Source organism: Plecotus auritus, assembly GCF_963455305.1.
Source record: "Plecotus auritus genome assembly, chromosome: 9".
NCBI lineage: Eukaryota > Metazoa > Chordata > Mammalia > Chiroptera > Vespertilionidae > Plecotus > Plecotus auritus.
Window position 1 is genome coordinate 92596861 of NC_137783.1, and position 144179 is coordinate 92741039.

Below are 144179 nucleotides of genomic sequence, written 5' to 3' on the forward strand. Positions count from 1 at the left end.
CAACATTTCCACCTGATGATTCAGGTTAAAAGGACCTGCGAATGCTTCAGAGAGCAACAAGGCAATCGCGCGGTGTAGTGTCTGAGTGCTTGGGGGAAGTGGAAGCCCTGGGCCCTTCCAGGAGCTCTGAGTGGCAGGGAGCACAGGGGCCGCGGTGGTGAGCCCTGATGTGACTGGGTCTCAGGCCTCAACGCTGCTCAGTGGAGTTTCTCCTGCGTTCCTTGTCGGAGCCTTGGCCTGAGAGCCCGCAGAGGGGTGACCGAGGATGAGTGGATGTTGGGGTGGAGCAGCTTTGGAACCACTTACAGAAAGTGGATGCTGAGAAAATAGACAGGAGATGCTCTAATCAGCAACATGGGAGCAGACAGGACCTTTAAACATGATGCCTCCTTGGAGCGGGGCTGGACTGCCTTCTCTGCCTTGTATGTGTGAGGGGTGGAGGGGAAGGGAAGGGGTAGTGGTGGCGCCCATACACACAAGCCTCTTCTATATGTTCTCAACTCCCACATGTACTTCTCCACCCTGGCCTGCCCTCTGAGCACTCCTCCAAGGGCCTACTCAGCTCTCCACTTGGATGCTCACTGGACTTCAAACTCATAATGGCCAGAATAGCAATCCTCATCTTCCTCTCAGCCTGAACTCCAGTCTTCTGCATCTTGGGAAATGCATCACCACCCACCATCTGCCCAACACTTCCTTCTCTCCCAGCTGCCATAACCGACTTCCAAATTCTCTTGCTTCTCCCTCCTAAATATAGAAAAATTGGCAGTTCTTCTCTCCCTGCTCTTCCAACACCCCAATTCAGGCCACCAGCCTCTCTCCTAACCACATAGGAATATATCCCCTAGGCCTGCAAGCCATTCTCTCCCAGCTGCCAGAGGGAGCTTTTAAAAGCTCCAATCTGATCATGTCATCTCCCCCTTCTTAAAGTGGAAGTTGCTTTTAGAATCAAATCCAAATTTCTTAGCATGGTCACTGCCTGCCTGACCAGCTTCACTACTTCCCATACAGCTCTTCAAATTGATCAGGCTCCTTGCCTCCTCCAGGCCCTTCCTTGCAAAACATTCCCACGTAGCCTTTTTGCCTGTCCAGCTCTTTTTCACCCTCTTTATCTCAGATAGATGCCACTTGTCCAGGAAACTCTTCTCTGAGGTCGCTTTGTTATACATTCTTGCAATACGGGCACTGCTGGTTATTAGCTGTGGGCCTTGGGAAAGGTACTTGACCCTCCTGTGCCTGCTTTATCATCTACAAAGTGGTTATACCTCTTATGATTGTGATAAGGATCAAATGACTTACCCTACATAAAGTGCCGAGGACAGCTGATGAGTGCTCTATAAGTGTTATCTGTTATTGTTGCCCTCTATTTTTTCTTCTTAATATTAATCACAACTATAATTCAACAGGTATTTGTTTAACTTTTCATTAATGTTTGTCTCCCCCTTTATGTGGTAAGCTTCATGAGGGTAGGTCCATGCCCAGGTATACCACTCTTTAACACTTAGCACAAATGCCTTGTACATAGTAGGTCTTTTAATAAATATTTGTTAAGTGTCTAAAGGAATCTGAAACGTTTTCACCATGAAAATTGTTTAAAAACAAGTAAACCAACTTACACTCATTTATCCACACACTCGAGGCACATATTAGAGGCCAGAGATGGGCCGGTTCTGGGCTTGATGGGTAGGGAAGCAAAGATGAAGTGGACACATTCCATTCCCTCAAAGACCTCATGGTTTAGTAAGAGAAATAAGGCATGTGCACAATTAACTATAATACAAGTTGGAAAGGGTAAGTGCTTTTGTGAAAGATGGGGTGTGCCAAAGGGGGTTGCATAAAAGACTGAGGCCTAGGATAGATAAGTTGGTGGCAGGCAGAGCTGGGACAGGAGCTTTTCAGGAGTGAATGAAAGCGTGGATGCTGTGACCTTTCTCTCCTTGTCAAAATTGACACATCTAACTGGCTCAAATGTCCCCTCTTCTGGAAGCCTTCCTGGGCCCCCAGTTGTGATGAATCACTCCCTCCCTAGCACTTTCTCCTGGTCCAGCTTTTAGCTCAATTTCCCTTGTGTGATGGTGGTTTGCATCTCTGCTTTCTCATTACTCATCAGGTTCCTCTGAGGGTCTGAACAGAATCTGCAGTTTTGTAAATTGCCCTCAGCCCTGGCAGAGTTTTTTACATTTAGCAGAAAGTCAATTCACGTTTGTTGAATTTACACTAGAAGCAAGAAAGAGAACTTGCTAGGAAATGGGAGGTAGGGACGTCTAACACTGATAAAGGAAAGACGAAGGTGAGGGAGTCAGAGATGAAAAGGGTGGGGCCAGAGAAGGTAGTCTGGCCTTTTTTCTAGCAAGTATTAGGGAGTGTTTGGAGAGAAGTAATGTAAGTAGAGTTGTGCTTTAAAAAGGTGAATCTGCCAGCCACAGGTAGAGTGGATTGGAACACATATTGGAGGTGGAGAGGCCATGTAAGAGGCTGTCGAAATTTTGCACATGAGGGGTAGTGAGAGCCCAAACTGGTGCCCTGCCTTTGAGGACAGAGATGAATGGCACAAAAGGAAGTGATAGTTAAGGGAGCCATTTTTCCTACTATAAAAATCAGATCAAATAATCTGATGTGAGCCAAAGAAAGCAGCTTCAACTCCTAGGTTTGCCGCTTACTTGCTATGTGATCAAGGATGTGTCACTGGAAGTCTGAGCCTCAATTTCTTCACTTACCGATTAAGGTTAATACTGCCTACCTCACCAGGTTGTTCTGAGCATTACATGTGATAATATATGTAACGGTGCCTGCCACATCATGGGTGCTTAGCATTATGATAGCTGTCATTGTCAACCTCAGAAGTTTAAAGTGTCACACCAGAGTGTGTGTAACATTGCTTTTTTTAAAAAATAGACTTTAATTTTTAGAGCCATTTCATAGTTACAGAAAAATTAAGCAATTGGTACAGAGTTCCTATATACCTCCACTCCTGCACCCATTTCCCCCTATTATTAACATCTTATATTGGTGATACATTTGTTACAATTAATGAACCAATATTGATACATTAATATTAATTACAATTTCCTTAATTTTTACCTCCTATCCTTTTTCTGTTCTAGGACTCTATCTAGGATACCACATTATATTTAGCTGTGTGGACGAAAAAGGGGTCATATACTAAACCTGACAAGCTCAGGGGAGGCCTGCAAGGTGGGCCTTACAAACTAACAGACTGAAAGTAACCACATAGGATGATCTGAACATAAAAATTTGTAACTAATAGCAAGTCATGGCAGATATTCACGTCCTGGGTTGGTATCTTCCTTGACAAAGGTGAATCTTTACCTTAAGTGAGCATGTCTGTTGTCTTTTTGCATCTAAGATAACATACCTTTGGAATGTCAGAGTAATCCCTTTTTGTCCAGGCCTCTCAGGTCACAGTCTCCCTCTAGAGCAAGAGACCACAGAGACCCTCATTGTTATCTTATTGCCCAAATACCATCTCTGTGCTGTAACTGTTAATTGCTAACTACCCTATACTCACCAATGTAAAACAAGTACATGTATGTTTGTTTTACTTTTTATCCAGTCTCAGAGATTTTCCTGCTTTGCTCTCTCCCACCTTTCTAATCTACCACCAATGGATTTCATGTAACCTGGCTTATGTCTTCTTTTTTTATTCTAGTGTATAAAATAAGCTGTAAATTACATAAATGTCTAATCACTTGTTGTACACCTGAGACTAATATAATATTGTATGTCAACTGTAAGTGACATTTTTTAAGTTATTAAAAAGATTAAAATAAAAACAATTAAAATAATAAGTTGCAAAACTGCCATTCTCAGGAGCATTTTCTCAATTCATTGAGATTTTGCTTCCCAGAAATTGTCATCAGTTTGGCTCAAATAAACTGTTATAAGGCTTTTTCTTAGGCTGGACATTCTTTTGTGGACAGTTGTCATGTCTCCTTAGCAACTCTTGGCTGTGACAGTTTCTTAGACTTCCCTTGTTTTGATACTGCTTTTTTACAATCATTGTAAGGTACATTTGGGGATAAAATAGTCCTCCCTGCCCCCACCCCTTCCCCAGTGTCATTTGTTTGAAGGAGGCCCAGGCAGTAGTAGGCCTCAAAGCTACTGCCCCAGAGCTGTTTTGTTTGTTTGAGACCTTTGACTTCTGACTCTTGAATATGAGACCTTTTGCAACCAAAACAGTCACAGTCAAAATAATTGAGCTCACTACACTGTCTGTTCTGTTTATATAATCATTCATTCACTTATTCAAGTAATATTTGCTGAGCAACTATTCTGTATCTGTACTATGGTCCATGCTGGGGATGCAGCAGTGAACAAAACAGGTCAGGCATCTTGCTTTGACTGGAGCCAAATTCCAGTCAAAAAGGCAGACAATATTAAAATTAACATAGCAATTAAATGTTTATGTAGTGTGATAAGTGCTACAAAGGAAAACAATAGAGGTAGGCAATAACAAGAAGAGGGACCCACTTTAGAGAAGGCATTCTTGGAAGCTCACAGTTGAACTACAAAAGGTAGAAAAGGGTATGAGGGTGCTGGAGAGGAAGAGCATTCCTGGCATAGAAAGCAGAACATGCAAAGGCCCTGAGGTGAGAAAGAACTAGCAGGGCAGGAGAACTGATACAAGCTAGAGCAGAGTCAGAGTTGGAGAGATAGGCCTGGACCAAATCAGAATGGGCATTATAGACCAAGCTAAGGAGTCTGAATATTATTAAAAGTGAAATGAAAATGTTGGTAAGAATAAAGCCAAGGTCCAAAACAGGGTTATTAACTCTGAAGCCCACGATCTTTCTGCAGTGTTATAGTGTCTGCCCTCAAGCAAAATCCATAATTCTAAAATTAAAATGGGTTAGATGGGGCTGCCCAGAATGGGTAATAAAATTATTTTCGTTGCTACTTCATAACTGTAATTTTGCTACTGTTATGAATCGTAATGTAAATATCTGTGTTTTCTGATGGTCTTAGGCGACCCTGCTAGTGGTTCTCAACCTGTGGGTCGTGATTCATTAACAGTAGCAAAATTACAGTTATGAAGTATCAACGAAAATAATTTTATGGTTGGGGGTCACCACAACATGAGGAACTGTAATAAAGGGTCGCAGCATTAGAAAGGTTGAGAACCACTGGTCTAGATAGAAGGAAAGGAATGATCAGTGAGGGGACTATTGACTTAGTGAATAAGATAAAATAAGCGAAAAATAAGTTGACTGATGGTTGTGCATTTCTTGTTTATTTTTATATTTCTGGTGTCGGCAACTGGGGAATTTTGGGTTTTTGCAGAAAGGAAAAAGAAAGTGAAATGGAAAGACATTACAGAGTATTCGCCGGGAAGTGATGTGTCAGATGTGGAAGAACACTGCTGCAGCTGTGTGGGCTGGGTGGAAGGAGCAAGAGAGACAGGGAGAGGCTGCGGCAGTGATCCATCCTGCTTGAGCAGGATTTATGGTCTGCAGCCTAATGAGAAGCAACTTTGAATTTATTGTATAAATATGTTTTTCAGATCCATGAAGATGGATGAAATAATCTATGGAGAGGGCTATAACAAATTACCACACATTTGGTGGCACACAGTTATTCTCTTTGAGCTCTGGAAGTCTGAAATCAGTTTCACTAGAGTACAATCAAGATGTCAGCATCCATGATCCCTCCTATGGTGAAGAATTTGTTCCCTTGCCTTTTCCAGCATTTAAGGCAGCATTCCTTGGCTTGTGGCCCCTTCCTCCATCCCAAAAGCCAGCAGCGAAGAATTTTGCATCACAATGCCTTCCTCTGTAATCAAATCTCCCTCTGCCTCTTGTTTAGAAGGACACTTGCGATTACATTTATGGCCAATGTGGGTAATTCAGTATCCACTTCTCATATTAACACATTGCGGACCAGTAGTTTTATTGCTAGCTTTACCCAGTGGCCAAATAAGTTTCTATTGAACGAGTACAAAAAAGTTTTACATAAATGTTAAAAGCACACTTTAAAATTAAATGCCCATTGCATTTTGAAGTTATTTATTACATGTTCTTACAAGCTAATATTCTTTTAAAGAATTCTTGTGATTGGCCACAAGCCTTAGAACAGAAAAAATGAGAATTCTTGTGATCCGTCCGCAATGTGTTAAGATCTTTAACTTGCTCATAACTACAAAGTCCTTTTGTTTTCCATATAAAGTAACATTCACAGGTTTGGAAATTAGGACAAAAATCTTTGGGGACATTATTTAGTCTACCCCAGAGAGCATAAGAGAGAAAAGGTGCTAGTGTCAGACCCTGAGGAATGCTGACATCGAAGTCCCAGAAAGGACAGGTAACTAGCAAAAGAGACTGAGACAGAATAGCAGTTGAGGAAGATGTAAGGCTGACAGTGAGTCATGTTGCAGAACCAAAAAACTAGCGGATGTTTAGAAGGAAGGGGCTCTCAATTGTTGCCGAGAAACTGAGTAAGATAAAGATGGGCAAGAAACCAGTAGAAATGGCGTGATGGATATTGATTTTGACAACAGCAGATTGGGATGTGGGGGAAGAGAGGACCGGGCACCCTGGATTGGAAGCCATTGGAATGGGTTGAGGAATGCATGGGGTGAGGTGGTACAGCCAGCCAGCGTGGACAGTGTTTTAAGTTCTGCTATCAAGGGAACAGAGAAACTGGGCTGATGGGTTTATGGAGTTAAGGACAAGGGCTCTTGTTTTGCTTTCTTTTGTTGTTGTTAATCCTCATCCCAGGATATTTTTTCATTGATTTTTAGAGAGAGTGGAAGGGAGGGGGAGAGTCAGAGAGAGAGAGAAACATTGATGTGAGAGAGAGACATTGGATTGGTTGCCTCCCACATGTATGCCCGGGGCTGGGGATCGAGCCTGCAACTGAGTTACTTGCCCTTGACTGAAATCAAACCCGGGACCCTTCGGTTCGAGGGCCAACGCTCTATCCACTGAGCCACTGGCTAGGGAAATTTTGCTTTCTATTGTTAATGGTGGGTATTGCTGATGACTTCATGCAGGAGGAAAAACTGATAACTGAGGGAATGAAGTCCTTGAGAAAGCAAAAAGGGATGAGGTCCAGAGCCGAGTGAGAGACTAGCCCTCCCAGGAGCAGGGACATTTTATCTATTGTAACTGGAGGAAAAGATGTGTGTAATGTGGTTGATTTTCTGAAAGGAGTGAGGCCGAGGGATGAAGAAGTGTGATACGTTTGAGGAAACAATGGTTGGGGAGTGTCATATTACTTGTGGAGATAAATTGTTGTTTCATTTCCCTTAGCAAGTATAACTGGGATAGCTGCTGAGTATCTAAAATATATTCTCCTTTAACTACTCCCCATCCCAGGTTTAATGATAGGTAATTTTTAGTTAAAAGACAAACAAACATGCAAATAGCCATCTTATGTGAAACTTTATTAAAAAGAGAAATGGTATAATCAAACTACTGTGTGGTTTCATGTTCATTAAAAAAAATAAACTAAGAGAAAAGGGAAAAAACTTACAACTAAATAATTTGTTGTCTAAGTGAGTTATAAATAAGACATTTCTCATAATCATTATGATGAAATGATGCAGTCTACACATGTATGAAAACTGTAGAGCACCTATTACAAAATCACATTATCAGTGGTTAGCAGGGGAGAGTTCAAACCCCTGCTTGATAGGGCATTCAACCAAACAATGAACAGAACTACTAGCATTCACATCCTGTCTTATGTAAAACTAGCTTCTACCAAATCCCGTTTCCCCTAACCAAGATGAAGACAGAAAGTATGAAAGTTCCCTCCACCAGTATTTATTAGATCCTACTCATTCATCTGGACATCCAAGTGATACATGGCGAAGGCAGATGTACTACTGTCACCAGTCTGGCATCGGCATTGGCATCACAGGACATCTTGCCCTGAACTAAGGGCAATTTCTCAGTCTAGTAATAAACAATATTGCTTTTATTAATCTTACACCTAACCTTTATGCATACAAAGAGTATGAATTGCCTCATAGTGGATTGAGTTTAGTTGTTCAAGATGTTATTTTTGCATCTGAGCCTTGAAAACTGCAATACTTATTTTGAAAGCTGATTTAATGGTGTAAATAATTGCCACTGGGACTCTCTTTTTCTAGCCTTTCCTTTCCTTTTTCTTTTTTTTCCTCTCTCACAAGGGGCTATGTCTTTAAGAGGCATAGAATCAAGGATATTGTGAGATTCTCTTCTCCTCCCAACCAGTCAGCTGCATTACTGAGTTCTTCCTGGTGTTTCTGACATGATGAGACTGTTTTTATTTCCTAGAAGATGGAGACTTGGAAAGAACCCTGAGGTGAATAAAAAAATCAGACTCAAGCCCAGACTCGCCTCCTGCCAAGTTTCCTTCCATCTTAGAAGCTCCCTCGAAACTCTCAGGGAGCCCCTAACTCACCCACTGTTTCAGATTTCCAGCCCTCCCTCCACTTCCTGAAACACAGATTCAAGTTCTCTAGTAGATTCTTGAAAATACAAACGTTGCCATAGAAACATACGGTAAAAACTAATAACATAAAGTGAGTCATACATATTCAAGTATCTCTGTGAGTTTGCATAAAAATAGCACCAATATTTTAAAAATGTGTATAACTTTGCCTTCTGTAACAAATAGTGTGCCAGCTATTTATATTAAAGTGGAAAAGGCCGGATAGCTGGCTAACGCTTTAAAATATTCACTTGGTCAGATTCTATCAGCAGATACTGACACAGACATTTCCATGAACTCCTGAGAAAGGCCTTTCCCCTGAAACAACTAAAGGAAGCATCTTGTTTAACAAGGTTGAAAAATTAGTGCTATTCCAGTTAGATGTCTGAGGCAGTCTAACTTTCCAGAAGCTGTCCATCTGAAAACTCTGATGGTTACCTAAGGAAGCACTCACTGTCTAATCTAAGAAGTGTGAGAGCTGGAAACGAAAGACATCTTTCAAAGGGAATCCATACTTCAGCAAATGTATTCTGAGAACAGTCAATCACACCCATTCTCCTCTCTCTGTATTTTATACCCGAGGATTATTCACAGCCCATTTAAAAACAAATAACTAAAAGCAAATTGCTTTGATTGTGTTCCTGAGGATCAGCGCCCATCCAGGGTACCGTGTGGACCTTCCTTGGTGAACCATGCCTTGTCCAGTTCCCCTGCGGAGCAAGAGCAGCCACTCACAGGGCGTCGGTGGGGAGCGCACAGGACTGTACCGCCTGGTAGGCCACCTGCTTCCGTGCAGAGCGCAGTCTGAGGGAGAGGGTCATGGTGATGATCAGGAGGAGGAGTCCGATGATGAATAGGATGACCAAGGCTGCTTTAGCTCCTCTGGGACTCAGATTCTTGCCAAAGAAATAGAGTTGCTCCTTGACAGGCTCTTCTGTGAAAAAGAAAAGTGAGGTGTCAGGCCCCTGCTTCCCCTGGAGCGTGAGACTGATCATTCCCACACAGGGGTCAGGGAGGGGTCCTTACCGTGGGAGGGCACGGTGGTGGCTGGATGGGCGGCTCCTCCAGAAGGAGACTTGGTGGAGTAAGGAATCCTGTTGTCTGGACAAAGAAGGCAAGTTGATTGTTTTATAAACAATAGAAGTAGGTTCTTTTCATGACATGAGTTGTTTCAAGGGTTATTTCCTTTCACCAAACAGAACTTTGCCCCGTCAGTTATCTGTAAGCCTTTCTTGGATTCTCAGTGTTACTCTTCCTTCCACTATACATGTGGTTCCGACCCCAGTCACCTTTCAAGCTTCTACTCATCCATTCAGACCCGTCAGAAACATGATGGCCTCTGTGGAACCTTGGCTCATATCCCCAGACTGTTGACCATTGCTTCCTACTGCTGTCACTGAGCCCTGTACTCTGCACTCTATTTTGGCATGTTGCAGATTTTATTACGGTTATTATTTACATGTCTGTCTCTCTTGCTTGACTCTGAGCTCCTTGGGGGGTCTCATGCCTCCTGTTTTTAGGGTCTACAGGAAGCCTATCCCCTGGCATCACTTGCAGGCAACAGTATACCTATGTTCCGAAGGACTGTGTAGGTTGTTTCCATGCCAGCATGGATGTGATCGGATACATGACAGTGTAACAGCCATGTCCCTGGGTGATCTGCAAACAGTTCGATGGTTTGGAATGTCCCAGGAAAGAGGTCATACACATCTTCTCGGTAAGATTTATCTATCTGCAGAAAGAAGGAAATGATAAAGGTAAGAACAGAAATCAATAAAATCAAGAATAGAAATATAATAGAGATAAAGGAATCCAAAGCTGGTTCTCTGAAGAGATCAATAAAATGGATAAACTTGTGGTAGCCAGCCTCCACAATGGCCCCCAAAAATCCCCACCTCCTGGTAGTCATAACCTTTGTAGTCCCCTCCTACATTGCATGAGAGTTGGTCTAGGAAACCAACAGCCTATGGCAGAAGTGATGGCATTCTACTTCCAAGAGTACGTTATAAAAGACAGTGGCTTCTGTCTTATACCCTCTCTCTTGCTTTCTCCTCTTAGACTGCTCATTCTTGGGGAAGCCAGCTCCCATGCCATACCCACATGGTGAGGGACTGAAGCCTGCAGTCAACATCACTGTGAGTGCGCTTGGATGTGGATCCTGCAGCCCCAGTCAAGTCAGATGACTGCAGTTCCAGCTGACATCTGGTTGCAGTCTCATGAAAGGTGCTAAATCAGAACCAACTCAGTGGTCGGCAAACTGCGGCTCTGTTGACTAATGAATTTGCCGACCACTGAACTAGCTAAACTGTTCCCAGATTCCTGACCCCGAGAAATTGAGATGAGCGATTATTGTTTTAGGTCACTAAATTTGGGAGTCATTTATTATGTAGCAATAGATAACTAATACAAACTTCTAGACAAACTCACCAAGGAGGAAAAAGCAGAAGAAGGAAGACACAAATTGCAAATATCAGGAAGGAAAGAGGGGACATTACTGAGTTTTATAGACATTAAAAAGGATAACAAAGGAATATTGTGAACAACTGTTCATTAATTCTACAACTTAGATGGTATGGACAAAGTCCTTAAGGTAAAAACTGATAAATATCACTATTCAGATTACCTATTAAAAAAACTGAAATTATATTAAAACCTTCCATCAAATAAACTCCACATCCATAGGCCTTCATTGGCAAATTTTACCAAATTTTAGAGAAGAAAATTATACCAATTCTAAACATAGCTTCCAGAAAATAGAAGAGGAGGGAACACTTTAAACTTATTACCCTGATACCAAAACCAAGACAAATAGTTTACATGAAAATAAAGCTACTACCAATATTCTTCATGACCATAGATACAAAAACTCTCATCTGAAGCTTGGAGAGGTTTTTTGTTTGTCTTTGTGGACTTTTTATGCACAATAAAATATATGTACATATTAAGAAATACCTACCAGGGGTAGGCTATAACCACACTATTCTGTTCTATTCTCTAATATTGACTCTCCTCCCCCAAGCTTTATTGCCAAATAAACCTCTTACTTTATAGTGGAAATGCATTGAATTTATTGGTTCAAAATGTCTCCTCCCCCAAAGCATTTTCCTTATACTTACTTTGAAAAGAAAGCTCTCAGCATGATAATGGATGGTATGTATATCCACTTCACTTCCCATTCCTAACAAATACCAGTTTGTCATTGTATCTTCATTCATGATGAGGCCATGGAGATTCCCAAAAATCTTTCCATTAATAGCTAGGATGGTGAAGAGAAAATAGTTTTTGATTAGTGAGGAGATGCTCATTCCTTAATCTGGTTCAAGTCAATCTCTAAGCCACCAATGTTCTCACCTGCCTGATAAAATGGAACAATCTCATTTGCACTTGCCAATGTCCCCACCACTCTAGTCCCAAAATTCACATTCCTAAGAAATCCTTATACGCAGATTGCTAGGAAAGAGAATAGCAGTTTGTTTTTGAAAGCTACATCTTGGGTAGCAGTGTGTGTTGTTGGTTTGTTAATTCAGTATATTCTCTTTGTGGAGTAGATTACAGCCCCATTTGTGAGGTAGCCAGATTTATACTATTCTACAGTTGAGTGGACAAAAGCACAGAGAATCAAGTTCAGATAAGTCATAATTGAACCAATTAGAAGCTATTTCCTTAACATGTACTTCTGAGAACTACCTTGGGGCAAGTTTCTAAGCCTGGCTGACTCTCTAAACAGCTTCACACCAGCGGAGCCCATGACTTCACAGGGACCAAAGCAAGCTCAAGATGGATTGACGTGATGTGGGACTCTCCTTCACTTTCTGCTGTTTTTATTCTGTGCATCATGACACAACCAAATGAATTAATCCATTAAAAATAGAGAGCATACCAAGAAACTTTTGAGAGAAGGAAGCAAAATGGGTAGGAGAAAGAGTAGCTGAGCCAGAGATCAGGCTCATTCTGATCTCTGTTAGCAATTAACCAGCTTTGTGACCTCTTTTGGTATACCGTTGGTCAAAAGTAGATCTTGATGAGAGAGTACAAACATGTCAATGAAACACATTACTCCTGCTTAAAAATAAAACTACCCTAAATTACATAGAATTAAATAATAAAGACACATTAAAACAGAAATTTGGTGACGGTATTTTATGTCCTAGAAACAGTTCAATCAGGACCTTAAATTTGATCAATTAGAAGTTATGAGGTATTCTTAGAGAAATATACCAATAAGTGATGATTCACTTTTAAAGAATTATTTCATAGTCTTAAAATTTAGGGATCCCAGCATTCAGGGGTAGAGCTTCCTAAAACAGTTGGTCTACAGCCTGGCTGGACCTTGCTGGCAGCCATCCAATGGCTTGACTGGTTCCCTGTGAAGGAAAGCTTTAGAGGACTTGCTTCAGTCCAGGAGCACCTGGGGGTGGGGAAGGGCTCAGAGAAGGAGGCTGGAACCTCCTACAGTTACAGGAATTTCTATGAGCTTATCTCTTTTTTAATCTCTGATATACCATGCATTCTGTTGCTCTCCTCAAAATCATCAGTACGCTTAAAATCTCGTGGATCTTTATTGAGATACTTCTTAATATTGTCATCCAGATACCAAGATTCATTCTCGTTAAATACCAAAAACAAGAGAACAAATTCATAATCGACATCGCTTCTTCTTCCTTTTTCATTCAACACTCCTTCTCTGCATACAATCAGAGGGCCCATCAAACCACTATATGTATCCTGAAAGAAAATAAAACTGAGTAGAAGAGCCTTTAAATAATTTAATAATACAGATTAAGTACTTGTAACAAAGTCATTTTCTTACAAGGAAGTTATTTCTGTTAAACAGTGCTATGATTTACCTGTCATTTAGATCAGATAACTTTATTTCAGTGTTTAATTCCTCTTTCTTTCTCAGTTGATCCCGTTTCATTTACTGTCAAACCTTACATTTATTTTCCCTCACCATGCCTCTCCATTCTGCGACTTCCTTTCCAGTCCATCTGCCACCCGTCTAGTGTAGGACCTTAATACCTCACCCTGGACTGGAAATCGGCCCCTCTCTGGTCTCTGGCTCACTCATCTCCAGCCCATCCTGTGGACTGCCATCAGATTAACCTCATCATTCCCATATCTAGAAGCCCTCAATGAATCTCCACGACCTACTGAATAGAATATAAATCCTCGACAGGTCCTTGAACTCCTCAGGAGCTCCCCCAATGGATTTCTCTAGCTTAAGCTCCTCCACTGCTTTCCTTTCTTATTACCCATTTGGCCAAATGGGACTCTCAGCATTTCCCAAACACACTGACTTTCCTATTTTCAGCTTTGCTCACAATGCTCTCTCTTCCTAGACTCTCTTTCCCCGACACTCCTATAGAACGCACCAGATTCAGAATTTTGTTATAATTATGGGAGTGCATATGTATTATTTTCCCCAAAGAATGTAAGTCCTTCAAGACAAGAATGTTTGCATAGCTCATAGTACAAGTGCTCAATAAATATTTTGGGGGATGTACAAAGAAATAAATGAATAAGTGTACATTTCCCATAATTCCAAAATATAAGTTTATTTTTTGTCTTTAATGTCACCCTGTAACTCCTTGACTGTCCAGTACAACTCAAGGACAATAATGCAGCCATCTAATATTTAAGAGGAAGGTTAAGAGAATCACTTACTTTTTAAACAATGGGCACTACTGAAATTTTATATCATACTAGAGGCCCAGTGCACAAAACTCATGAACAGGTAGGGTCCCTAGGCCTGGCTGGCAATCAGGGCCAATCAGGGCCTTCTGGCTGCTGGTAGGGGCCTCCCTTCATTCCATGCCACCCCCTGGTGGTCAGCACACGTCATAGCGAGTGATTGAACTCCCGGTCTCCTGGTTGAACTTGGGAGGGGACACTTTGCATATTAGCCTTTTCTATATACAGATGTGACTTTAGTTTGGACTTTGATTTATGATACATAATTAAAGACTAGTTGTTTTACCGTATACATCTCTGACTCAATCAGTAGTGAATCTTGCCTTTCATTTCTATATAAAGTTAGCCTATTTATTATTCAAATGGTTTATAGTTTCAGTTAATATGTTTGGCATGTGTTTTCTTTTCCTGAACCCAGATAGCAGTGGTGATGCCTTTAAAAAGGGTAGATCCACATCAAAAACCATGGTATAAATTATATTTAAAATATTTTTATTTTATGGCTACATATTTACATAAACTACCTTGTAAATTCTAAATGTGATAATTAAAACATTGGGATTTGATTTGATCTTTCCCCCCATACTTTAGATTAGAGTCAAATAACTTACATTCTGCAAAGCACCAGATAATAAATATTTTTTACTTTGTTGGCCATACTGTTTCTTTCACAACTACTCAATTCAACCATAGGAAATGTAAACAAATGGCCATAGTTTGAGACCCTTGCTCTAAACCGTGACACCCTTCACATATACCCACCAGAATTGTGATAACTTAATAGTCAACTTACAGCCATATTACTATGAGTATTTTGGTTGCTCTCTCCTTCTTACCTTCACAAAGTTTACTGTTGAATAGTAAACCCATGGAATACAATTTGGGTCAGATGGCCCTGGACCTGACCTTTTAGGGACATTCCATATGTAAGTTTTTATTTCTCCTGAAACGAATGAGAAGAAATAGAAAGGATTTACTAATGTTACCTCTTATTCCAGGCGATTTAGCTGGAGAAATACTACAAAGAGATCTTTATATATTTTTGGTTAATGTTTCTTGCTGGGGAGAAGTACCCATTCATTAGAAATGTTCCCATTAAACTCACATCTTGATTTTCTGCTGTTTCAAAGTGGCAGATATTTCATTTTGGACTAGAGCTTCCCCTCTAGTTTGCTCTTTCTATTATCAATTGATGTTTATTTAGGAAATGAATACTTATTTTATACCTCACTGCTTTTTCCCCTCAAATGTCATGTCTCTCTCCCAAGAGCTATGCTCAAGCTCATTTGAATTACCATGGATCTCAGCTTTGGCTTCCTATGGAATCAGCAGGAAGCTTTGCAAACCCTCACTGCTCAGGACTCATCCCAAACCAATGAAATTAGAGTAGGAGGGGAGAGGTCTGGACTAGGGTATTGGTATTTTTTTTAAGCTTTTCGGGTGATTTTAATGTGCAAACAGGTGAGATCTTGTTAGAACCAGAGAGATCTGGTTCCAAATTTCAACTCCATGACTTCCTACTTACCCAACCTTTGACACACTACTTAACCTCCCTGACCTTCAATTTCCTTACTTATTAAGTGGGGTAGTTATCCAGTCTTCAGACTGTTGTGAGGATTAAAGGAAATAAAACACCTAGGATAGTGCCTCACATTGAAGGCAGTCAATAAATGTTAATTTCTATCTATACTATGGTAATAACAAATGTGTGCACTGCCTGTTGCTAGGCACCATACCTGTGCAACCCCCCGTGGCCAATCCAGAGCCTTGCAGAGGAGTCATAAATATACTCATGAATTAGCAAGATAATCCCATTGTAAACGTCTCCAATAAAAGCCACATTTAAATCATTATCTCCTTTTGAACTGTGTCCCACCCCACCACATCAGGGCAAATAACCTATAGCTGAATGTGAGCCACAAAACAAAACAAAAGTACTGCTTACGTGTAACTTTGCTCCATAAGTACTCATACACCAGTGGGTTAGCAATATAACTTTAGGTCTAATTTCCATTAAGTTTCATTATGGCCTCTATGCCTTGTTAATCACAAGATAAAACGCTGATATTTAGCTTCCTAAATGCAAGTGGCTACAGGTGTAGTATGATTAAAGTTGGAACAATCCAGCAGAGAGCACAGCCTTAAATAAAAAGAAGATGCTCAGTAAATGTTTTCTGAGTCACTTAATTTTGAAAGAGAAGATAGGGGCTGCTTAGTTTTCTTACGATGCTGGCCTCCTTATCTCAGGCATGCCCAAGATTACTCTTCTTCAGCTTGCCTGGACTTCCTGCCCAAAGTTAGTTTCTTGCTCCTACCCTCACCTCTGGGCTCTCCCATACCTTTCAGCCTGTCAGACCCTGTGGGGATTCTCTCTCTCTCTGATTTCCAGTAAGAAAAATGCCCCTTTGTCACTTCCTAATCATTCTTCTCCCCACTCCCATAACCTCACATCAAGGATTCTTTGAAGGCCAGCCAGCATAGAGGAGCTGTGTCCCTTGTACATCCTCACCATTAGGGCACAACAGCCTGCAAAAGGTCACCCCAACTTGTCCACAGCCCTACCAGAGTCCCATCAATGCCTGATTGGCACCTTTCTTTCTCTCCCAGCCCCGCCCCCGCCCCCCCCCCCCCCCCCGCCCAGATGCTTTCAACCATCAAAAATGAATAACTTAATGGCTTGTTGACCCATTTTAAAACATGTCCCTCTTCATCTAAGTAAGACACATTCATTATAGAAAATCTAAAAAGTACAACAAAATGTGAAGAAGTAGAAAAGAGCATCACTCTGCTACTCAAATACCATCACGAAGATATAACCTTTATTAACATTTTGGCTTATTTCCCTCGGGCCTTCCCATTATACTTGTATTTTGCTTAACATGATACCACCAGTGTTTCCCATGTCATTCAAACTCTTAAATTTCATTTAATGGCTGCATAATAGTCCATTGTAAGGATATTCCAACATTGACTTAACTGTTTTCCTACAGATAGACATTTAGGATGTTCATGAGAAGTTTTTCGAAGCAGCAAAATACAGGCTTCTGTTACTGGGGATGGGGTGGAGTGGGGTGTGGCAGAAGAATATCAGCCAATTACAATTTTCCTTCCCCCAGCTGCACGCTTGTATAGGTAGGAGGTACCTTGCTGATGTTTCTAGTGATGCATGAGATTGTTTTGTTTTCTCCTTTTTATGCGTTTTTATTTTTTTAAAGTTCATATGACTTTTATTGTAATTACTATAGTATTAAGTATTACAATATTACTACACAGAAGAGGTAAAAAGTAATATAACTCCCCTGTAATTATACCAATGGTTGCTGTCAATTTCGTCACTGAAGGTCACAGTAGCTCTTCACATTTATTACAACCACACTTCAACTGTGTAAATGTTATGGGAAGCTGCTTAAATTATGAGATTTTTCTCTCCCTCTGGGGCATTATTTATTTTTTCATCTATCTTTTTATTTCAGGGAGGAAGGGAAAAGGAGAGAGAGAAATATACATGATGAGAATAATTGATCAGCTGCTTCCGGCATGCTCCCTACTGGGGTTGAGCCAACAATGCAGGTTTGTGCTCTGACCGGGAACCGAACCATGACCTCCTGATTCATAGGTCAATGCTCAACCACTGAGCCACGCCAGCTGGGTTCGGTTTATCTTTTAAAACCCAACTGGAGTTCTACTTCCTTTATAAAGCTTTACCTAATTACTCCTTTTCCTAATTGTTTCTAAGTAATTAATCAGCCTGTATGAATTTTCCTTCTCTGGAACTTTTATAAACACACCCAGACATATCCTTAAAATTCTTCACTACTTAGAATTTCATCATGTATAACCCACACTACTACTGAAATGATTGATCTTATTTGCTTTTTTTCCTCCCATACTCATTTGAAGCATCTTGAGAGAACTATGTGGTTAAGAGGTCAGGTTATAATATCAAACAAACTGGGGTTCCCTCATTACTAATGTATGACCTGGTCAAGTTCTTTACTCCTCTGTGCTTTTGTCATTTGTTAAAAGGACATAATACCATATTTCATCAATTATAGGATAAACATTTTTCACAATTTAATATAACTGAAGTCAGGATGTGTTTTTCAATCAGTGGCATGTTAAAGTTTAATTGGCAGCATGCCTTTTTCTTTTTTAAGAAACAGATAAAATAATGATGGACATTATAATTAATGGTATCAGATTTAATGAACTATTGTTAGTGTCTACCCCACTGGGTTATTATAAGGATAAATTAGTTGTTGTGTTGTTTTTTTTAATATATAAAACATAGCACCTGGCACAAGGTTAACATTCAATACGTGTTAGGTATTATCACGTCTTACTACATTTTTAGGTCCCTAATGGACCATAGGACCTCCACAAACATTTGGTCATTGGATGAATGATAATCTCATATTGGGAGTGACTAGGTGATGGCTGGAATGCATTAACATTAAGATGAGATCAGAAATTATCAGAGAAGAGTTGAATCTGATATCCTCATCAGGATGCAGCAGATCTCTGGGGTAACTTACCTGGCTTTGTCGTGGACACTTGGAGTCGCTTCCCACTCTCTGTGTTCTCTACACCATGGGCTGAGATGGAGTAGGGCCGATCGGCTTTGTTCTTAAATATGATCAGGATAGAGTCACCCACCTCAGCATGTATCATTGGGCCTAAAGGCAAAACACAGGTCTGTGTGCATTATCGTTGCTCTTTTCAACACTGAAGTACTTTAAATGTAAGTAGTATATGGCAAAATAAAATAAATATTAGCTTCTTCATTAGTGTATTTCCTTTAGAGGGCCATATATGTAGTATTAAAGAGCATGTAGTTTTGGCAATTGTACCAATTTGGGCCCAAATCCTGCCTCCTTCACTTATTAGAGAGGCCTTATAGTCAAGGCCTGCCTGAATCTCAACTTCTTCTTCTATAAGATGGGTTTAATTATGCTTTTAACATAGGATTTAATAAGATAATGTATGAAAGTGCTTATTTCAGTGCATTGAAACACAGTAATAAATGCTTAAATTTCTACTACTGCTTAGACATAATCTCCAGGAAAAGTCATATCCACAATATGAAGACTTTCAGTTGTAATCTCCCTACGTGTAACTTTTGTTAAGTCTGAAATTGCTCACTATCTGGTAAATGGATATAATAATAATAATAATAATAATAATAATACAATGAAGTAACGTGTATAAAAAGAATCTGAAAGATAAGAAAAAAATGTAAACATTTATATATTGATTTATGATCAATACAGTGATTTCACTAATGCATGTCCAACGCTGTTTCTCAATATTTGGATAGCTGAGATGCGCTCTCTTCAGTCCTCATTTATGCACATTTCTGTTAGAAGCAACCAGCCTGTGTGCCAATGGAAAACAGGGGAAGCCTGTGCCAGCATGACTATGGGATGCCATCGCCCATGCCAGGTGCCTTTTACCTCTTAGTGGCCCAGGCAGTTTGCCCAGCCCCCAACCACACTGACAGAGCATTACACACACAGTGGTATTCTTGAGGCACCGCTTTGATGGGGATGGAAACAGACTCCCATTTTGGAAGCACTTGAGACCAGTTCCCTATTTATTCACATTCTTGGGCATTTATTGAATTCTACATTCATGGGGAGATATACTCATGAAAGGGAGGTCTGACCACACCTATCCATTCATTACTGATTCAGACCATGGTTTTAATGGAATTTCTGAGAAAGACCTAAAAAAAAAAATCTATCATTTGTTGGACTATTATTATCTTTGGAAGGAAATAGTGCGAATTAGGAAGTGTGAAAAAAATGATAAAGCTAGCAAAGAAATTTCTAGGCATATTTTTAAGCAGTAAGTTTGGTATAATTACAAGTAGGGCATGTGTATGCCTAAATTAAAATCACTATTTGTCTATTCATTACCACTTAAATTGCACAGGCTTGCTGCACTGGTAACAGTGAATGCTTTTGGATTTGTGGCCTGGTAGGTCACAGGGAGCAGTAATGAGCAGTACTGTGCCTGCCTTGTGCCTTTTGTAACTTCAGGATGCACGCCTCACCCTGAGCTGCAGGAAAGGAGTAGATGGGCCTCCTGTTCCTCTGGCTGAAGTGCTGCAGGACTTGCCTCTGATAGAGTCATCGTTTGTGTCATTTTACTGAGCAGAACCAAACTGGGGCTCTCTGAGGGGCAATCCAGCTCCCTTGGCAGGACCAGCACCTTTTCTTCAGAGCTCAGTTGACACACACAAGTCTCAAAAGAAGAAACGCTCCCACCGGGCCTGACTTCATTTAGTGTGACAAGCAAGCTTGTGTGCCAATATTAATAGGTGGTGAAGGTGTGGTGTGGCTGGGTGGGGCATTTGATCATTTATCGAGCTAGCAGTCGTGGGCCCTTATTGTAATATTAAAAAGCACTCCGTAAAGTCATGTTAGGCACATAAGTTACCTTGTGCATTTAAAAATGGGAACGGATTTCAGAAAGTCATCTAGATTAGTCCTCTGCCTTGAGATCACATCTTCATGATGGGATCAGGTTTGGGGATTCTCAGGTGGAGAAAGGAAGGGAGGGAGGGAGGGAGGGTTAACTTGATGGCAGGGTCAGGCAGGCCCAGGCATCAGACAGGCAGAGTGGATCTAAGGCCATGATCCAAATGGAAACCCGGCCTTTCACCCTGAGCACCCCTCTCACATAAGGGCTTCCCCTTTCATCAGAATTATTTTTATGTGTGTTGTTATGGTCCTGTGCACGGGTAATCGAGGACCTTGAGGAAGTTATGCAAGCGCTCTGTCCATCTGACTATGTGCTGGATGGGCTGCGCACACAGCACGCTCCCTGAAAGTGGGAGGGCAGGAAGATGTTGCACTTGGCTGAATGCAGGCAGGCTACTCTGTTCCTTTCCTCCATTCTCAGGTGTAAATCCAACGGATGTGTGTGTGTGTGTGTGTGTGTGTGTGTGTGTGTGTGTGTGTACACGCGCACCATACCCAGCAGTTCTAAGTGCTCCTCTCGAGGTGGCCGGGCTTTGATCTCCACAAATTCTCCATCGATGTATTCCCTGTAAACCACCTTCTTGTACTGAGAGCCAATCCAGTTTTCAGTGTGGTTCATAAATATATCTCCATGTCTGCAAATCAGAAGCAGCAGAAATTAAAATTGTTAGAGTAGAAAAACCTTGAGTGCTTCTGAGTGATGCGGTGTACTCTGGGGCAGTGCTTCCCAAACCTCGCTGCGATTAGCATCTCCCTGGGGAGCTGGCCTTTTGGAATCCGAATTTAAAGCACTCAGTGGGTGATGCTGCAAGAAGCCCAGCACTGGCCCATGGCTCACTCTTGGGAGCCATTGCTCTACAGCCCTGCTGGGTGCTGAGTAAGGGGCAGGCTCAGTTAGAGACTCCTAAGGGCCCCTTGCGGTTATAATTTCCTTCTGGGTAGTAACTACCTCACACACATGCCCATGCGTGCAAACACCCACGCACCCACATTCCTCCAGATTTCATATGTTATCATTCTGTTCCTTGGTATGCTTTCCCACTTTGAAAGATCTCAAGAAAGCCTGTGGTTTGTGCATATGCCAATGTACAAATATAGATACAGTTGATTCTCGTTAATCACAGTAGTTATGTCCTAGAAAGTCACGGCAAACACTGAATTAACAAATACTGAGCCACGTTCGTCGGGGAAATACAGGGCTGGGTTCCACCTCACCTTTGGCCACAATATTTCCATCAACAGATCAATACAGAACCTTGTTTTACATGTGTTTCTATTTAAACACATCTTATTTAATATATGCTTTTGATTCATTAACATTGAATTCACAGCTAACAGCCCTGTCACTCAGGCCTGAATGAAGCTTGTCTAACACAAATATTTCCTCTGTAAGGACTCTTGGGCATTCAGATACTGTTGGGGGAAATTTTAAACAGCGAAATCACCAATAAAAAGCATTAAAATAAAAAAAAAGTATTGCTAAATAAACGACAAATAGAACATTTGTTTACAACATAAGATTGCAGAGCAAGGTTTTGCTTGACATGAATATCAGGTGACACAAAATTGTTGCTGCCTTATGCATATCTGCAAATGTTCATAAAGGCACCACAAGAATTTATTGGGGGGTCACAAATAAATTTTAGTGAACAGGCGAATTCACAAATGTGGAACCCACCAATAATGAAGATTGACTGTATACTTAATCTATCACCAAGATAGACCATCACAAAAGATTTTTAAAAATCTATCAATTTTATCTCTAAACTATGGAGATACGTGAAGCTGCCCACACTTCAATCTAAGCCACCTGCATTAACTGGAATTGTTCCTAATCATCCTCCTGCCAACTACACTCCTCCCATTCCTCTATGCTCTACACTGCGGACAGTGACCCTAAACAATACATTCAACCAAGTCATCCTTGTGGAAAGCCTTTTTATGGCTTCCCACTGCCAAACTCTTTAAATTGGCTCGCATGCCACCACTTCACTATCTGCCTCTGCCAGCCTCCCAAACCTTGTTTCCCATCACTGGCCCTCACATACTCTATGCTCAGGTCATTCTAAACACTCACTCTTTTAAAAAAGAAAAGTTTTTATTGAGAGAGAGAAAGGGAGAGGGAGAGGGAGAGGGAGAGAAACATTGATGTGAGAAACATTGATTGGCTGCTTCGTGCATGCCCCCTATGGGCATCAAGCTCAAAACCTGGGCATGTGACCCAACCTGGAATCGAACTGGCTACCTCTTGGTGCATGAGACCATGCTCAACCAACTTAGCCACACCAGCCAAGGCTAAACATTTACTCTCTTGAACACCACATGCCCTCTCCACCTCCAGGCCTCCCATGTGCTGTTCCCTGTGCCAAGAGTGCAGTTCCTGCCACTTCAATTTGTTTACTCCTCATGTTCCTGGTCAAAGATTTCTTCCTCCCAGAAGCTTTCCCCAACCACTTACCCTATCCCCGTCTCTCCCCCAGAGGGGGCTGTGTGCTCCTGTTGTGAGTTCTGGCTGCACTCTGCACTTCCCTCTCATTGTGATTGCCTCACTCAATGTTCTTTTTTTTTTTTTAAATATATTTTATTGATATTTTACAGAGAGGAAGGGAGAGGGATAGAGAGCTAGAAACATCGATGAGAGAGAAACATCGATCAGCCGCCTCCTGCACACCCCCTACTGGGGATGTGCCTGCAACCAAGGTACATGCCCTTGACCGGAATCAAACCCGGGACCCTTCAGTCCGCAGGCGGACGCTCTATCCACTGAGCCAAACTGGTTTCGGCTCACTCAATGTTCTTGTCCTAATGTCTTCCCCATGGACCATCAAGTCTGTGTGAGAAGGACCTTGTCTGCCCTTCTCAGCACGGTTTCACCAGCACTTTGCACAATGCCTAGCACACAGTAGGTATTTAACAAATGCACATATACCTTCTACCCTGCATGCTTTCCAAGGAAGGAACTTTTCTTCTGCTTTTATTTTCCAGGTGTACAGTAACGCTTGTGGTAGTGACAAGCACAGACTCTGGAGCCACGCTGTGCTGTTTTCAGCTTTGCTTTCCTCCAAATGGGGTGATAATAATGTGTCTAGCTCCCAGGATTGGTGTGAGGATTATATGAGATAAGATCTGTAATGCACTAAGTCTGACACTTATTAAGCACCATGTAAGCACTTGCTCTATCATTATCTCTTTAGGATGTCCGGTGTGGTGCTGAGTCAAAGCTGATCAAGTGTGTTGTGAGGGTCATACCAGGTAGTTTGTAAAAGCCCTAGCAAAATGCCTGGATCACAGTGGGTGCTCAATAGATGGTGGTTATTATCTTGAGTCCCAGGTTAGTTACATTATCTGCATGTCAGTCAGGAATACTAGGAATGCAACTTTATTTCTCTATAGCAATTGAACTTCTGTTTTCAAATTCCCTCCCACTGCACAAACTCTGGCATTGTGCTGATAGCCCCATTTTTGCCTTTTGGGACCCAAGGCTCTCCCGGTGTATTCTTAGGAAGCCCCAGGGAAAGACTTTCTGTACCCAGTGGTGGTTTGAAAAAACAGATGTGTCCCATGTGATGGCCTTGGGTCAAAGGGCAGAGGAATAGCAACTGGGGTATAGAAGGGACCTTTGTTCCTGGGTTTCTATTGACAGGGGTACCACAGATGTGCCACTAGGGGAACTTGTTTCATTTCTGTTCTGTTATTTTATCTACAAATTGTTTGTACTTTGAACATGTGAACATGCTCTCATTTTTACTTTGCTTTTATCTATTTATTTGTTTATGGGAAATATGCAGAGTGGCAGGGGCAGAGTGCAAGCACACTCAGTTCCTGCTCTCCTTCTGTATAACTTGGGAGACGATCCCAGAGGAATGAAGCTAGAACTTCCTGCCAGCCCAGAGGGATGGGGTATGGGGGTCCGGGTCTTAATACTAAAATTACACTGAGTTTCAAGAAAATAAGGAAGGCTATGTATCTTACACACTCATGAGCTAAAATTGTACATGCAACACAATTATTTCTTTAGTTATGGCAGCCGTGTAAAGGAATAATCGTTTTTAGAAAAGGCCAAATCAGTATTCATTCCTATTCCATTGCACCGACATCAGTTCTTAGCTTGCACTGGCAGCACTGGTTTTGCAGGAGAGGGGTGTCTGGTTTAACAAATGAGTTGGTGAATAATTGAATGAATTTTAAGTCGTCTTGTCCCCAAGACAAATCTTTTTAAAATGTAGATTCATTTTGTTTCTTCAGTTATCCATAAGGTGGCACTGTTATACTCTTTTCCAGGAGTCTGAACCCTCAAAACAGAGGTCAACAAGGTAGAAGAGAAACAAACCTACTAGGTCAGAAACAGCTGTGCGTAGAGGAGTTTGTGTGTGGCATAGCCATAGAGGATAAGTATGAGGAGTGTGGAGGGGAGGGGAGAAGGAAGGATGATAATAAAGAACCAAGAGGACAGGGGCACGGAAGTCAACATGTCCTGGTATTTGTCCTTCAAAAGGTCTGTGTTCAATTCCAGCTCTGCCAATGACCAATTTTAACTCTCTGCATGGAGTCTCCGAGTCTGTATCTGGGGGGGCAGTGATAGCCAAACAGAGGGAAGTTGAGAAATGGGGGGAGATGAACTTTGGGGGAGAAAGTCTGCAGGTCTGAGCCTGACACATGCCTCTCTACCTTGTCTGACTCTGCCGCAGTGCATCCTGGGGGCTAGGAGGACCAGGGCTCACCAGCCCGCAGGGGCTTGAGCCTCGCTGATGCTTCGCTGCTTAGCATGGCTGACAGCACTTTCATGCGAAGATCAGTCTTGCGGACTTCCTGGGTACAGGGCCCCGTAGAGGAGACCTGCTCCTCCATTCTCAACTGGCATTTCTGCCTGCTGCTGGGTTGTCCCCCACCCGGGTCAGCACTTGGTCAGTGGCCCCCCTCCGGCCCCCTTCCTCGTGGTCCTCAATCTACAGCAGTCCACCCTCTCACCTGCGTCTACGCCCTCTCTGCCGCCTGCTGCACCTTTTGTCTTCTCAGTCCCACGCTCACTGGGATCTGCCTCTTCCCCTAAATCCGACGCTCACTCAAAGTCACTTTCATTCGTCACAGCCACACGTGGACCAGCCACCGCTGGCGGAGGAGTACAGAGCCCGCCCGCGAGTGTCCTCAAAATGACCTCAGGTTCCCTACTCGGGATGGAGATGGGCAGCTTCCTTCATCTTTTGTGCTCACAGTAAAAGTCTCTGCCAGAACTGTGCAGGCAAAACCAGGGCGTTCTTAGGTTTCCACATTTGAAAAATGTCTACAGCGCATGTGCAATCCCACCCAAGAGACTTGGCGGCTTCGCCCGTGGTACCTTTCCCCTCCTGCGTCCAAGTGCTGCTTTTCGAACTCCCAGTTTTTGTTAGGGGCATAATCCCATTCTACCTCTTCAGCGGCGATGTAAAAGGTTCTTATCATCCCGTATGGCTGCTCGGAGGGGTCCTTGTTGCCACAGCTGCTGACCTCATATATCTGATTCATGCCTCTCGTGAAGTGGTGCATGGTGGAACAAAACACCCTGAAAATACCTGAAAGAGAAACGGCTTGGCATTGGGTGTGGTGGTCGATTGTGGTTTTTGTTGTTGTTCTTGGTTTGGGTTTGCTAGAAAACTTACATATTTTATCCCAAAATCAATAACCGGGAAGGTAGATTTTTAAAAAATGTCAACTTTATGTAGTATTTCAAAATCAGACCCCCAGGGAGAGAAATTACTTGGAATATATTTACTTATGGGGGGGGGGAATACCACCTGAAATTCATTTGCAACGGAAAAATAAAACTTGTGAAGTTGCTGCCGAGAAGTGATTTACCTGGGTCTTCCCTGTGGTGCACACCTGTCAGAAGACAGTACTCCTGGAAAATCACAGCTGGGGATGATTATCTTAGCCCAGCCCAGTTGAAACAGAACTAATTACCTGTAAGATTAATATCCTAGACAAAGTTCAAATGAGGACACATTTCTGAAGCCATGTATTTGCCCTAAAGGATTTCATAAACTATAAAGCACAATACACATATAAGGTATTATTAAAACCAAACATACTACTTCATTAAGCCTTTGAGCCAACGAGATTCTCATTACCAATGATAGGTCTACATTATGCCAGATGAAAAGCAAAAAATAAAAAGTCAACTAGATTTCCCCACATAGGGCCAAAATTCATATATGATTGAGATTATGTAATTTTTAAAATGAATTTTCTAGATGCATGAGCATCAGGTAGATATATGTTAATTGAACTCGACATAAAATCATATAAAACAAAATTGTTGGAAGATATTTACTGTTAGTAAAATTATTAGATCAATAAATCTTCTCTTCCTCTAGTAGAGTCTATTCTTAGGGGTGAGTAATTAATGCAGCTTTCATTATCTATGATGCACAGAGAGAATTTTTATCATGCTACACATGTCTAAATACTGCCAAATTATCCCTTCAGGATGAGCAAAAATTGTTGGTTCAGTGGCTACCTTAGAACCCCCAAGCCTCTGGTGAGTACCTTCATGAGGAAAAGACTCTGTGAAACCACAAGGGAAAGCACCTGTGAGGACAGACTTGGAAAGAGCTTCTTCTGCATATGTGTGTTCATCATGTTTTTCAGTAGTCAAGGAATTATCTTCTCTCAGAACAAAGGAGTTTATGGCCTTGTTTGTGGTGAAGGTTTCAGAGATGTATACTTATCTCCAAACTAGTTCATTTGTAGATATTAAATGTGTACAGCTTTTTGCATATCAATCATACCTCAATAGAGTGATTTTAAAGAAAATGAAAATGTTTGAGTTGCAGACTATAGTCAACTTTGCCCATGTTTGGGGCACTTTTTTTGGCTGATAGACGAGGGACAGGAATTGGTGACATGACCAAGCTTTTAAGCAGTCACAGATTTGTACTTACCACCAAACATAAACCAGAAACCATTGTCATGAAGCTCTTTAGAAGCCTGTAGAGCACATGAGTAATACTCGTGGCATGTAATAAGTAGCCATGTCTCTAAAATTATCCCAGCCAGCTATAGCTTTGAACGTCTGTTTCAATGGATTAAAACTATTTGGCAATTCTCTCCCCTCCTCTTTTTGGTTTTGGAGTATATTAAAAACAAAATTCATTGTGCCCAAGGCATCCCTTGGTTTGGGTGACTCATAATTGAACAATTACATTAATATAGAAAGGTTGAATACTAGAGGTTTACAAGGCACAGATTATGGAGTTCCTACTCTCAGGCAATTATTGGGCAAAAGTTTTGAAACCCAAACCTCAAGTTCTTAACCAATGGCACCAGGAGGCACCTACACTGCAGTTTCAGTGTTAATTAAAGAAGTAAACATCCATTCATGAAGGAGGCAGAGTTGGCAAGAACTCATCTTGAGTAGCATATTGGTTTCTTTTCAAAGCTAATGAAAATGTTGGGTGTAGAAACATGTTAAAAGCCCATAGCACTTGCTATCCTTACTTTTCATGCAACAGCAAGCATATGCTGCCATGTATTGCTCTATATCTCTTATAAAAGTTCCTTGAGCATTTAATTGGCTAAGGAGTCTCTAAAAGAAGAGATGGGTGCAGGCACTTCAATGGGCCTTCCATGGACTTCAAACCCAGTGCGCTTATCCTCTGGGGAAACCAAAGGTGCCCAACAGAATGAAAATAGAGAAGCCCCCAAATAAATCATCAAAAGGGAAATTATCAATCTCTAGAGAAGGCAGACCAGGCTATGTCCATAACCTAGAAGCACCCACTGGGCTGTCCATACCTGGTAAGATGCTTCAGAGCAGCAACTAAAATGATGTTTGTGGCCCTAGCCGGGTTTGCTCAGTGGATAGAGCATCAGCCTGTGGACTGAAGGGTCCCAGGTTTTATTCCAGTTAAGAGCACATGCCTGGGTTGCAGGCTTGATCCCCAGTGTGGGGTATGCAGGAGGCAGCTAATCAATGATTCTCTCTCATCATTGATGTCTCCCCCTACCCCTTCCTCTCTGAAATCAATAAAAAATATTTTAAAAAATTAAAGAATAAATAAAATGATGTTTGTGGTTAAAGAGAAAAAATGTATTCTTTCTCGGGGCTAAATTGTTCACAGATATGAATCAAGAGCATGCTTGTAGATTTGTGCAGCAAGGTCATTTAGAGGACTCCCACTTCTGCTTTGTGGACGTTATTTTAGATGCTTCCCCTTTGTCCTTTATACTATATGTTTGGAATAAAACAGGATTCTCTGATTCTAATCAAGACTGTACCTCTTTCTACACACCCTGAAGTGCCCAAATTTGACGAATGTCTTCTGAGAAAGGACCTTAAGAGTATATGCCTGAAGATAGAAACTTGGTCACCTGAGATGGCTCTGCCAAGTTTTACCTGCGTGGTCCGGCTGCATGAATGCTGTTGTAGAGGTGTGAGGAAACAGGGCCAGGGTGTCACGGTGAGTGCCTCGTAGGTGGATGGTGTTGCCTTGAAAATAAACTCCGTGCATGTCGGTGTCAGTGCCCATTCCAATCATATGCCAGGAAACTCTATCCTTTTTGCACATGTTAAGGCCTGGCTGATTGCCATACATATATCCATTAATAGCTAAATGGAAGGAAAGAGGTAGTCAGAGTCCACTATAATTTGGTAGAAATACTGAAAACACATCATCTTAGTGAAAGCTTATCAGTATGCATGGGGGTGGGGTGTTCAAGTGTTCAAACTCTTTACAGAAGATCCTTATTATCAGAGAATAATAGTACTGGGGAAAAGTCATGGTTAATCAATTTCAAATGGAAACTGAAACTGAAATGAACAATGAATAATAAAAATATACGAAAACTGTGAAAATGTTATATGTAACAACATATACACAAAGGCATGCATGAATTATAAGAATTAGTAAGGAATAAATCAGGTTGTGTTCTGGCATCCTTTTTTCTGATAATTGTTTGATGGTTAACATGAAATCTTTCAATTTTAGTTTTGCAGATTATAAAGAGGATCGTCCTTGTAAAAATATTTATGGACTTTATCAATTTCCCCAAAGTCTTCTCTAAAACTTTAAAAAGTATATATATTTTATTGATTTTTACAGAGAGAAAGAGAGAGGGATAGAGAGTTAGAAACATTGATGAAAGAGAAACATTGACCAGCTGCCTTCTGCACAACCCCTACTGGGGATCAAGCCTGCAACCACGGTACACGCCCTTGACTGAAATCAAACCCAGGACCCTTCAGTCCACAGGCCGACGCTCTGTTCACTTAGACAAACAAGTTAGGGCTTCTCTAAAACTCTTGATATGAAAATCATTTTCTTTTGAGATTCTTATCCTGTTATCTCCCTTGTAAAATGTATCTTTCTCAGCTATTAATTCATATAATTTTGTCAGATCCTTATTTGTCAATGCTTTGCATTTGATTCTAGAAGATATCAGACATTCCTTTACTGACTTCATGGATCCTGCATCATTTGAAAGATTTGCAATTAATTGACATTATACTGGCTATTGTGTCAGTGGAGAGGAATTTTTTTGGGGGGCTGGGAGGGTGTTGAAGAGGAACACTAAGTTTATAAGAAGGTAGTCTTTGGGTAAATAAGTTTGCCTTATGGTAACTTTTCCTATCTCAGTAAAATAATTGAAAGAACTTAGAGTACTTCTTACTTAGATATGAATACCATCTGTATCTTCAGAAATGCAAACTGTTTTTATCTTTTACATCAACCCCACAGTATTGATAGTGGCTACCTGGAGCAGTGCATAGAGATTTTACAAAACACATTCTCACTCTGGGGTGGGGGGTGGCGGGTGATGAATGCCATGACTGAACAACACTGTCTGAGGGGCAACTGCACATAATTATGTCTCATGCTTGATGTCCATTAGAGAGATAAAGATTCCATCCCTGCCCCCACTCCTTACTAATGTCCATTGTAGGAAAAAACAAGTGCTATACCCTGCATGATCTTCTGTTATAATCCCATTCTCAAACAAAATTACTTTTTATTTCTGTGTCTGCAGAACCAGTGGTGGTTGGTAATTTTCCTCAGATATCTAAGATTATTAGTAGAAATTCCAAGAAGCCCTGGGACTTCTGAGAGGGAACATCTCATTTTCTAAAAAAAGAATCTTTGATCATGCTTTGCAAATAAATTATCTAAATCTTGTCCACTGAATATCAAAGAGATATCATTGTAATAACTTAGTCCTTGGCTGGCTGGTGAAGAATCTTCTCTTGCTCGGGAACTCTACTTTAATGGCTCTCTTTCTGGAACATTCATTCATTCATTTGTTCATTCATTCATCAAACATCTTTGAATATAGACTATAGAATAGGTGGAATGCAAAGCATTGTATACCATGTGAAGTACTTTCTCTTTGGTATTGTTACCACCTTTCTTCCTCCCACTCCATGCAAGCAAGACTGGAGAGATAATTTAATTCACAATTAATGTAAAATTTAAATTAAAATACATGATTTTCCTTGAACTTTGCTTTTAAAATGACACAGTCTGCATATCCAAAGTATGAAAACATATTCACATTGCCAAACCAGGATGGGGCTGGATTTGACATGGCCCATGAGGTTGTTGAATGTTTTCTATATATAGGCTTCTCTTATGATAAATTTCATTTGCAACTTACCTTCTCCACTAAGGAATTGCTATGTTTCCTCATTTTTAGTTTTAGTATCCCCCCTCCTCCCGTTTTTTTTTTTTTTTATTGGCTACTAGGCAGATTGCAAACAAACTTTGTACTGAGTTATAACAAAGGTTTTTGTAGAAGATAATAATGAAAATGCGTTACTCCATGCTTTCTATTGGCCCAAGAGGAAACTGTTGGAATGGAGCATCCAGGACCTTAGGAGTCTGTGAGTTGGTTGCTGTGAGTCACTTGGAACCTTGGACTTCCTTGTGGGGGAGGGAGATTAAGGGCTGCTTTGTTATTTTCTCATAATGTTTTAAAGGCAATAAATAGATGTTATCATGGGTCCTAAGACAAGCAGTTTAGCACCTTTATCTATCTTACAGTGTTTGTTTTAGATTCCCTCCCCTCTTCCCGCTCCCTGCTTTTTTTTTTTTTTTTTTTTTTTTTTTGGCTGCACACTCTTGCAGGCATTTGAGAGTTTGGACTCTTGCAGGGAAGGTGAATTAAATAATTCCTCCTAAATGAAGATCTGGAATAGGAATGGCTAGAATTTTACAAATTAACCCTTTAAATAGACACACATACAACTTGATAAGAATTCCTTTGCTATATAGTGATTACCTCCAGTTATCACTGGGGTTATCAGACTTAATGCTGTTATCACAAACCCAAGGGGGGGCATTTTGTCAGTGATTTTATACAATTAAGATGCACTGTGACCATTGCAAGTTCTAATTTTGTGTTGCTTCATCTAAGGCTGACAAAGTGTTTTAGAAGTGTTACTTAAGGTCACAACCTCTCTGGAAGATAGTGAGGGTTCACTATACCTTGTGAGGCTGAAGCCATGAACTAATTTACTCATCCAAGAACAATGCCCAAGACACCAAAAACTAAGATAGTTAAAGGATGCCAAACGTTTTCACTTCAAATGCAACGACGCCTTTTCTTTACAGGGGAAAAGTCATTTTTCATACCATGCATCCGATTGGACTTCACAAACTCTTTATCCTCTTTGTCAACACTGAAGGGACGCAGGGTAAACTTCTGAATGTTTTCATCAAGATACCTACTCAGATTCTCATCAAAGACTGTGAATAGTAGGTAAAATTCCTTGTCTATTCCTTTCTACAGAGAAGAAAGAAATAAATATATGAAAAGTACAGCTTGGAGAAATTCTTAGCTCGGTTTCACTTTCAAAGTTAACATGAAGTAAACAAGAATCAGCATCAGCCATAGATGTACGGGGTAATTTTGTAAATCAGGATTCTGAGGATGATTCTGATAAATTTATTATACTCCCCCCAAGATTCGTCTTTCTCATTATATCCTTCTCCTTCGCCAAGTGGGAAATAAGGCCCTGCTCGGGAGACTTTCTACCTGTGGTACTGCTGTTGTCAGCTGGTCCTCACTGTCTTACTCTCCTGACCATGGCCTCAGCCTCTCTCTCTCCCTGGTTTCATGCCCTCATACTCACCCCCTGCTTACTGCAGCCACGCTTACACCAACCTCGTGCATTCCCCCCTCAGGGCCTTTTCATGTGCTGTTCTCACTGCCTAGAAGGTTCTCCCAGGTTTTGCTTGGGTCACTCCCTAACTCCATCCAGTTCTCTGCACAAATGTCACCTCCTCAGGGTGCCCTACCCTGATATCCTGTTTAAAACAGTCACTCACCTTCCACCCTGCCTTCAAACTTGCTCACTTTACCTTACTTTGCTCTTCATAGCACATTTCTCTACCTTAAATTATATCTTGTTTGTAAACTTATCTTTTTCTCACTGCAATGTAGGCCTTATAGGAACATCCTAGGTTCCTCTCTGTATCCCAAGCTCAAAAATAAATAAATAAAAAATAAAATAAAAAGTCTGGAAAAGCAGGCACCCAATATATGTTTGTGAGTGAAATAATGAATTGAGTTAATCCATGAGACTTCGTTATATTATGTTAACTTGAGTTGACCTTGAAGGGACTACGTATTACTTCCCACTGTGTATATTCCTAATCCTTCTATTTGAGCCTATCTGACCACAAAGCATCTCGAATTGATGGAATGTGTTTTCCTTTAAATGCTGAAATAGAGATGTGACTGTATTTTCTGTCCCTCAATTTTCTGTCTCCTTTCCCTAACATGCTCTTATCTAATCCAACCTTCATCCTGCTGCCTGCTCCAGAGAGCTCCTCAGCAATGCCATCTGATCACATCTCTTTCCCTCATAAACTGGACAATACAACCTAAACTCACAGTGACCTGGTCCCTGCCTGCCTGTACTGCCTCATCTCCTGGCCCTTCCCTCCTGGTACTTTGACCAAAGAGAGGCCTAGCTTCTTGCACCAATCTGAACATGCTGTGTTCTGGAGGTCTCTGTCCTTCATGCATGTACTCCGTAACTTTCATGGTCTGCCACCCTAATGCAGCCTCAAGGGCCAGCTTAGCTGTCCCATTTCTGTGACACTTTCCTAACACCCTACAGAAGATGTGGATACTGCTTGCTTTACGCTCGTACTGTACCTGTACACTTAACTGCTTTAATCGCGTGGTGTTTTAGCAGGCAGGAATTTAAGATAATGGGCTATAGAAAGAAACAACATAGGCCTGAAATTTTTCAAAATAAAACATAAAAATTTGAGGGGAGCAAAATGGTCACAAGTATATTAAAGATTATAGGTTATGGAAGCAGGCAGGCCTAGATTCTAATGCCATTATTTTTTTCATGATTTTATGTAATTGGACTGAGCATAAAAGGTATTTGGCTTTGGTAACAACTCCCAGAGAATACTTATAAGATGCTACTAGCAAACTTCAAAGTTGCTATTGAATGGATACAACAGGGAAAAAATCAGAAGTACCTAACAAAATGTTTCTGGCCACACTATGCTTTTGGTTCAGGTATTTAGCTAATAAAAAGCAGGGTAGTGTATTGATAAAAGACCAAAGTTGGATGCTCCAAGTTCCATATTCTGTGGACTATCACTATTTACTAGGTGTGTCCTGGGATATCATTCAATGTCTCTGAGCCTCAGTTCCTTCAGCTTTAAAATAGGGATAGTCATTCTGCTTTGCCTTATATGATTGTTGGGGTTCAGTATAAATATTCAGTCTTATTGCACAAGCATTATTGAGGGCCAGGGACACATTGAATCTGAGATAGACATTTCCAGGATTGGTCCTTTGCACAGGGAAATGAGAATGTGAGGCAGACCAAGACACTTATGTCCTGTACCTAGAAGTTCCTTTAAGCCCAGAAGTGGGTCCATACAATGCAAGCATTATAAAGATACCATTTAAATAAATAGTCTTGCTATTTCTGATTGGTGAAGTAATTTCAAATGGTTAAATGACTGGACTTCCCTCTTTTCATCAGTGTATTTAATAGCATGCAGACATGGCTTGGGATGCTATGTTTTGCCACACTACCTAGTGCAACCATCCAAGCCTCTAAGATGGGACTTGCCAGAAGTTATGTACATGTTTCTTGTCCTTTCAGCCAGAGTGATTAACTTCCAGTTTGTAGTGAGGAGTTAACAGTGGTTCTCACTCAGCCCTGGCTGCTCATTGGAATCACCTGGAGATTCTGATGGATTGGTCTGGAACACATGAAAAAATATGTTTAAAAGCTCCCAGGTGATTCCAGTGGGTGGCCAGGCTTGAGTAACCTTATCCAAGAAGAAAGGATCCCAATTTGCATTCCATGTAAATCTCAGGAGATTCTAGAATCAAAGCAATGCACAGGGAGAGACCCACTAAACCCCAGCCAACAAGCAGAAATCCCGGGTTTCTGGGTGGGCATCTGTAACTCAGGAAAGTCAGATGTAAATTTACAAAAAAAATACAATTCCCATTGTGTAGAAGACAATTTCAAGAGGAAGAAGGGGGAATTGCTTTTTGTAACCGACTCTGTATTATGATCTAATCTCTAACCATATTACTGATTTTTCCTACATACAACCCTGAGAAGAACTTGGTAACATTTGTTGACTTACCTGTGTCCCATCAGCATTGAGAGCACCTTTTTTACAGACTAGCAAAGGCCCTACAAGGCCAGCACTGGTGTCCTTGATTGGCTCAACTGCTGAGAAGTAAAGGTAGGTCAGACAGGGAGGGTCACCAGCTGTTGGGCTTACGCTTTCAGGCACTGTCCATCTGTACGTGAAGGTTTCACCCGGCTTAACATGTGCCCCTGGTTTCACAAATCCTGAGGAGATAAATGAAACAATTACTCGAAGCAACAACCAGGAACATTATTAAATTTGTCAGATTGGGTTTTCCAGCCCAGGGTGTCTCTCTCTGATATGTTTTAAAGAAGGACAGTTGATTTTGCTTATGTATCTATCAAGGGAAGCTACAGCCACAGTCTTCTCTTTCATGAAGCAAAAGCTTCTATCAAAGGATTGTCTTCTTCATAGATTACATTTATTATTTTCATAGATGCTATTCTTACTCAAATACCAGGTTTAGCATATATTTAAAAAGTGATATTTGCCCACTTAGCAATTAAATGTAGGCATAAAATATTACTGACTGCTTTCTATGTGGAATATATTACATTTGGCCCAGCAAAGTATATCCCAAAAAGTTAAGCAAAAGGCCTATCTTTAAAGAGTTTAAAATCTTGAAGGTTGAACTAGGAAATAACCCAAGTAACTATAAGAAAAGTTCAAGGCTGCAAGGCTGATCTGGGATCCAAACCCAGGGCCGTTCAATTCTAAAGACTGTGCACTTAATCCTCACATTACATGGCAATGAACACATTAAATCTCTCCTGCTAGACAGAGCCACTCTTGCATCTTGTCCAGGGCTTTGCACAAAAGGTGCCCTATAAGTTTGCTGAGTTAAACAATAGAAATAGACATTTGGGTTGTCACATTTTTTTTTCTGGACACATACAAAAAGTCATTGTGAGCATTTTAGCCAAGAAAGAGAGTGGAGGTACAGGAGATACTGCAGCAGGGAATTCTCTCTCCATTCCTTCGTCCTCTATCCTCCTCATCACCACAAAGCCAGCTCTGGGTAGGCCTGGCCTCACCCTGGGACATGAAGCGGTAGCCCAGGCAGCCATGATGTCAGCTGCAGTGATGGAGAAGGCTTCCGAGGAGACCTGGAGTTTCCCAGGAGCAGTGTCATGAAGAAAAGGACACTTCCTGCAGCCGCTGGGCAGAAGCTGCCTTCCTTACATACAGAGAGCCTGTGTCACCTACTCTGTGATGGGGAGAAGCCCTCGATGATGATAAGCACATAATATGGTTTTAAATAAATATTTTGGCCCTAGCTGGTTTGACTCAAGGCATAGAGTGTCAGCCCGCTGACTGAAGCGTCCCGGGTTTGATTCCAGTCAAGGGCAGTTACATTCGTTACAGGCTCGATCCCAGACCCTGGTTGGGGCATGCATAAGGCAACCAATCGGTGTGTCTCTCTCATCTCTCTCTCTCTCTCTCTCTCTCTCTCTCTCTCTCTCTCTCTCTCTCTCTCTCTCTTCCTTTCAATCTAAAAATCAATGGAAAAATATCCTTGGGTAAGGATTAACAAAAAAGTAAAATTAAATAAATAAATAAACAAATAAATGTTTTGTTGGTAGATTTGGAGCAAAGACCATGTGTAAAATTTTGATTTAACAAAACATTTCCCCCTCATCCTTCACCCACAGAATTCCATGTAACCTGCAGCAGAAAAGTTATTCACCTTAAAGAAGTGGAGGTGACTGTGGAAGTGGCTTGCTTTGAGATTTATTACATTACTAAGGGGGGGGAAAGGAATTAACATTTCCTAAGAACCTACTGTGGGCCAGACTCCATCCTGAATTCTCTGCATTGCTTCCCAAAGCCCTGTGAGTTGAGTGCCATTATCTGCATTTGATGGGTGAGAAGAATAAGGTTTAGAAAGTAGAAATAATTGCCCAAGCTCACTGAGCTGGTAAGTGAAGGGACCAGGATTTGAACCTGTTCTGTCCAGTTCTAAGTCCTTTGCATACTCATCCTGTTTCCTCCCTAAGCTGAGGCTGAGACTTACCATCTACGTTTGGGGCTGCATCAGAGGCCTTGTCATAGACCACGCCATGGGGCAAAATACTGTAGATTTTGTCAGCTTTGTTGGCAAAGGTCACTAACAGGGTATCACCCACCTCTGCCCTGATGACTGGGCCTGAAAAATATCAACAAGAGAAGAGAGAAGAGGATGAAAATAGAGATACATGAATATAGGCAAGAGAAGAAGAGATTCCAAGTAGATGTACATGCCTGCTAAAACATCTCCCCTCCCCCATTCAAAACATGCCAGATGGTTTTACTCTACCAAGAATTCCAAGATGGGCTTCTGCCTCAGAGATTCCCTTTCTTCGCGTGAAAGTTGCATCAACATACTCTATATATTGAGCCTTCCAATATTTTCCTCCTATTCTGTTGTCCCCTTGGGTGAAGTAGAGCTCAGAGTCACTGTGGAGAGAGTAGAAACCTGACTGAGAACACATCTCTGCTATCCACCAACTGCCTTCAATATGGAGCTTGGTTTTGTGATCTTTAGCCCATTCATCCACCCATCTCCCAAGAAACAACAAAACAGGCTTCAAACAAGTTCCCAGGAATAGTCAACCAGCCTTAAAAGTCGTCAAAAGCTGGATGATGCACAAGCTCATTTCTCTCTTAGCCACTGCACTTTCTTCCCCAAAGGTCCAGCAACCGAAGAAGAAGGCACAGGTAACTCCTTACTTACCAGTACTGGAGTCCCAGAATGGTGTCCTACAAAGTAACAAAGAGCTAACTGGTTTCTTTGCAGAATAAGCAACCCTCTCTTTCTCTTGCTGATGTCAATATGAATATCTCTGCCTATCGTAAGCTCTTTGATATCTGGCATGATTAAGGAATAGAGTGTCTAGTTAATCAAACTGTTTAATTAATGGAGAGTTATTATAGAAGCTACATACAAGAAATACCACTTCAAAGTTGTGAAATATAATACTATACATTCTGACTAGTACTAACTCTATATTATCCTGTTTCTGTCAATAGTACCATCACTCTTGCGGTCACACAGGCTGTTTATTACCCCCTCCCCCCCTTATTTTGTTTATTTGTAACCTTTTAGTGCACCCTTCCTTTTTAGCACCTTGTTGTTGTTTTTTTGCATCTTTTTCTTTCCTTTCTTCCTGCTGCCATGACCCAGTTCATGCCTGCATCACCTGTGTTTGGACTATTATATGAACCTCTAACTCTCCATCCTCTATTTCACACGGGCTCGCTCAGTTTTTTCTCAGCATACACACTACTGTAACACTAATCTCCAAAATGGCAATTTGCACTGTCCAATACCAGTTTCAAAATTGTCGTTTGCTTCCAATTGCCAATGAAATGAGGGTTAAAGGACCTCTGCAATTGATATCCAGTTTATTTTGCCCCAATTCTCTCTATGTAAATGCCTACTCACCTATGCATATCCCCCTCTCCAGTCATTCTGATCTAATCACTCTCTCCTGCATAGAAGGTGCTGCATGAACCCCTACATCTAAAATTTCACTATTGTGTAACAAAGTCTATCATTCTTCGTGGCCCTGCTTAGGTCCCGCTTCCTCTGTGAAGGGTTCCTATCTCTCTTAGTGCTCTCTGAATGCCCAGATAACTGTCTGAACAACTCACTCCCATTTGTAACTGGCAGTTACCACTCTTACGTGCATACAGATTCTTTCTCCACTTTAGGGTGGGGACATTGTCTGAGATTGTCTTGCGTCCTCATGTCACTTAGTGTATGTTGTGCTTTCATATATTACATTAAATATTGATTGAATACAGCATAATCTAACTTCAGATTTTAAAAGGTGCTTCATACTCTGTAAGGCTTCTAAGACACGATTTTCAATATTCTCATTATTCTGTTTATGGAAAAATACTGGTCAGTAGAGAATGTTGATATCAGAGTTTTTCATATATGGTTCACACACATTCTTTAAACAAGGATCAAGTGCATCAGCAGTTTGGTGGAAGAATGAATGAATAAATGAATGAATGAATGAATGAATGAAAAAAACAAAGGGTATCTTATTGATCACAAAGAGAATTTTAAAAAAACATTTCCCCAAACAAAAAGGATTATAGGGTAATAGCAGTACTTTTTGGTATTACAATGTACATTTTTAAATGCGTTCACAGGCATCATTGCATGTGATTCTACAATAAGAAATAATAGGAATCCACAACCACTCAATAAACCATTAGATCCCATTCCATGTTCTATGGGAGCCAAGAGAGAAAATTATCAATTATGACTCAGGGCTCAGGGCAGGCCTCACTTAAGAGGTGACATTAGTGCTAGATTTTGAAGGAAAATGGCATTTTACTGTACAGGGAGGCTTATATCAGGCTGTCCTCAAACCAAAAAGGGTAACCTTCCTTGCCAGGTCATCTCCATTGAAAGAGTCCTGTCTTATTCCCTTTTCAAAACTGTCTGTTCCATATGTACAAAGAGGCTTTGTTCTGTTCTCTGTCAGCTTAGTATTGCTCATGGCACTTAGCACTACAATTTGCACATAGTAGGTGCTCAAGAAATGTTTGATGACTGCATGAATGAATCTGGTGTTTTGATTTAGCCAGAAAATTGGGAAGCAATAAATAGTCTGCCAGTTCTCAGCAGTATATCCAGGGCTCAGAACTCCTTAAGTGGTATCATTATGTCATCTCATAAGATGTGCTCATAAGAGCAGTGCTGGGAATATGAATGAGATCTCAGGGAAAAGGCCAACAGATGCCGCTTTTATGAGAGGCTCAGAAACACCATCAAAAAAGCTTACCTGCCAGAGGCATTTAGGGGAAGACCACTGAATTTGTTATAACCTTGAGGACCATAATCCCAAAGAATTTTTTCAGCTGCTATAAAGTAGCGCCTCTGTCGACCCTTCATCTTGGGATGAGAAATACCGTTTTTGCAGTTACCAACATTGTATTGCCCCAGCATACCAGCTGCAGAACAGAGGAAAACCATCAGCCAAGGTATAACTGCTCACAAAAGAAATCATACAGAAAAAGACTGCTTGATTTGACTTCATGAAAAAACATTTAAAACTTTTGTACAGCCCTAGCCGGCTTGGCTCAGTGGATACAGTATCAGCCTGCAGACGAAAGGGTCCCAGGTTTGATTCCAGCCAAGGGCACATGCCTGGTTGCAGGCTCGATCCCCAGAGGGGAGCATGCAGGAGACAGCCGATCAATGGTTCTCTTTCATCATTGATGTTTCTATCTCTCTCTCCTTCTCCCTTCCTCTCTGAAATCAATAAAAAGAAATATATATATAAAATCTTTTGTACAGAAAACTGGACCATAAACTAAGTTAAAAATAAAGTATAAATACAAGACTTTGTTCCTTTTTTATCGCTGTGTAATATTCCATTATAAATGAAACCATATGGTATTTTCTTGATATTTCCATGGACCTAAAGGATAGTATGCTAAATGAAATGTCAGACAGAGAAAGAAAATACCATATAGTTTCACTTACATGCGGAATCTAAAAAAACAAAATGAAACAAACAAGCAAAACAAAAACAGACTCAGAAACCGAGACCAAAGGATGGTTAACAGAGGGGAGAGGGTTGGGGGATGGATGAAAAGATTAAGGAGAATAATACAGTCAATAATATTGTGATAAATTTGCACAATGACAGATAAATACTATCACTGATTATGTCACTAGTGTGCCTAAGGATCTAGAAGGACTCACTATTGCCTTCTAGACACAGTCCCGCCTCCTTACCCTTACCTTTCAAAACTACTCCCACTGGGGCCAAACTGCCTCTCTAGGCTTCTCTCTCATCACACTTCAAGCATGGGTCCAGCTAAGTAAAGACCTATTCTATGTGGTCCCAAAGAACCAGGACCAAGTCATTCAGCAGGCATTTAAGCCAACAAATGTTTACTGCACACCTTTCATCGGATTTTGCATGTAAGGAAGAATGTTCTAACAGAGCAGCCCAGAAATGAAATGGGCTGCTACAATTACTTAAAAATAGATGCTCCAAAGGAAATTGAAGAATAGGATGGGGGATTGATCCAGATTATCTACCAATGCATTGACAATGCTAAAAATGTGCTATTCTGATTACAGTTGCTCATAGAGAACATTTTTTTCCCCAGTTCATGCTGATTCCTCTACATGGAAAGTCTTTCTTCCCTTCTTCATCTGTTCAATTCCTACCCATATTTCCATGCTCCGAGTAGGAGCCAACTCCTCGGGAAGCCTCTCTGATCGCTCTAGAGAAGTGACTATGGCACCCAAAGAGCCTTTATCATTCTGCCTCAAATGTTAGTCATTTTGCAAGTGACTATTAGACCATAGATTCTTTGAGGGCCATATTTCTTCCAATCACCTCTCATGTGGTTCATAGGGAGGGGATCAATAAATATCTGTTGACAGGCTGTCACATAAGCATTGTGCATTTTCCTATATATTTAATATTTAATTAAACATAACACATAACAGCAGGCACTGAATGAGCACCATTGACCGTGTGATTTAATTGTTCTAGTCTAAGCTTCTTACACTGGTCTTTGTCCCTTTACCTTGTAGGTGATCACTGACTTGGCAGGTTATCATCCACTTCCCAGGATTCTCAGCTATCATTTCTGTTGTCAGGAAGGTGGCTGGGAACAGGTTGACAACGTCAGTCCGATGCCCTCGGCTGATGAAGGTGTTACCATAGAAATAGATGGAATGGATGTCTATCTCATTCCCCATCCCAAATAGGTGCCAGGACACTGATTCACCAGCGCACATCTCAGGTTCGGGGAAGTTCCCAAAGAGGTATCCATTGAGGGCTGAAACACAGAAGCACACGAGAGGAATAGACTCCCCTGCAGAGGCGAGCAGAACCACGAGACCCTGGTAATTCATTCTCTAGCACAGCTGGAAAATCAGCGCAGATCACTGACCGCAATGACTTTGTGCAGAAAAGCTCCTTTTATAAAATATAGTCCCAGGAGAGAATGAAAGGTATTGGTCTCTTTGAGAGAAAAGCACTCAATAAAAATGGTAGTCGGCACATGAGAAAACAGCCTTGGAGCTGCTGTGTGGGCACAATGAGATCAGGAGTAAACAGTCCTCTAAAACTTCCAGGACCTGTCAGCCACCTCTTTCCCAATCCTTTATTTGCATATCTGCCTTCTCCACTGACTCTGTCCCTGGCGACCAGAACCCTGTCTCACTTATCTTACAGCTACCAGGACCTAGCAGAAAACCTGGCACATAGTAACTACGTAATGTAAGTGGCAAAATCAAGCAGCAAGATGGAAAGAAACGGTACTGATTAGAAAGGACTTATGGCACATAGTGAATGCTCAATAGATGTCGTTGATTTAAAGAATGTCTGGGGAAATATGAATTCACAAGCAGGTATTTAACTCTGGGTGTAGCATCATTCTTGACGTTTAGCAGCTGCTTAGAAAATAGTTCCTGGATAAAACAAGAGACTGAAAATCACAGGATTGTTATAGGATGATGATTTGTTCTTCTTTCTTCTGTCCACCCATCCTCTGGGGTCACCTCCTGATTCTTTCCTGATTATAACCTCAATCCTTCCACTTGCTGTACCATAGCTTTATCGTACGCAATTTAGCTTATATCTATTGTCTTGTTCCTTCTCAGATTGTTGCGGGTTCTGACACGTAGTGTGTTAATATGTTTTATATCACTTTCTAACCATTCTCGTCACTAAGTTACAAATCTTGGAAAACCAGGTTGGGCATTTCTGTGTTTTTGCATCCCTCATAGCACCAGACACACAGAGGCGGTCGGTATGTATTTGGTAACATGGGAGACACTACCATGCATTTTGTTACTCCTCTGGAAAACAGCATCTTCTTTGTCAACTGAATCAGGCTCAGTGCAGAAATGCCTGATATTTTCATCGAGGTACCAGCTTTGATTCTCATCCACCAGGGTAAACATTATGATGAACTCTTGGTCCACATCTGTCCTTGTCCCTGAATATTTGTTCAGGACACCTATCAAACACATTGAAAAGAGAAGAGAAAGAAGTTCAGAGTAAACTAAATCAAGATGAGTTTTGCTTCCTGCCAATGGTGTCACGTAAGTGTGAGGTCTGTCAAAGACCTATATGTACAAGAGTAACCTGCAACATATAAGCAGCGAAGGGCTTTAATGAAAATGACAGAACTGCAGAAAAGAAAAGTCATAGAACAGAAAACTTCACAACTGCAGACTTGGAAATCTGTCCATCCCAGATGGAAGCCAACTTTATTGACAGAACACAAACACACCAAACCAATAGGGAATGAAATAGCAGCGTGACTATGTGGGTGAAATAAAGAAGTAAAAGCATTCCTGGTCATTTGACTACATTTTTTTCATTTTCCTGTGCATGGTGTCAGTGGGGTACTAACGGCTATTACTAGAGAATGTCCTTATTTTTTCTTTAAAAAATAAAGCATATATGTTTCAGAAGGCTATGGTGGTCCTTAGAAGTCTGAATTATTGCCCCTGCTATGGTGTCAGACTGATCTTCTACATTAGAGGAATTTCTCCCATCTTATAGAAAGTTTGGAAGAAGAGGCACATTCCACATGAAGCAGAGGAGGCAGGCAAGACAAGACCTGAAATGTATGCACACTTTTTATCACTCCTGGGAACAGCCTACTTGGTTGTGGGGGGGCGGGGGAGGCACCCCCTTACCTTCCTTGCACACCAGCAGTGGGCCAATGAGCCCTGAGCAGATGTCCTTAGGGGCGTCGATGTGCGAATGGTACACCCAGGTCAGGCAGTTGGCATCAGCTGGAGCAGGGGCATATTCTTCTCTCACTGGCCAGACATAGGTGTAATTTTTGCCAGGTGGAACCATATCATCATTTTTGTTCTTTCCAGATGTCCCATCTGGGTACAAGGCTCCTTCCAAGAAAAGAGAAAACATAGTTAAACACAGAGACCACAGGCTATCGTGGTTAAGGCCAGAGCTTTGGAATCAAACACATATGAATTAAAAATTTATTTCCTGTGAGATTGAAGGAAATTACTTACATTCTCAGTGCCTTAATTTTCTATCAGCTAGAATGTTACTGTGTACCCCAGAGGGATGTGAGAACTAGATGACCATGTATATGACTGTCCTGCCCAAGACCCAGATGCTTCCAAGGTGTTCCTAGGACCCCTCCTGATAGGCCTGCTGTACCAATCAGGAAGCGCGCAGTCCACTCAACATCAACTCAAGAAGGAAAGGAGAAGCAGCAGAAGAAATAACAAACACCTTTTGGGCACTTAGAACAGATTCAGCACCTGTATGAGTTCTCACAAAATATAGGAAGAGAGTTAAGACATTCTTCCTGCCTCCAGGGATCTTACAGTTCCTCGGGAGAGACAAGAATGTGAACTATGAACTATGAACTATGAACACATAGGTCAACTGGAGGATAAAGCAGGGTGATGTGTTCTATGTAACTTGGAGTCTATGCAAGGTGGAGGTTCTACCACAGAGAAGGGTGGGGCACACAGGCGTGGCATTCCCTTTCTCTGTTTTATAAACTGAGATTGCACAAGGTTTTTCCATTAAGGAAGGTCCATCCCTAAAAATAGTTTGAAAATCACCTGGGTAGAAGGCAGACCAACCTGTGCAAGTTATAATTATCAGAAGCTTCATAACATAGGTGGGATTTGAGGGGCCTTGAACGACTGGGAGGACTTGAATGGTACTGAGAAGAAGGCTGGAGGGTGAGGGCTGAGAGAAAGATGGATGTGAAAACACTCCAAGTTCATTCTCATTCTCTCATTAAGTCACTCAACAAACCTGTATTGGCTATTGACCAGAGGCCAGCAAATGAGCTGGTGTTAGGAATACAAATTCGAATAAGGCAGCAAGAGCCAGTGTATCCAAGGCAAGCCGCAGAAAAGATATAACTAAAAAATCTAACATTACCTTTTAAATGAATTCTACCATGAATCACAGTTTGATTTTTGGAGAAGAATACCAGCGAAGAGCCTATTATGTGCCACGCATAGTGGGTACTTTGTGTATATTACCTCACTCCTCACAGCAACCCCATATGGTGTGTATTAATACCTCCTTTTAGATCGAGTCAAGGTTAAGACATTAGCATGTGGCTGGGCCAGATTTCAATCTAGTTGTGTCTGACTTCCCACTATACTATGATACCTCCCCCAAATTATTGGGAATATAGTGTATGAACTCTTTAACATATTTATTCACTTTATTTTTACATATTTTATTTTATTTTAAATATTTTTATTGGTTTCAGAGAGAAAGGGAGAGAGATAGAAACATCAATGGTGAAAGAGAATCACATATTGGCTGCTTCTTGCACTCCCTCCCATTGGGGATCGAGTCCGCAACCTGGGCATGTGCCCTACCCGGAATCGAACCTTGATCTCCTGGTTCATAGGTGGACATTCAATCACTGAGCCATGCCAACTGGGCTAAATACTTTCTTTCTTTCTTTTTTTAATATATTACAGAGAGGAAGGGGAGGGATAGAGAGTTAGAAACATCGATGAGAGAGAAACATCCATCAGCTGCCTCTTGCACTCCCCCTATTGGGGATGGAGCCCACAACTAAGGTACATGCCCTTGACCAGAACTGAACTCAGGACCCTTCAGTCCGCAGGCAGACACTCTATCCACTGAGCCAAACAGGTTAGGGTTACATACTTTCTTTTTATGTATTATGTTTATGTAAAACTTTCTTTTAATCTGAAAAATCTGAATTATTTTTCAACTTATACCCATATACAATATAATACTAAAAAGATAAAGTCTGAGAACAAAACCTATATAAAAGTATTGGGAGATTGATTTAATTAGTTAGATCTCTTCAGTATTAAGGGTAGCTCTGAATTTCCTGGTTATATCTAGGTTATATTAAAATATCTGTGTTATTATATATATTAGGTGATATAATTAGGTTATATTCTTTCTTTGTCTAATAAAAAGAAACTTACCAGTTCCTTAAGGGAGAGGAACTTTTTGTTGATATTAATTCTAAGATAATATTTTCAAGAAAATAATTATATACAAATTATTGAGTAATATAACAAATTTTTTTAATTATGTCTTCGATGTTTTCAAAGATACAAAAATGTTATTTTTAAAAATAATGTCTTACATTGTCTCTTAATATAACATGAGAATATAACACTGAAAAATATTTGGCAAAACCATTTTTACTTAAAGTTAAACTAATGTAGTTTACTGCTTTCTAACTTGATAATTGATCTAACCTGATAAAGGAATAGGAAAAATCCAGAGTGCTGCCCACCATGCATTAAATCCAAAGGACATTTTAAAAAATTCCTGTTACCTAACCTCTCTGTGGCATTTGATATTATTGTCATTGTCCTCCTTCGTAAAAAATTCACCTCCCTTGGCTCCTGTGACATCACACTATCCTCTTTGGCAACTCTTTTTCAGGCTAGTTTTTCCAGCACATTCTCCTCTATCTGCCATTCAATGTCAGAAATCCTCACGTTATAAAGCTGGCTCCATGCCCAGAGCTCTCTCCTTGCTTGATAGTACCCATCCCAACAGTACTCCAACAAGCTACATGCCAGCAACTCCCACTTTTATCTCCAGCCTGGACCTGGCCTCTGAACCTTACACTGATATTCTCCTGTCTACTGGGCATCTCCACTTGTAAATTTCAGAGAGCTCTCAAAAGCAACCTTCCCCAAAAACATTAGCTCTCCCAAACCTGGTCCTCAGCCACTGCCTCCTCTCTCCATGAAAGACACCACCAGTATTCAATGCCACAAGCTAAAAACAAAGAAGTATTCTATTCATCTTCCTCTTCCTCCCGTGCCATTTCCAAAGCACCACAAGGTCCTGTCTTTGCTTCTTCAAGATGCCTCCATTCGTATCCATTTCCACTGTCACAGTCCCAGTCCAAACAACATTACCTCTCACCTGGACTTCTGCAGTGACCTCCTAGCTGATTTCACAGCATCTCTTGCTTCTCTAACCATTTTCCAAGCCATGGAAAGAGTGTCTTTTTAAATCTCAAATCTGATTATATTGTTCTTTACTTAAAATCACTTTTGGGATGAAGGTCAAATGTGTTGAAATAGATTGCAAGGCCCACGTAGTCTGGTTCAAGCAATCCTGAACTCCTTGGACTAGGTCAGTTTTCTAAAATGCATCACACAGAGAGAAGGGCAGTAGAGATAGCAGTTAAGTTCACAGCTACTGAAGTTAGACTTGCTTGGAATCAAATCCTTTCTCCATCACTTGTGAGCTTGTAATTCGGGCAATTCCCTTTTCCTTTATGAGTCTTAGTTTCCTATCTGTAAGATAATAATTATAATCCTTACCTCATAGAGTAGTTGAGGTTTACATGATACAATCACTATAAAACATTTATCATAGTGCCTTTTATATAGTAAGCATTCAATAAACATTGGTTATTATTTATTAATAGCACTTATCTAAGTTTTTAATTATATGTGTATATATATAAAATGTGTGTAATTGCTTGACTAATGCCTGACTCTCATGTTAGACTGTAAGTTTCATAAAAATTAGGTTTGTTTTTGCTCAAAATTGTATATGCAAGATCTATCCCAGTGGGAGCTCAATACATATCTGTTGAATACAATAATGAATGGGTGACATGACTGTACAGCATCTTTATCCAAAGTCCTGTGAATAAAATATATGGCTTGGAAGCTTCTGAATTTATATATGAAGAGGCTTCAGGTCAGAAGTTAGGGGAGGGTGGGTGGGTAGTAGACTTGTCTTGAAGCTTCAACTGAGATCATTCGGTTTGCTTTAATTATGATACAATCAACACAGCAATTTTCCTAGAGGTTCCTTTATTTACAATATATTTAATGTGCTTTATTTTTGCTTATTATTATTGGGAGTCATTGATAGTTTTTATTGAAAAGTGGGGCTAAAGTCCTCAAATGAATCCTTGGTGATACCACCCAAAATGAGGAATATAATTTGGGATCTAAAATAAATAGTAAATATAAAATAAAAAGTGATTTGGGTATAGATAGCTTATTAATTTATTACAAAGTCACCCCCAAGAAAGAGTTTGACAAAGATTTTGAGCAATGGTAACATTAACAATATTAGAGTATTTTAAAAAACATTCATATGTTTGTATGTAGTCTAGGATGTGTGGACTTTTAGAAGTTACATAAATTTTTACCCATCAGATTTGAGAATGTTGAGAACTGGTGGGGTTGTGGGAGAAACAGGCCAGCTCATAAACAAATGGTAGAAGAGTAAAACATGCAATTTTTTAGAGGACAACTTGTTAGAAATGTATTTGAATATAACAGCAATTTCACTTTTAAAAATTTACCCTAGAAGCATAGTTGAAAATGTTTTTTAAAATACATGAACTGGAATATTCATTGTAGAATTGTTGGTATCAACCGAAAACTGAAAGCAACCTAAATAATCATCAATACCAAAGTGGTATATTCATACAATAGAATATTGTATAACTGTTAAAAGGAGGTTTCTTTATATGTAATAACATGAGAAAATCTCCAAGATGAAGTAAAAAATGAAAAACAAAGTGCATTATAGTATCTTCTCTTTTTTATAAATGAATAAGCATTTATATGCACACACACAATAACATATAATTAAATTTTTCTATAAGAAATTTACAAAAAAAAATTATTAAAGTTAGTTGTCTTTCAGGTGAGAGACAAGTAAGAGGGGCTTTTACTTTTTATACCTCTCTGAACTCTTTTCTATATTTTAAAAAACCAATAAATGTTCTTTTTAAAATAGTCCTGATATTTAATTATATTTCACATGGAGATCAAGAAAGAACTGGTTGATTCTATTATTAAATGAGATGATTGTAAGAGCCCTAGTACAGGCACTGGCTTACAGTAACTGCTAAATTAATGTTATTCCCACCTACCTAATTCTAAGTGTCATTACCTCTCCTCTGATGAGTATCTTGGAGGTAACAACCATGTAGATACTGGATTTTGCAGCCCCGGTATCCAGTATTGTGTCTAGTTCATAGTAAACACTAAATTAAATTGAGGAGAGATTCTAAGACTGGCAAGCTTGCATCTATAGCCAAGACAAAAACTGATTAAAAGGGAGTGAGGAAGTTTTCAAATTCTCTCCCCAAAAGGAACTACAAAGTTGGATGAAATTGATAAACATAACCATGTTTGTGCTCTGGAAATTAAATAAAGGCATACAACAATGTTTATGCTTGGAACATTGGTTATTTACATACTCATGGCTGGCTCTAATGCTGTGTGCATTCAAAGAGAAGAGGCAACAGGCCCAGCTGTAGAGGGCCGCCTGGGAAGGCACATGGGCATTTCTTTAAATTGTTGTCAGCTGAGCCCCAGGCGACTGGCAGAGCTGCGTCTCAGTTATGCCCTCCCCAAGAAGGCGGGGAGGGGGGGGTGCCATTGAAAAATATTATGTCCAGCAAAACTTACCCCCTAAAACAAGGCAAAATAGAAATGCTCTATTTCTATTAGAGCATTAGATGTTTCTAACTCTCTATCCCTCTCCCTTCCTCTCTGTAAAAAATCAATAATATATATATATATATATATATATATATATATATATATATATATATATATATCATTCACTAGATGGGGCTTGACAACAATTCAAGATGGCAAAAGAAAGAATAAGTGAACTTGAAGATAAATTAATAGAATTATCCTATCAGAAAAGAGGGGGAGAAAAAGATTGAAGAAAATAAACAGAACATCAAGTGCATTAACATATGTGTAATAGTAGTCTGCCAAAGGAAATGAGAAAGAAAAAGAGGCAGAAAAAAATGTTGGAAGAAATAATGGCTGAAAATGTTACAAATTTGGTGAAAAACATTAATCTGCACATCAAAAGAGCCTAATGAATCAAAAATAGAATAAATACAAGGAATCCATACATAGAACCATTTCTGTCAAACTTTTTTGAAAGGCCAAGAGATAATATGAAAACAGAAAGAAAAATGAGTCATCACATACAGGGGAGCATCAACATGATTAACAGTTGACTTCCCTTCTGAATATTGAAGATGAGAAGCAAAAACTCTCAAAGTGCTCCGGGGGGGGGGGGGGGGGGGGTGCCATTGAAAAATATTATGTCCAGCAAAACTTGCCCCCTAAAACAAGGCAAAATAGAAATGCTCTAGATAAATAAAGGTTGAGTGATTTTGTTGCTATCTGGCCTGTCTTATAAGGAATACTAAAGGAAGTCCTTTAGACTAAAAGGAAATACCACTTGGGAGTAACTTAAATCTACAGGAAGAAATGAAAAGCACCAAAGTGGAAAATATGTGAATCAATATAAAAAGTTCTACAAATACTTTCCTTTCTTCTCTTAACTCTTTCCAAGTCATAAGATAATTAAAGTACTGAGTGCAGCATCACATTGTTGTATTTATAGAGAGACTAGAGGCCCGATGCACAAAATTTTGCAAGAGTAGGCCTTTCTTCCCCCCAGCTGCCGGCACCAGCTTCCCTCCGGCACCCGGACTGGGGCTTCCCTCGCAGCCCTGGCTTCGTCCAGAAGGTCATCCAGAAGGACATCTGGAAGAACATCCGGTCTAATTAGCATATTATGCTTTTATTATTATAGATATAATGACAGCACAACAATAGTAGCACAAAAGAGGGGAAGAGAATGAAGCACTGTTGGAGCAAAGCTTCTGTCTTGACAGAACTAGGTCAGTAAAAATATGGAGTATATTGTGATCAGTTAAAGGTTGCATATTATAATCTTTAGGCCAACCAATAAAAAAATAACTCAATATGTAGTTAAAAAATAAATAGAAGAATATAAAGAATACACTTAAAATATTTAGCACCAGAAAGGGCAATAAAGGAGGACTAGAGGAACCAAGAGACAGAAGGCATATAAAAAATAATTAGCAAAATGACAAATGTAGATGAAACCGACCAATAATTACATTAAATATGAATATCCTAAGCATTCATATTAGTATGAAGAGATTGTCAAGTTAGACCAAAAAAAATGATATCCAGCTATATGCAGTCTATTTCCTAGATTCAATGACAGAAATAGGTTGAAAGTAAAAGAATGCAGATAGTAACAACAGGAGAGCTGAAGTGCTGTCAATATAGACAAGCTATATTTTAAGACAAGAAATATTGCTAGAACAAAGATAGGTATTTCATAATAAGAGTTAATGTATCAGGAAGATTTAACAGTCATAAATGTATCCACATCTAACAAAAGAGTCTCAAAACACATACATCAAAACTGATATAATTGAAGGAGAAATACACAGCTCAACAAAAATTGTTAGAGATTTCAATACCCTCCTGTTAATAATGGACAGAACCAGGTAGAAGATCAGCAAGAATGCAGAAGACTTCAACAATACCGTCAACCAACTAGACCTAACATCTATATAACATTCTACCCAATGACTGCAGAATACACCTTGTTTACAAGAGCATATGGAACATTCTTCAGGATGAACAATAGGCTACATACACATAAAATAAATATTGATAAATTTAAAAGAACTCATAGGATGCAAAGTATGCTCTCCAATCACAATGAAATTAAATTTGATATCATTATCAGAAATAAATCTTTTAAATTCCACAAGTATTTGGAAATAAAACAATGCCCTTCTAAGTAACCTATAGATCTCAGAAGAAATCACAAGATAAATTGTAAAATTTTTTGAACTAAATAAAAAATGAAGATAAGACATACCAAAATGTGTGGCATACAGCTAAAGTAGTACTTAAAAGGAAATTTAGAGCTTTAAACACTTATGTCAAAAGGGAATAACAGTCTCAAATCAATAACGTGAGCTTCCAACTTAAGAAACTAGAAAACAAAAGTGAAACTATCCCTAAAACAACAGAAAAAGAAAAAAAAAAGAAATGATAAAGATTTGAGCAGAAAACAATGAAGGGGAAAGTGAAAACAGATGTTGGCTCTTTGAAAAAATCAACAAAATTGAGGAAACTTTACTGAGACTAACCAAGAAAGAGGGCACAAACCACCAAAAAACCAAGTGAAAGATGGGACATCACTCTGATCGGACAGAAATTAAAAGGATCATAAGGGAATATTATAAATAATTTATGTCAAAAATATCTCAAGAATAATAAAAATTTGAAATAGACCTATAGCATGTAAATAAATGCAATTAGCAATTAAAATCTTCCCCCAAAGAACCCAGGCTCTGATAGTTTCACTTATAAATTCTATAATATACTTAAAGAAGATATGATGCCAATACTTTACAAAATCTTTCAGAAAATAAAGGAGGGAATTGCCCCAAATTCATCCTATGAGACACACATTACCTTTCTACCAAACCAGATAAAGATATCACAAGTAATGAAAACACTGACCAATATTCCTCATGAATGTAAAAACAGATATTCTTAACAAAATATTAGCAGACTGACTTCAGCAACATATCAAGAAAATTATATAACATGACCAAATTTATTCTATGATTGCAAGGTTGGCTTAACATTAAAAAATAAAGTGATGACCCTGCTGGCGTGTCTCAGTCGTTGAGCATTAACCTACGAACCAGGAGGTCACAGTTCAATTCTTGGTCAGGGCACGTGACCAGGTTGCAGGCTCGATCTGGGGCGTGCAGGAGGCAGCTGATGAATGATTCTCTGTCATTATTGGTGTATCTATCTCTCTCTCCTTCTCCCTTCCTCTCTGAAGTCAATAAAAATATATTTTTTTAAAAATAAAGTGATGTAATATAACACATTAATAGACTAAATGACAAAAACCATAGAATTATCTCAATATGTGTCAAAAAAACAATTAACAAAATCCATATCAAATTAAACTTAACAAATTAAAAACTCTCAGCAAACTAGGAACAGACAGAAACGTCCTCAACCTGACAAAGGACAATCTAAGGAAGACTCATAGCTAGCATTATGCTTAAAGGGAGGGAGACTGAATGTTTTCTTCTAAGATTGGAAACAAGGCAAGAATGTCTGCTCTCATCACTAGTATTAAATATTGTCCTGAAGGTTCCAGCCAGTGCAATTGGGCAAAAGAAAAAAAAAAGTGAAATACACTGATTGGTAAGGAAGAAATAAAACTACCTTTATTTACAGTGTCATGATTCTATATATAGCAAATTCCAAGGACCCCTCTAACTATCCACTAATAAGCCAGTTCAACAAGTTAGTAGGATCCAAGATAAATATACAAAAATCAATTGTATTCTATACATCAGCAACAATCAAAAACTAAAATTAAGAAAACTATTCCATTTATAAGAACATTAAAATAAAATACTTTGGAATAAATTTAACGAAAGAAATGCAGCCCTAGCCAATTTGACTCAGTGATAGGCATCGGCCCAAGGACTGAAGAGTCCTGAGTTCAATTCCGGTCAAGGGCATGTACCTTGGTTGCAGGCTAGATTCTGGCCTCAGTCAGGGCCCAGGGAAAGTGTGGGAGGCAGCCAATTAATGTGTCTCTCACATTGATGTTTCTCTTTCTGTCTCTCTCCCTCCTTTCCACTCTCTCTAAAAGTCACTGGAAAAAAATATCCTTGGGTGAGGATTAACAACAACAAAAAGAAATGCAAATCTTATACACTAGAAACTAAAACATTGTTGTGAGAACCTGAAGATCTAAATTTCATGTTGATGGACTGGAAACCCAATATTATCTAGATGGTAGTTCATTTTTAAAATACACGTGGCAATTCCTTCCCCTCCCCCCGTGATAGAGCAACTCAATGCAATCTTCATCAAAATCCCAGCTGGTCTTTTTTTTTTTTTTTTTTAATTAACAAGCAGATCTGAAATGTATATGGAAATGCAAAGCTAAAAAGTCTTGCAAAGAAGAACAAAGTTGGAGGATTTATCTACCCAATTTCAAAACTTACTATAAATCCCTAGTAATCAAGACAGTATGGCATTGGTGCAAGGATAAGCACATGGATCAGTGGAATGGAATTGAGATCCCTGAAATAAACCCTTACATTTATAGCACTTAACTACACTAATTGTACACTTAAAATAGTAAAATGGAAACTTTTATGCAATATGTGTTTTACCACAATTTGTAAAAAAATGATTCTGAAATCTTATCAAGCTTTAGAGTTGCTGGTCTAGATGATCTACCAGAACACTATCAGCTCTATTAAGGTATGCTTCCCAGAAATATATGAAGGGGTTAAGACAAAATTAAAGATTCACAGATGGCCTTACTTTCTCTACAGCTAAAAGGACAGGCACAGCTATCGTGACGCATTTTTGCTTTCTACCCGCAACATAAATAATACTTTCACAAAACCATGTTAAAGAAAATGCATCAATCGTTAACCTTTAGAGTCACAGAACTTTCTTGGCACAGTTTTATTTGCTCGTCCTGGAGGACTCAGGAACACCACGAGAGCTTTGCTGCACACTTCTAGTGGAGGAAAAGGATGGAAAACTTTTTTTTTTTTTTAAAGTTTGGTTTAATATACTTTACATTTTCTTTTTTTGTTTGTTTGTTTTTTTTAAATATTTTATTGATTTTTTACAGAGAGGAAGGAAGAGTGATAGATAGTCAGAAACATCGATGAGAGAGAAACATCGATCAGCTGCCTCCTGCACACCTCCTATTGGGGATGTGCCCGCAACCAAGTTACATGCCCTTGACCGGAATCGAACCTGGGACCTTTCAGTCCGCAGGCTGATGCTCTTCCACTGAGCCAAACCGGTTTCGGCGATGGAAAACTTTTGAAGTCTCAGAAGTACTTTTATATCAAAAGTCCAAGAATATCGCTTAAAAAACCATTAGGGAGGACTCAAGAAACTGCACTGTGGAAGCTCTTGCAGTGCACAGAAGACTGGGGAGTTTCAGAAACGAAGCACCAAAGACAGCAGCCTTAAGCAGGGGCGTTGAGGTCAACTCGCCCTGAGACACGCTGCCCACACCAAGGCTGTTACTGCTGACAGGCCCCTGGAAGCTGTTGGTGTGTGCCCCCCTTATCCAGTGTGCTACCCAGTCACGAGTGATTGACAAGGACGAAAGTTAGTGTGCTGCTGGGGGTGTGGGGGCGCTTGTGCCAAGGGAGCCCAGCACCCAGCTTGAAATCAACATAAACAAGAATGAGAAACAAGGGAGGGTGGAAACAAGGGAGAGGAAAAGGAAGAAGAGAAAGAGAAGGGGGAAGAGCTGGAGATGAGAGATAAGGAGACAGGGAGAAGACAAATGAATCCGTGCAATCACCGGGCTCTTAGAATCCCTTTCCCTGTAATGGGCAGTTGCCTGATTTATGAAATAGAGACAGGACACCAGTACTACAGGATTGACATTTACCTTCCGAGTCTTTGTTGTAGAAAACACCATGTGGGTGCAAAGAGTAAGGTCGGGAAGCGAAGTTCTTTAAATGGATGACAATCACGTCCCCCACTTCAGCCCTCAAGATGGGGCCCAGGAATCCAAGCCAGGGCGGTTTGGGGATCTCTGTGGAGTACGTCTCATCTGTGTAGTGTCTGTAAACAGCCTTTTTGTAAAGACCACCTATCCTGTTGGGCCCTCTTTCGAGAAATAAGGTTGCAAGTCTAAAAATAAGAAGAAAAATATTTAAAAGTGGAAATTGAAAGGAAAATCTTAATAACATGCCTTCACAGGTCATAAAGTACATGCACTTATAATTTCTCCTTTGGTGTTCACCATAACCCTGTCACCAATGGAGATTATCCCTGATTTATTGATGATGAAACAGAGACTGAGTTAAGTGACAAGCCAAAAGGCACAAATTAAAACAAAACACAAACACCACCCTAAAGTCACGCTGCCCCTTTGCCCCCTTTCATTCAACACCCCCCCCTTTTGCTTTTTTGTTTGACAAACACTTAATATGCACTTGCTGCATTCCCAGCACTTTGCTGGGTGCTGTGGCGGGGCGGGGGGGGGGGGGGGGGAACACAAAAGAGCTTATCACCTAATAATGGAAAAATTAAGGAACTGCATAGAGCAGTATTTGATCAAGTGCCAACTGAGTGGTTGAAGCATCAGATATAGCTCACATTTTCTAGGAATAATTAGTTCAGAGAAGGAAAAGGTTGCAGTGGTTGAAGAGGTCAGTAAACACCTCATGAAAAATGCAGGAATTGAGGAAGAGGAGGATTAGATAACAAAAGGGAAAAGTGAGGACACTCGTCAAGGACCGAGCATAAGCTACAAGAAAGAAGCAGTCCCCATCGTTTGGGGGGAGAGGAGGTTCTAGGCTGGAGGTTATGAGTCCAGAAGGGGAGGAGCAGTGAGAAGTATGGATGCATGGAACATCTGGAAGAAGATTGACCAGGAACTTTAATTCCAGGTTGAAACATTTAGGATTTGTCTTGGAAGCACTGAGGACTCACGGAGGTTTTTCCTAAAGTGGTGACATGATCATCAGTCTTTAAGGACCATCCTTATGACAGTGGTGTGCAAACTGTAGAAGAGTTGGGCAAAGGGGAGACCATGAATGATGGGGCAGGGAAGCTGTCAGGAGACCAGGGGAGATGGGGGCGGGGTGTAGTTGCAATAGAAAGAAAGGAGCAGATGTGTAAAAGTAGGATTGTAAGATGTGATGTGAGAAAATGCCCTCCTGGGCCTCAGGGTCTGGGAGCTTGAGACAACAGCAGCACTGCTGACACCACCTCAGAGATGGCCACACCAGCTCCTGGGAAGGTGGACCTCCGCTCCCCACTCTCGGTCTGTGTGCTTAGCACAGATGTACTGCTTCTGCTGGAAGGAAAGCTCCACCACTTCAGGTGCAGCCATCTTAGTGTAGCTGTGCCCTCTGAGGGGAAGAGGCAGGCCCCCCTCTCACACACACTCTTGCAAATGCACATGCATTCCCTCTCAGTCACTCAACAAACTTCATGTCAGACCTGGGCTACAGAACAAAAAGGCAAAGCCTGGAAGGAGCCCTCATTCTAGCAGGGAGAGTCACGAGAACACAGATGATGTTCTGGGGCATCTAATCTGGAGGGGAAGACAGATCAGGGAAGGTTTTCTAGAGGAAGTAATGCCTAAATATGGCCTCGAAGATCAAAGAGGAGCTGCCCAAGCAATGATATGGAAAGGGCTGATGTAGTAGACACTGTGGAGCTCTGCCAAGTCAGTGCCCACGCTCCATTCTTTGATCTGATAGCACACCTTCCCATTCTCATGCTAAGTACTTTGGAGAGGGCTCCACCCCCAGCTCCAGTGATGGGGCAAGTGACTCAGTCTAACCGATCAGACACAAAATGAGAAGTCATTTTCTCCGCCTTCAATGTCATTTCCAGTGAATTTTGTTCCCCCAGTGATGCCTGCAGTGCCCTAGGGACGTTCTAGTGCCCTTCAGAGCTGAGGCCCAGATGTTCCACCTCTGGCTCAGCTGAGGACCCCTGGAAGTTCTCCCACCTCCGAGACCAAGGCCTTTCTCGTTAAAAGGGCTTTTTGCTGACAGGTTTGACCTTGTCCTATGATCATATTAGGTGGTCTGGGGCAGGCTGCATGCCTCAGCTGGCTAGAGTGAGGAAGTGATAAGGTTGTGAAAAATCAACTTTTAACTTTAAAACCGTGCTATAGTCTATTTAAATGCTTTTCTTTTAGCTTTGTTGTGCAATGAGCATCAATTTATAAAGGCAAAGTAAACCCTCCTTGTTAGCAAGTCCCTGGGAGAAAGAAAATAGTCTTTGAAAGGCAAGCCCAGCAAACCAAAGTTCTTAAGGTTACTTGGTGGATTTCCGGAAAGATGTTCACTGGATATTTTCTTGTAGCCACAAACTCTACCCTGGACCCAAGCATCATTGGACATACAGCTGATCTTTGAGCAACATAGGTTTGAACTGTGTGGATCCATTTACATGCAGGTTTTTTTCAAGAAATAATGTTGATCCTTTGTATCCTTGGGTTTCACATCCGAGGATTCATTCAAGCACGGATAGGAAAACAGTATTTTTGCATTCCCAAATGGGGATTCCCAAATGCGGATCAAAAATACTGTTGAACATCTGATCCCCTCACTTCTCTATTCTGGGCTCCCAACACACACACACACACACACACATTCACACCAGTAAACACACATGCATATGCATGCTGAGCAGAAGTTCCTTATCATGAATTGTCTGGCAGAGCCAGCCAAACTAGAGGGAGGAGAACTGTTGGTTGACTTCTTACAGCACTTATTGCATATGCTGCATATTTTAGCACTGAGTTATATATTGACTTGTTTTGCACCTTCCTGGACATGTGTCAGTCTTATCACCTAAACAGTCATCCCGAGAAGGGATTAGGTTTACTCAAGCAGTGGCTCCCAAATGTCCACCTAGGTACTAACTGTATCAGAATTATTTGGGACATTTGCCAAAAATTTAGGTCCCCAGGCCCCATTTCAGGGCAATTGAATCAGACTTTCTGTGTCAGGGACGTGGCATCTATGTTTCCTCAGCTCGCTAACCGATTCTCACGGCAGAGCTTTCCAGTGCTTGCCCATTCGGAGTCTTCTTTCTTCCCAGCAGAAGGGGAGAACAAAGAACTTTTGCAGTTTTGACAAGTGAGCTATGAGAGGAAGTGACATGTGCCACTTCTGGGCCAGGGCCTTTAATTACAAAACCCCTCACTTCCTCTGCTGCAGGGGAAACCTTCAGCGGCGACAGTGAAGCCTCCAGATCTAAGCAGCCTGGCTCGCTAGTTCACCCAGGTGTCCTGCAGTCTTATGGCCCTCAGTGAACCCCAGTGGGTGAGAAATACACCTCTGTGGCGTGAGCCCGAGACTTGGAGGTTATGTGTAACTATAGCACCAGCTGACTTATTCTGACTAATACAATTCTGATGTGAATGCAAGTTTGGAAATCACATTTCTATAGTATTTAGCACAAAACCCATAGAAACAGCCTGAACCATAGTAACTGTTTGAAACCACAGGAACTACTGGAAGTGGAAAAGGCAGGGAAGGAATGGAAGTAAGAGAATATCTATGCAGCCAACCACCCCTAAAAACACAGTATACCTTTGTAACAGTTGGACAGAGACTCCAGCTCATATGAGTTCTAAAAATGCAAGTCTTGCCCCAAAACAAAGCAAGGGGTGATTTCACGGAAGGCATCCTTAGGAAGCAGCCCGAGGTGTAGCTAGAGTGCATGCATTAGGATGCTTCATTGGTGGGCTGTATATTGTTTATAGTGCAGCTGCAGGACGGTCCCACTGTGATGGACTGAGTGATCACTACCCCTCAGGTTCATCCCCAACATATATCCTAACATTTTGACTCAAATCGAGCAGGTATCTCTGTCCTGCTGTGAAGGAATCCAGTTGGGCTGGGAAGTTTCACATCAGCAGCTGCTTTAAGGACAAAACGAGATGCAAAACACTCACATTGCCAAGGCCAGGGACAATACTGCGAAAGGGACACCTTCTAAAAGCAGGTGAGATTAACCACTGCGGGAATGAACCTGCCTCTGGGAATCATCTAACCAGAGCAGAGGCAGACTCCAGGTTAGATTCCAAGGATTTCATAGCTCACAGGGGGTGTGCACCTTGCCAGAACCACTGTCCCCCACAGCCTGGATCTTTTAGCAGGATTCTTCCCCATCCATTCAACCATTGAGCAATTGTAGAACCTCTCCTGTACATGGGACATTAATCTAGAAACGAGGGCCAAGATCTGTGAATCTCAGTCCCTGCACTCAAGAGACATACCATCTGGTTGGGAAGACAAAACATATGCATTGGTGAATAAATAGCAACACCCAGTTTTCCATACTAAGTGGCAAATATATCACATAGAGCTGAATGTCTGTGTGTGTGAGAGAGAGTATGAGGACAGGGTAAAGATGAGCTTTGAATAATATCAGCAGAGGTGTGGTCAGGGAAAACATGGGAAATCATTATAGTCACAATATGGATAAGCAATTGTTGTCTGAGAAGGGACATTGTTCACCGAGGAGAAACAGGACTAGATGGATACAAATGACACTTGGCAAAGACAAGGGTGGAGATAGTGATTATGCATTGCAACTCAGGTGCAGCCACGCTCTCCCTAATTAGGTTAATGATTTCAAAGCCATCCCACCTAAGCGATGTGCTCCCATTCACGTCCTCTCACCCTGGTTCCCTGGTACCACCTGAGTCTTGAGTTCCTCCTTATCCCACTTCATTTCCACAGAAGCCCCTCAGGACACACATAAGGCAAGTTGAAAACAAATTCACACAGTGAAGGGAAAAGGGAATGAGCTTGAATCCCAACTTCCCCACTTGATGTTGTGATATCTTGGGGAGATCTGAACCCCAGTTTCCTTGGCTGTCAACTGGTGGCCATCGTAGAGTCATCAAGGGGAGTAAACGAGATGAGATGTGGAGCCCCATGCACAGTGTCTGAATGTTGAAGCAATGATAATTATGGGAGTAATGATTATTTCTGGCAAAGCTCCAATCAGAAAAGAAGAAAATGTGACCATTTGAAGTGTCTTTCCCACAGAGCTCCGGCTCGCAGGAGAAGTCCTAGAGATAGGAGAGATAGCATGACAGCTAACATGTCTTGTGTACTTAACCCAGAGGCTTTACCTCTGATACCTGTCTTATGGGTTGATAATGGCTTCCAAAGTGAGTCCACATCCTAATCTCCTTATTTGGAAAAGGGGCCTTTGTAGATGTTAAGGATTTTAAGATGAGGAGATGATTTTGGATTATCCAGGTGGGTCCTAAATGCCATTAAAAGTGTTCTTATAACAGGGGGATTAGACACACACAGGAGAAGGTGATATGAAAATGGAAGCAGAGATTGGAGTGATGCCCCCTCCTCAAGCCAAGGATTGCCAGCAGCCACCAGAAGCTGGAAAAGGCAATGAATTGATCCTCCTTTAGAGCCTTCAGAGGGAGTGTGGTTCTATCAACGCCTTCACTTTATTTTTTTTAAATATATTTTATTGATTTTTTTTACAGAGAGGAAGGGAAGAGGGATAGAGAGTTAGAAACATCGATGAGAGAGAAACATCGATCAGCTGCCTCCTGCACACTCCCTACTGGGTATGTGCCCACAACCAAGGTACATGCCCTTGACCAGAATTGAACCTGGGACCCTTCAGTCCACAGGCCGACGTTCTATCCACTGAGCCAAACCAGTTAGGGCAACATCTTCACTTTAGATTTCTGGCCCCTAGAACTGGGAGAGTACATTTTTTATTGTTTTAAGCCACCCAGTTTGTGGTAATTTGTTACAGCAGCCAAAGAAAACTCATACACCCCCACCACAACCACCACCAAGAAAGGACTATCATTATCCCCACTTTACTGATGAGAAAATTGAGGCAGAGATTCAATTACTTGCTTAGTAAGTGGAACAAGAATTCTAAGTTTCTAAGTTGATGCTAGAGTCCCACATCCACTAGAAAGCCAGGCTGCCTTGGCATCTCTGCCAGACCACTGCTGGGCCACACTTGGCTGGGAAAACCCACCCTGGGCCTCCTGGTCCCCCTGACTGGGCAGAAGATCTGTCACTCCTCTGTATGGCATGAAAAGCTTTTATGACAATGCCTGCAACATAGTAAGGACTCAATGACACTTAGATATTAATGTTGTCTAGAACCCCACTAACCAGGCCTTGGGGTGGGAAAGAGAAGAGGGGGATCAAGAGGGTTTTGTGAATGATGGGAAACAGGAAGAACTGAGGAAGGGGAAGGTGGCAGGGGCTGCCAGCTGCTTTGCAAAATTCATGCCCCACTTATTAGTAAAAGAATTAAATCCTGCTGTTTTCAGGTCAAAAAGCACATAACTGAAAGATTATATCGTCAAGTTCCTTTCAAGGCTTGGAGTATCCAATGAGATATAAGTAGAATTAATTGGGTGGCATATCCATGAGAGCGCTTTATAGGGCTGATGCAGCAGAAATTTGCCCCTTCTACCTTTTTCCTTCCTCTCTTCCTCCCTGGAACATAGACAAGAAGGCTGGAGTTCCAGCAGCCATCTTGTGACCCTTGACTTCCTTGAGGAGTAAAATCACATGCTAGGAATGTTGGGTCAGAAATTGTTAAGGCCCCTGAAATCCTATCATACCAACTGTCCCAACAACCCTGAATGGCCCACATCTGGATTTCTTTCAGAAGGAATACAAAACCCTAATTTGTTTAAGCCACTCTATTCTTGTCACTACTGGCAGCCAAAAGCACTCACTAACTGATACAGGGAAATAACAGCAACCCCAAGAGAGTCACATGACATCAGGCCCAACACAAGATTTTTTTTCTGCTGATAAGATAAAAGTTGAGATTTGAAAGTCACTGTCTGTCCAAGACTAAATCCTAAAAAGATGAAATCCTCCTCTTTGTTTTAAAGCTTGTCTTCTCCCACCTGCTTCCTCCAGTTGACTCTTTCAGTAGACATATGGGTCTCTCCTTCACACCCATCCAAGGGCCTGCTCAAAACCCTTTGCCATCAACTGTGCTCACACAGTGCTGTGATCAAGTGAACTCCCTAAACTTGGGGTTTGAACAGTTGCCAGCCACACTCATTCAAGTGTGGTTCTGCCTGTGAGTTAGTGCCCACAAAAACCTCTGAGTTTCACTGGGAAGCAAAAGCCTGCACATGTTGGTTGCCTAATGAGGGCTTTGGTGAGAATTGTGGCTTTAAATAAAGTGAGCCCACTTTGGCTCCATGCAAGACCAGGCTTTGCCACCAAAGCACAGTCACGCCTTAAGTGCTTTACGAGCTGGAGCAGCACTGGCCCGGTGGATCAAATGCTGACACCGTCCCCAGGCAAATCAAAGGAGCCTTGTGTCCCCATTAAGCACAAGAGGGAAGAGGGGGAATATATTCATTGAGGAAAAAATATTTCTAGATAGAATAGAACTCCTATATCCTATGCTTCCTAGGAAAATGTTAGTGGATATAATCTCAATTATATTTTGAACCCTGTGATGCAGCAAAGGCACCACGTTAGAAAGTTAACAAGTGGGGGCAGAGCAAGGACTAGAAGTTAGGTCTCCTGACTCCTATTTCAGGTTCTTTCTACCCATAGTGAATGCTGGGAATCTCTAAATACCAGGCATTTGTCTGGTTCTGAATATCCAAATAGCAGCCTGTCCTCAGGAACACTACCTACTCATCCTGCGGGAGGCTGAGCGACAGTATGGCTGCATCATCCAAGATGATTCCTTGCTCCTGGGAAAACGGCACCATGCAGAGCACACATACATGTTCCACAATCATGGCATCTTCACATGTGACAGCTGTGACAACTATGAACTGTAGTATCTAAGACATGTGTTCTGTGGTCTTCAAACAAGGATCAGCAGCCTTCTTGGGGACTTGCCCTGAGCCACCTGCCTCACCAGTAGCACTTCAGTCCACTAGTCACTCTTCTCAGAGAGACACTGAAAGTGATCACTTGTGTCAGTGACCAAACTGGTTACCTATTCATTGAGAAACCCAAAATAATTAAACACTCCAATGTTGGAATGCTGTTTCCACAAGGCTGGGTGCAGGAGGAGTTAGGGGCTCTCTTTTCAGCCATAAGATGGTGAATTATAATTGTTGATAAAAACCAATATACATGGCACACTCAACCAGGCTGCCCATTCAAGAGTCAGGAGCCACCCTGCATTAATCTGTCTCTTTACACACCAGAAGGAAACATGTGGGGACCGTGGCATCCAATATGACATATATATATTAGCTGTCCCTAAAAGCAGGAGTCCTCTCATGTGAAACCACATTTGTTAAACCATCTCACTCTAATCTGATACCAAACTGTGTTTTAGTCGTGGCTCTTTTTTCCATTTCTTTTTCACCATAACTATTTTCATACATTTTTTTTAATCCTGAGAGAGAGAGAGAGAGAGAGAGAGAGAGAGAGAGAGAGAGAGAGAGAGAGGTGCGAGAGAGAAACATGGATCACTTGCCTTCCGTACATGCCCTGACTGCATATCGAACACCCAACCTTTTGGTGTACGGGATGACACTCCAACCAACTGAGCCTCCCGGCCAGGGCTATACATTTTTTGTGCTTTCTTCAAAGCACCATCTTATGGCTGAAAAGAGAGCCCCTAACTCCTCCTGCACCCAGCCTTGTGGAAACAGCATTCCAACATTTGAGGGTTTAAGTATTTTGGGCTTCTCAATGAATAGGTAACCAGTTTGGTCACTGACACAAGTGATCACTTTCAGTGTCTCTCTGAGAAGAGTGACAAGTGGACTGAACCTGCCTTTGGTAAGAATTAGGTCTTTCTAGAACTTCTAATTGCTGGAATCCCTGGCTTCTGCAAAGCTGAGTTTAACTCAGCTGGAAAGGATCACCTTTGCCAAGAAACAGGTTTCATGGTTTAAGAGGGTGGGGGGGGGGGGTGCGGAGGGCTCTGGAGCTAAAGCAATGCGTGTTTGGTGCTACCTTTACTCTATAAACTCTGTCAAGTACTTCGTGGAACCTCAGTTCCTGGCTTGTAAAATTGGAATAATAATATGTACAAGCTTCAATGAAATGAAAGTAATGGAATTCCTATGTAAGAACAAAGAACAAAGAATACTAACATGGACATTTTAGGAGAAAGATAGCATTCCTTTTTACTCAACCATATGGAAAGGTTGTCCAGTATCACACTGAGCTCAGGAATGAACTCACTACACTCAACACACACATCTTGAGTAGTCTTGCATCCAATGGTGGCTCACAACGACTATTTTCTATTGAGCGTTTTTTGAGGACGGCAGAGTTCCATTTTTTGGGAAGGGCACCAGCAGGGAGGGTAGCCTTTCAAATCCCATATCCAGGGAACACTACCACCACCAAAGACCAGCACAGGTAGGATTCAAAGAAGTCAAGAGCTTTCTTTGGAAATAGCCCCTGGACATTAAATTTCCTGGTACAAAGCTTAAGGAAAAGACTTTCTTGGCAGCCTGGCTGGCACAAGCATCATTCTTCTTTAATTTTAAAACAAACAAAACATCTATGGCTATGGCTGTGTCACCATTGTGGCATAGCCTGGAAGCCGTGTGTCCAAGCCAACTGGATCTTTGGTCTTTGCCCAGGGCAGGGGGACCTGGCTCTAAAAGACTTGTTGGCAGACCTTGTGCTCTTACTGAAGCTTAGCAACTAATTTCATCTTTTGAAAATGGAACTTGAATATTGAATGCAATGGGCTCTGCCTATCAGAAAAGAAACAAGCATCCAAAAATCCAACAGTGGTTACCAGAACATCTCAAAAGTTGTTCTAATAAGCACAAAGTTGAAAATATGCATAACAACTTTTGGAGCCAGGGGGTGACTTCAGATGGATCTCCAGGGAACAAATAAAAGATATAAGACACTAGATCCCTCAAGGAAAACAGGAAGCGAGGGCTATATTCTGCAAAAATAAAAAATCATGGATATAGAACATTCTAGAACCATCTCACCCAGCTACACCATGGGCTCTGGAGATAGGCTATTGCCCTCAAATTGAATGAGTCGGGGCTGAAACAAGCTTCTCGCCAGTGAAAAAGCCATTTCTAATGGACTCAAGGAAGCTTTTTAAACGGCAGCCAAATCTATTGTAACTGTCCCTCTCTTAAACATTACAAAGCAAAAACAAAAATGACAATGTTTCATTCCAAAAAATAAAAACTAAGAAAACACTGTGTGTTTTAACAGTGAAGAATTCTTGAAAATTCTCAAATTTACATCCCAAAGATTGCCATTCTGGTTTTTTTTTAAACAGAGTCTAGAACTTCCTTGAGTTACTAGAGATGTCTAATGAAAACTGTCCATTTATAGAATGAGCCATTATTCAAGCAGCTGGTTGTGTCTGTGGCTCTTCACAGACAAGGCTTTGAATAGATGGTTCAACAAATAGATGGAGTTAAGAATGTTTCTTCCAAACTCCACACCCACCCAGACTGGGCTCTCCAAGCAAATGCAAAACCCCTCCTGTTGATTTACATTAACTCACCCCAATTACCACCTCCCAAGGAATACAACCTTCCACATGTCGAGCGAAAAGGAAGCCAAACCTGGGAGTCTATGAGGACCCCATGCTCACTCACTTGTCTTCTGCGAAACTTTTCCCAGTAATAATGTTCTTCCCCTGGGGTACATAGTCCCAGTATTCTTCCACAATCCCAATGTGGTATGTTCTGGTAACTGCACCAACCAGCCCAGACACACCCAGGAATGTGATGAGAAGGATGCAGGCAGCCTGCTGCTTCCAAGGCATTTGTGAATGTAACTCAGGCAAGCAGCGTGTGCAGGAGGCAACCCTGCCTGTCCCTCCCCCTCATTCGGAGTTAGTTATAAATAAGAAAGAGACAAGGCCCAGCTCCAGCTCCTCCTCCTCAGGAGCTTGGGGTTGGGACAGAGGCTGACAACTCATATAAGCAGAGCAAATTGGATGGGGGAGTTGCTATGACGACAAAACCTTTGCCAGCCATCCAAGAAATGTGTAACTGGCTTATTTATTTAGTGCCCAAGCCAAACAGGCCTGTTTCTATAGGTTTTGGGGCTCTGCTCTGATATTAATCATTCATCATTACCAGGAATGGCAGTACAACTAGTTGGGCTAATAGGTTTCCCCGCCTTCTTCCTCTTTTTTTTTTTCCTCCACACCCATTATAGGAACATATTAAAATCTGAATACTGGGCTGGCCTGAATGGAGCATCAGGAACTATCTCAAGCACTAAAGAAGGCTTCATCTCCGTTGACAGTGCAGAGGGAATGATGCAATCACTCTCTGCCATCTGCGACTTGTTTTATAGGTCTACATGAAACAATCAACTCACATCATAAAGTTCATAACAACATTGTAAAACCACACTAATTCTTCATTTGCTCGTGAATCATCTCCACCAAATTCAAATCCCACCGGCAAAAATTAGGAGTTCAATCACCCAGTTCAGCCACAATTCTAGAGGTTATCACCCCTAAGACTGAGCTGCCTTTCTGGACATGAGTGACAATGATACAGAAGGAATACCCTTCAGGCACATGAAGACCTAATTCAGTAGCAGGTCTTTGGGTCAAAAAGGTGAAGGGAGTACCCATTCTTCCGTGTGCTCTAATCTGTGTCCTAGAATCTCAGTGCTTAAAGATAACTCATCTGCCCCAGCCAGTGTGGCTCAGTAGATAAAGCATCATCCTGTGGACTCAAGGATCCCAGGTTTGATTCTGGACAAGGGCACGTACCTTGGTTGCAGGCTCAATCCCTGGCCCTGGTTGGGGCTTGTGTGGGAGGCAACCAATTGATGTGTCTCTCTCACATTGATGTCTCTCTCTCTGTCTTTCCTCTTCTCTTCCACTCTCTCTAAAAATCAATGGAAAAATATCCTCAGGTGAGGATTAACAAAAACAAAACAAAACAAAACAAGAGAATTCATCTGACCCTGCAAGTGAACCAATCTAGTAGTCCCCAGATTTGCTCTCAAGGCCACAGATGTGGAATGAAGGAGATGGTCTCCAGGGTGAACTCAGAGGTCGAACAGACCTGTGTTTGAAATCCAGTCCCAGCACTTATTTAGTGGCATTGAAGAATCACTGGACCTCTCTAAACCTGGTTCTGCAAAACAGGGGTGAAGGGATTGTTAAGAAAATTTAAAGAATGACATAAAAGCAAATCTAGATGACCTTAGGTTTGATTTTTTTTAAATATCAGGACATTTGTGGATTAATTGCCACAGCACACCTTCCTTTAACTCACTCTACTCTTCAATATGAGTTTGGACACTTTGTGTGAGTTCATCATCTAATAGCCACTATAGGGAAAGGACTCCCAGGGCAAACCTGAGCATGGCCTTGAAGGAAGCAGGGCTTTAGGAGTTCTTGGAATTCTTGAAAATGTCCTGGACCAAAAAGTTTTTGTTTATACTCTAGAGACGCAGACTATTTGGGGCCACTGGAGGGGATCCCAAAATGTCCCTTCAGCCCAGCCCAGGTAAAGCCCTAATTATTACAGAACCTTAAAAACACACAAACATGCCATCATTCTGCTTCATTCCTCCATTTTATGTCCCAACCTCCACCCACTCCATCCCTCACCTGCACTAAATTCCTTCTCATCCTCCCAAATCCTTCTGGGCTCTTCCTCTCTGAAACCTTCCTTGGTTCCTGCCACATCCTCTATACCTTTCCTTCTCTGTATTTCCTCCAGACTTTGTACGCATGAGCATCTCTGTCTATATTATTGTTTGCTTACATGTTGGCCTCCCATACTAGACTCTAAAGTCCTTGAGAACAGTGCCTAGCTGACAAGCCCTCAACATCTCTCTCCTCTTACATCTGAGGTCCAAGGGCTTTATTAAAAGAACCTACAGAATACCACACTCAATAGGTATTACTGGAATTATTCAAGGAAGACCCTTTCAAGGAAGGGACCATTAGCAATGCACAAGAATTTTCTTCAAGCATAAACATGACCTAAGAATTTAGAAGAAACACAATATAAAATGCACATGGGCAAACACTTCACCAAATGAAAGTCTAGTGATAAAATCAGTCATTCAACCATTTGGAAAGATTTGCTGAGTATCTACCTTAGTAACTGTTCTAGTCAACTAGGAATGTGACACCCATGGTCCCTGCCCTCAACGTGTTTATATTTTAGTGAGGGAAATGGATTGTAAACAAACAAGTTTTAAAATATTAGCTAAATATCATGACAAGCTCAGCAAAGATCAATGTAAATCCAATGTGAATGGGGAGAATGTTAGGAGGTGTCTGAGATGTTTGGGGAGATGGCCAGGCAGCTTGTTCTGAAGTATGTTTATGTTTTATAGGGAGGAATAGAGCATAGTGAAGTCCCATTCTACAGAAGCCCCACCCACTGCCATCATCAAAGAAAAAACAAACAACAACAAAAAATACAAGATTAGCTTGATAGCCAACTTAGGTTGAGTTTTGTGAGGAAAGTTAATGGGCCACATCCCTGGCCAGCGGGGACTTCCACTTTTGGGCATTTACTTGTTCCTCCACTGGGGAAGTGCCTCATGATGCCTCACCTCCCACATGCCTGAAGCAAACCCTCATGCCAGAGACTCAAGAGAGCCAGCCTTCAATCACAGATATAGTAAAAAGAAGAGCAGAGGAAATGGGCTTCCCTTCACTCTCTTCTCAAACTCCTCCATCTTCCCCTTCTTCCACATAGATCAAGACATCTAGGGTGGGTCATCCCTGAGCTTGAAGCTTGTTTTGTAATGATCTTGGTTGTGATAGCACTGATTTTTACTAGTGGAGAAAGCTCCATTGCCCTCCATTACTGTGACCAGAGACTAAGAGAGAATTCTCTTGTCGGAGGCCATGGGGTCTCAGAGTGGTATCTATATGAAGTTAGTTGGCAAATCAGGATGCTTTATAAGATTGGTTGGTTGCCGTTCAATCCACACTCTAGATCTACCACTTCTTGGGAGATGCAAGAACCCTCTACCTTCTCCCACCCTTCTGTGGTTCTTCCAGTAATGGCTCAATAGGGCTGTCCTCAGTACACCCCTGGGCCTATTGAATGCAGAGCAGCAGGGCAGGGCACGCAGGAAGGTGTTTACCTATTTCCCAATCTGTTTTCTGAGAAGGTACCAGGCGGCTCATCTCATCATTTATTAAAAATCCCACTGGAGGAGGACAGCACTTCAGAAAACCCTGTTATATGGCACCAGAGACTGCTTAACTGTAGCAAATTTTTGAGTGAGAGTGGCTGAACGTGAATTCCTATTAGAAAGGAAAGCCCTGGTTCCAAGTGAGGCTTGGCTTAGCTGAGACCTCCCTGGGACACAGATTCCCAGGAGAAATATTTCTGATGATCAAAGCACCTGGTGCTTCTGTAGAGAAGGTCTTTATAGGTAGCGCTTCAGCTCCCAGGCTGGGGCACGTAGGCACATGCGGCATGGATTCTGGAGCATGGCCAAGGCTCACTGCTCTGGCCTGATCACTGATGCCCAAATTCCACAATCGGAGCTCCCTGATTATGGCTTAGGAATAACGCTATAAAATGCAAAGATCTCTTTTTTTATTTTCTTTTTTTTATTAAGGTATTACATGTGTACATATCTTACCATTGCCCCCCCCCACTCCCATACATGCCCTCACCCCCCAATGTTTTGCATCCATTGGTTACTCTTATATGCATGCATATAAGTCCTTCGGTTGATCTCTTATTTTCCCCACCTCTCCCTAGCCTTCCCACTGTAATTTGACAGTCTGTTTGATGCTTTACTGCCTCTGTAACTATCTTTTTGTTCATCAGTTTATAATGTTTTTCATTATCCCCAAATGAGTGAGATCATGTGGTATTTTTCTTTCATTGACTGCCTTATTTCACTTAGCATAATGTTCTCCAATTCCATCCAGGTTCCTACAAATGGCAAGAACTCCTTCTTTTTTATGGCAGCATAGTATTCCATTGTGTAGATGTACCATAGTTTTCTGATCCAGTCATCTGCTGACGGGCACCTAGGTTGTTTCCAAATCTTAGCTATTGTAAATTGTGCTGCTATGAACATAGGGGTGCATATATCCTTTCTGATTGGTGTTTCTAGTTTCTTAGGATATATTCCTAGGAGAGGGATTACTGGATTAAATGTGAGTTCCATTTTCAGTTTTTTGAGGAAACTCCATACTGTTCTCCACAGTGGCTGCACCAGTCTGCATTCCCACCAGCAGTGCACGAGGGTTCCTTTTTCTCCGCATCCTCGCCAACACTTGTTTGTTGATTTGTTGATGATAGCCATTCTGACAGGTGTGAGATGGTATCACATTGTCGTTTTGATTTGCATCTCTCAGATAATTAGTGACTTTGAGCATGTTTTCAGGTGTCTCTTGGCCTTCCTTCTGTCTTCTTTAGAAAAGATTCTATTTAGGTCCATTGCCCATTTTTTTATTGGATCATTTATCTTCCTTTTATTAAGTTATATAAGCTGTCTGTAGATGTTGGAGATTAAACCTTTATCAGTGATAACATTTGCAAATATGTTCTCCCATACCATGGGGTTTCTTGTTGTTTTGTTGATGGTTTCTTTTGCTGTGCAAAAGCTTTTTATTTTGATGTAGTCCCATTTGTTTATTTTCTCTTTATTTTCCATTGCCCTAGGAGTAGTATCAGTGAATAAGTTCCTTCGGCATATGTCTGAGATTTTGCTGCCTGTGGATTCCTCTGGAATTTTTATGGTTTCCCCTCTTATGTTTAAGTCCTTTATCCATTTTGAGTTTATTTTTGTGTATGGTGTAAGTTAGTGATCTAGTTTCATTTTTTTGCAAGTATCTGTCCAATTTTCCCAACACCATTTATTGAAGAGACTGTCTTGACTCCATTGTATGTTCATGCCTCCTTTGTCAAATATTAATTGCGCATAGTGGTTTGGATCAATATCTGGATTCTCTATTCTATTCCATTAATCTATATGTCTGTTCTTGTGCCAGTACCAGGCTGTTTTGACGACAGTGGCTTTGTAATAAAGCTTGAAATCTGGTGTTGAGATCCCTCCTACTTTATTCTTCTTTCTCAGGATTGCTGTGGCTATTCGGGGTCTTTTTTTATTCCAGATGAATTTTTGGAGAGTTCTTTCTAGGTCTGTGAAATATGCCATTGGTATTTTAATGGAGAGGGCATTGAATCTATAGATTGCTTTGGGTAGTATGGACATTTTGATGATGTTGATTCTACCAATCCATGAACATGGTATGTTCTTCCATCTGTTTACATCTTCCTCTATCTCTTTTTTCAGTGTCCTGTAGTTTTCCGCGTATAGGTCTTTTACCTCCTTGGTTAAGTTTATTCCTAAGTATCTTAATTTTTTTGGTGCGATGGTAAATGGTATTGCTTTTTTAGTCTCTCTTTCTGTAAGTTCACTATTGGTGTATAGAAATGCCATAGATTTCTTGGCGTTAATTTTGTACCCTGCTACATTGCCGAATTCATTTATTAAGTCTGTTAGTTTTTTGATGGAGTCTTTTGGGTTTTTTATGTACAATATCATGTCATCTGAAAATAAGGACAGCTTTACTTCTTCTTTTCCAATTTGGATGCCTTTTATTTCTTCTTCTTGTCTAATTGCAATGGCTAATACTTCCAGTACTATGTCAAACAGGAGTGGTGAGAGTGGGCATCCCTGTCTTGTTCCTGTTCTTAGGAGAAATGGTTTTAGTTTTTGTCCATTGAGTATGATGTTAGCTGTGGGTTTATCATATATAGCTTTTATTATGTTGAGATATGATCCTGCTATTCCCCCCTTGTTGAGAGTTTTTATCAAGAAACAGTGTTGGATTTTGTCAAATGCTTTTTCTGCATCAATTGATATGACTATATGATTTTTATCTTTCAATTTGTTTATGTGATGTATCACATTTATTGATTTGCGGATATTGTACCATCCTTGCATTCCTGGGATAAATCCTACTTGGTCATGGTGTATGATCTTTCTGATGTACTGCTGGATCCGATTTGCTAGAATTTTGTTGAGGATTTTGGCATCTACGTTCATGAGGGATGTTGGCCTGTAATTCTCCTTTATTGTGTTGTCTTTATCTGGTTTTAGTATTAGGGTGATGCTGGCTTCATAGAAGGAGCTTGGAAGTGTTCCTTCCTCTTGAATTTTTTGGAATAGTCTGAGGAGGATAGGTTTTAGTTCTTCCTTGAATGTTTGGTAAAACTCTCCTGTGAAGCTGTCTGGCCCCGGGCTTTTGTTAGCCGGAAGCTTTTTGAAGACTGCTTCAATTTCTTCCATAGTTACTGGCATATTGAGCTGTTTAGATTCTTCCTGATTGAGTTTTGGAAGGTTATGTTTTTCTAGGAATATGTCCATTTCCTCCAGATTGTCCAGTTTGTTGGAATAGAGTTGTTCGTAGTATTTTTTTTTAACAATCCTTTGTATTTTGGCAGGATCTGTTGTTATTTCACCTCTTTCATTTCTGATTTTGTTTATTTGGGTCCTCTCTCTTTGCTTCTTGGTGAGCCTGGCTAGAGGTTCATAATCTTGTTTATCCTTTCAAAGAACCAGCTCTTGGTTTTGTTGATCTTTTGTATTGTTTCTTTGGTCTCTATGTCGTTTATCTCCGCTCTGATCTTTATTATTTCCTTCCTTCTGCTTACACTGGGCTTTTCTTATTGCTCTTTTTCTAACTCTTTGAGTTGTAGGGTTAGGTAATTTATTACCATTGTTTCTTGTCTTTTGCAGTAGGCTTTTAGAGCTATGAACTTCCCTCTCAAGACTGCTTTCGCTGTGTCCCATAGATTTTGGATTGTTGTGTTTTCATTATCATTTGTTGCCATGATGTTTTTTATTTCTTCCTTGATCTCTCTGGTAACCCAGTCATTGTTTAATAGCATGCTGTTTAGTCTCCATGTGTTTGATTTCTTTGGATTGTTTTTATTGTAGTTAATTTCCAGTTTTATGCCACTGTGGTCTGAGAAGATGCTTGATATGATTTCTATCTTCTTGAATTTGAAGAGACCTTGCCTGTGACCCAATATATGGTCTATCTTTGAAAAAGACCCATGTGCACTTGAGAAGAATGTATATTCTGGGGTGAAATGTTCTGAAGATGTCAATTAATTCCATCTGGTCTAGTGAGTCATTTAGGATTGATGTTTCTTTGCTGATTTTTTGTTTAGAGGATTTGTCCAATGGTGATAGTGGGGTATTAAAGTCTCCTACTATGATTGTATTGCTGTCAATCTCTCCCTTGATAACCTCCAGGAGTTTTTTTATGTATTTGGGTGCTCCTGTATTGGGTGCATATATGTTTACCAGAGTTATTTCTTCTTGTTGGATTGCTCCCTTTAGTATTATGAAATGGCCTTCCTTATCTCTTGTTATGTCCTTCACTTTGAGATCTAATTTGTCAGATATAAGTATTGTTACCCCAGCTTTTTTTTTCAGTTCAATTCACCTGGAAAACCTTTTTCCATCCCTTCACCCTCAGTCTGTGTGTGTCTTTTTTTCTGAGGTGGGTTTCTTGTAGACAGCAGTGGGGTCTTGTTTTCTTATCCAATTCGTTACCCTATGTCTTTTGATTGGGGCATTTAATCCATTTACATTTAAAGTTATTATTGATAAGTACTTATTTGTCGCCATTTTTATTCTTTACCCCCGTGTTCCTTCTTCGCTTCCTATTTCTTTTTTTTTTACAGCTTCCTATTTCTTTTTTTTTTCTTGCATTGCTGGTTTGGTGATAATAAATTCCCTTAGTCCTTTTTTGTCTGTGAAGCTCCTGATTTCACCTTCAATTTTGATTGATAGCCTTGCTGGGTACAGTATTCTTGGATTCAGACCCTTCCTTTGCATGACTTTGTATATTTCATTCCATTCCCTTCTGGCCTGATGAGTTTCTGTTGAGAAATCAGTTGCTAGTCTGATGGGGGTTCCTTTGTATGTAACTTTCTGTCTCTCTCTTGCGGCTTTTAAGATTCTTACTTTGTCATTGGTGTTTGCCAATTTAATTATAATGTGTCTTGGCGTTGGTCTTTTGGGGTTCATTTTGCTTGGGACTCTGTGAGCTTCTTGGATTTGTGTGGGTTTTTTCTTCCCTATATCAGGGAAGTTTTCTGTCATTATTTCTTCAAACAGGTTTTCTGTTCCTTGCTAAGCTTCCTTTCCTTCTGGAACCCCTATTATGTGGATGTTGTTTTGTTTCGTGTTGTCCCAAAGTTCCCTCAGTCTCTCCTACTTTTTAATTTTTTTTTTTCTAGAAGCTGCTCTACTTGGGTATTTTTTCCCATCTTGTCTTCTAGCTCACTGATGTGGTCCTCTGCTTCTTGTAGTCTACTCTTGATGCTTTCTATTGAGTTCTTTACAGCAGTGATGTCATTTTTCATTTCTTCTTGGTTCTTCTTCATTTCCTCTTGGTTCTTGCTCATATTGTCAAATTTGTCTTCCATTCTTTTCAGCCACCTTATGACCATTTCTCTGAATTCTTTCTCTGGAAGATTGCTTGCCTCCATTTCGTTTACTTCCTTTTCTGGTGATGCCTGCTTTTCTTTCATATGCGGGCTGTTTCTTTGTCTCCCCATGGTCTCTCTTCTCTGGATGTCTGGTTATGTAGTTCTCTCTCTCCTGTGTTAATTTAAAGGCACAAAATACAGCACAACCAGGTACAACACACAAGGCACTGAACAGAAATGTATTCACGATATTAATAACCTCCAATAAAGGTGACCACCAGAGAAATGCAAATTAGGGGATAGGAGAGAAAGAAGAAGAGGAAAAAGAAAGAAAAAAAAGGAGTGTCTAAATGAAATTGGGAAAGGGGGAAAAAAAGTAAGAGAGACAAGAAAGAGACTAAGAGAGAAAGGGGAACAAATGATATATATGGGGAGAAAACTCCAATAGAACAACCACTAATCCCAGCAAATGCCAGCAACAAGTACCTGAGGATTAATACAAACTACAACACCAACTAATATCAAGCAAGGCAAGGGAAAACAGAAGCACAAAACAAACAAAAAAACAAATAAACAAACAAAAGAATAAGCAAAACAACCTCACAAAAAAAAGCATAAAAATTCAATATAATCAACATTCAAGCAAACAACAACAAAAGGACAGAGAGGAAAACAATTTTTTGGATAGTTAAGACAGCAAAGAGAGAGGTGTGTATGGACTTGGAGCAGGGGATTGGAGATTAGATAGGGTGAAATTTTAACAGGGGGTAAACAGAAAGTATAGGGAACATCTAAAGCAGGAAAGGGGTAAGATAAACAGGACACCAAAAGGGGAAAGGTTAGGAAGAGAGTGATGGCATAAAGGTAGAGTTGAGATAGAGTAAAATGATGCTAAAGGAAAGATGAAAATAGAATGTAGAACACTAATCCCAAAGTAAAATAAAGAGAAAATAAAATGATAATTTAAAAAAAAAGAGAGATAAAATAGTAGTAGTAATAATACTGATTGAAAATAAAAATGTAATAATTAAAAAGGTAAAATCAAGTGAGGAAAAAAGAAAAAAATTAGTTTCTTGAGTAAAAGACGCAAAAAATGAAAATAAAAAAATAAAAATAAAATGTGGAGTAGTGAAGGTCATTCACTTCCTCTATTGTTCTGTTTGGCATGCCTGTTTCTCAGTCCGGACAGTATTGCAGTTCTCTGCATTCCACTGCGCTTCAGTGTTGTAAGCCAATCCTGATTTTAAGCAGGCGGTGTGTCTTAATTTCTCGTATTCCTTTATTTTTGATTACACAAGAGTCAATTTGTGATTCAGCCCCTGGGTGGCAGTGTTTCTGGATTGACTTCCGGGTCTATATATGGCCTCTCCAGCCTGCATTTACATCCTTCTTTCCCCGTGGCACTCACCACCGGCTTGTGGGAGTGGGCTGCCTCAGAGCTGGCTCTCCGATGGTCACTCCCCGCTCCGATCCTCAGGTTCCAGAAAACTAACTTTCCCCTGCAGTCTCCCAGGGTGTCCCCAACTGGGTGAGCCTATGTATTGGGCTTAGTAATCAGAAGCAAGGATTTGAAGAGGAAAAAGCCCAAGTGTGCGAACAATGGGTCTGCGCGCAAGTCTAAGCAGCTGGCACACCTTTGAAACTCCTAGGCTGTCCCTGCACGTCAGATCAAAATGGGTTGCGTTTTAGAGATCCCTTCTGTTAGCAGCCCTGAGGACCCCCTTCCCCATTCACGGATCATGCCAGCCCCAACAGCCACGGATTTTTCTAGGCACAGACTTCCCTGGTCCTCCAGCTCCCACACAACGCATGTTCCTCTCTCCCGCCGGGACCAGAGACCTCACCTTATCACAGGCGAAATCTGACCTTTCTGTGGTGGAGTGTAGAGCTCCTCTGAATCCGCGTGTTTGTGCCAACTGGGGACCGGTGTTCTGGGGCTCGCAGCTGCTCTGTGGGTACCGCAGTTGTGGACCTTCAGGCTTCCAACAAGCTCCACTTTCCCTCTCAAGATGTCGCAGACTCTGCGTCTCCAAAGATCTCTTGATATTGGTCTCACTGGCTGAGGTTGTCTTCAATGATTTTATTAGGTCCTTTTCCAAAAATAGTTTTAGATTGAGAGGAGGAAGAGGGGAACACTGGACTTCCAGGAAGAGGTCCAGTAAGGCTCTGCTTCAGGTTACAAAAAACCCAAGTGAGCATTTTGTTCAGGAGTTCCAACTCATCTGCCCATGTCTTTAGTCTAGAATAGTGTCAAAAACAACATCTCACTTTTATTTCCTTTAAGTAGGATATGAGCCCTCCATTTCATCATAGACTCCACCACTTCTCACTGTCTCAAATCTGTTCAAGACCTGGTCCAAAGATATGTGTGTTTGTGACTACTGAACTCTAGTCCAATTTTCCACTCAATGCAAAAGTCCCTTCAACAACATATGCATTCTTCATTCATTTTAAGAAATGTACTGAGCACCTACTATATGCAGACTTATAAGCACATTATTTTAGCAGGGAAAGCGGGGGAGAGTCCTTAGAGATGTTCTCATCTTACCACTTCATTTCACAGCTGATCCAACTGAGGCCCAGGAGCTGCGTGACTTATACACCAGCACAAAGCTGCTCCGGGGCACAGCTGCAGTTAGTGAGAAGCAGGATGAACAGATGTGATTGTCTCACTTAGGACTGCCAAGCACCTCACTGAAATCCAATTACACCATGACCATCGCACTCCCCAATGTGCCTACTCCAGTGATTCTCAAAGTCCAGGGGCCTCTGAGTCCCCAAGGTACTTTCAGGGGATCTGTGAGGTCAAAACTATTTTCCTAATGATACAAAACTATTATTTGCTTTCATCACTATCATCCTTCTATAAATGCATGTTGAAGTTTTCCAGAGGCACACGATGTATGAAATCACAACAGATTGGAGACAGAAGCAGGCATGAGAATAATAAACTTATCATTGAACGGTTGGCATAACTATAACTATTGTGATGTTCTTACTAAATATATTTTTGGAAGATATGTTTTTATTTAAAATATATTATTTACATTAACATTTAATGTTTTTTATGTTAATATTTTTTAAATAAATTTATAAATAGTTGCTAAATTTCTCATTTTTTATTTTGAATGTGGTAACTATTAGTAGATAAAATATATAAACTATAGCTTTTTGGGGTCTTCAATGACCTTTAAGAGTATAAAGAAATCCTGAGTTCAGAAGTTTGAGAACTTTGATCTATTCTGATAAACCTAGCAAAAGTAAATTACATAACATAAATTTTTGCAACAAGCATATTATCATACATAAATTGTAAAATTTTTTTAAAGGAAAAACATGAATAGGCCTACATTTTTGGTTCTTAGAAATGCGGAGAGGAGCCTTGCAATGTGGCAGGCCCTGTGACTCCTTCAAGCATGCCAACGCTCAGTGTGACTTGAACTATTCCACCACCCAAGACTGGGAGGAGCAACCCTGGCTTTCTGCTGATTAAAGTATGATATTAGGGCTGATATCACCTGTATTTCCATCTCAATCCCCAAACCTACTCCTCCTGCTTCCATCTCACCAACAGCTAACACCATCACCAGGGGCCTAGTCCAGAAACCTGGGTTCCTCTTTTACCCTCTCCTCCTGCTCTCTGCCACACTCACATTGCTGTCTTCCTGAACAGCTCTTGTACCTTTCCTCTTCACCCCAAGAGTCATTGTGGAGACAGTCATTATCTCATGCTTGGAGATGGCCCCCAGGTCTTCACTGGTCTCAGGGCCTTTCTTGTACCCAATATGGTGGCTCTACTTTGTCCCCAAGTAATCTTCCTATTACATGAATCTGATCCTGATCACCCTCTTCAAGCTTCTTTGTGGCATCAACCCCTGACAACCAACCAGCCTCACTGCTTATGAATTTTATCCTCCATATGTATCCACTTCATATGTCTCCAAACCCACCATGCCCAGTGGGGCCCCAGGGCCTTTCAATGCACAATTTGGAGTTCTCCAACCTGAAATGCTTTTTTTTCCTGCTTGTCTCCCTGACAAATCCCATTTCATCATAGACTCCTCAGTGTCTCAAATCTGTCTGTTTCATCTGTTCAAGACCTGGTCCAAAGATCAGTGTCTGCTCAAGAACTCTCTTCTTCTGGAGGAAACCCCAGTTAAAAAAAAGGAAAGGTACAGAGTTAAGCACAATAAGTATTTGCTAAAAATAAGTGAATGAATTCTTTATTTGGAAAAAAATCATTCTATGGTGGCTGTTAAATTCCCCTTACTTACAAGTATTGCATAATGAACTGAATTGATAATTAATTGTACACTCTGTAGGGTAAAAGGCAGTGAGCTAGATGAGTGTTCACTGAACCTCAGAACTTGACCTAGAGGTGTTTTACTCTTTTTTAAAATATATTTTATTGATTTTTTTTTTTTACAGAGAGGAAGGGAGAGGGATAGAGAGTTAGAAACATCGATCAGCTGCCTCCTGCACACCCCCCACTGGGGATGTGCCCGCTACCAAGGTACATACCCTTGACCGGAATTGAACCAGGGACCCTTCAGTCCACAGACTGACACTCTATTCATTGAGCCAACCAAGTTAGGGCTATTTTACTCTTAATATATCTTTAATGTCAACTGTTTTCTTGTCTTTTTCTTATTTCTTCTTAAAATAGAATCACAGGGTGAGATCTAAATAATGTAGTTTCAACAAATTGGTTTCTAGTTAATTGGTTCTGTCACTTTAAGGTTAACAATAAACTCACAACACTGTGTTTAGTATAAGTAAAGCATGCGTATTATTTTTTTTGGAAATCCCTTTCTAATTAAAAATAGTAATTTTGTGTAACCTTAATTCTGGCAGCATCTTTCTTATAATGTCAACACAAAATGGGATATGTTTTTATGAAGCTTTTTGCCTGATTAAAGTAACTTGTGACCCCCTATTCCTTATTAATAGAGGAAACTTTATAAAAAGAAGGTAATATGTTAAAATAAGCCACATTATAGTGAACAATAAATGCTAGCTCTTTTCCCTTCTACCGTCAAAGTGAAACTCAACAAAATTAAGTGCAGAGTTTTCAGGATGGCATGTAAAGCCCTGCTGAGCTAAGCCCTGCCCACCCCTGAAACCTGCTACTCTCTTGGGAAACCTTCTGTTCCAGAAGTATGCCCTGCCAGGGCTCCCTGCGTACACCATGCCATGCTGCCCCTCAGCTCTGCTTTGCTCATTCAGTTCCTCTTCTGGAAATGCCTTTGCCCCATTTTAACTCCTTCCTGTCCTCTGGACTCAAAGCAGATATCACCTTCTCTGGCAACACTTCTGGTCCTTCCCAGCTTCGGTTAGCTGCTCTACCTTGAAGCTCCTGCAGATCCTCAGGTTGACCTCTGTCAAGGTCATATGACCTGAGCACAGGACCTGATCTCTCTTATCTCATTTTCCTCATATGTAAAATATAATAATAGCTTCAACCTCACAGGGTTATTAGGATAATTACCTGAAATTTATGTAAAGTGCTTCGAATAGTGCCTTGAACATGTGAGTCACCCCCTACACGCTAGCTATTATATTTATTTTGATAACACATTGAAAATATCTGTGCACTTATCTGTGTATCTATGACTTGATCTTTTTTCTCTGTCTCCAAGAAACTAGCAGACCTCCTGGTTGTTAGCAAGTATTCTATAAAGTGAACTAACCCTTGTCCTGTCTTGCTCAGTGGTTAGAGCATCATCCTTAGGACTGAAGGGTCACAGGTTCAATTCCCAGTCAAGGGCATATACCTTGATTGCAGGTTCCATCCCCGGCCCTGGTCAGGGTGCATGTGGGAGACAACCAGTCGATGTATCTCTCTCACCTCTCTCTCTCTCTCTCTCTCTCTCTCTCTCTCTTTCTCTCTCTCTCTCTCCCTCTCCCCCCCAACCCTCTCACTTTCACTATTTCTAAAAATCAATGGACAAAATATCTTCTGGTGAGGATATATACACACACACACACACACACACACACACACATTGTGTGTGTGTGTGTGTGTGTGTGTATGTAAATCTATGTCTTGGCATATTGTATTGAAACCACAAAACATCAAAGACATAAAAAAAAGATTCTAAAAGTATCCAAAGAGAACACATAGATCAAAGGAATGATAATTAGACTGACAGCACACTTTCCAATTGCACAACAGAGGCTAGGAGGATAATAACTTTAAAATACTGAGAGAAAATAATTGCCAACCTGGAATACTAGCCCCAGCTAAACTATCATACAAGGATTAAAATTAAGACATTTTCAGACCAATAAGAGCTACTAAAGTATGTCCTGCAGCAATAAATAAATTTAATTCAGATGGAACAAATGAGATATAAGAAGCAAAATTAAGGGGGAAAAGGATAATTACATTGATTGAATGAAATAATAATAATAGGAATAATTTTAGGATATATATTTTTATATATGTCACTAAAACACAGATAAACAATAACATAAAATGGAAGGAAAGGATTTGTTAAAGCTACTTGGTATATTCGTATTGCTCAAGAGAAAAAAATAGATTTTTATATAACTGTAGAATTTATGTATAGTATGCATATTAGAATTTTAAGGGTAACTACTAAAAGAATAGAAATATTAGGAGCAACAGAGGAGGGAAAGGAAATAAAGAAAGTTTGATTTAGTAGGAGGCAGGAAAGGAACAAAAAAGAAACTTAAAATAAGCATAGCAAATAGAAAAAACAAATGATAATAAAAATTCACATATACTAATAATAAAAATAAACATAAAATGGTGAACTCTAAGTTAAAAGAAACTCCTACATATTTGTAAATGTAATTAACTATTGTTAAATATTAGACAGCACTTAAAATTAATGAACTAAATGTGTTAACAAGGGTAAATTCAAAAACATAATGTTGAGTGGGAAAAAAGAAAGAAATAAAAGAATATAGCAAGATTGTACCATTTATGCATATTTAAAATACCCAAAATTATAATGTATATTGTTTTTTGGATATACATATAGAATGTATATACAAGCACATACACACAGAGATGACATATATAGTAAAATTATAAAAATAAGCATGAGAATAATATACAAAAACTTTGAGATTGTGATTAGAAAAGAAAAAGGAATGAATGAGGGATGGGGCTTTAGCTACTTTTTAATGTTTTAATTTTTTAAAATGATCTAAAAAATGGAAAACTATTAATATCTATTTTATCTTCATGGGGGAATTTATAATACCTCACATTTTCTCTACTTTTATTTATGTTTGATTTAAAATAAAAATGTTTCACTAAATTTTGTAAGTTTCCACTCCTAAATATATATCCAAAGGAATTGAAAGCAGGAACTCAGACTGATACTTGTATGCCTATGTTCATTGCAGTTTATTCACAATAGCCAAGAGGTATAAACAACCCATTTCTACAGAGGTGTGAAAAAATAAAATATGATATATATGTATAATATAATATTATTTAGCCATAACAAGAAATGAAATTTTGATATATATTGCAACTTGGATAAACCTTAAAAATATTTTGCAAAGTGAAATAAGCCAGACACAAAAGCACAAATACTGTATGATCTATTTATGTGAAATAACTAGAATAGAAAAATTCATAGAGACAAAATTAGATTAGAGGTTACCAAAGCTTAAGGGAAGAGGAATGGGAGTTATTGCTTAATGGTTATAGAATTTCTGTTTGGGAGAATGAAAGTGTTTTGAAAATAGATAATGTTTATGTTTGCACACTTTGTAAATGTAATCAATGCCACTGAATGGTACAGTTAAAATGGTTTAAATGGCAAATTTTGTTATATATTCACCACAATTTTAAAAAATTATTTAATATGTCAAAAACCATTGAATAGTACACTTTAAATGACTGAATGTATAGTTTGCAAATGATATCTCAATAGAGATGTTTTTAAAAAAAATCTTGGTAGTCAGTAATAACCTTCACATACACCAGTGGGCAATAAAACTGATTAGAGACAGATACCTCAAGACCCAGTGCTTGTTTGCTAATCTTCACTTCTGCGTTCATATTTATAAGATGTACTAGATGACCCCTAAGATTATTTTTAACATTAAGGGTACAGTCAAACCTCAGTTCATGTCATCATAGGTTCTTGGAAACTGCAACTTTAAGCAAAACAACATATAATGAAATAAACAAGAGTTAAGTTCCTACAGCATATTGCTGTCACAAAAACATCACCAAACTTCTAAATAAACACTCAAAACACTTCTGATATTAAACATTGAGATAAATGTGAACTATGCATACATTTAAGAACGAATAAAAACTAATAAGATACTTCTTTCCCAGCCTGCTGATTCCAGTTCAGGGTTGAGGGTGGCCTGAGCCCATCTCAGCAGTTCAGGGCACAAGGTGGGAACCCACCCTGGACAGGGCACCTTCCATTGCAGAGCCACTCACCCACCCACACTCCCTCAGACTGGGGCAAGTCAGACACCCCAGTTCAGCTCACAGGCACATCTTTGGGATGTGGGAGGAAACCAGAGTCCCCAGAGAAACCCATGCAGACATGGGGAGAAGGTGCAAACTTCACATAGACAGTGGCCCTGGCCAGGAATCAATTTTGTTTTTCTCACCAGTATTATAACGAAACGACATTGAACAAAGCGACATTATTGGAGAAACTGCTATATGAGATTCTATAAAAACCAGAGGTGAAAAACGTCAAGACAAGTTTCTCTGGGCTGCTTGAAGTTGGAGCCCCCATTTATGAAAGATCAAGGGTTAGTTGCATCATGCTTGTGGCAGGGGCTGGGGAAGTCCCCGTGAGAGATCCCTGTCAAGTGCTTTGTTAGAGAGAGAGATCTAAATCAAGTGGAGGAGGATGAGAGGAGAACGACTGCGAGGCCAGTAATTTAATCCTGGCTGTGATGTGCAGCCTTGCTCTGATCCCAGGCAGTCCTCAGGGGACTGAGCCAATTTCCAAATCATCCACGATGCACTGCAACCTAGGCTACTGCCATCCACCCATCCCCATTTCTCTAAAGCCAGATTTGAATTTCATAAAGAATGCCTCTCTTTATCTACACACTAGAGGCCCAGTGCACGAATTCATGCACAGGTGGGGTCCGGCTGGCCCAGCCCCAATCAGAGGATCTGGGATGGACCTGTTGGGAGGAGGAGATGGCCGGAGGTTGGCCAGGAATCAGGGGGGAGGGGCCACAGGTGAATGGTGGGTGGGCCCTGCCCCCAATTGGGGTGGGGGCCAATTTGGGGTGGGGTTGCCATGGGGAGAGGCTGTGGGTCGGATGGGGGTTGGAGCTGGCTGGGAGGAGAGGCCGTGGGCCTATTGGTGTGGTGGGGGCTGATCGAGGGTGGGGCCAGCCATGGGCAGGGGCTGCGGGAGGTGGGCCAGCTGGCCATGGGTGGGGGGACTGATCAGGGGCGGAGCTGGCTGGGGGAGGGACTGCGGGCCATTGGGGTGGTGGGGGCCCATTAGGGGTGGGGCCAGCCAGGGGGACGGGCTGCAGGAGGTTGGCCGGCTGGCCCCACCCCCTATTGGGGTGTGGGGGGGATCAGGGATGGGGCCAGCCAGGGGGAAGGGCTGTGGGCTGATTGGGGTGGTGGGGGCACATCAGGGGTGGGGCCCGTTGTGGTGAGAGCCGCGGGGGGGGCAGGGGCCGGCAGGCCCCACCCCCTGATTGGGCTGGCTTTATAGTGACTGACTGGTCGTTTCAGTCATTCCTGGCTTTTTACATATATAGATAGAAAATTCTTTTATATTGATTCCTATTCCATCTAGCTCCAGAATATAGAGGCAGGTCAACATGTAGGAATGGCAACAGATTATAGCTCAAAATAAGGAGAATCTTTCTTAACAATTAAAATGATATGAATGAACCAGGAGGTCATGGTTTGATTCCTGGCCAGGGAATATAACCGGGTTTCAGGCTTGATCCCCAGTGTGGGGTGTGCAGGAGGCAGTCGATCAATGATTCTCTCTCACCATTGATGTTTTTGTCTCTCTCTTCCTCTCACTTTCTCTCTGAAATCAGTAAAAATAAAAAATTTCAAATAAAACAAGAAAACACACACAACATCTGTGAAGGGCAATGAAACAAGGCATGGTGAAACCCATCAGCGGCCATGTCCAAGAAAGAGCAAAACTAGACATCAGGACTGCAATAAGGCAGTTCTCAAACTGTCTCTGAATCAAAAACAGCTAGAAAGCTTCTTAACCACAGATTGCCCAGCTCCACCCCAGAGCTTCTGATTCGGTAGGTCCAGGGTGGGGCCAGATAATTTCCTTTTCTAACAAACTTCCAGGTGCTGTGGATGTTGCTAATCCGGGGACCACACATTGATAACCACTGCTAAAGTGGATATCCTGCCATTAGGCTGCGTGCTGCACTACATAACCTCCAAGGTGTATTCCATCTCTGAGATTCTGTGAATCCATGGGAGCCCCATACAAGACAAACATTCAGGTTCCAAAGTAATGTATTTGCTCCAAAAATGATACTTAGTTTTTTTTAAAAAAAAACAAACACATTTATAGAACACTCATTATATTCTTAGCAGTATGCTAGGTACTCAAGGTACTATTAAAAATATATAGCAAATGATTCTAGCTCTCATAGATCCTACAAGTGAACTGGGAAGGTAAACCCTCGTTCCTCCACTTGGTTGCTATGTTAATTTTCACTTATCTGACAAATATTTATTATGTTTCTACTATTGTTTAATTTGTGAACTACTAGTAAGCTTGGGAGATATACAGGTTAAAAAACACACACACACAATCCAATCTAAGAAGCACTTAAAGATTATAACCTTTCTAAAACTTAATATATTCATGCATAAAAGGAATGATACTTTCCAAGATCAAATTAATGTTTGTCAAAGTGCCTAGGACAGACCTGGTGTACAGAGCAGGTGCTCAATAAATATGTCTTTCGTCTGGGAGGCTTCATATCAGAAGTAGGACTGGATCTGGTCTCTGGGAGTCAAGGAAGTTAGTTCAGAGCTATCGTAGCTCCGTGGTACAGGTCAACAGAGTATTTTTCTAAATACCCCTCACTGTGATCTGCTTCCTTTCACTGCCACAGATTCCCCTTCTGCACCGACAGTGGCAGAACTAGCCTCAGAGGACCCCCAGAGAAGCTCCGAGAGCAGTGTCATCACTGGAGCCGACGCTCCCACACATCCTGGAAGGTGATGAGTTGAGAAGCAGCAGTGTGTGAAATTTCTCAACCCCAGCATCGCTGTTGTCTGGGTTGGGCAGTTCTTTTGTTACCAGGGGCTGTCTTGTTCATTGTAAGGTGTTTACTAGCATCCCTGGTCCCTTTGCACACTCCTCCCTAGTTGGGACATCCAAAAACGTTCCCAGACATTTCCAAATATCTCATTGCGGTTTTCATTTGTACTTCCCTGATTATTTTAATTATGCTGAGGATCTTTTCATATACCTGTCGGTCATTTGTATATGTCTAGTCAAATCCTTTGCCCATTTTCAAATTGGAGAGCAAAATCACCATGTTTTTGAGAACCACTGATATAGAGGGACTCTCACACACATATAGCTGCCAGATTTAACAAGTGAAAATACAGGGTCCTTTCAAAGACAAACTATGAGGTGGGAGAAAATATTTGCAAATCATATATCTGATAATATGATATCAGGGATTAATTTCCATAATATGTAAAGAACTCCTACAACTCAACAACAGAAAAACAACCCAATCTAAAAATGGGCAAAGGACTAGAGTAGACATTTCACCAAACAAGACATATATAAATGGCCAATACATACATTAAAAAGCTACTCAGCCGCCGAAGCCGGTTTGGCTCAGTGGATGGAGCGTCAGCCTGCGGACTGGGGGGTCCCGGGTTCGATTCCGGTCAGGGGCACGTGGCTTGGTTGTGGGCACATCCCCAGTGGGAGGTGTGCAGGAGGCAGCTGATCGATGTTTCTCTCTCATCGATGTTTCTGGCTCTCTGTCCCTCTTCCTTCCTCTCTGTGAAAAATCAATAAAATATATTTAAAAAAAAAAAAAAAAAAAGCTACTCAGCCTAATCTGTTTGGCTCAGTGGATAGAGCGTTGGCCTGCGCACTGAAGGGTCCCAGGTTCGATTCCAGTCAAGGGCATGTACCTTGGTTGCAGGCACATCCCCAGTAGGGGGTGTGCAGGAGGCAGCTGATCGATGTTTTTCTGTCATCGATGTTTCTAACTTTCTATCCCTCTCCTTCCTCTCTGTAAAAAATCAATAAAATGGGGGGGGGGGGCCAATGGTAAGATATGTACACATATAATACCTTAATAAAAAAATTAAAAAATCAATAAAATATATATATTTTTAAAAAGCTACTCAACATTACTCCTCATTAGGAAAATACAAATCAAAACCACAATGTGCCATAAAAAGGCAACCTGTGGAATGGGAGAAAAGATTTGCAAGCCACATATCTGATAAGGGGTTAATATACAACAGATATAAGGAAAACAATTTAATAGAAAAAAATAACCCCAATTTAAAAATGGCAAAAGATTTGACTAGACCTGTCTCCAAAGAAGATATATAAATGACTGACAGGTATAAGAAAAGATACTCAACATTATTAATCATCTGGGAAGTACAAATCAAAACAACAATGAGATATCATCTCACACCTTTTAGGACAACCTTTATTTTTAAAAAAGGTAAGAGTTGTCAAAGACATGAAGAAATTAAAACCTTTGTACACTGTGATGGGAATGTAAAGTGGTATAGCTGCTATAGAACACAGTAAAGAAACCTCAAAAAACAAATAACACTACCATTTGATCCAGCTATCCCACTTCTGGATACTTATCCAAAAGAACTGAAATAGGATCTCAAAGCAATGTTAGCAATCCCATGTCCATTGCAGCCCTGTTCACAATTGACAAAATATAGAAACAGCCTAAAAAGCCATGGTGAATGAATGAATAAAGAAATTATATATATATATCTTTGTTAAGAAAGTAGATACATACATGCATACACACACACACACACACACACACACACACACACACACACAGGAATGTTATTCAGTCTTTTAAAAAGAAGGGTATTTTGCAGTATATGACAACATGGTTGAACCTTGAGGACATCATGAAAAGTGAAATAAGCCATTCCCAAAGGACGAATGATGCATGATATGACTTATATCAAGTATCTAAAATAGCCAAACTCATAGGAACAAGGAGATGAATGGTGATTGCCAGGGGCTAGAGGAGGGGAAATGGGGAGTTGCTGCAGAACAGATAGAAGGTTTCAATTACGCAAGATGATTAAGTTCTGGAGATCTGCTGTCCAACATTGTGCCTATAGCCAACAATATTGTATGTGCACTTACATTTTGTTAAGAGAGTAGATCTCATGTTAAATGTTCTTACTAGAATGTAATCCTATCTAATAAAAGAGTAACATGCAAATTAACCATCACTCCGCTACACCCGCAAGCCATGCCCACCAGCCAATCAGGAGCGAGTATGCAAATTAACCCCAACCAAGATGGCTGTGGCCATGGAGCGAGCAGGAGGCTTGGGTTTCCCTGGCAATGGAGGAAGCCAAGCTTTCCGCACACCCTAGCCGGCCCAGGCCTCCACTCAAGGCTACAAAGTTTCAAGTATAGAAGATAAATAAATCCCAACAAAAATGGTGGCAGCCACAGAGCTGGAGAGAGTAGGAGACTTGAGTTGCCCCTGGTGATGTAGGAAGCCAAGCTTCTGCAGCCCTGGCCTGCCTTGGCCTCTGATCAAGACTACAGAGTTTCAATTATAGAAGATAAAGAAATCCCAACAAAAATGGCTGTGGCCATGGAGCAAGCAGGAGGCTTGGTTCTGCTCAAGGCTACAAAGTTTCAATTATAGAAGATAAATAAATCCCTGATACCAGGGCCTCCGCTTGGGTCGACGGGGGGCGTGGCCAGCCTGCAAACCACCACAGGCCCCTCGCCCAGGCCGCCCTTCGTCCCAAGGGAACCCCCACCCTGATCCAGGCCACCCTTCAAGGCAAACCAGCTGGCCCCCACCCGTGCACCAGCTCTCTATCCTATCTAATAAAAGAGTAATATGCAAATTGACCATCACTCCAATACACAAGATGGTTGCCACCATGTGGTCAAAGATGGCTGCCCCCATGTGGACACAAGATGGCCACCACAAGATGGCCAGCAGGGGAGGGCAGTTGGGAGAGACCAGGCCTGCAAGGGAGGGCAGTTGCAGGCGATCAGGCCAGCAGGGGAGAGCAGTTGGGAGGGACCAGGCCTGCAAGGGAGGGCAGTTGAGGGAGATCAAGCCTGCAGGGAAGGGCAGTTGGGGGGGACCAGGCCTGCAGGGGAGGGCAGTTAGGGATAACCAGGCTGGCAGGGGAGGGCAGTTAGGGATGACTGGGCCTGCAGGGGAGGGCAGTTAGGGGCAAACAGGCTGGCAGGGGAGCAGTTAGGCATCAATCAGGCTGGCAGGGGAGTGGTTAGGGGGTGATCAGAAGTGGTTAGGGGCAATCAGCAAGGCAGGCAGGTGAGCAGTTGGGAGCCAGCAGTCCTGGATTGTGAGAGGGATGTCCGACTGCCCGTTTAGGCCTAAATGGGCAGCCAGACATCCCTCAAGGGGTCCCAGATTGGAGAGGGTGAAGGCTGGGCTGAGGGACAATGCCCCCCCCCCATGCATGAATTTTGTGCACCGGGCCTCTAGTTGATAATAGAATAGAAAAAACATGATATATTACTTCAAGCTCCTTAGGAAAACTATAATAATTTTCAAAAACAAAAAATAACAAGTTTTAGTAAAGATGTGGAGAAATTGGAGCCTTTGTGAATTGCTGGTGGGAATATAGTGATGTAGCTGTTGTGTAAACAGTTTGACAGTTCCTTAAAGAGTTAAACATAAACTTACCCTATGATCCAGCAATTCTAGTTCTAGATATATACACAAAAGAACCAAAACCAGGGACTTAACAGCTACTTATACACCAACATTCAGAGCATCAATAGTCACAAGAACCAAAAGGTGAAACAAGCCAAATATTCATTGGCAGGTGAGTGGATAAACAAAGGTGGTATATACAAACAATGGAATATTTTCAGCCTTAAAAAGCAATGAAATTCTGGTACATGCTCCAATATGTATGAACCTTGAAAACATTATGCTAAGTGAAATAAGCCAGACAAAAGAGGACACATATTATATGACTCCACTTCTATAAGGCACTTAGAATAAGCAAATTTGTAGAGATAGGAAGTATAACAGGTGTTACGAGGGGACACAGGGAGGTGGGAGTAAGGAGTTTCTTCACAATGGGTAGTTTTTACTTGGGAAGATGAAAAAGTTCTGGAAATGCATAGTAATGTGGTTGCACACATTGTGAATGTACTTAATGCCACTGAATTAAGTGGCTAGAAAGGTAAATTTTGTGTGCTTTATAACAATAAAAATCTTAATACATCATCAGTATATTGCGTTACACTTGAAACCTGTATAATTTTGTTAACCAATGTCACCCCAATAAATTTAATTAAAATTTTCTTTAAATATAGGACCACTCAATTATATTTGAAATTCATATAAATAATGAATTATGTTTAGCAAGAGTATGTCCCCAAAAAATATAGTGTCCCCCCAAAAATGTATATACACTTTAACAGCTGATAGCTCAATTTCGAAAATGAAATGTATTTTAATAAGCACTGCCTTTATAATTATTAAAAGTGTATGTATACATTGCGGGGGGGCACTCTATATATTTCTTGTTTTTCTGACATTCAAATATAACTGAGCATCCTATATTTTATCTGGCAGCCCTGACAAGAGATGCTCAGAGTTTTCCCTCTGGTAGGGACAAAAAAATGAAGATTTGCAAAAATGTTTTAGGATAAAAAACGGGTAGGAGTTCATGATTAAATAGAATGAGCATGTGCTAAAGAGGGAAGAAGTGAATAGCACTGAGGCTTCTGTTTTGTAATACAGAGATGCCATTTATGGCGTCTCCATTACCATTCATTTCATTCACTCATTCAACTGACCTGAGGACTTTGCCAACATTGTTGTAGGGATTGTCCAGACCTCAGTGAGTAAATAAGAAGTCCAGTGGGGGCTATGGACATGTCAGGAGACAGTGACAATAGGTTATGATGAGTTCCCTGATGGGGGGGCGGGAGAGCACCTGCTGCCAGGGCAGGGCAGGTGGCAGGGGCACCCAGACGGGTCAGAAGGCAGCTCCCTGGAGTCTGGAATTGGGGAGGGGCCTCAGTAAGAGAGCTTGGAAGAGAGCTGGGACAGTCCTGGCCTCCCGAACTGTCGCCTGGGGTGGCCCTGCATACCACGAGGAATTGTACCTTATTTCTGCCTCCCGAAGATCAGTGTCTTTCTAAGGAGGAACTTCACAGCTCCCAAACCCAGCAGAACCTGCTGCCAGCAGATTCAGATATAATCTTTCAAACTGGAATGTCTACCGTCTGCCCTGCTGCTTTCCTGGAACAAAGATTTTAAAGATAACGTGTAGCCGAAACCGGTTTGGCTCAGTGGATAGAGCGTCGGCCTGCGGACTGGGGGGTCCCGGGTTCGATTCCGGTCGGGGGCATGTGCCTTGGTTGTGGGCACATCTCCAGTGGGAGGTGTGCAGGAGGCAGCTGATCGATGTCTCTCTCTCATCGATGTTTCTAGCTCTCTATCCCTCTCCCTTCCTCTCTGTAAAAAATCAATAAAATATATTTAAAAAATAAAAAAATAAAAAAAAAATAATAAAGATAACGTGTAAAATGTATTGTTAGGGTCCTTCCCAATCACAGGGTTCTCAGGGCCCACTGTGAGGCAGCCCAGTAGAGCCTGGGAAATGGGCAGCTTCTAAATCGGGTTGAGGCCTTGGCTTCGCTTCCGAGCTTGCTAAACTGGGCCCCCTCCTGCCTCGTATACCCTGTGCATCCATAAATTATTACTTCATTAGACACATTGTGGCACCACTAAAATTATGTCCACAAAACGCTCCATTAAAGGACGGAGACTGGCTCGGGAGGAATGAGTCATCAAGATTAAAGAAAAGCCATTTCTGAAATCCTGACATTTCTTGGGAAAATCCCTGAGGCTGCTCAGCAGGAAATTAAATTGCCCTGTTCAGCCTGCTGGGTTCTTGGTAACTTTCTGAGCCTAGAGACACAGCCTCTTCTCATCTCCTTTTGGAACTTTCCAAATTCGCGGGGTGAACTTCCCTTCAAGTTCAGTGGAGATTTAGAGATGTCTAGGTGCTAAGTCAGCCAAGTTCCTGGGTGGGGCAGGTAACCTGAGTACAAGCTGCACCTTGATGGCAGTCCAAGTGGGTGTGGCCTGGGCCCAGGAGGCAAGGAAGCAGATACTGAGGACAGCAGATGGAGGAGCAAAAGGGGCTGCAGATGGGATTTGGGGGGCAGTGAAACTATGCTATGTGATACCGTAATGGTGGGTCCATGTGTGTACGGTGGGTATATGTCTTAATACATTTGTCCAAAACCATAGAATGTACACCAAGAATGAATCCTAATATAAACTGTGGACTGTATTTTAATAACACTGTATCAATATTGGCTCATCACTTGTGACAAGTGTATCACACTAATGCAAGATGTTAATAATAGGAGGAACAGGGGGAGGAGTGTGGGGGGTATATGGGAATTCTCTATACTTACTTTCTTTTTTAATCCTCACCTGAAGATATTTTTCCACTGATTTTTAGAGAGAGGGAAAGACAGAGAGAAATATTGATGTGAGAGAAACACATCGATTGATTGCCTCCTGCACAAGCCCCGACCAGGGCCCAGTACAGGGAGGAGCCTGCAACCGAGCCCTTGACCAGAAATGAACCTAGGACCCTTTGGCCTGCAGGCCAACACTCTATCCACTGAGCCAAACCGGCAGGGCTTCTCTATACTCTGCTCAATCTTTCTGTAAACCTAAAACTGCTCAAAAAAAAAAAAAGTCTACCGTTATTTTTTAAAAGTGGGGATGGGAGGTGGGGGCTTGGGCAGAGAGGGCTGTAGAGTCTTCCCAGGAAAGTTTATCTAGAATGGTATTGAAGGCCTGGGGTAAGTTTTGGATTTAGGGAATTATGGAAGAGTTAGCATTTAAGCTCCCTTTGAAGAATACATAGAAATTTTCATGCAGGCAGAGAAGGCAAGAAGGAATTAAAATCAGAGTTGACTGTTTTGGAGATTGCTAAGAGTTGGCCCATTGCCCTCAGCCCAAATATGGCCACAAGAGACAGGCGCTGGTAAATTATTTATACCTAGTCACTTACACATGCTAACTTTAGGCCCTAAAGTTTAGGGAAAGGGTTGGTCTCAGCTGAGCAGCTACCCAGTGAGTTTTATCCCTGGACAACTTGGGCATTTCTGGCCCAGAGAACCCTCCAGCTAGATACACTCTCCTTCCTTCCTTCCTTCCTTCCTTCCTTCCTTCTTTCCTTCTTCTTTCTTTTCATTTCTTTGGGGTTTTTTTTCATTCTTTCACTTACTCCTCTTTCTTTCTGTTGTTTTTTCATTCTTTTTATCATCTGTCTATTGTTGTTAGGAATACCAAGAACATATTCCAGCTATACAATTTCTTAGCTTGTCCAGAATGTAAAGCAGAATGAGTTCACTCAATGCTCAGCAAGATTTCCCTAAGCCAGGAAACAGCATAGCGTGTCCCACATAGAAGCCTATGATACCAGCTGAGCAAAGCATTAACTTTATGAATTACACTAGTTGCTTCCCAAACTTTAATGTGCATACAAATCACCTGGGGATCTTAATAAATTGCAGGTTCTGATCTAGTACATCTGGGCTGGAGCCTGAAATTCTGCATTTCTAACAAATTCCCAGATGTTGCCAATGCTGCTGATTGGTGGGATCCACTCTTTGAGAAGCAAAAGTTACACCACATCAATGCATCGGGGAGCAAATTCCTACTTTCATTAGCGGAGTGTATGAAAGAATATGCAGCTATCACAAGTCTGCCCATGGCTACTTTTAGGTACCAACTTCTGGGACCTGAAGGGGCATGCTGTGGTCTGACTAGATGGTTAAGAACATCCTTAAGATGTGGCCTCCTTACAAATGGTCCCCATGCAGTGCCCCTGGCCTCAGTGGTGCCACAAAGATTGTTCAACATTTGCTTGACTACTTCCTCAATGTACCTTTGCCTGTCCTCGTCCAGTTACCTTCCTGTGCCAGGAAAGACAAGCCTGTGGAATGACTGCACACCCTAGGTCTCCAGAGTACAGGCAAGAAGGTCACCTGGCCACCAGAAGGTATAGAGCAGCTGTAGCCTAAGCTTTAAGTCTGTTGGTCTCAGCAAGTTATTTAAGTATCAGTTGGCCCACCAGGAGGATGAGAAGGAAGAAATAGTCTCATGGTATAAGACATGAGATAATTTATGTAAAGAGTTTGATATATAGTCTATGCTCGTTGTATGATAAGCCTATTATTCACTCATTTACACATGATGTCTATCATGTGCCAAAGTCTCTTCCAGGGTAAATGTTATAAATAAAGTGGTGAACAAAAAACAAAATCTCTGTCATTATGAAGCTTATATTTTAATGAATGTTAATATCTTTCATATTGTCACATGAAAAAAAAGTGATTTTAGATTGTCTAACAAGTACTTTTCAGCAGTGAAATATATCATTTCTACTAAGAGGCACAGGGTAGGTAAAATAAAGTCAAATAAAGCATAACAACCAACATTTATATTGTCCAACATTAGATGTAAATTAATCCATGAGTTTCCTAACACTGGAGATAGACCACATTCATGTAAATGGCGCTTGTCAAGACAGCAGTAGCAAGGGTTTTCCATCAGATAAGAGGATTGCATCAGATGGCCTCAAAAATCCCTCCTGTATTTATGATAATTATAAACTATAAGCTAAACTTAAAGCTCTTTCAGATCTGTCTTTCCCACCATAATATTCCCAACACCTAGCTCAGTACCTGGCATTTAACAGGTATCAGTAAATATTTGTTAAATAAATGATTGGTGGTTCTTTGATTCTTGGGCCTATGATTCTATTTGTGATGCCTGAGGCTTATTATAGTACTCACCACACTGTGTTGATGTTTATTATTATTTTCTAAATATATATCTTTATTGTTGACACTATTGTAGATGTCCCCATTCCCACCTTCTTTTTCCCCCTCCACACAGTCCCTACCCCACCCCAGGCCTTCAGCACACTATTGTCTGTATGCATGGGCTATGCATATCTATATATATAAAAGGCTAATATGCTAAGTGTCCATCCAAGTAATGACATCATATAGATACACCCAGCTTCCTCTCCCTAGCAACTAACCTTTTTGCAGTTTCTTCAGCCCAGGAAAACGACTTGCTTTATAGCCAGCTGGAAACATTTTATACTGTAACCAAATGTCTGTGAAGCGTTTTCCCGTGCCTCATCTCATTTGACCCTCACAGAAGTCCTGGAGTAGGTAGATAGGAGAATTGGTAGAATCCTATTTTCTTTTCATTAGCCAGAAAACAGAGATTTAGAAAGCTTAGAAACTTGACCCGACTGAAAAGAAGTAAGAAATGGTGGACCTTGAAAATGACTTCAGGCTTTCTCACTGTGCAGAATATATTTTAATGAATGTTAAACATTGTTGCAGTTAAATATTTTACCCTTTGTTCTCCCTGCATGACCTACAATAATAATTTGCTTCATGTTGATATTTACTGCTGTGTTGCTGACAATTACCTGAAAGAGAAGCTGTTGTGCTTCACTTGGCTGGAAAAAGTTTAACTAAATCAGAAATCAGGTCTAATTAAGCAAGTTTGTTCTCTATCTATAAAAGGCTAAGTTGACTCTCACATGTGCGATACATATAAAGCTCTTGCTGGTGCCAATCGCACACGTGTTTCCATCTGTCATTGTCAATTGTGAATTTGGTTGACATTTCTATTATAGAAAAAGGGCGAATAGCAACATTAAAATATTTCTTCTAATTAATTTCCTTTCAATGTGCACGAATTCGTGCACCAGGCCACTAGTAAGTACATAAGTTCTCCCCCTCAGAGATATCTCAATCTGTTCCATGCCTCCATGCCTCTGGACTTATTGTGTTGGTGTTATTTTATCTGTCTGTCATCCACACTTATATCCGACCTCCCTAAAGAACTGAGGTGCTTTTTAAACCTCTGCTAACTAGGACTGTGCAAAACAAAAAGCAAATATTAAGTGACTATTTGTTGGAGGGAGGGAGGGAGGGAGGGACAATATATGAACAAATGAATGAATTCTTATATCCCCAGTTTTATGATTTACAAACATTCAACTGCACATTTCAAGATAAAAGTGATAAAGACCCATCAGCAAAATAGCAGAAGGGATTCTAGGGCCCCATGAGAAAGATGACTAACATTCCAAAGAGGACATTTTATATCTGAAATCAGTCAGGTTAGGATAGAAACCTACTAGGTTCATTTTCCCTCACTACATGCTGTGAGGTTACAAACTTTCCAGAACTTACCAACTAGACTAAGCTCAACAACCTTCTCCTGTGGAGGGCGTTAGTGGATGTGTTCAGCTTAGCAGGCCAGATGTCCTTGGTGCCACTACGAAACTTCATTGTAGAGCAAAAGCAGCTATAGACAATAGGTAAGCAAACAAACGTGACTGTGTCTCAATAAAACTTTATTTATGGAATTGCCATTGGAATTCACATAATTTTCACGTCATGAAATAATATTGTCCTTTTGATTTCTTAACTACATGAGGCACAGGGGACTTTAAGGAAAGTGAAATGATTCTGTATGATACTGTCATGGTGGCTACATGTCATTGTGCATTTATGATTCCCAGATTTTTATAAAGATTGTACACTTCACAATCCATAAAGTGTACAACACAAAGAGTGAACCCTAAGGTAAACTATGGACTTTAGTGAATAACAATGCATTTATATTGGCTTATCAATTTTAGCAAGTGTACCACACTAATGCAAGATATAAATAGGGGAAATTATGTTTGGGTGATGGGGTTCTGGAGCAGAGTACATGAAGCTCTATGTACTATCTGTTCAATTACTCTGCAAATCCAAATTTGTACTAAAAAAGGGAGTGCCTGACTGGTGTGGCTAAATTGGTTGGGTGTAGTCCCATGCACCAAAAAGTTACTGTTTGAATTCCCTATCAGGGCATATGCCCGGGTTTCGGGCTGAATCCCTGGTAGGGGTCATGCAGGAGACAGCCAATCAATGTTTTGCTCTCACATCAATGATTCTCTCTTTCTCTCTCCCTCTTGTTTTCTCTCTCTCTAAAAATGAATAAAAAAGTAAAAAAGAAGTCTTGAAAAAGTGTTAAAAATATATAGGCTGCTTCATGAGGCCCCAAGTAGCACAGTGATTTAATAAGTCCCACCTGAATGAAATGACCTGGCAAGTAGTGAGAGGGCCACCCACTCACTCTTGTCTGGGTCAAGATGAAAGTCAGGGACACCTTCTGCAGGGTCAATCTGATCCTTGCCCTTTCATAGAGCAGTGACCACAGCTCTCTTCATAGGTCAAGATGAGAAGTTCCCAGATTTTTATAATGCTGTGGAACAATTTTCTGAGTTTGATTCAGATATTAAACCTATTACAAGGAAAGAAGAAACAGGGGTAGGAAGGAAAGAAGGGCTAGAAAATAATAAATAGAGAAACCAAGATGGCGGCATAGGTAAACACCTAAACTGCTGCCTCGCACAACAATTTCAAAACTACAACTAAAAGACAGAACGGACACCATCCAGAACCACAGGAAAGCTGGCTGAGTGAAAATTCTACAACTAGAAGGAAAGAGAAAAGCTCACAGAGAATTGGAGGTACTGCAAAGGGTCTTTGTGTGCGCAGAGAGGAAGGGCGGCTGAGAGCCTGACTGACTTTCTCTGGCGGAAGGGGGAAGGAAGCCCCCGACCACACTGAACCCCAGTTTTGACTGCACTGAACCCCAGTTCCAGGCGAGCCCCTGGGGACCCACGCTCTTACGGGGGGAATCTGGACTCTCGGGCGGAGACTCGAGCTGGGAAAGGCAGAAGTCTGAAGGCGCACGCGGGCCAGTGCGCACAAAGGCTGCGGAGGTTGCCACAGGCTTTCCCTAGTGGAAGGGAGTCAGAAGCTCCTGACTGCACTGAACCCCAGTTCTGACTGCACTGAGCCCAAGTTCCAGGAGAGCCCCTGGGGACCCATGCTCTTGTGGGGGGAATCTGGACTCTCGGGCGGAGACTCGGGAGCCGGGGAAGGCAGAGGTCTGAAGGCGCGCGTGTGCGCGCAAGGGCAAGGCTGACGGGAAGCCAAGGCTGTCTGCTCCGCCCTGAGACTCCACCCCATTCAAGCTGAGCACAGAGGCTATTGCAATTTGGCAAGTCTAATCCTATAAGGCTGTCTCTAGCACCGAACTTCTCCCAGCGTAGACACAGCTGATCCTTACAGCCAACTGGCCTGGAAGTCAATTCCTCCCAGTGATACCAACAACAATCAAGACTTAATTACAACAAGGCTGTACACACAGTCTACAAAGGGGTGCACCAAGAGTGTCCACCTCAGGTTAACTGGGGAGGCAGACCCACTGGGCCATATAGGAAACCTAGCACACAAATCTACCCTACCAACTCAGGGAAGCAGTGAAAATGCGGCGTCAAAGAAACAGATCACAAACGAAAGAAATGGAGGAAAACAAACGACTGGATATAGAATTCAAAACCACAGTTATAAGGCTTTTCAAGAATATCCTAGAAAAGGCTGATAAATATAACGAGACCCTCGAAGATATGAAAAAGGACCAACTAGAAATTAAACATACACTGACTGAAATAAAAAATATTATACAGAGACCCAAAAACAGACTAGAGGAACACAAGAATCAAGTCAAAGAATTGAAATACAAAGAAGCAAAAAACACTCAACCGAAAAAGCAAAAAGGAAAAAAAAAAATCCAAAAAGTTGAAGATAGTGTAAGAAGACTCTGGGACAACTTCAAGTGTACCAACATCAGAATTATGGGGGTGCCAGAAGAAGAGAGAGAGCAAGATACTGAAAACCTATTTGAAGAAATAATGACAGAAAACTTCCCCCACCTGGTGAAAGAAATAGACTTACAAGTCCAGGAAGCGCACAGAACCCCAAACAAAAGGAACCCAAAGAGGACCACACCAAGACACATCATAATTGAAATGCCAAGAGCAAAAGACAAAGAGAGAATATTAAAAGCAGCAAGAGAAAAACAGTTAATTACCTACAAGGGAGCACCCATACGACTGTCAGCTGATTTCTCAACAGAAACTATGCAGGCCAGACGGGAGTGGCAAGAAATTTTCAATGTGATGAATAGCAAGAACCTACAACCAAGATTACTCTACCCAGCAAAGCTATCATTCAGAATTGAAGGGCAGATAAAGAGCTTCACAGATAAGAAAAAGCTAAAGGAGTTCATCACCACCAAACCAGTATTATATGAAATGCTGAAAGGTATTCTTAAAGAAGAGGAAGAAGAAAAAAGTAAAGAGAAAAATTATGAACAACAAATACATATCTATCAACAAGTGAACCTAAAAATAAAATGAATTAAAAACCTGAGGAACAGAATAATCTGGTGAATATAATAGAATCAGAGGCATAGAAAGGGAGTGAACTGATAATTCTCAGGGGGAAAGGGGTATGGGGGGTTCAGGAAGAGACTGGACAAAAATTATACACCTATGGATGAGGACAGTGGGGGGGAGGTAAGGGTAGAAGGTGGGGTGGGAACCGGGTGGAGGGGAGCTATGGGGGGAAAAGGAGAAACAATTGTAATAATCTGAATAAAGATTTATTTAAAATAAATAAATAAATAAATAAATAAATAAATAAATAAATAAATAAATAAAAGAAAATAATAAATAGAAGAGAGGATAAATGGTGATGAAAGGAGACTTGACTTGGGGTGGAGAACACACCATATAATATACAGATGATGTATTATAGAATTGTACACCTGAAGCCTATATAATTTTAACAACCAATGTCACCCCAATAAATGGAATGAAAATATTATAAAAAGCAAGGAAAAAAGGAGAGAATACCCAGACCAAGCTCTGGTTAGCCTGCTTTTCTGACTCTCCGCTCAATGTTCTCTAATACAGGGTCCCTGAGAGGCAGGCTTCCATGTCCCCTGTCTGTGATCAAATGCTGATAATGGCCAGAGGCAAACGTGGATTTGTAATTCAAACAAATATGAACAAACCATGGTGTTCTAAGAAGCCTGTTAATAATCACTCACCACATATCAAGCATTGCATTGGGGGAGGATAAAAAGGAATGTGAATACAGTTGTGTGCCCCTGTCGTCAGGGAACTGAATGGGACATGTTTAGACACAGGCGACCATCTTTATTCTCTTTCAGGATAAAATTACTTTGCTCTTTAGGGCATCAAGAAGCACAATTCCATGGAAACTCCCTCCACTCAAGCTCCTGATCTTACCTACCTCCCAGGACAAGCCTCTGCACCTGAGCTGTCCCTATAGTCAATGCTAGCCACATGAAGCCAGTGAGCACGTAAAATATGGCTAGTACAGTGGAGAAACTGAATGTTTTCATTTTAATTTTAATTAATTTTAACTTAATAGCTAGTCCTCAACTTAGTTATTGGGAAACATTCAAGTATGTTAGTATGTTGGGAACAACTTGAGTACGTGAATCAACATTTTTTAACTGTAAATTTTATAAAATCTAAACACAGATAAAATATTTCCAATAAAAAATTTAACATCCAAATTGAGAAGTGCCATAAGTATAAATGTACAAATTCAAAGACTCAATATAAAAAAACTGTTAAATAGTTTATTAATAACTTATATATAGCTTACATGTTGACATGTCACGTTTTTACATATCAGGATAAATCAGTCATGTTATTTAAATTAATTTTACTTTTTCAATATGACTATAAGAAAATGTATAATTCCATATGTGGCTTGCATTATATTTCTGTTGGATGATTACAATTTCCTAGATGATCTTCAACCTCCAGTGACTCCAAGCTTTGTTCCTTCGTGCCAGAAAGCCCTTCTCAAACTCTTTATTTTACATGGAAGTTTTTCATTTAGTGCTTCCCATGTAGTTTTCATATCAAATCATAACCTCTCAGTTTGTAGTCTGTCCACGGAGCCCCCATCTCCCCAAGCCTACACCTCTGCAATCTCATCTACATGCTGCCTGTGTTCTAGCTAAACAAATGTTTTGCCAAGTCAATTTTAGTGTTTTTATACTTTATTCCTTTCCTCAGCACTCCTTTCTTCAAATCCCATAATTTCTATTCTTTAATCCACAGCTTCTACCTTCTTCGAGATGCGTATCAAATTCCAGCTCTTCCAGAAATATTTCCCATATATTTTCCTCACATCCCGAATTACCTGGGTCTTTACATCCCGCTGTAGCACCCTTGTCAATGTGTCTGACTGCTGTGTCATAGTTCTTGTGCAAGCCGCCCTGTGCTCACAACTTGTATCCCCAGCTATCCAACAACCACAAAACAGATCCCACACTTCCTCAGTTTCATATCCCCCAACAACACCTTCTGCAGTGCTTAATAAATGCATATAAATGAACAACTGATACTATAATAAATCCTAATGAAAGAGGTGTATAGAAGGAGAATAGGGTTTTCATGTATCGATACTTCTTCCTACAGGTGTGTTTTATGTGGTATGAGACCATATCTTATATGTCTCCTTCATCAAAGGCTTCATTTGCCCAAAGCATTTTACAATAAAGGCCCCTTGGTTTCAAAGCAGACACCTGTAGAGGCAGAGCTGTTAGCATTTTATCTGAAAGATTACTTAGCATGTCTCCATGTCAAAAGCAACCCTTTATGACAGTGAAAAAGATGCTAGTGTAACTATAGACAGTGAGTTTGTACTGAAATAAGTGAAACTCTGAATATGATGATTTTCCACAGTGACTGGAAAAGAAAGTAACCTTCTTTTATTATCTGAAAAGTTGATTTAATGATAGAACAATGCATCCGTCTCTAGTGCCAGTGCACTATCTGTGAATGAACTTCTCAAGTAGAAAGCCATATAATACTCTTGTGCCTTGTTTGAACAAAGCCCAGTGGCCTTGCTTTTCAATAAATTGATTAATCTAGTCTTGGAAGAGCAAAAAGCCCACAGAGATATGACTCAAACTTTTACTCCTCAGGACAAAAATAAATAAGTCAGATGGTTCCAAAAAGCTTCTAAACCCAACCCAAAAGTTAAAAAAAAACAAAACAAAACAAAAAAACACCTAAAAACAAACACACAATATGATACTTAAAGAGAATATAGAGGAGTTAATGACGAAATTCCCATATCAAAAGATACTGTTGGTATCAGATACTGTTGACATCAACAGCACACACTGTGGAATAGCAACAAGGAGCCCATGCACATACTAGCAAGAAGTTTCCAAGAGTTGAATGAAATACCAATGTGAAGAGTCCGACTCAGTTCTTGAAATGGAAAATACCCATATCAGAAAGTCGTGCTTGCAACTTTTCTCTTTGTCACTAAAAATCAATGTTAGAGGAGTAGAACATTTTTTTAATTAGCAATTAATGTGTGAGCTCTGATGTTGGCTCAGAAGATATTTGAAAATCATTGTTGATAAAGAGGTCCTGTTCAGTATGAACTTGAGTAAGTCACTCAATCTCTTTATGTTAACGTTCTCACCTATAATTTGAGTGTTAGGAGCCATGACCCCTAAAGTTCTTCCTAAATCCCCCAAGTAGTTTTAGTCTTCTGACCACTGAAGTTGGGCAACCTTGGGCTAGAAGCTGCTGTTGTTCCATAAGCCCTTTGACTTCTTGCTGTTCAGGAAGATAGCTATGTATAACAGTTAAGAATAATGGCTCCAGAGTGAGGCAAATACTATGCAGCAGTAAAAAAGAAGGATTTCTTACCCTTTGAAACAGCATGGAGGGACCTGGAGAGTACTATGCTAAACAAAATGAGATAGTCAGAGAAAGACAAGTATCACATGATCTCATTCATATGTGGAATCTAATGAACAAAATAAACTGATGAACAAAATAGATCCAGAGACATAGGAGCATGGAACAGATTGCAGAATTTCAGAGGGAAGGTGTGGGAGTGTGGGTAGGTGGGAAGAGATCAACCAAAGAACTTATATGCGTATATGCATAACCCATGGACACAGACAACAGGGTGGTGAAGGCCTGGGTAGGTGGGGGGCTAGAAGAGGTCAATGGGGGGGGAAAGGGAGACTTATGTAATATTTTCAACAATAAATGTTAAAAAATAAATAAATAAAATGTGTTCATAAAAGTAAAAAAAAAAGCTAAAAATTTGAAGGGAAAAAAAGCAAATCCATATTAGCCCATCTATGCCTCAGTTTCCTCATATGTTAAAATGGGATTATGTAACGAGGCCACTTACCACAACGCGTAATTAAAAATAATCACTTAGCAGAGTTCTTGATATATGGAAAGCACTTAATAAATGTAAGCTACTATTACTGTAGTAGTTATTAGATGATGATGATGATAATGGTAATGATAATGAGAATGAGAATGAATACCACTTCCCTTCTAACTGAGATCAGTTGGCACTGAGGGCAGCTTGTGGGAGGAAATAAATTTAAGAGAGGAAGAAAATAAAACTCAAAGGAGGCAAGATCATACAATGGGGTAAAAATAGTCTATTCAATAAATGGTGTTGAGAAAATTGGACAGTAATGTGCAAAACAATGATACTAGACCACCTTCTTATACCATACAAAAAAATCTTTAATGGGTTAAAGACTTAAATGTAAGACTCAAAAACAAAAATACCAGAAGAAAACATAGGCAGTAATATCTTGGACATTTCTTGTAGCAATATTTTTTCTGATATATCTCCTCAAGCAAGGGAAACAAAAGAAAAAATAAACAAATGGGACTACACCAAAGTAAAAGAAAACCATCAACAAAATGAAAAGACAACCCACTAAATGAGAGAACATATTCACCAGTGACATATCTGATAAGAGCTTAATATCCTACTACTATTAGTAATACTTCAACAATTAAAAATAATAATAATAATAAAAAGAGCTTAATATCCAAAATTTATAAAAAACTTATACAATTCAACACACACACACACACACACACACACACACACACACACAAAAATGATCCAATTTAAAAAAAATAGGCAAAGAACCTAAATAGACTCTTCTCCCAAGAGGACATACAGATGGCCAATAGGCATATGAAAAGATGTTCAATGTTACTAATCATCAGAGAAATTCAAATTAAAACCACAATGAGATATCACCTCACATGATGGCTACCATCAATAAATCAGCAAACAAGTGCTGGTGAAGATGTGGAGAAAGGGGAACCTTCCTGCACTATTGGTGAGAGTGCAGACTGATACAGCCACTGTGGAAAGCAGTATGGAGTTTCTTCAAAAAATTAGTAATAGAACTACCTTACCACCCAACAATTCCACCTCTGGGAATATATCCGAAGACACCCAAAACACTGAATTGAAAGAATATATGCACCCCTATGTTCAATGCAGCATTATTTACAATAGCCAAGCCATGGAAGCAAGTTCCATCAGTAGATAAGTGGATAAAAAAGCTGTGGTGCATTTACACAATGAAATGCTACTCAGCAGTAATAAAAAAAGAAATTATTACCTTTTGCAACAGCATGGATGGACCTGGGATTGTTATGCTAAGTGAAATAAGCCAGTCAGAGAAAGACAAATGACATATGATTTCACTTATATGTGGAATCTAATGAACAAAATAAACTAACAAACAAAATAGAAACAGACTCATAAGAGAACAGACTGACAGCTGATAGAGGGAAGGGGGTTAGGGGCTCGGTGAAAAAGATGAAGGGATTAAGCAAAAAATAAATCATAGATATTGACAACAGTATGGTAATTACCAGAGGGAAAGGGAGGTGGAGGGAAGTAGAAGAGGATATGGGGGAGTAAATGGTGATGGAAGGAGACTTGACTTTGGATAATAAACATACAATACAATATACAGATGATGCATTATTTAGAATTGTATACCCGAAACCTATTTCATTTTATTAACCAAAGTTACCCCCAATAAATTCAATAAAAATTTAAAAAGAAATGTAAAACTCTAATTACATATCACAACATCTTACAGAAGGAAATGGGTCTGGTTGCGGCTTGTTCTCAAATGGGGAAACTGAGGCAACCAGCTATGAATTGCAGATCAGAAGCCATCCAGTGAGTCAGTAATGGGACCTGGAACCAATCCCAGAAATGTGTTTCCAGAGGATAGTTACAAAGCATATTCAAATCCCATCAAGTCTTAGAAGATTTTCTAACAAAAATGTGCCCACTTTCTCTATATTAACATCAGCTTGAAAGCCATCTATCAAAGAAAGGTCCATGGACTCATCCACTGATGGCAGAGGTTATTGAAATAAACACCATAAGACTAGTGATGATAATCCCTCTGAAATAAGTTTCTCTTCCCAGAGCTCTTTCATGGAGCCTCAAGTGTTGATAAATAAGATCAGCCGTAACTCCCCATCCCACTACAAAGACAGATGTCATGGAAAAGTGCTAAAGGATGACCCACCTGCACACAGATGGAAACTCCACAACAATCACTGACCACACACACACTCACTAAAGGTAAAAAGGTTCTTTGTCCTCCTTCACTTACCTCCAAGACACAGAGTACATACTCACCAAATACTAATTAGATCAGATCCTTACTTCCTCTCGCTCACCATTCTTCCACTATTAAATATCTCAAATTTATATAAATGAATGCAGCTATGCTCCTCTTACCAGACACATTTAAATCAAAATTCTAAATTAACCTAACAGTATAGACCTTTGCTATTATTTAGCACCAGCATTTATTCCTTCTGATAGGATAGCCCAGTGGTTGGCAAACTGCGGCTCGCGAGCCACATGCGGCTCTTTGGCCCCTTGAGTGTGGCTCAGCGTTAGGACCACTTCTTCAAAATAGACTCGCCCAGGCAGAAAACCGACTTCTGTGCATGGGCCACGAAGTTTCAATCGCACTGTACGTGCGCACCCGCACGTGGTATTTTGTGGAAGAGCCACACTCAAGGGGCCAAAGAGCCACATGTGGCTCGCGAGCCGCGGTTTGCCAACCACTGGGATAACCATTCCTCTTCCATTCACACTCATTCAGTTTAGATGCGGATGACTCCACACCCCCAGCTCAAAGGGAGTATGTAATACCAGACTAGATAATCAGAACACTACAATTTCCTGGTCTCAAAATTTGGGTAGGAACATGTGACTCAAAAAGACAAATGAAGAAAAAGGAGATGTTTTCTAGAACTGCAGAAAAAGAGAGAGATTCGTTCCCACTGTACTTAAACCTTGGACCATGTGACCCTACCCCCACCCAGGGTCTGTGAATAATGGCAGAATAGAAGAGTGTAGAGCTGAGAGATGAAAGAAGTCATATCCTGGTGATGTTGCTGGGCCCCCTGAATTCAGCAGTGGTCAAGGCTATTTCCAACCTTTGACTATTTAGTTATGTGGCCAATAAATTTTCTTTATTAAAAGAAACCAATTAAAGTTTGTTTATTTCTATATGTTTCACTTGAACTTGATCAGTATAGTAATCTGCTAAGACTGCCAAAACTCAGTACCACAGCTTAAACAACAGAAATTCATTGTCCTTCAGTTTTGAAGACCGGAGATCCAAGGTCAAAGTGCTGGCAGGTATGGTTTCTTCTAAGACCTCTCTCCTTGGCTTGCAGATGGCTACATTTTCATTGTGTCTTCACATGGTCTTTCCTTTGTGCATGCATACCTGATGTCTCTCTGTGTATCCAAATTTCCTCTTCTTAAAAGGACATCAGTCATTGGGTTAGGGCCCACCCTAATAACCTCCATTTTAACTTAATCACATTTTTAAAGGCCCTATCTCCAAATACAGTCACATTTGCAAGTACTAGTGATTAGGGCTTCAACATGTGGATTTTGGTGCACACAACTCAGCCCATGACAACCAGCAAGAGTGAAAAGAAAAGTTCAGAAAAACAAAGAGGAAAAAAATTTATCAAAGAAACTATATGAAAAACTTATCAGAGATAAAAGATAAGTATTCCTAAATTGAAAGGGCCCACCAAGTCTCCACAAACCCGCATCTAGACACATCATTGTGAAAGTTCAAAATGATGAGGAAACAGGAAGACTCTATGAGATTTTATGGTGAAGAAAATAGGTTACCGACAAAGGAACAAGAATCAGACTGGCACTAGACTTCCCCTCAGCAACACTGGGAACCAGAAGACAATGGAATAAGGTCTTCAAAACTCTCAGAAAAAAAACTATTTCCAACCTTGAACTCTCTACCCAGACAAACTATCACTTATGTTGAGGGAAGAATAAAAACATTTCTAGGCATTCAAAACTAAATATTTATTTTTTAATATGCCTTTTTGGGGAGCTATTGAGAATATACCTCAGCAAAACAAAAGATTAACCAAGAATAAGGAAAATGTGGGCTCTAAAAACCTGAGACAGTGAGGAAGTCCCAGAGTAGTGACTGTGCAGCAGTTAGAGAAGAGTCAGTCAGAGGAGAAAGAGCCCTAAGAGGGGTATCTCAGGGAAATGGATGAAGGATATGTAATAGAATGCCTATTTGGATAAAGTAGCTGAAAATAAATTAAAGATAAATATAATAAACATAATAAAAATAAACAGTGCCAGAAAAGGAAAGGAGATAGAAACTTTTAAAAAAAACCCAAAGCTCTACAAGAGAAGAAATATAATCATAGTACAAAATAGGGTTCTACACTAAGCAATTTAAATGAACTTCAGCTCTGAAACTAAACCCATAGGAAAAGCACAGAATACAGTTACGGTTTTGGGACAGAGTGTAAATATTATAGATCTTGACAGTGTAGAAATTCAAATGATAGAAGTGGGGAGGTATAAAGCAGAAAGGGGAGTTGTAAGAAAGGGTAAAGATGCAAACGTTCCCATTTTTAAAGGTAGGAAGTAAAAAAAAGTCTATAGCTGACCAAGAAATAGAGTGGTACACATATGACAGTTTCAAAGAACAGTGATAAAAGGAATAGAATAGTGATATAGCTAAATTAAAAGGATGAGGGAAAGGGGATGGTAAAATCATAACAAATTAGTAGCAGAAATACAATAACTAACTTCTAAAATTGATCAATAAGAAAACAGGAGTACAAACATTTTATTTAGATACAGCAGATAATATCAAAAGTCAGAAGATTACAAGTGGCTACACTGGGGAAAGAACAGGAATTAGAAAAGGATGAAACAAGCAACTTTTATTACAAGAGTTTTTTGTACTTTGATTTATTAACCATAGTCAGTTATTTTATAAATTTATTTGAAATTTTTAAAGCATTTTTGGATCACTGCCAAATTGCTTTTAGGCCCTTGCTTCATGCACAGATTCTAATTCTCATGGGCAGCTGCCAGGTCCCAGAGCCAAGAAGTCCTTTTCATTCATCTTGCTGTGAACGCCATAAGCAATAAAGCTTCCATGATCTTCCATAGGTCAAGGGCTTTTAATAGCATTTGGTATTTATGGGGTACCTTTCATCTGAGGACAGCAGTGCATGTTATGACATTATCTCACCATGTTCTTATGTAGAAGGTAGAAGGCAAGTGTTACTAACCCCATTATACATATGGGAAAACTGAGGCAAAGAGATCTCATTACCAACCTGCTAGATTGGTTCTATCACTCAGAATTAAGGGGGTAAGTGCTGAGCCTCAGGACCCTTGGAAGGGATTCTGGAATATTTAATCTGGCTTTTTAAAGTCCTGAAGAGTATTTTTTGTGAAGACACTTGTGAGTAGGCTTAATTATGGGCTCCATCTCTTCCCTCTTTCATCTGAGTGATCTGGGGCCAAGAAAGGTGGAGCCATGAGGAGAAAAGAGTAAATCACAAACAGCGATGGAAGACGGGGAGAAATGAGAAAGACCTAGTTAATTTTGAGCAGCGTCTTATCCATTCACTAAATACACCAGAAAGTATTTATTACACCCTCCATTAGTTTTTCAGTTCTATGCTTGATGGCCGGGAGAATTCAGGGAAGAATAAAGTTGGTGCCCATTCTCCAGTAGTTTATAATGTACTTGAATTCATAAAAAATACGTACATTGAAAAACATGGAAACAATACTGCCCTGGACAGTAGAAACAAGACAGTAAGTGAAATAAGATTGTAGGGAAAAGTAAGGTGAGCAAGGGCTTGAGCAGTCTTTTTTTTTTTTTTTTTTTTTCCAACCAGTAGTCCTCTAGTGAACACCCACCAAAGACCAGGCACTGTGTTAGAGCCTTCATATATAATACCCATCCCTGATCTCATGGATTTATAGGCTAGATTATCTGGGGAGAAGTAGCAGGTAGGGAGCATGTGGCAGGATAGGTCAGGAAAGCCTCCCAATGGAAGTAAAATATATTAGCTGAGACCTAAGTAAAGAACGGACATGGTGCCTGCAAGGTGGAGAGAGAGTTTCTGGCCCGAGGGAGGGAACCATCCCGAGAGGGGAGGGCAGGGAAAGAAAGAAGCTTCAAGGAGAAAGAAGGGCTTGGGCTCGAATCTTCCCTGAGGTCATCTAGCTTTCTTCTCCTAGGCCAGGACTCTTCCCTTCAATGATACTATTTTTGCCTAATTGAGTTTAAGGAAAGTATCCCTCTCCATTTCTAAATCTCTTTCTCTAGCCTACACTAACTTTAACGGTGGCATCAAGCCATGTCTGTTACAAAAAAGAAATCTCCAAATCTTCTACCAATTTTAACTTTACAGTAAGAATCTGGTATGTTTTTAAAAAATATTCCTTATTAAGAATATTTTCATATTTGTATAAGTTCATTGCCCAAAACTGCCTCATTCAACACAAAGTTGTATCTTGAACCTGACAAAGGACACCAATGTCTGGTCAAGGACCTACATGCAATGAACATGTGGGCTCCAGAGAAATCCCAGCCACACCAGCCAGTGGAGCAGTCAAATGACCTTGGGTGACTCAGGAGGAGCGAAAGTCCACGTGGTGCTGCCTTTTGCCAAGGAAGGAGTGCACTGCATTCTCAGCCCCGTGTGGGGCCCTGAAGGAGGCCAGGAGTCAGGGTGGGGACAGCCGCTCAGTTTACCAGCTTACTGAGCAAGGAAGAACACTCCCTGACTTGCCTGATGACAAGAACTCTGGGCTAGGTGGAGAAATCACTTGGATTAATGCACATCATCAGCTACAACCCACCTTCTCCACACGTCAAAAGAAATGGGTCCCTAGTCTTTCTGGCAAGAACAGTAGGTGGCACACAATAGAGCATATCTCTGTGGTGTCTGTCTATGCGCTGGGACAGACCGAAAGGCTGTTGTCTTCCCAGCTCTTCCGTGTCCTCCCTCTGCTGCCCTGTCTGCCCATTCCTTGCCCATTCATTTAGTGTAAAGAGCTAAACTCAGGAACACTCTCTGTTCATCACACAAGACAATAATGACAAGCAAACATGAGCAGATCCCCAGTCCATGCGGAGCCTTTGCTGAGTGCTGGAGCCCAGCCACCACCTCCCTCAGATCCACGGAGCCTGGGGAAGGAGGCTCAGCCCCTCAGGTTCACCTCTTCACTCCACCAAAAAGCACATCACAATTCTCCTGGTGTCCCCAGACAGAGCCATTACATGCACGTGTCTCTCTGCTCTCCAAGAAACACGTGATTAATATTATTACAATGAATAAGTAAGTTATTATTAGTAAATATTTTATTAGTTATAACTAACGTTATCAAAGTCAACATAAATACTTATAATTATTACTAATGGTGGTCAATTTAACTATCTATAATAATAAAAGCATAATATGCTAATTAGACAGGACAGCCAAATGACCTTCTGGATGTCATTCCAGATGTCCTTCCAGACAAAGCCGCAATGGTGGGGGCCAAGACAGAGGTAGTTAGGGGCAATCAGGCAGGCAGGCAAGCAGTTAGGGATGATCAGGCAAGCAGGCAAAGTGGATAGGGGTGATCAGGCAGGCAAGCAGAGTGGTTAGGGGCAATCAGGCGGGTAGGCAAGTGGTTAGAGGTGATGAGGCAGGCAGGCAGAGTGGTTACAGGCAATCAGGCAGGCAGGCAGGCCAACAGTTAGGAGCCAGTAGTCTCAGATTGCGAGAGGGATGTCCAACTGCGGGCCTAAACCAGCAGTCTGATATCCCCCGAGGGGTCCCGGATTGCGAGAGAGTGCAGGCCAGGCTGAGAGACCCTCCCCTACACAAATTTCATGCACCAGGCCTCTAGTTTGTTTCATAAGAACTCGTTAAGGTTAATGGACTTGTCCATGAATCCTCAGGAATTAGGCATCTTGTTTCCTAGGCATAATATTTTCTTGGTTAGTAAAATTAGTAAAAACTGAATAAGAGAATCTATGCTCTGCTGCTTTTTTCATACAATTCTTCCCTCACCAGGGTTTCATGTTCTCACAAGGTCTAGGCTCCCTCTAATGGCCATATTTGGTTACAGAGGAGTTCCTCAAGTTCACCCAAAAGTCTGGTCTGATCTCTCTAAAAATCAATCAATAAAATTAAAAGGAAGGTGGGGAGGGAGAGAGAGAGAGAGAGAGGAAGAGAGACAGAGAGAGACATTGATATGTTGTTCCACTTATTTATGCATTAATTGGTTGCTTCTTGTATGTGCCCTGACTGGGGATTGAAGCTCTAACCAACTGAATTACCCAGCCAGGGCCCACCATCCCTTTTTATTTAAGAAAAATCATTAAAAATAAAAGCAAAAAGAAAAAAAAAAGGCAAAACAAAACCCACACATTATATGTAATTTCAATGTCCTATTAATTATTATCCAGTTTATTAAAGGTAAGTGAATTACACAGGTGTGGTTTGTGCTTACAAATCACAAACAACAACTAATAAATGCAAAATCATTATTTCTGAAGTTATTTTCACTCCAGTGTCAATTCTAAAGGTGGTCAAACAGGACTGCTGTTTAATCATGAAGGATCGTACCTGTGTTTATCTCTGCCCCTCCTGGAAATGCCCTCCAAAAACACAGTAAAATAATTGAAAAGACCAAGAGAATAGGAGATGAGATCACAGAACAGGGAATGTCAACATCCCAACAAATGCAAGTGTGATACCTGACTTAGTTGGCAGGGGGAAGCTGTGGATGCGGTGAAGTCCTTCAACCTGGAAGGCTCAGGGACAGGAGTGTTCTGGTTTGGAATTTGGGAATGGAGGATAGAACTGAAAAGATCTTGTGGTGTGAGCATTCCTTAGGATTTCTGTATCCAGCCAGCAGACAAGGGATGGAGAATCACACATGAGAAATTATTATGGGCAGCATGTCCAGGGACTTTCTGCAGGTGACAGGCTGTGTGGGGGACAGCCCAAGATCAGAAAGTCAGCTCAACCATGAATCTGTTCCCCCATCTGAATACTGAGAGGAAAAACATCTGTCCAGACAGCCCTCGGGTTGCAGAAAAGACAGTCTAGGCACAGCATAGGAAAGCACTTTGCTAAGATGTAGGTTATAATTTACAACATGGTTGGACCTCAGGAGCCTGGTATCTGATTATGGAATCACTTGATTCCACTTTCTCAGAGGTTTAGTAACACACTGCTGGTCACTGTGGAGGAAAAATAACACTTGGTAGATTACTAAAGGGAAATGTGTTCTCATGGGCAGGAAGGGGTGACAGCCAGACCAAAGACAAAGAGGCCATTCTCCTGCAGCCACCGCTGGCCACTGACTGCGAAAGTCGAGATAGACGCGAGGCAGGGCCGTTTGGGGCTCATCTCACTGTGGGATCAGATAACCAGATTCCTGGCACAGTGCCCCAGTTACACTTCATCCATTTCTTGCCGCATCAATATCACAGCCTTGAGGGCCAGAGGAATGGGTGAGAAGCGCGGGAAGGCCTCCTGGACCATCGTTTCCCCTCCTTGGCTGGCTCAGACACCAAGCCCAGCCAGAAAACCAAACACAGCCAGGAGGCCCCACTGCCCATCAAGGTGACATGTGATTGGTCAACAGCCCGGGTCCTTGAGCAGGGCCTCCGCAGGATGACAAGGTGATGCTCCAACCCCCTCACCCTCACCGCCCCCTACCCCCCCCCCCCGCCCCCGCCCCAGTCAATAACCTGGGCCTTTCCCACAGATGTTCACACAGGGCTGATGCCTGCCCTGCCCGCCAACATCCAGAGCAATCACAGCCCTACGCCTTCCTCCATCTCAGCTCCATGGAAACACATCCGCCAGGGAAACTGTTCAGAGGTTATCAGGCGTGAACCAGTGCAGGGAGTCTTTGCGGCTGGGTGGCTGGGCTCCTCCCCTGGGGCCGCCCGGCAGGGGAGGCAGTGCCAGCTCTTATTGGGGAAATTTGAGCTACTTTGCCCAGTCTAGGGGGTAGCAGGAGAGAGGAGGGGACAGACAGGAAGAGGGGAGCCCGCGTGTCGCAGAGCCCAGCCTGCCATAGTGCTGAGTGGCCTGAGCGGGGCCTGGAAAGGTTTTGGGCCTCGGCCTCTGAGACAAAGGTCTTGTTCATTCAGAAGGCTCTGGGGAAGAGTAGGCGCTGTCGTTGGTTGTCTAAAACGGTGCTGTAAGGTGGGAACCTGGGACTTGCTGCTCTCCGACATCTTCTAAGTGTTCACCTTGTGTCTCCTGAAAGGTGGAAGGATCCAGAGCCCACCCAGGAACTTCCAGAAGCTGAGCTAGAAAATTCTCTGGAACTGCAACACGGCCTGCAGGGCCCCTTCACTGCTGCTGGCCTGGTGGGGCCAGGGTGGCTTGGCCAGAAGCAGCTTCCCAGCAAGCCTGCGCCCCAAACCCCCACTGACCAGGTACTGGGTTGATGGGTGTGTCTGTGTGTTTCTGCTCAGGGATGGGCAGGATTGCTGTTGAAAGCTAGTGCCATGGCTTGGCACTACCCAGCCAGCCTAAAAGCCTCAATGCGGCCACCAGGCTGTCCAAACCCAAACTTGGGGTACAATTGTCCGACAATTATGAATATGACTATTTGGGAAGCATGAGGCAGGTGATTTGAAATGAAGTCTGTGTTTAAGGAACCCAAGGGCTTGTGCTTGTACCACCTGTTGAGGCCAAAAACTATGGGAACTGGATAGACTCAGAAGCCGATCTGCCCCATTACAAGCTGTGTGGCCTCAGACAAGTTTCTTAGCTTCTCTGAGCTTCAGACTGTGTCCAGCAACAAATGCATAAAATGGGTATTATAATGATGTCTCTGTGATGGGATTATTGAAGAATCAAATGAAGTCAAGTCTGTGGACATGATTGTGACTATTTTTGCCGTTTTATTCCCACTACCTAGCTGTATAACCTTGAACAAATAATTTTAACGCCCTGGGGCTATGCTTCCCAGGAAATGAAGGGACTGGATTTCTAAGAGTTCTTAGTATCTCTAAGAGTCTCTGCCATGGCCCAAGGGAATGATCAGATTCTTATAGTTTAATTAAGTGCCGTCCTTGAGTGCCACACGGTCCCCCTTTCCAAATGTGATCCCAGTCTTCACCCACCCTCCCTTCCTCTTAAAAAGATCTGCAATTTTCCCACAGGGTGAGCACAGCTGTATTCACTACACCAAGAGCTGTGACATCATGTGCTAAGGAGAAATAGGAGGCTGTTGGGTTTGTACCCTTTTACAGGATGTAAGAAGGCTCAACAGCCCTGGCTTCTCAGAGCTCCCAGTCCCTACTCACCTGCCCTAAATGGGAATAACTAGAGGTGGGAATGGGCAAACCAACATTTTAGTATCAGGTCTGACATTTACTTCTGGGAGACCCTGGATTCTATAATACTGTTTCCTTGTGGAGCTGTTAGCTATAACCTCACGGGGATTAAATGAAATAATGTCTATACTGTGCCTTGAGCAAATAGCAAGTAGTTGCGTGTTGTTGTTGCACCTCATCCAGTATTATGCCCCTCTAAGTGTTAAATTTTTGTGATCACAGTTGTTAGTGATCATAATGGGGAGTGAGGTCAACAGTTTCAATCTCCTCCATCCAAGCAAAGGAGCCAGAGGCAGCACCCCATTCAGGCGTCAGCTTTCTGCAGCCTGGACTTAGATAACAGTTAGAAATAAGACCCCAAGCATTATCTTCCTGTGTAAGCCATTGTTCACTAATAACTATTTGAACCTTCTAAGGAACAGAGAGCTAATGCCAGACATTTCTCAGTTGTGGTCCCTGGCCGTGCAAATTACTGCAGGTTTCCCCCTGTGGGACTGGCCAGTCCAGGCACCAGGCCTCCATGTCTGGGGAGCGGGGTAGTGAATGAGCTGCTACTCAAGAGCCAGTCAACAATCTCAGCTTGAATCTGAGTCAAGAATGCCACAAAGAGGTGTGAGGAGAGCGCCCCCTAACACGAAACTGGAACACCTCCCGGGTCGCAGTGACATTCCACAGGCTTCTCCCGCAGCCCTCACCCAGCGAATGAATTACTGTCTTGAATCTCCTGTTTGTTTGGTAGCAGTGAGTGTAGGGAAAATAAGATGTAGAACCTTTCCCTCCCTCCATGTGCCTCCATCCTGGCTTCTCTGAAACCTCCAGGCTCAATAAACTTGACTGACAAAGAATGTGAGAAAAGACGTTTGCTACATAAATAAAATGAGATTATTCCAAGTCCCCTGGTTCTTTACTCTCCAGCAACCATGCATTGAGAGCTTTGTATGAGAATATTTGAATATATTACCTTATTTTCATCCTCTCACAGATCCCACAAGGGGAGGACTATTGTCAAACCCATTTTACAGATGAGGAAATTGAGGTGAGAGAGGTTAAATACCTTGCCCAAGGTCACATAGCTGCTGTGTAGTGGAGCCAGGGTTCAGACCCCAGATCTAGTTCATAATCACTATGGGAATTAGTCCTGGAGTGGATGAAAGAACCAGAACAGGATACCAGTAATTTCCTAAATACGACCTCAGTCCCCCCTGCCCAACCCACCACCAGTCCTTTAAGGAAACCTATGGGACATCTAGTATGAGCCAGCAGTTTTCACATTGATTTTACTTCCTTTGGTCCATACCCTACCATCTAGGAGGTCGATATTTTTCTCTGCTTTACAGAGGAAACTGAGCCTCAGAGAGATGTGTGCCTTCCAGTCACACCACCTACCAGTGAGAAGGTGGGAAGGTGGGCGTGGCACCTGCTCTTGGGGCTCTGCGGTGGTGCACTCTCTCCAGGTGCAGTGGCTGCAGTGGCAGGTTCCTGGTTGCTTTCTCTCTCTCTTCCAGGGAGGAGTCACCATGTGCTCTGAGATGGGCTCCAGGTACACCGGCATGCTGCTGTTGCCCTTGGCCATCGCTGCCATCATTGCCAACCTCCTGCTGTACTTTCCCAATGGGCAGGTGCTGGAGCCTGCCAAGATCACAGACTTGGTCTGGTTTTTCCATGGCTTTCTTGGAGCTGGACTCTTGGTAAGAATGAGGTTTAGCCCTAGCCAGTTTGCTCAGTGGATAGAGTGTCAGCCCACGGACTGAAGGGTCCCGGGTTTGATTCTGGTCAAGGACACATATCTCAGTTGCAGGCTCGATCCCCAGCCCTGGTCGGGACACATGTGGGAGGTAACCAATCGATATGTCTCTCTCACATCGATGCTTCTCTCTCTGTGTCTCCCCCTTGCTTCCACTCTCTCTAAAAATCAATGGGAAAGATTAACAACAACAACAAAAAGAATGAGGTTTAGCTAGCTTACCTCTTCCAGATGAAGGGTTCCCCTTAACACCCGGCAAGTCACAGAGCAATTGTCTCTTCTTCAAGCCACATTCCCTGGGCCCCGGAGCATGGCTGGCTGCTCCTCCTCTGTACCCACAACACATGATACATAAACAGTTTCCACATTGTGCCCAACATATCAAGCATCTTTTTATGTCCCTGCTTCCCCCATTGGGCTGTGAACTCCTCCAGAATAGAGTCCAAATCTTGTTAACCTTTGCCCACTGAGAACCTACCTAGCAAATTGCCGGCTGATACTAGAGCTTAATATATGGCTGCTAATTGCATGAAAGATACACTTTATAAAAAGCATAATAACTGAGTATTTGTCAAGTTCATCTGGTTTCAAGATGACCACCTTGAAATATAAATTATGTCACTCCCATCCAGGCTTCCCTACGCAAAATTATGGGATTAGCAAACTTTTTAGTAAAAGGCCAGGTGGTAAATATTTCCAGCTTTGCAAGCAATGTGGTCTCTTGTTTCAACCACTCAAGCTCTGTCATCATAGGGCAAACACAGCCATAGGCAATATGTAAGCAAATGGGTGTGGCTATATTGCAATAAAACTTTATTTATTAAGCAGGCAACTTACTGGATTAGCCCACAGGTTGTAGTTTGTTACCCCCTGAAGTAGACATTCTGTGTTTTCCTTCTTTTCTGCATTTGTTTTCATTTGGCTCCTCCTTTCCCAGTAGTCCCTTTTGAAAAGATCATTTAATTATTCGAGGCCCCAGTGCCAGGCACTGAGTAAGTGTTCAGTAAATGGATGAATGCATGGGGCATAAGGAAGCCTCAGAAAAAGTTGACTATCTCCCTTCCTGCTTCTTCTCCCCCCACACAGTATTAGATGCAGTGATGTCTCAAGTTACATCCCCTGACCACCCACCCCTCCCTGCACAAGAGAACATCGAAACCAGCAATACCTGGGCCAAGGTTGTTGGTTTCTCAGCTCAGAGCCCTTCCTTATGGGCAGCGCGGACCCAGGAGTCTAACAGACCCTGCTCAGATGATGAGTCTGCCCTGTGCCTGCTGTGCGACTTCCCTGAGCTGCAGTGAAAGGAAAATCCACACCATCTCACAACAGGGTGGAGACACTAAATGAGACCATGTCTGCAGAGTGCCCCCAACCCCTGGCAGCCAGTGAAATTCGAGCTGTCCCCTTTCCTGGCTCGATTCCCTGCTCCTTCACCTTCTCTGTGGGTCCACCCAGTGCCTGTCTCCTGCCTCTGACCTTCGCTGCTTCCTTCTGCGGGGCAGGTTTGCATTTCTCAGCTCCAACACCAGGCAAATTCCTAAACTCACTCTCTTCAACTGTAGAACGCATAGGAACATTAGCACCCAACTTCTCTCAAAATATAAATGAGCGGGTACAGTGACTATTGAAAGGAATCAAGCAGCTTGAGACCTGGGTTTCCTAAAAGCAGAATCTCAGAACCTATATTTGAAGAGAATGACTCAGAGGGAAAGCATTCTCTGATCAGGAGGAAAACAGAGGGAGCCCAGCTCAATCAGGGACCCGACACCCTGTCTGCACAGCACCCCTTAACACCAGCAGACTTGTCCAACCTTGGCTACAGCTTTCCAACAAAACCTCCCAGATCTCCTGGGAAATTGGTTGCATAAAATAAAAAATAAAGCCAGTCTCTTCTCTCTCTCTCTCTCTCTCTCTCTCTCTCTCTCTCTTTCCTTTTCTTTTCCTTCTTTTTTGTCCAGTCAGTCTTTAGTGCTGCTCTATGTCTTCCTATGTGCCCAGCTCTAGGGCAAACTAAGGCAGTGGCCATGGGGTTGGAGAGAAGAGGGTGTACTTGAGCTGTGAGATGTTAGGCACAGCATTGCATCTCTCTGAAGTCTCTGTAAAATGTGGATAGCAATAATAGCCATCTCCTACGGTTATGGTGAGCACTGTATGAGATCATATAGAGAGTCAAGTCTGGCTTGTGGCTAGTTCTCATTCAATGTCAGCCATAAAAGAACCAGAGCAAGGGGAGGTCAAACCATCCTTGTACCTATGGAGTTGGATCCACCCACTTCCACTATAAAGAGAGAGCTGATAATCAGGCAAAGTCAGTGCACTCTTCTCCAGTACTGTGGATACACACTGCCAAATCCTGTGGCTCTCCTTTTACTGGATGCCATGGAACTGCCCCAGCTCTCCTCAAGATGTCAAAACTTGCACACCAGCTGGGAGTTTGGTGCAGTGTCTGCATGTTTTGCTTTACGGTGACTTGGATACTCTGGGGAGGGGAAATGTGCCCTCCATTTCTCCACAGTCCCCACCACTCCCTAATACCTTATACCAGGACATTACTTTTTTGCTTAAAATTACATGCAGAGCCTCTAAAGTCATGTGAGTTTGCCTCTCAATCCCCCCACACCCAGCCTCAGGCTATCATCTTTAGCATTAACCACATACCAATCATATTTTCCCTAAGGTATGTCTTAGTCACCTTGATGAGGATAGGGGACTGGAGATCTCTCAGATGTTTGCATCAGCAAACACATTACCAACCCTTTCTCGGGTGAGGTGATTTTTTTTTTTTCATAAAGTTAAGTTCATTCATTGTGTATTTATTTCCTATTCCTGGCTCATGGTCTTAGCATGCCAGTGCCCTTTCTTCTATCCCACACTGCCAGAAGAAACAGGGGGAAGCGTCATCACAAATTTTACCACCATGTCCTTGGGTCTGGTTCTGTGTCCGGCACTGGGGTAAGAGCTGCTGCCCCCCAGAGCTCAGAGCCCAGAGCCCAGAGGGAGGAGGAGGATGCAGTGTGCTCAGGGCAACAGGACAGAGTGGTGGGAAGGAAGAAGCTATTCACTTTAGCTTCGGGGGAGGGGAGAGAGAGGGGGAGGTCACTGAAAACTACAAAGAGGGCATGTGGTGTCTCACAGCTGCTATAATCAATTACCACAAACCTGGTGGCTTGAAACATCAGAAATGTATTCCCTCACAGTTCTTAAAGTTCTAATGAAATGTGTTGGCAAAACCCCATGTTCTGTGCTCTAGGGAAAAATCCATTCCCTGCCTTTTCTGGTGGCTGCTGGCATTCCTTGACTTGTGGCTCCATCACTCCATCTTCACAGCCTCTGCCTCTGCCTTCTCCTCTGTGTGCTGGTCTCTCAAAACTCTCCCTGCATATGATCTTATTTAGGGCCCACCCAGGGTAAACTCCTAGTAAGACCCCAATTTAACCACATCATTAGTCATAGAGGGTACAATTCACAGGTCCCAGGATTAGGAAGTGAAGATATCTTTAGGGTTTGGAGAGGGGCATTTTTTAGCCTACCACAGTAGATAGCTTCTAAACGGACCCTTTGAGGGTGAAGAGGAGTTTACCTTATGGCCAAGGGTGAAAGGCCTATTCAAGGCCCCGAGGCAGGAAAGTCCTGGGTCCATCCCGGGAGGCCATAAACTGGTGTGTCAGGAGGTCTGAATGATGGAGGGGAGGTGAAGCCACAAAGGGCTCATGTACACCCACAAAGGGCTCATGTACACCAAGTCAGGGCCTATGTCGTATTCTACAGGCAATGAGGAATCATTGTACATTTTTAAAAGCTAGAGACACATCAAAACCTTGTTCCAAAAGGGTAACCTTCCCTTCATTACAAGAGTTTTAATTTTTATTTATATTGTTGCCACAGGTTATGGTGCCAGCACTAATGCTGTTGAGAGGAGGTGGAGGAGGCTGCTGTGTCCACAGATGTGGGGTAAGTTCTGTGGATTCTACAGAATGTTTAACCTCCTACCTACCCACCCCTCCCGCAAAGGGATTATTCCCTAGGCCATGTGCTTTTAGACCAATACTCCTTTGGAACATAGTGATATTACGCAGGGCTCTAGCCAAAAGAGATCCCAGGAAAAACGAACCTGGAGAAGATGTGAGGAGAGTCATTTGCATTGGACACAAAGCTCTGGTAGACCAGCCTGCTAACATTTGGTTGTTTGCACTTCTATCTGTCTGCCTGTCTGTCTGTGGAGAGGTCTAGGACCCTCACATCCTCTGACTTTCCTATCCCCTAGTAGCAAATGGGGTAACACATCACAGAACTGGGATTCAAGCAAGAAGGGATGTTGAAGATTGTACTCTCAAAAACACTTTCACAGGAATTCTCTCAAAATGTCCTGTGAAGAACAAAAGCTGCCACTCCGTAAGTTCTTCCATTACGAATTTATTTCTTGTTCCTCATCACAGCAAGCTGTCCATTGCTTTTAGGTTCCTAGTTCGCACACCATCTCATTTCTCTTTTCTGCTTCAAAAGTCCCTGCCCCAACCCTTGCAGCTCCCAATCAGACTGTCCGCAGAGATCTTAGCCCCATGTCGCCTGAGGACTATCTCCAAGGAGCTCCCTGAGTCATTCCTTTCCGCTCCAGCTGTCCCCCTGCCTTACTCCCTGTGAGAGGGACACAACATGGATGTGTCAGGAATAAAAGCTCATGCTTTGAAGCAAACAAGTTCATCAGCTTCTCCCCAATTCATTAATGTGCTAATATGCCACCTTCCCTCGACACTTGCCTCACTGTGACACTCCCTCACCCACCCACCCAGTCAACAGATATTCTATGGAGTTTGTACACAGCACAGCCCTTCAATTGGTCACTGACTCTGGCATTAGAAAAATAATTATTCATTTACTCCTCCAACCATACAACAAACACGTACTGAACACCGAGCACCAGGATGGCAAATAGTAGTGGATCAGTTCATTCTTTAGAATTGTAACTGGAGTAGATCAATGGACAGAGGGCGTCTTACCTCCAGCACTCATTTTGTACATTTGAGAAGCAAAACAAGGACACCTACTTGGTCTGGCATTTGCAAGAAAAGATTTGGATCCTTTGCAATTTGCCAGGAAACTCAGGGGCTGCATCTGTAAAAAGCTGGCTTCCCACCCACCATCCTTCCCATTGCTGCACTGAATTTCTGACTCTGTTCCATTGCAGATGCTGTTCCCTGTGCTTCTGGCCATACAGGGCACAATGGGGGCTGTGTACTGTGTGGTCATTTCTTCACTGGGTTTGCTCAGTGGCCCCTTCTGTGACACAGGCAGTGGAAACTACACCTACCCTTTCAGGAATGACAGCCTGGAGTGAGTAGCATTCATGGTCTGGGGTCAGTGTCTAACATCTAATGACAATACAGCTGATGACCACAAAGAGTATGTGCTCTCAGTATTGACCAAGGGACCAGGTACTTTCATTCATACCTACTGTCTTGTTCCTCTCTCCACACCTGCTTCCAAATCTATAATCTCTAGGAGGTGATTGGCCAAGGGGAGAAGTGCCCATGAATTAAGCAGTCCGCCCAAGGTATTCAATATATTTAATACCTGATTTCATTAGTCCCAGTTATTAAACTCAACTGAGTATGTGCTAAGGGTCTGCTTAGTACTTGCTAGGCACTGTGAAAAGAGAAGGGAGTGCAAAGGAAGGATGAGACAACTTGCCTATTTGCAAGTAGTTCACAGTCAAACTGGGAAGACAATTACCAAGTTTGGAATTACACAAATTACCTGTAATGTCTGGACCCTGTGATTATGATGCACATTTATTTTCCTGAAGGGATACAGAAAGAAACCCAACACCAATTGATTGAGAAAGACCCTGTTTCTCTTTTCATTTCATGTTCTCTCCCTGGCAGGTCTCATCCATCCCCGTGGCTTTCACAACCATCCATCTATCCATGTAAATAATCCCAAAATGTCTATTTCAAGCTTAAATCTTCTAAATTCTTGACCCAAATATCTAATTACGTCCTTGAAGTTTCCTCTTGAACACATAGTATTTCGATATTAATATGTCCTAAACTCTATATTCACAAATCTCTTATTGGTCATCCCCATCCTAGTAAATGACACCTAAAAGCTGTGAGTTATCTTTGATTCTTCTTCCTCTTACTTCCCATGTTCAATCCATTACCAGATCTTGTCAATTCTCTCCTGACAATATCTTGAATATACATTGCTTTTCACCTAGTCTGTATCACCCTGTTCCCAATCTCCAACACCATCTACCTTCAACAAATACCTGTTGGGGGAGCTCATCCAGAAGACGTGATCGCCAATTGACAGTCAAGCTGGACTTGGGCAATTGGAGGCTCCTCAGCCCTCCCCCGTCCTTGAAATGTGCATTCACTTGCCTTCCCCACTCCCAGAATCTGTTCCAAGTATACAGCCTGGAGAGAGCAATGTGATATTGAGACTATACGTGACTGAATCCAGTGAGGGCCTCTCTATAAAAACTTTTAAGATGCTGGCAGGTGGGTGGGTATGGAAAACTCCTCATCTTGTAGCCATATAAGTATTGTAACTAAATTCCCTTGCTTATTAAACGTGCCACCTACCAGTCTGGCGTGGTTTATCTTTTTCTTCAGCTGCTCCCTAACCACCCTCTGTAGGGGCTGGTTTCGAGTCACACCTGGGAAGCTCCTGACCAGGTTTAGGAAGCAACAGTATCCCAGTTCCATTTTGCCCTTTAAGCCTTTTGCCATAGGTTAGCCAAAAGGGTTTTTGTAAAATGTAAAGATGCTGATAAGGTCAATAAATTTTTACATTTAAAGAAACTTAAATGTAAGTTTAAGTTTGGAAACTCAATAGATACGTATATGAATATGGGTAAAGGTAGAAATAAAGACAGGAATGTCAAGTAATATACAGCTCTATGAAATATGGCCTGAAATTACTTTCTCTTTATCCAACTAGTACACTGTGAGTCCAAATTTCCCTTACAGTTTTTGCTCACATGCTATTTCTCTTTATAATTCACTAGAGGCCCGGTGCATGAAATTCGTGCACGGGCGTGTGTGTCCCTCAGCCCAGCCTGCACCCTCTCCAATCTGGGACCCCTCGAGGGATGTCCGACTGCCTTTTTAGGCCCAATCCCTGGTGGGATCGGGCCTAAAAGGGCAGTCGGACATCCCTCTCACAATCCAGGACTGCTGGCTCCCAACTGCTCGCCTGCATACCTTCCTGATTGCCCCTAACTGCTTCTGCCTGCCAGCCTGATCACCCCCTAACCACTCCCCTGCCAGCCTGATTGATGCCTAACTGCTCCCCTGCTAGCCTGTTTTCCCCTAACTGCCCTCCCCTGCAGGCTTGGTCACCCCTAACCGCCCTCCCCTGCAGGCCTGGTCACCCCTAACTGCCCTCCCCTGTAGGCCTGGTCCCTCCCAACTGCCCTCCCTGCTGGCCTGATCGCCCACAACTGCCCTCCCTTGCAGGCCTGGTCCCTCTCAACTGCCCTCCCTTGATGGCCATCTTGTGGCGGCCGTCTTGTGTCCACATGGGGGCAGGATCTTTGACCACATGGGGCAGCCATCTTGTGTGTTGGAGTGATGCTCAATCTGCATATTACTCTTTTATTAGATAAGATAGAGGCCTGGTGCACTGGTGGGGGGCAGCTGGTTTGCCCTAAAAAGTGTCCTGGATCAGGGTGGGGGTTCCCTTGGGGCGTGGGGCGGCCTGGGCAAGGGGCCTGTGGTGGTTTGCAGGCCGGCCACACCCCCTGGTGACCCAAGTGGAGGCCCTGGTATCTGGGGTTTGTTTATCTTCTATAATTGAAACTTTGTAGCCTGGAGCGGAGCCAAGCCTTCTGCTTCCTCCATGGCGGCAGCCATTTTTTGGGGGATTTATGTATCTTCTATAATTGAAACTTTGTAGCCTTAAGTGGAGGCCTGGGCCAGCCAGGTGTGCGGAAAGCTTGGCTTCCTCCATTGCCCGGGGCAACCCTAGCCTCCTGCTCTTTCCAGCTCCGTGGCTGCCGCCATTTCTGTTTGGGTTTATGTATCTTCTATTATTGAAACTTTGTAGCCTTGAGTGGAGGCCTAGGCCGGCAAGGGCAGGCGGAAAGCTTGGCTTCCTCCATCGCCGGGGAAACCCAAGCCTCCCTCCTGCTCTCTGTGGCTGTAGCCATCTTGGTTGGGTTTATTTGCATGTTCGCTCCTGATTGGCTGGTGGGCGTGGCTGGTGGGCATGGCTGGTGGGTGTAGCGGAGTGATGGTTAATTTGCATATTACTCTTTTATTAGATAGGATTGCTCTCCTCTGTGCTGCTGTCTCCTTCAAGGCCAAGTGACTCCAGCTTTCCCTATGAAGCCTTCTCCAGCTACTCTACATCTCTAGCCTTCCCCTTTCTAAGATATAACTAAACCATAATGCCTACTGCATGGCAGGCAATGTGCTAACACCTGACCTAATCCTCCCAATCACTCTATGGTATTGATGCCATTTTTTAAATTTAATTTTTTTAAAGAGAGGAAGGGAGGGTATACATCAATTTATTGTTCCAATTATTTATGCATTCACTGGTTGATTCCTGTATGTGCCTTAATCAGGAATTGAACTCACAACCTTGGCAAATTGGGATGATGCTCTAACCCAGTGGTCGGCAAACTGCGGCTCTGTTGACTAATGAGTTTGCCAACCACTACTCTAACCAGCTGAGCTATTCGGCCAGGACCTTGTCATCATTTTTAATGCCATTTTACACATAAGGAATCTGATATACAAAAACATTTAGGAAACTTATTGTAGAACTTTTTAATGAGGAAGCTGGAGTTAGGACCTGGTTCTCTGGGACTTTCACACCCAAGCTCTTAACCACTTCCACTGCCTCTGGGACCTTATAGCAGCCGTTAAAATCCTGTAGCCCAGGGTTTCCCACTTCTTCATATGCTGTCTTGTGCAGCTATGACTACATCCACAATGCCTTGCTGAGAAACTTGGCTGTCAGAGGGAAAGGGTCTGCTCAGCCTTTCCACCAAGGAGCAATAATAAAGCTTCTATCTTTATGAAGATGAGAACAATGAAGACCCTGAAGCTTTGTAATCTCCTGTGTTAGACTAGTGCCTCTCCCGAAACACCTCCCTCCCTTCACTGTCTCTCAAAGCCAGGCTCATTTTCTCGTCTATCCTGGCAGGGACAACTACTTGTTCAACCAGCCCACCTGGGCCACGTGCCAAGAGCCTGAGCATATCGTCCTTTGGAACGTGGTCTTGTTCTCCATCCTCCTAGGGATCGGCGTGGTCGAAGCAGTGCTTTGCCTTAGCCAAGTCATCAGTGGACTCTGTGACGTCTACTGTGGCACCTGCATCCGAAAAGGACAGGTGAGTGCTCCTAGAACTGGGAATTTTTCAGTCACTTCCCCTTGATCTGTTCCACGCTGTCTCTCTCCTGCCCTGGCTCCACATGGCCAGAAGTAAGCCAGTAACTAGGAAATGCCTTTTGACATGTAGAACCTCATTTGCCACTCTGGGTTTAATTTTTCTTTCAGGTGAACATAACTGGTTTATGAGGAGCCTAAGAAATCACAACTGATTGACAGGTGAAAGAGAATCCGCAGGTTTCCGGAGGACTGGATTTGGCGAATGTCAATCTCCAGAGTTCTGAGAAGCTGAGAAAAAAGCCCCCGACTTTCTTACCAGAGTAGGTTTGTATGAAGGACAACAGTGTTGTGAACTTCATCCACTTTGCTAGAATCAAGATTGACGTTTCCTCCAAATGATCTCTAGAAATGATATCAGAAGTCATAGGGATGTACAATGATAGAAATAAAAATATATATATAATAATAGATGCTTAATGTATTTGGTGGTTATTATATCCAGGCCCTGTGCTAAGCACTTTACACAATTTCAGTTAATCCTATAAAGCAAGTGGCATTATAATGCCATATTGCAGATGAGGAATCTCAGGCTCAGAGAGGTTCAGTTGCTTGTCTGAAGTCAGTGAATCTAAGTTTTGAATTTGAGCCTGATTCCAACATTTACAGTCTAGACCACTTTCCTGTGGATCTCAGAGATTATTGCTTAGACACTAACTATCTGTTATTCATTTACAAAAAAAAGGATGGTGGGGGCTCTGTGGTCAAATTAACTTGAGATGCACTGGATTAAACAAAGTGTAATAGGCTTCTCTGCTGCAGACTTGTCAGAACCTTTACAGAGCCAGTGTGCATTGCTTATCTCCAGGAAGAGAATAGCAAATGCACAATTTCCTGGTCTTATCTGACCACAAAGCCCTTTCCTCCTGGAACACTTTTTATGGGGCTAATATTCCATGGAGCACACTTTGAGAAACACTGTATGACTCAGTGATAAGGTAGAACCTACTTCACTTAACCCATGAGAGTCCAAGAGGGTTTTCCAAACTACCAGAGAAGCAGAAAAATATGGAATAAAATAGGTTAACTACTCACTTGTTTTGTTTGTTTGTTTGTTTGTTTGCTTGTTTTGTTTTGTTTTTAAATATATTTTATTGATTTTTTTACAGAGCGGAAGGGAGAGGGATAGAGAGTTAGAAACATCGATCAGCCGCCTCCTGCACACTCCCCACTAGGGATGTGCCAGCAACCACGGTACATGCCCTTGACCAGAATCGAACCTGGGACCCTTCAGTCCACAGGCCGACGCTCTATCCACTGAGCCAAAAACAAGGGCCTCACTTGTTTTTTGGTTTTGCTTTTGTTTCTTAAGTTTGGTGTAACAGCAGAAATCAGAAGCTTTCTTTTAAAGCTCCTTTACTGTCATTGCAATATACATTTTTGAGAATTCAATATCTACCATACAAGCTCTGACAGTTCCCAAAAAGGTATCAGACAGGGTCTCTGGTTGAGGAAGCTTGCAAACTAATGGATCCTGCATAGCTGACTGCTTCCATGATATCCGGGCCCTGCTAACCCGTATTGTGCCTTTGTACAAATGAGAGAAAAAGCAGAGGATACAGCGTGGCAAGCAGGCAGAACCAATGGCAAATTTTGAAAAGGCGTCTTATCCTCCAGGTTGATGCAGCCTGTACTGGGTTGACTAATATCCCTTCAACTTTTATATTTAACAGGAACCTCAGAATGTGATCTAATTTGGAAATAAGCTCTTGAAGATATAGTTAGTTAAAATGAGGTCATACTGGATTAGGATGGACCCTAAGTCCAATGTGACCAGTGTCTTTATAAAAAGAGAAGAAACATGCACAGAGAGGAGACCATGTGAGGATCAAAGCAGAGATTGAAGCTGACACAAGCCAAGGAATGCCAAGGATTCCAGGCAACCACTGGGAGCTGGGAGAGAGTCATGGGCCAGATTCTCCCTCTGAGCCTCCGGAACCCTGCCGGCATCTTGAATTTGGACTGCTAGCCTCCAGAACTCTGAGAGAATAGATTCTTATTGTTTTAAGTCACCCAGTTGGTAGTAGCTTGTTACAGCAGCCTTAGGAAATTCATATAATGCACCGTCCCAGCCCAGGGTGCAAGGAAGCAGACCCTCACACCCTGACCCCAATCCTGTACCCCGCCCCCACACACACACACACAAAGTCACCTGCCTTGTGCAGAAAAAACCTATTCATGAACAGGGTGGCCCTGCCAGTGTCACCAATGCCTGAGTGCCCTGCTAACCAGGCTGTTTCTTCAGCCTCCCTGTAGCTCTCCCACTGACACGAAGCCAGACATACAGCCCAGACGAGAGATGTACTAAGCCCCAAGCACTGAGCCCACCCAGCACTGCGCCAGCCCAGCCCTGACAATGCTGTGAGGGGGTCACCCCGAGAGGAAACTGGGCTTAGGGAGGGGAAGTCTTTAGGACAGTCGGTCCACCAGACAGAATGGCTCTATAGGGCCCAATTACTATTCCCCTGGGAAGAAAAACAAATCTAAAGCAAAAAGTTTTATTAGCTATTCCCCATTAACACACCCTTTGTGTAAAGTGATGGATTTGAAGCAAGGGAGGAGAAAGCTTTTCTGCCTCTGGCAAAAAGTCCCTCTTGTGGTTCTTTCTTTAAAAGGAATTTGCTGTTAAAGACACCAAAGTACATTCTGTGGCCAATAAAGTGGGTGGAGGAGGCACCGAGCAGCCCTTGGGTGGGGTCCCAGCTCATGGATGCGTGCAGGACACACGGGGCTGAGCTAACTCACCCCATCAAGGGCTTTGGAGGCGGGAAGAGCACCATCAACATGTGAAATGTGGGCAAACCATAAAATGATTCATGATTCACACACTGAAGAAAGTGTTTATTGCCCCCACCCCCCCCCCCCAAAAAAAAATAGCTCTCTGAAATTAAGGAGAAATGAATTATTTTCAAGTCTGGCTTAGGTCTACTTTTCAAATACATGACCAGTATTTCTTGAGTTTCTATAGCATGCAAAGCGAAAGTGCCTGGAGAAAGAGGGTGGAGTGTTCTGGGAGAAAAGGTTTAAGCAAAGGGGAAATTGCAGCGCGCAACCACCCAGATGTAAGGCAGACACAGGAAGGTGATGATTTTCACTTCAATCTCTGTCTTCAAGCGCATCTCATCTTTTTCAATCCCTTACTCTCTCAAGGGAAACTACGTGTTTTCCAGACCACAGTTGCCTGACATTTCCCCCCTCCCCCAGACTCATTCTAGGGGTTAAAAACTGTTTTAACTACAGGATACAGGTGACATAATGTGATACATGTTATTGGAAATGTGGAGGAAGTAGCTCTCCTTAGTGAGTTTAGAAAGTCTTCCCATTTTGCTCCTTACACCTTGCTATAATATAACGATTTCCACATTTTCCAGAAAAAACAAGGATGACTTGTATAATCCTATATAATAAAAGGGTAATATGCAAATTGACCCTAAGGGCTGAACCACCAGGACGACCGGTCGCTATGATGCATACTGACCACCAGGGGGCAGGTGCTCAATGCAGTAGCTGCCCCCTGGTGGTCAGTGCACTCCCATAGGGAGAGCTCTGTTCAGCCACAAGCCAGGCTGATGGCTGTGAGTGCAGCGGCGGTGACAGGAGCCTCTCCCGTATCCTCAGCAGCACTAAGGATGTCCGACTGCGGCTTAGGCCTCTCCCTCTGGGCATCCCCTGAGGGCTCCCAGGCTGCCAGAGGAATGTCTGACTGCCAGCTTAGGCCCAATCCCCCGGGGAGCAGGCCTAAGCTGGCAGATGGACATCCCCCGAGGGGTCCTGGACTGTGAGAGGGGCCAGGCCAGGCTGAGGGACCCCCTCCCACTCCGAGTGCACAAATTTTCGTGCACCAGGCCTATAGTTGTAAATATATGTGAAAAAATTGATTTTACCATTTTACAAAAACCATCTAGAGAACTCATTTATTTGGCAAAATGCTCTTGCAGGTCTACACTGACTTGAGACAAACTTCATGGTTCAAATGCTCATTGACAAACCAACATCTGGCATTTTTTTTAAGCCAGATGGGCAGAAAATAATTTTAAAAGGGGTTACATTAAAAGGAGTAGGGGGGAAAAGATGGCGACCTGCAGGAAGGTAGTGGGGGAGAGTGTGTGAGGAGCGATAGAGGTGTGTGTGGACATGTGTGGGTGTGTGTGTGAGTGAAATAGGGACAGTTAGAACCTGCAGTTCTTCCAGGGGGCTGCCAATCTGGGCAGTCTTAGACAGCAAAACCCCGCTGCCACCGCAAACACTCCAGGGAGGACACCGGTGGCACAGAGACCACGCCACCTTGAAGAACAGAACTGCTTGAGACTAGAATCCTAGCCTCACCACCACCCAGTCTGGTCTCAGAAGCAAACCAGGACCCTACAGCCACACTGGTAAAAAACCTGCGATCACTATTGCAGACCCAGGGACACCAAGACTCTAGGCACCACAGCCACAGATTTCTGTGAGTCACAAAGCCAACCCCCTCCCCCGCCATCCCTGTGGCAGTGACATAGAAACTACCAGATCCCAGCCACACAATAAGGCTTTCTGCACACACAAAGCAGTGGCAACTCTGCCTGACTTTGAGCCTTGGTGTCGGACACAGGAAGTTTGTTTCCCGCGACTTGTCTCTGCATCCAGGCAGGGAGACTGAGCTAAATTTGAGCCTAGGTGCTCATCCCTAGGGAGGTAGTTTTCTGTGACCAGATCCCATGCCCACGCAGGGCAGGGAGACAGCACTGAACTTGAGCCCGGACTTGCAAACTCTGGGAATTTGTTTCCTGCGACTAGTCTCTGCACGCAGGCAGGGAGGCAGTCCTGAATTTGAGCATAGGTGTACCACTTTAAGGAGATTGTTTTCTGCGACCAGATCCTGCACCCACGCAGGGAGACAGCGCTGAATTTGAGCCTGGGGGTGCAAACCCCGGGGAGTTTTTTTACCATGACCAGACCCTGCACCTTAGCAGAGAGGCTGCGGTGATTTTGAACCTGGATGTGCGGACTTGGGGAGTTTGTTCTCCACGACCAGACCCTGTGCCCACACAGGGAGGCAGCGCTGAATTTGAGCCTGAGTGCATGGACACGGGGAGTTTGTTTTCCACTGTGCACACCCGCGAGACCAGACCCCACACCCACACTAAGTGGCGGTGCCACCTGACTTTGATTCAGGGCAAGCGCACACGGAAAGCTGTTTACCTCAGGGCAGAAGTGGACCTCCTGCCAACACAGTGCAACTGAGCAACCCGGTCTCCCAAGTAGATCAGGGAACCTGAATCTCCATGCAAGAGGCAGCAATGATCACCAGTGACTAGACTCTGTTTCTCATTGCGTGCACCTGGGATCCCTGATTCCCAGTACATTCACACTAAGAGCCAGTGACTCCAATTCTTGGCACATGTGCAAACAGGGACCCTGATTCTCAGAGCGAGGTAGCACAAAGCAACAGAGACTCTGATACACAATTCTTGGCATGGACACAGGGAGCCTCTGACTCCTGACACGCAATAAGAAACTTTGATTTTTGGCACACACCAGTGGGTCCTCTGTTTCAATGTGGTGCAGGCCACACTAAGTCCTTGATTCTAGGTGCACACACAAGGCCACACTAAGCGCCTGTGACTCTGACCCAGGGCAAGCGTGGCTCCCACCAACCCACAACAACCACACGTCTTGGTGTCAGAGCTCTTCAGTGACACTTGGGGGTGCAAAACTCGCACTGCACACGGTCTAGGCCCCCACAACTCGACATTTGAACCTTCTGGTAATAGTCAGAATGGGGAGACAATGAAGCAATCCCCAGAGGAAAGAAAAGGAGGAATCGCGAAGAAAGGAAATAAGTGAAACAGAAGCAGGCAACGTGACAGAAAAAAAATTCAGAGTAATGGTCATACAGTTCATACACTGGGTGGACAAAAAAATCAACAACCTATGCAAAAATCAGGAAGAAATGAAAAATGATATAGCTACAATCAAAAACACCATGGAAAGCTTCAACAGTAGACTAGAAGAAGCAGAGGACCGAATTAGTGAGTTAGAAGATCAGGTACACAAACAAGCCCAATCTGAACAGCAACTAGAGAAACAAATTAAAAAGCAGGAGGAGAGCCTAAGGGAGCTTTGGGACAATGCAAAATGAAATAACATACGTATAATAGGGCTGCCAGAAGGACAAGAAGAGCAGAAAGGATTAGAAAATTTATTTGAAGAAATAATGACAGAAAACTTCCCTAATATGGGGAAGAAAAAAGTTACTCAAGTACAGAGAGTCCCGAGCAAGATGAATACCAAAAAGCCCACACCAAGACACGCCATAATTACAATGGCAAATGTTATTGACAAAGAGAATCTTAAAGGCTGCAAGAGAGAGAGACAGAAAGTTACCTACAAAGGATTCCCCATCAGATTATCAAATGATTTCTCAATAGAAACACATCAAGCTAGAAGGGGATGGAAAGATATATACAAAGTGATGCAAAGCAAGGGATTGAATCCAAGAATACTCTATCCAGCAAGACTATCAATCAAAATTGAAGGGGAAATCAGGAGATTCGCAGACAAAAAAGGGCTAAGGGAATTTATCACTACCAAACCAGCAATGCAAGAAATGCTAAAGGGCCAAAACCGGTTTGGCTCAGTGGATAGAGCGTCGGCCTGCGGACTCAAGGGTCCCAGGTTCGATTCCGGTCAAGGGCATGTACCTTGGTTGCGGGCACATCCCCGGTGGGGGGCGTGCAAGAGGCAGCTGATCGATGTTTCTCTCTCATCGATGTTTCTAACTCTCTATCCCTCCTCTCCCTTCCGCTCTGTAAAAAAATCAATAAAATATATTTAAAAAAAAGAAAAGAAAAGAAATGCTAAAGGGAATGCTGTAAAAAAAAAAAAAAAAAAGAAACAAAAAGGTAAGAAGGAACACAGCCTCAAAAAATAAAAATGGCTACAAACAAGTACCTTTCAATAATAACTTTAAATGTAAATGGACTAAATGCTCCAATCAAAAGACATTGAGTGGCTGAATGGATAAAAAAACATGACCCAGCCGAAACCGGTTTGGCTCAGTGGATAGAGCGTCAGCCTGCGGACTGAAGGGTCCTGGGTTCGATTCCGGTCAAGGGCATGTACCTTGGTTGTGGGCACATCCCCAGTGGGAGGTGTACAGGAGGCAGCTGATCGATGTTTCTCTCTCATCAATGTGTCTAACTCTCTATCCCTCTCCCTTCCTCTCTGTAAAAAATCAATAAAATATATTTAAAAAAAAAAAAAAAAAAAAACATGACCCATATATATGCTGTCTACAAGAGACCCACCTCAGAACAAGGGACTCACACAGACTAAAAGTGAAGGGATGGAAAAATATCTTTCAGGCAAATGGAAATGAAAAAAAAAAAAGCTGGGGTAACAATTCTTATATCTGACAAAATAGACCTCAAAGTGAAGGCCATAACAAGAGATAAGGAAGGCCAATTCATAATACTAAAGGGATTGATACAACAAGAGGATATAAACCTGATAAACATATATGCACCCAATGCAGGAGCAGCCAAATACATAAAAAAATCTCCTGGAAGATATGGAGAGAGAGATCAACAACAATACAATCAAAGTAGGGAACTTTAATACACCACTGACATCACCAGATAAATCCTCTAGACAAAAAAATCAGCAAAGAAACAACAATCCTAAATGACTCACTGGATCAGATGGACTTAATTGACATCTTCAGAATATTTCACCCCAAAGCTGCGGACTATACGTTCTTCTCAAGTGCACATGGGACATTTTCAAAAAAAGACCACAGGAGAGAAACCAAGATGGTGGCATAGGTAAGCACCTAAACTGCTGCCTCGCACAACAATTTCAAAACTACAACTAAAAGACAGAACGGACACCATCCAGAACCACATGAAAGCTGGCTGAGTGAAAATTCTACAACTAGAAGGAAAGAGAAAAGCTCACAGAGAATTGGAGGTACGGCAAAGGGTCTTTGTGCGCGCAGAGAGGAAGGGCGGCTGAGAGCCTGGCTGACTTTCTCTGGCGGAAGGGGGAAGGAAGCCCCCGACCGCACTGAACCCCAGTTCTGACTGCACTGAACCCCAGTCCCGGGCGAAACCCCGTGGACCCAGGCTCATACAGGGGAATTCTGGACTGTCAGGTAGAGAGAAAGGCACCCGGAGACTCAGAGACCTGGGGAGACCCGGGGAAGCCCCGACAGGCAGGGTTCTGGAGGCGCGCGTGCCAGTGTGCACAAAGGCTGCGGAGGTTGCCACAGGCTTTCCCTAGCAGAAGGGAGTCCGAAGCTCCTGACTGCACTGAACCCCAATTCTGACTGCCTGAACCCCAGTTCCAGGCGAGCCTTTGGGGACCCGCGCTCTTACGGGGGGGAATCTGGACTCTCGGGCGGAGACTTGGGAGCCGGGGAAGGCAGAGGTCTGCAGGCGTGCACGCGCGCAAAGGCAAGGCTGACTGAAAGCCAAGACTGTCTGCTCCGCCCTGAGACTCCACCCCATCCAAGCTGAGCACAGAGGCTATTGCAATTTGGCAAGTCTAATCCGATAAGGCTGTCTCCAGCACCGAACTTTTCCCAGCGTAGACACAGCTGATCCTTACAGCCAACTGGCCTGGAGGTCAATTCCTCCCAGTGATACCAACAACAATCAAGACTTAACTACAACAAGGCTGTACACACAGTCCACAAGGGGTGCACCAAGAGTGTCCACCTCAGGTTAACTGGGGAGGCCGACCCACTGGGCCATATAGGAAACCTAGCACACAAATCTACCCTACCAACTCAGGGAAGCAGTGAAAATGCGGCGTCAAAGAAACAGATCACAAACGAAAGAAATGGAGGAAAACAAACGACTGGATATAGAATTCAAAACCACGGTTATAAGGCTGTTCAAGAATATCCTAGAAAAGGCCGATAAATATAATAAGACCCTTGAAGATATGAAAAAGGACCAACTAGAAATTAAACATACACTGACTGAAATAAAAAATATTATACAGAGACCCAAAAACAGACTAGAGGAACACAAGAATCAAGTCAAAGAATTGAAATACAAAGAAGCAAAAAACACTCAACTGAAAAAGCAAAAAGCAAAAAAATCCAAAAAGTTGTAGATAGTGTAAGAAGACTCTGGGACAACTTCAAGCGTACCAACATCAGAATTATGGGGGTGCCAGAAGAAGAGAGAGAGCAAGATACTGAAAACCTATTGGAAGAAATAATGACAGAAAACTTCCCCCACCTGGTGAAAGAAATAGACTTACAAGTCCAGGAAGCACACAGAACCCCAAACAAAAGGAATCCAAAGAGGACCACACCAAGACACATCATAATTAAAGTTCCAAGAGCAAAAGACAAAGAGAGAATATTAAAAGCAGCAAGAGAAAAACAGTTAATTACCTACAAGGGAGCACCCATACGACTGTCAGCTGATTTCTCAACAGAAACTATGCAGGCCAGACGGGAGTGGCAAGAAATATTCAAAGTGATGAATAGCAAGAACCTACAACCAAGATTACTCTACCCAGCAAAGCTATCATTCAGAATTGAAGGGCAGATAAAGAGCTTCACAGATAAGAAAAAGCTAAAGGAGTTCATCACCACCAAACCAGTATTATATGAAATGCTGAAAGGTATTCTTAAAGAAGAGGAAGAAGAAAAAAGTAAAGAGGAAAATTATGAACAACAAATACATATCTATCAACAAGTGAACCTAAAAATCAAGTGAATTAAAAACCTGAGGAACAGAATAATCTGGTGAATATAATAAAATCAGGGGCATAGAAAGGGAGTGGACTGATAATTCTCAGGGGGAAAGGGGTATGGGGGGTTCAGGAAGAGACTGGACAAAAATCATACACCCATGGATGAGGACAGTGGGGGGGAGGTAAGGGCAAAAGGTGGGGTGGAAACCGGGTGGAGGGGAGCTATGGGGTGGAAAAGGAGAAACAATTGTAATAATCTGAATAAAGATTTATTTAAAAATAAAAAAAGACCACATACCGGGTCACAAGCAAAGTCTCCCTAAATTCAAGAAGGTTGAAATCATACCAAGCATCTTTTCAGACCGCAATGGCATAATATTAGAAATAAACTACAATAAAAACAACCCAAAACACTCAAACACTTGGAAGCTGAATAGCATCTTATTAAATATTGATTGGGTTACCAATGAGATCAAAGAAGAAATTGAAAACATTCTGGAAACTAATGACAATAAAAACACAACAATCCAAAACCTATGGGACACAATGAAAGCAGTCCTGAGAGGGAAGTTTATAGCTCTACAGGCCTACCTCAAAAAACAAGAAAAAATGGTAATAAATTATCTAACTCAACAACTCAAAGAATTATAAAGAGAGCAACAAGAAAAGCCCAGAGTGAGGAGAAGAAAGGAGATAATAAAGATCAGAGCGGAGATAAACGACCTAGAGACCAAAGAAACAATACAAAAGATCAACAAAACCAAGAGCTGGTTCTTTGAAAGGATAAACAAGATTGATGAACCTCTAGCCAGGCTCACCAAGAAGCAAAAAGAAAGGACTCAAATAAACAAAATCAGAAATGATAGAGGCGAAATAACAACAGACCCCACAGAAATACAAAGGATTGTTAAAAAATATTATGAACAACTCTATTCCAACAAACTAGACAACCTGGAGGAAATGGACATATTCCTAGAAAAATACAACCTTCCAAAACTCAATCAGGAAGATTCTAAAAATTTCAATAGGCCAATAACTATGGAAGAAATTGAAGTAGTCATCAAAAAGCCTCCAGCAAACAAAAGCCCAGGGCCAGATGGCTTCACAAGAGAGTTATACCAAACATTCAAGGAAGAACTAAAACCTATCCTCCTCAGACTATTCCAAAAAATTCAAGAGGAAGGAACACTTCCAAACTCTTTCTATGAAGCCAGCATCACACTAATACCAAAACCAAATAAAGACAACACAATGAGAGAGAATTATAGGCCAACATCCCTCATGAACATAGATGCCAAAATCCTCAACAAAATTTTAGCAAATCGGATCCAGCAGTACATCAGAAAGATCATACACCATGACCAAGCAGGATTTATCCCAGGGATGCAAGGATGGTACAATATCTGCAAATCAATAAGAGTGATACATCACATAAACAAATTGAGGGAGAAAAATCACATAGTCATATCAATTGATGCAGAAAAAGCATTTGACAAAATCCAACACCCTTTCTTGATTAAAAACTCTCAGCAAGGTGGGAATAGAAGGATCATACCTCAACATCATAAAAGTCATATATGACAAACCCACAACCAGCATCACACTCAATGGACAAAAACTAAAGCCATTTCCCCTAAAAACAGGAACAAGACAGGGATGCCCTCTCTCACCACTCCTGTTCGACATAGTACTGGAAGTACTAGCCATTGCTATCAGACAAGAAGAAGAAATAAAAGGCATCCAAATTAGAAAAGAAGAAGTAAAACTGTCCTTATTCACAGACGACATGATACTGTACATAGAAAACCCTAAAGATTCCATCAAAAAATTATTAGACTTAATAAATGAATTCGGCAATGTAGCAGTATACAAAATTAACGCCAAGAAATATATGGCATTTCTATACACCAATAGTGAACTTACAGAAAGAGAGACTAAAAAAGCAATCCCATTTACCATCATACCAAAAAAATTAAGATACCTGGGAATAAACTTAACTAAAGAGGTAAAAGACCTGTATGCAAAAAAACTACAGGACACTGAAAAAAGAGATAGAGGAAGATATAAACACATGGAAGAACATACCATGTTCATGGATTGGTAGAATCAACATCATCAAAATGTCCATACTACCCAAAGCAATCTATAGATTCAATGCAATCCCCATTAAAATACCAATGGCATATTTCACAGACCTAGAACGAACTCTCCAAAAATTCATCTGAAATAAAAAAAGACCCCGAATAGCTGCAGCAATCCTGAGAAAGAAGGATGAAGTAGGTGTGATCTCAATACCAGATTTCAAGCTGTATTACAAAGCCACTATCCTCAAAACAGCTTGGTACTGGCACAAGAACAGACATATTAATCAATGGAATAGAATAGAAAACTCAGAAATTGACCCAAACCACTATGCCCAATTAATATTTGACAAAGGAGGCATGAACATACAATGGAATCAAGACAGTCTCTTCAATAAATGGTGCTGGGAAAATTGGACAGATACATGCAAAAAAAAATGAAACTAGACCACCAACTTACACCATACACAAAAACAAACTCAAAATGGATAAAGGACTTAAACATAAGAGGGGAAACCATAAAAATTCCAGAGGAATCCACAGGCAGCAAAATCTCAGACATATGCCGAAGGAACTTATTCACTGATACTACTCCTAGGGCAATGGAAAATAAAGAGAAAAGAAACAAATGGGACTACATCAAAATAAAAAGCTTTTGCACAGCAAAAGAAACCATCAACAAAACAACAAGAAAGACCACTTCATGGGAGAACATATTTGCCAATGTTATCACTGATAAGGGTTTAATCTCCAACATCTACAGGGAACTCATACAACTCAACAAAAGGAAGATAAACAATCCAATCAAGAAATGGGCAACGGACCTAAATAGAAACTTTTCGAAAGAAAACAGAAGGAAGGCCAAGAGACATGAAAACATGCTCAAAGTCACTAATTATCCAAGAGCTGCAAATCAAAACAACAATGTGGTACCATCTCACACCTGTCAGAATGGCTATCATCAACAAATCAATAAATGACAAATGTTGGCAAGGATGCAGAGAAAAAGGAACCCTCGTGCACTGCTGGTGGGAATGCAGATTGGTGCAGCCACTGTGGAGAACAGTATGGAGTTTCCTCAAAAAACTAAAAATGGAACTCCCATTTGACCCAGTAATACCACTTCTAGGAATATATGCCAAGAAACTAGAATCATCAATCAGAAAGGATATATGCACCCGTATGTTCACAGCAGCACAATTTACCATAGCTAAGATTTGGAAACAGCCTAAGTGCCCGTCAGCAAATGAGTGGATTAAAAAACTGTGGTACATCTACACAATGGAATACTACGCTGTGCTAAAAAAGAAGGAATTCCTACCATTTGCAACAACATGGATGGAACTGGAGAGCATTGTGCTAAGTGAAATAAGCCAGTCAGAGAAAGATAAATATCACATGATCTCACTCATCTATGGGAAATAATGAACAACAAAAACTAATGATCAAAAACAGATCCAGAGACAGGGAAGCATCCATCAGACTGTCAAACCTCAGAGGGAAGGTACGGGAGGGTGGGGGTAAGGGGGAGAGATCAACCAAAGGACTTGTATGCATGCATATAAGCCTAACCAGTGGACACAGACAACAGGGGGGTGAGGGCATGAGTGGGGGGGGGTTGGGAAGGTAATGGGGGAATGAGGACAAATATGTAATACCTTAAACAGTGGTCGGCAAACCACATGCGGCTCGCGAGCTGCGGTTTGCCGCTCTGTTGACTAATGAGTTTGCCAACCACTGACCTAGACTCTCGATTCCCATAATTACAGGCTGTTGTTGTTCCTTGTGATTAAGCCCCTATCCCAGTGGTCCGCAAACTCATTAGTCTACAGAGTGGCAAACCGCTGCTCGCGAGCCGCATGTGGCTCGCGAGCCGCAGTTTGCCGACCACTGCCTTAACCAATAAAGAAATTAAAATGCAAAAAAATAAAAGGAATATTGGAAAGAGAATGAAGATAAACTAAGTAACTGAAAAAAATGGAAAAAGTTATGTTGACCAGAAACTGTAAAGCTAAAGAAAAAGAGAATTGCCCTGGCCGGTGTAGCTCAGTTGGTTGGGCATCGTCCCATGCACCAAGAAGTTGCTGGTTTGATTCCCAGTCAGAGCACATGTTCAGGTTGCTAGCTCAATCCCCAGTTTGAGGGGGAAGGAGGGTGCAGGAGGAAGCTGATGGATGTTAGGGCTCTCATATCAATGTTTCTCTCTTCTCCCTTCCTGTCTCTAAAAATCAATAAACTAGTCTTTAAAAAAGAAAAATGAAATTGTATGTACAATAAATACTGTACTCTAAAGTTGTTTCTCACAGTGATATGAGTTAAGAACCAGCCCTAGCCAGTTTGGCTCAGTGAATAGAGCGTCAGTCTGCAGATTGAAGGGTCCCAGGGTTTGATTCTGAACAAGGGCATATGCCCAGGTTGCAAGTTTTATCCCCAGTGTGGAGCATACAGGAGGCAGCCAATCAATGATTCTCTCTCATCATTGATGTTTCTATCTCTCTCTCCCTCTCCCTTCCTCTCTGAAATCAATAAAAATATGTTTAAAATAAAAAATATTTTTAAAAAAACAGCTTCCTTCTTTTTCTCTTCCTCTCTTTCACTGCCCTGGCCCAGATGTGGAAGTTCTCAAAAGGAAACAAAGCCAAGTCAGAGTCACTTCATTTTGCAACTGTAGTTAAAATGTACTCTGTCGCTGGCCACCACCCATCAGCTGGGGGTTACATGAAGTCGTAGTATGGGCCAGGCTGCTCTAGACGCAGCATGGTGATATTGCGATTTATAATAAGAAATGGATATACCTGGACTTCCTTCCTTTCTGGCAGAGAGCTCTGAATATCTTGAAATTTCCTAAGTGAAAAGAGTGATGAAGGTGTCCTCTGTTATTCATTACAAGCCCCTTTTAGACCACACCTGAGGGGCTGGTTGTCAGGGGAACCAACCCGAACTGGAGAATTGGAATTTTCATCACCCCCACCCCTACCCTCACCCAACGGCCAGAGTTCAGAGAGCTTCCAGGTTGGTGAACACGTGGAGGGTACTCTTCCTGGGTTATATCATTTATAATAAACTGGTAATCTAGTAAGTAAACTGTTTCCTGAGTTCTGTGAGCTGACCTACCAAATTCATTGAACCTGAGAAGGGGTCCTGGGAACCTCTGATTCACAGCCAGTAGTCAGAAGCTCAGGTAAGGAGGGAGTGCAGTCTGGTGGGATTGAGTCCTTAACCTGTGGGATGTGATGCTATCTCCAGGTATTGCCAAAATTGAGTTGAATCGCAGGACACCCAGCTGGTGTCACAGAATTTCCTGGTGTGGGAAAAACTTCACACACTTGCTGACCAGAGTACAGAAGCAGAGTGTTGTATGTAGTAAAGAAAAACCGTGTGTTTTTTCCTTTACCAGCATAATAACAAAAGTCCTATAATGATAATGTCTGGGACCTTTGCAGAGACTGAATCATTTCCAAAGCTCTTTCCCTTCATGATTGTATCTGACCCTCAAATTGTCACATCTCATTGTCCTAAGACAAATAATTATCCCTGCTTAACCAAGGAGGAAACCTAAGCTCAGAGGTGGCTGCCCAAGATGAAGCAGATAGGAGGCTCACAGATGCCAAGTCCAAGGGTTTCTTCCATGGAATCTCACTGCTCATAGCCTGGTTGAAGAGATACGGCCAAGAACCCTTTAGAGAAAAGAACAAAAGGGCTGTGGGCTGGGGCAGTAAGGAGGCCTCAGGAGGACAGGGGCTTGAGCTGGACAAGTGGAAAGGAGAGACCATTCCAGGCAGAGGGAGCAGCGGAATGAAGCAGGACTTCTCAGAACCTCCAGGGGACACTCTACAGAGCCTGGTGATGGGGGCAGTGGCAATGTTATATTGTAAATCAGCAAGCTAAACAGAAGATGCCTTAATCAATGAGCCAAATTAACTTGGAGCCTTTATTACGCTAGGGGTCTCAGAGGAGTTGTCTCTCAAAGTCTGAGCAAATTAACCTGCAGAAAATTTTCCCTTTATATCTTTCTAGCTTCTTTGTCTCCCAAATATGGAATGGGCTTCCGGACTTTTTGCAGGCTTTAAAAAAAAAACATATGTGCTGGGATGAGATATAGTGAGACTATATCTCAAGGCCTGGCCTGATGCCGGTATTGACAACTCTGTCTAGGGGTTGTATGGTTTATGGCCTTTCCAAAATGGGAGCAGTGCTTAAGTAAACAGGTCCTGCAGGACCAGATAAGGGAGCTCATTTTTCCTATTATGCAAGCAAGCGTGTTTATAGAACAAGGGACCATTTTAGTAGAAAATTTCAAACAGCAATTTTTACAAAATAGAGGAAACATGAACAAGATGGCCTATGCTTCAGCATAACACTATGCATGCCTGGGAATAGAGAAGCTCTTCTATTGGTGAACTTGAGATGCATGAGTGTTCACACAAAAACAAAGCTGAACTCTGGAGTCAAAATGTCCTTGACCACCACTTGGTGTTAGCAGTCATTTGCCCTCTGGTATACTGTTGGGGCACATGGCTATGCTCACATAGTTTTAGGAATTTACTGAGATTATTAAGAGGGACAATGGAAACAAAAGTATACTATGTGGCTGTAAAAAAGAAGGATCTCTTACTCTTTAAAACAGCATGGATGCACATATGTAATACCTTAATCAATAAAGATATTTAAAAAATAAATAAATAAAACAGCATGGATGGACCTGGAGATTATTATGCTAAGTGAAATAAGCAGTCAGTGAAAGACAAATATCACATGAGCTCACTTACATGTGGAATCTAATGAACAAAATAAACTGATGAACAAAATAGGTCCAGAGGCATGGAACAGACTGACAGATCTCAGGCAGGGGTGAGAGGGTGTTGGGGGCGGTGACAGGAAGATATTAACCAAAGAATTTATATGTATATATGCATAGCCCAAGGACACAGGCAATAGTGTGGTGAAGGCCTGGGGTGGGCAGGGGCTGGGTGGAGGGGAACACAGAGGGGGAATAGGTGACATCTGTAACACTGTCAACAATAAAAAATAAAATAAATAAATAAATGTTAAAAATGATGAGAAGCAGATTGCACATCCTGGTGGCTGAGGTCTTTGACAATAGGAATAATTCTCAAAAGCAAAGACAATTCTGCCACATGTGAGGAGTGCTATAACTGCAAAAGGATAGCCACCAGCAAGAAATGCAGAGCCCTAGCTGACTTGGCTCAGTGGACAGAGCACAGGCCTGAGGACCAAAAGTAAATCAGGACAACAGGTTTAGGGGGTAACAGTGGCCAGGACAAAGGATCATTGGTATTTATATTCAGGGGTCTGGAAGGCCTCTCAGATAGGATGGTCTTGAACAGAGCGCTAAAGGAAGTGAAGTGATTCTTTGAGATCCACAGGTTTAAACACGATAAAAATGCTGCCAATAAAACTTTTATACTTACTTAATTTTTCTTTACATTTTTTTAAGCTTTTTGTTTATTTCATGTGCGTTGTAGACGATTGCAGCAGGATACAGAAGTCCGGTACTCAAGGCCACTGTGAAGGTTGTCCCATCAGAGTGACCTGCAGGCCAGTTGTGTGGACACCGGAGCTGCTGGGGTTTCTCAGGCACTTACGGAGGTTCTCAATGAGCAAGGGGTCCTGCTTGCTCTGCTTTTGCTTATCCAACTGCCAGTGGAGCTCAAACAAGTCTATTTTGGCAAAAGAAGCATGATAACACAGCCGTCACCAATAGATCACTAATAGCGTGTTTGATTAATTTTTAATTGAATTTATTGGGATGACATTGGTTCACAAACCCTTACGGGTTTCAAGTGTACAACTCAACAAAACATCACCTGCACTCTGAATCGTGTGCCCATCACCCAAAGTAAAGTCTCTTTCCATTCCCATTTATCCCCCCTTTGCCCACCTCCACCTCCACCCCTGTGACTATCACCACACTTTTGTCTATATCTATGTTTTGTGTGTGTGTGTGTGTGTGTGTGTGTGTGTGTGTGTGTGTGTGTTTGTTCGCTTAATCCATCCACCCCCAAAACCCTCCACTCTGAGATCTGTCAGTTTGTTCCATGTATTTATGCCTCTGGTTCTATTTTGTTCATCAGTTTATTTTGTTCTTTAGATTCCACATATAAATGAGATCAAATGGTACTTGTCTTTCTCTGACTGGTTTATTTCACTTAGCATAGCCATCCCAGGCCCTCCATGCTGTCACAAACGATAAGATTTCAGGGAGGTTTTCACAGACAAATAGTATTCCTTTGTGTAAATGTGAAAGCGGGGGGGGGGGGGGGGAGTATTGTAAGAAATATTAATCATGCTCTCTTAACCGTGATTGTTTATTCTGATTAAAGAAGGCACATCCCACCCTGGCTAGAGCTGACCTGGACATGCAGCCCTTCCTCCCCATTTGGAGCTGCCTATTATCATGGAAAGATGAACAACTTTGCTGCAGAAACCAGAATCGCCAGCCCTTTGAAGATCCCCCAGCCCTTTTGCATACCTGCAGGCCTTTGCAAGCCTCC

At 41.9% G+C, this 144179-nt stretch overlaps 2 protein-coding genes across 2 annotated transcripts; one reads left to right on the top strand and one right to left on the bottom strand.

The window, feature by feature from the left end:
- Nucleotides 1–9167: 9167 nt before the first annotated feature.
- HEPHL1 (hephaestin like 1) lies at nucleotides 9168–66362 on the bottom strand (the record flags this gene model as incomplete). Its single annotated transcript, XM_080643248.1, has 20 exons — nucleotides 9168–9370; nucleotides 9463–9537; nucleotides 10006–10168; nucleotides 11553–11692; nucleotides 12939–13161; nucleotides 14964–15070; nucleotides 18663–18803; nucleotides 21108–21247; nucleotides 25948–26161; nucleotides 28984–29196; nucleotides 32216–32366; nucleotides 35219–35430; nucleotides 37242–37373; nucleotides 37524–37663; nucleotides 40009–40177; nucleotides 41774–42028; nucleotides 43034–43213; nucleotides 43902–44114; nucleotides 55519–55763; nucleotides 66193–66362. 20 exons carry the CDS (start codon nucleotides 66360–66362, stop codon nucleotides 9168–9170), a joined length of 3486 nt encoding a protein of 1161 aa, XP_080499374.1.
- A 47419-nt stretch (nucleotides 66363–113781) lies between these two features.
- LOC308257805 (transmembrane 4 L6 family member 1-like) lies at nucleotides 113782–126132 on the top strand. The gene is made up of 6 exons (XM_080687869.1): nucleotides 113782–113841; nucleotides 116253–116435; nucleotides 120377–120442; nucleotides 121677–121822; nucleotides 125648–125834; nucleotides 126002–126132. Exons 2-6 carry the CDS (start codon nucleotides 116265–116267, stop codon nucleotides 126020–126022), a joined length of 591 nt encoding a protein of 196 aa, XP_080543995.1. The 5' UTR covers nucleotides 113782–113841; nucleotides 116253–116264; the 3' UTR covers nucleotides 126023–126132.
- The last annotated feature ends 18047 nt before the right edge of the window (nucleotides 126133–144179 follow it).

Excerpts from the sequence above, each read along its gene's own strand:
- LOC308257805 (XM_080687869.1), top strand. The coding sequence starts at position 116,265 with ATGTGCTCTGAGATGGGCTCCAGGTACACCGGCATGCTGCTGTTGCCC. Across the intron at positions 116,436-120,376 it reads TTCTTGGAGCTGGACTCTTG|GTTATGGTGCCAGCACTAAT; the intron begins GTAAGAATGAGG and ends TTGTTGCCACAG. Across the intron at positions 125,835-126,001 it reads CCTGCATCCGAAAAGGACAG|GTGAACATAACTGGTTTATG; the intron begins GTGAGTGCTCCT and ends TTTTTCTTTCAG.